At 36.1% G+C, this 144,179-nt stretch overlaps 1 protein-coding gene across 1 annotated transcript; it reads right to left on the bottom strand.

Annotated features, from left to right (window-relative positions):
- Positions 1–38,513: 38,513 nt before the first annotated feature.
- MACC1 (MET transcriptional regulator MACC1) lies at positions 38,514–94,318 on the bottom strand. The gene is made up of 5 exons (XM_031455022.2): positions 94,169–94,318; positions 59,679–59,801; positions 56,308–58,355; positions 53,245–53,433; positions 38,514–41,727 (listed from the first exon to the last, which is right to left on the bottom strand). Exons 2-5 carry the CDS (start codon positions 59,716–59,718, stop codon positions 41,515–41,517), a joined length of 2,490 nt encoding a protein of 829 aa, XP_031310882.1. The 5' UTR covers positions 59,719–59,801; positions 94,169–94,318; the 3' UTR covers positions 38,514–41,514.
- Between the last annotated feature and the right edge of the window lie 49,861 nt (positions 94,319–144,179).

The raw sequence follows: 144,179 nt of genomic DNA, 5'->3' as shown, positions 1-144,179 counted from the left end.
TAAAGGTTAGAACAATCATAGCGGGGGCAAGTACGTAGGGAGACCAGTCATGTGAGTAGATGTAGGTGTAGCAGGCACTGGTTGAGCAGGAACTGTACAGAGAGCAAGAGAACAGCCATCCTGGGTACCCTGATCATACAAATACACACACACTAACACACACCTAAGTGGTTTATAGAGGCAATGGTATAAGATTCTGAGAGATTTCAGAGAAATACTTTAGTCTTTCAATTTTTTCTTAAATGGTCCTTCCATCTTTCACTTTTCTCATTCCTCTCCCTGCATCATTCCCTCACCCTTGTCTGATTCATAGTAACCCAGCTAAACAACCTAGCAAGTTTATTCTCAAATGTTATCATCAGCACTTAAATATATGTCTATAAAAATGAAATGAATATACAAGTGTATATTAAAAGTTGTTAAAGTTTCCTCTGAGATTCCATAAAACAATAGATACAAAATTTCAAGATTAAGGACACGCCTTCTGAGGAAATTTCAAAATGATAAGAATTAGTAATATGAACCTGAAAATTCACCACAAAGCGGCTAAAAAACAAAAACAAAAACAAAAATGAAGTGTGTGGAAATTGGGAGAGGGTTTTTAAAGAAATTTCTTCCCCCAAAGAATGGGGTGAGATGACAGAAGAGCATTTCGTAACCTCGAGTCTGACGAGAGAGGCTAAAACTGTACCACATAGGGAGCAAAATGTGGTATCTGAAGTTAGGGAGTGAAGGAACTGGTGTGACTTATGTCAAAGAAATCTAAAAGTAGCCCAGGGCAGCAAACAGGGCTGCCTCTGAGAAGACATGCGGTCTCCTGCGAGGGTCTATAGGCATAGGGCACATGGGAGAGCTACCACGATGGTAGACATGGAGTTATTCTGGCATCTGTCCAAGAGTACATCTTGAAAAGGCAGTTTTCCCAACAGTGTCCAAAAAACCAGTACACAAAACCTGAAGCTAGGAAAAATACCTCTCCCTTGAAAACTAAGTTGTAGTCTGAGGAGCCCACAGAGGAGCCCCTGAAGAGCCCACAAAAGTGCCTAAGAAAGAACCAGATTCACCCATCTACAGGCTGAGAGAGCACAAAGCTGCAACTAGACAGCACCTGCCAAGTAAGCACTTTCTTTTTCCCTTCCCTTCACCACCCGCCTTGGTGTTCCAGCCCTGGACAGGTAAGAACAGCTAGCTAATGGGATAAAGCAAGCCAGCAAACAAGTAGCAACCGGCCACAAATGAAGGCTCTGTCTACAGCTCATTGCTGCTGAGGAAAGTATTTATTATAAATTCAACTCCCTTCTAACTCCTGTGAGCCCAGGATTGGCCTCTCTCCAGCCCCTGCCCAGGAGCACCAGCATTAGCTACCTTAGGGGAGCAGGCCGGTGGCCAGGCCCCATCCGCTTTGCCCCTCCTCAGAGTATTTTTTGAAGAAGAAGTTAAATTGCACAGATGGGTATCTGGAGGGCTGGTGGGAAGGAGGGGTGAAGACAGGGAGAAGGTGCAGAAGATTTACCCTCTGTCACTTGTCTGCCTGGCTAGCACCTCATATCTCAGCAGAGAAGCCAGAGATAAGCCAGACAGCCTTATAAAGCCAATTTTGGTTTCTACTCCCGCCTCAAAAAAAAAAAAAAAAAACCCTTTTGTTTTCTAGAATTAAACGATTATTGTTGAATTGTTCCTAACACAAATCCAACATTATCAGAATATGGATTTAGAGGGAAATAAAGATCATTATGTCATACAATTATTAAACATGTTCCTTTATCTTCAATTTGTTCTTCCTGAGCTTTTTTAGGGGGTTGCCTGATGCAGCAAAGCCAGGGGTCTGAGGTAGTCAATGGGACGGACTATAAGTTTCTCTTTCTGGATTTCAGGTGCATTCATTAAATAATGGCATCCTGGTACCAAAAACATAACTAGATTTTATTTTAGAAAATGACTAATCTGATCCCAAAAGAACACATTCCAACATAAATTAAATAGTCATTTTCCAGACTATCCCAAAAATATGCATTAAAGTGATCATGTAGGCAGGTATGATTTTTCATGCAGGGGCAGGGGATGGAATTCTTAGAATTAATTAAATTTGAAAATAAAATTGAGTTCTGGTTATATCCCATGAATCATTCTTATTCATGGTACTCAGATACAAATATATTTAATTCATTTATTTAATGAATATTTATTGAGTCCTATTTAGTACCATGCACTGTTTTGGCTACTAGGATAAATAAATTAGTGAAACCAAATAAAGATCCCTGGCCTTGAGAAATGCAAATTCCAATGGGAGGAGGCACATAATAAACATAACAAAAGTGTAAATTATACATTTTATATGGTGATATTTTACATGGTGATAAGTGCTATGAAAATAACGTAGGGTAAGGGGGATTGGGAGTGTTGTGAAGTAAAGGGTAGGGATCATTTTTAAATAGGGTCTTCAGGGTAGGCCTTATTTAAATGTTATATATATATAACACACACACATACACACACACATACACGTATATATATATAAATTTCTTCTGTATATCACAGGGAACTATATTCAATATCTTGTAATAACCTTTAATGAAAAAGAATATGAAATGAATATATGTATGTATAAGCATGACTGGGACATTGTGCTGTACACTAGAAATTGACACATTATAATTGACTATACTTCAATTAAAAAATAAGAAGGTATTTGAGCAAAGTCTAAAAATTAATAATGGAGATAGCCTTGTAAATATCTGAGGTAAGAGTGGTCCTAGAAGAGGGAATAGCTAGGCAAAAGACCCTAAGAAAACATAAATAAAACAAATTTGAGAAATTATCAGGAGCCAGTGTCAACTGAGGAAACTGAGCAAGGGGAAGAGAAAAAAGAAATAAGGTTAAATGGGTTACTTGGCAAGAGCAACTGAAAGGATGAGTTGACATTAAATGAGATGGGGAAGGCTGCACAAAGAGACAAGAATATCACTAGTTTTGTACATAGTGATCTGTGATGTGTATTACACATCCAAGTGGGGATGTTATGTGGGCATTTGAATATCAAGTCCAGATTTGGCCAGAGATAGAAATCTGGGAATCAGTAGTGACTAGTTGGAATGAGATCACCAAGACTGGGTATATAGGTGGAGAAGAGATGAAAGAATTGAACTGGGGGCAATTCAGGATAACGTTGTTGGGGAAAAGACAAGGAACCAGCAAATGAGCCTGTTATAGAGTGGGAGAGGAGGAGGAAAGTAAGGGAGGAGGAAAACCAGATTAGTATGGTATTCTGGAAGGCAAGCGAAGAAAGACTATCAAGTGAAGAGGGGGATTACGTAAGTTAAGTGTGGCTGAAAGAGGAAGTGAAATGTAGACTGAGAATTGAATGTTGGATTTAGTGACATGGAGATGTGACCAAAAATCCTGGTGCCCTGGTGGAGCGCAGAAAATTTGATTAAGTTAAAGAAAGTTTAGAATAGAAAGAATTTCAGCATGTATAAACAGGGCTACAACTCACAATGGAAGTGAAATGAAGATATTTTTAAATATGGAAAGAAATGGCCTGTTTGGAGGCTATGTGAATGATCCAGTAGACAGTGAAATAGTAATAGTACAGGAGAGAAAGGAGAATTTCTGGAGATATATCACTGAATATACTAGAGGGGATGTGTCCTAGTGGACGAGTAGAATGCGCACACTGAGATATAGCATCTACAGCAAGAGGCAAGAAGGGAAATTATGGGACTGTAGATGCCCTTTTACTTAGGTTTTGGTCTTTTGGACAAAGTGTTCTTTATGTCCAATGTTATGGGTTATATGTTATTTTTCCATGCTATTCATAATTGCCTTCCATTGTTAATGCTTATTTTAAAATACCCTATAAATATATATGAAAACAAGATACCAACTACTTCCTCCACTGAAATTCTCTTATGTGATGTCCCACCCTTAAAAGAAGAAAACTTTAGAATACTGTTTTCCTTTTCCCAACCTCCTTCCCTACCCCTCCTTTTTTCTTTGACCCCTAGGGGAAACTTCTGGAATCCTTGTTCTTCTCTTTTCTCATCATGAGTCTAATCCAACTTTTAAATTTTACTGAACAAACTTGAGACTTCCAATTCCAAACTATTATTAGAATCTCCCCACACAATTTGCCCCTTCAAGGACCTTTATTAAGGTCTCCTGTTGTAAACTAGCAGGCTTTCAATCACTACCATCGTCCATTCAGATGTAACCAGGTATTTGTATGGCTCCTTGCTTATCACTGTTCCTACACTCTTTCTTCGTCTTGACTATATTCATTTATCGGCTCTTTGGGTAGATAGCTTTTCTATTTCCTGAGATTAGGTAAATAGTGATACATTTTCTAAAAAGATGTATATCTGTAAATAATCATTCCTTCACCTTGGCACACAGATAGGAAACGACTGGCTGGGCATAGGATTTTTAGATTGCATTCCTTTTTTCTCTCAGTAGTCTATAGATCAGATGGCAATGCTAGCTATTTATTAGAAACACCTGGGGAGCTAAAAAAACAAAACAAAACGAAAAAACATTCCTTGCTCCACTCCCAGAGATTCTGATTTAATTCATCTGGGATGGAGCCTGGTGTCAGCATTTTTTGAAGCTCCCCAGCTGATTCTAAAGTGCAGCCAGTGTTGCGAGCTTGCGGATGCTATTTTACTGTGATTCTTTTCTGCCGTTGACATTATTGTACTGTGGTCTAGCGTGGAAGATGAGAAGCCCAATTCCAATCTTATACACCTGTCTCTGGAATTTACTTGTTCTTTCCATATGAAAGTCTTAATATGCTCTCTTCATGCCTGAAATTTGAGGATTTTTACCTTGCTTAGGTATAAGTTTTTTCTTAAAAATCTTGACTAGACCTTGGAGTGTCCTTTTCATTGGGCTTTCTTTAACTCAAGGAAGTTTTTTCTCTACTATTTAATTAATGTCTCAACATAATTTCCTTTTTTTTTTTCTTCTGGAATTCCTGTTTTTTGACAGTTTCCTTAATGTCATTTGCCTTCCCTTGTGCTTTTTATTCCAGTGCATGTTACCCTTCACCTTTTCTTCTAAGCTACTAATTCAGAAGTCGATAGAAAACATCATCCCTTTCTACAATGACATGCTGAACCTCTAAATTTGAAGATGGTGTTACTGAAGTTCCATAAAGTGGCTTTGGATTGTACTTAAATTTTCTTAAATGCTTTTTATTGTTTATATATCAGAACGTCCAGCAGGTGTGCCATATCAGGAGCCTGATTTGACGGCTGGTCAGTTTTTTTTCTGTCTCTTTTTGATGGGACCCTGTAGGTGAGTTGGAATTTTCTGGGTTCTGCTCATTGCAACTAAAATCCAGCTGCTGCGGAACACTACATGGCAGTAGTCCCATAGGAGGTAGCCTCTGTCCATGTGGACTAGCCATGTTGCAGCTGCCAGGTTGTCCTCCTTCATGGCAGGAAGTCTTATTTTTTCCTGGTGTCCACAGGCCTCTCATCTTCAGGAATAGAAAATTCAACCTATTATTCCAGCTACTCCTCCACTCATGAAAAGCCAAAGAAACCAAGCACACTCAGGTGGGCTCATCTTGGCCTCTTTATCCTCACACTCACACAAACTCCCTTACCAAAACAGGATCACTTTAAGCTAAGTAAAGCCTTCAGATAGTTCATCATGGGTTCTCTAACTCTGATTTCTGCCTTTTTTCCCAAGCTCCATCTGTCTGCTGCTTCTTCAGTCTCCATCTGTCTGCTGGTTGCTGTAGCAGCTTGGCATGAAAAGGCTAGATGAAAAATGGGAAAAATGGGGCACAAGAGGATGGCTGTGTCCTAGGTCCAAGGTAAGTCCCGTGGTAAGGGGCTCCTTGGCTTCATGCAGGAAAGAATTCAAGAGAGTCTCAGTTTGTCTTTTTGAGCAAAGATAGATTTATTCAGAAATACATACTCCATAGACAGAGTGCAGGCTGTCTCAAAAGGCAAGAGAAAGGCATAGAAGATACACATTCCATAGGCAGAATGCGGGCCATCTTACTCAGAAGGGAGAGTGGTGGCCTAAGCATGGGGTTGGCTAATGAAAATGAGATTGGCCACGAGGTGCAGGGGTTAATTTTTATGACTTTGGTAACTTCATGTGCTAACAAGTGGGAGGATTATTCCAACTACTTTGGGAAAGGGGCTGGGATTCCCAAGAATTAGGCCACAACGCACTTTTTGACCTTTTATGGTCAGCCTTGAAATTGTCATGGCGCCTGTAGGAGTACCATTTAGCATGCTATTGTATTACAATGAGCGTATGTTGAAGCTCAAGGTCTACTAGGGGTTGAATCTTCTGCCATTGTGCTAATTGCTGTGTCATTCTTTTAATGGTTGTGCCTTACCCTCTTCCCTCCTGTCTCGGGTTGGAGTTAGAAGAATCAAGATCCTTGAAGTCAGTATACTACCAAAAAAGCCCTGCTCTTCAGGTTCTAAATGTCTAAGAAATTGGTATTTGTTTGACCTCACCCCAGAATATTCTGCCCCATGGTTCTCACTTAAGGGGCTGTTGACTGACATAGGACCAGTCTACCAGTTCTTGTAATGGCCGCAGTAAGTAGGGGACCTTCTAAGAAATAATTTGCGATAGCTTGCAAACCACAAATTCATTTATAAACATCATCAGATATAATTAGTCTGTGGTATCACCTGTGCACTGATATTGTTTTCAAAGCTCCCTACATGGTTCTGATACATAGCCAGGGTTGAGAACCACTGACATAAATAAAAAAAAAAATGGCCCATATTATTAGATCTTTTACAACTACAGTTTATAGCAGTGTTTATCATAAAGTGTGGTTAGAGAACTGTAAATCAGAATACCTGGGGTGCTATTTAAAATGCAAATCCCTTGGCCTTACATAAATTTAATGAATTCTTCAGCAGAGACCTTAAATTTGTAATTTTTTACCAAACCATTGAGATGAATCTTAGCAATATCAAATTTTTTAAGACCCACAAAAAGGAAGTGGTTGAATTCCCTGTGAGGACACAGACCAAGAACACAGGAGGTATTTTTTAGTTATAAGTGAAGAGTTCCTACTCTGGTTTAAATTTTCCTCAAGGCCAGGTAGTCCAGATCACCCTGTAATACTTCACTGACATGGTCTAGAGAAGTGAGATATTGCCACTTAATAGTTAACCTGGAAACTCAGTTTAAGGATAGTCTATTTCTGCAGAGCAGTGGAAACTGTGGCCCCTCTCTCTTATTCCTCACTTACTAATTTGTATTTTGGGAAGGAAGGGACAGGATGGAAGACTCACGGAAAGAGAAGAAGAAGGTGATGTGCTCCAGTGTGCTTTTAAACACGGTCTTGCCTGCCAACTGCTCATTTGTGCATTAGACAGCATAAGATATGCTACACACAGGTAAGAAACTAACCTCAAAATCTCAGGGGCTTAACAAAACTGGCATTTCTGGCTTATGGTGTATATATCCAACACGGGTAGGAGAATGGTTGTTCTCTACATATTTATCAGGAACCCAGAAATGACAGAAACTCTGCCATCTTCCCACACAACCATACTAACACAAGTTTTCAGCATTTGCTAGAGAAGGGGAAATAGTGTGGGCAATTTACATCTGATCTACCTATCTCTTGCCCTGAAGTTATGTATGTTACTTCCTCTCAAAGTGCACTGGCCAAAATTAACCACATGGCCCCAACCTAATTGTGTGGGAAGTCGGATATTTTCTCACGAGTGCAGGAAGGAAATAATTTGATTTGACAAGCTCTAGTGATCTCTGCCACACAAATATTTATTATGCACATACTATGTGCCAAATGCTGGGCCAGAAAATAGGAATTCACTGTCAGATAAAACAGTTATCTTCCTGCTTTCATGGAACTCCGGAGACAATGAGGAGGAAATAAAGATATTTCACTTATGTAATAATGAGAGCCAGAGTTGTCAATAAGACTCACATGAAATACAAATGTTACCCAGTATTGAGCTTTACAAATGATTAGAAAGGAATATCAACAAAATATGCCACAGCAATAGCTGGCAGACCTAAACCCATCAGATGCAGCCTCCTGTTTTCTGCACTGTGCTGAGTTTTGGTTCTAGAGTGAAGGGTGCTTACTTTGCATGGCTTGAATTAGCAAAAAGAAGCTTCTCAGTGTTTGTGGTCTCACAGTCTATACATCTCATTATCTCACAGTCCAGTTCTAGCCATGTGATTAACTTGCACACTTCAGCACAGCTGTAGTTCATAAATCCAGAAATTACAGATACATTTACCACAAACAGGTCAGAAAGATCAGGTACATTTGGTTAAAAGCATTCCTAGATCAATAATCAGGAGCTAGTAAATTTTATCAGTTAATATTTGCAAGAAGGTGTGGTTGGGGTTAAAAGGAAAAACTGTCTCAGGCATTTCCAACGTGGAAAAAATGTGTTACAGACCCACTGTTAACCTTTTCTTTTTCAGCACCTGATCAAACAATTAATCAAATAAAAGTAAACCTACCACAGTGGTTAGCACCCCAAAGGAAAGTGCAGGCTGCTATGAAGTGGGAAATGACACATCAGAGAAGTCAGAGGTTTATATGAAAAAGTGGTGTTTGAACTGAGAATTGAAGAAAGAGAAAAGGGTTAACCAGGTGATGGAGAGAGAGAATTCTCCAGCAGAGGGAACAGCATGTGGGTTGGGAAGAAGCAGGCCTATTTGAGTAACTGAAAGAAGTCAGTGAGACTGACTATGAGGAGCAAGATAGAAAACAGGAGAAAAATGTTTCCAGAGAGATCTGAAGGGGCCAAACCTTGGCAGGGCAAGATGGATAAAGGATCATTATCTGAAAAGTAAAGAGAAACACTGCAGTAGTTTTAAAGGGGGTACACAGAGAACAACAGTGCATTAGAGATGAGGAGAGAGTGGAATTAAGGGGTGGGTTAGGTAACTACTGCAGACATCTTTGCAGAGAGGTAATGGTACGAACTAAGATTGTGTCATGTAAATAAAGGAAAGTGGCTTGATTCAAGAGATGATCAGAAGGAAAAGTGACCTGAATTGGTGATGGATTGTATGTGAGGAGTGAGGAATGGAGAGGTATCAGTGATGTCTTCATGGATAGCTCAGTGACTTGCATAACCAGATGATACCATTCCCCAGAAAAGGAAACACTAGATGCAGAACAGATCTGGGCCACTGTGGAAGAGCACCGAGAAGAAAAGGAGCAGATTCTTGGCCTAGTTGTGGGTTGGGGTTGTTAAGAAGGCCCCTTATGGAAAGCAGACTATGAACTGCATTTTAAATGAAGAGTACGTGAAAGGAAATTGAAGAGCAGTTTTGAGAACAGCATCCATGTGCCCAAATGTGAGTGAGAGAAATTTAACAAAAGGGAAACTGAAACATCACTCTTGCATCTTTCATACCGTCTCTCTTCAAGCAGTTGAGTGCTACTGGGAGGAAGGAAGCAAAGACAAAGGGAAAGGAAGAGGGAGAGGATGGAAAGTTTTGCTAAAATTTATGTTGAGACAGTCAACATTGAAAGGGGTTGCTTTGTTTTATTTAATTAGATGGTTTGTTTAAAAATCAAACACAAAGAAAGGAATGGCTAAGAGAATAAGAAAAAGAAGGAAGATTTTATCAAGAACTCATCAAAGCTTTGCTATACTTCAAAGTTCTAGTTCCTTAGATGCCATCTAATACCTGTGTGACTTGGGCAGGTTGCTTATTTAATATGTGCCTTTATTTATTTATCCTTAAAAGAGAAGTAATAATAGCTGCCCTTCCCACATTAAATAATACAGTGTATGAAGGTAATCTGAAAATAGTAAAGCAGTTTTAAATTTATATATAGTTATATATGCCATATAATTATATTATAATACTATATTATTACTATTAAATATCATTATTAAATCTCAATGTTCTGAGCCAAGGCCCCAAAGAAGCTAAGGGAATAAATAGTGATGAACATCCAGAATCTACAGAGAAGGGTATGTTCACAGTGGACAGAAGGACAAGTAAGGTGAAGTCAAGACTGACTGTTTATGTTTTGGGAGGCTTTACTGGAAGTGCATGTGCAGAAAACCTCAACTTTCAAGCAAACAACAATAATCATAAAATTGTCTTGCCAAGAAAATCTTAGAGAGGAGGGGACTTCCAAGTTTTTCTTTCTTTCCCAATTGTAGTTTTTTTTTTTAAAGGTATAAGATCTGGGATGGCATTTAATTTCCTGTAAATTGTGCAGAGCAAGTGTGTGGTGAACTTTTCTTCCCCTCAGATTTTAATCTACCAGATATTTCCATAGAATCTGCAGTAATAAAGACCTCCACAGCTGCCCGTGAGAGCCATGGAAGATGTTAGAGAAAGAAAGGTGTGTGTCATGAATGTGTAATGTGTAAGTCTTCAAGAGAGGGTGGGGGAAGGGAACTTATGCATGTTCATTCTCTCATTTCTCAGGTGCATTATTTCTCAGTTTTTAAGAGTTCTGAAATTGGGATGCATTTTTGAACTATTTGTACATTTAGTGAAGTATTTATTACACAAATACACCCCCACCAATAAAACCTGTTGTTAAATTCTTACTACATCTGGCACTGAAGACATATTTTAGCAAGGAAATGCAATATATTAACTTAGAGCGATTATAATTTTTTAACAGTCTTGCCACTGAAAAACAAAACAACAAATAATTCTTTTGGAGGGCATTCATTCATTCAAGCAACTGTAGTAAATGCTTACTATGTGCTGGCCCTACATCAGAAAAACAAGTCCATAGGTTCTGAGAGGAGGAGGTGAGGAAGCCGTCTTATACAGAAAGGCCATTACACTCAGATAGCCCTGGATTGCCTCTGCCACATTCCTCTGCCAAGGAACTTCCCCAGGAGGCACCTCTTCCCATTCTCTTTTATTTTCTACTCCAGGTCATTAATTCTCCACACCAGGCTCATTTTTAAACAAGCTACAGACGATCATAGAATCTCTTGAGGATCCTCCTGACCCGACCCACTCTTGCCTAAGTTGGGGTGGAGGTCAGTGCTTCTGATCCTCCACTTAGGAATCATGCCCATTAGAGGGTATCCTCCTGAAAGAATAACAATCTGCTTTCCATAAGATTCCAAAACAACTATATAGTCATCAATTTACTCTAGTGAGGTTAAGATTATGAATTCAAACATGGATTCCATAAAAATTACCTCAGATATAAAGAATAAAGTTAGGTTTCCTCATCATGGCATTTAGGACTAAAAATTAGCATGAAACAATATTCTGAATTCTTCCTTCCACTTACCCACTATATAAATCTATCCACTGTAGTCAAATTGGTTTAATAACTGGTTATTTGTTTATTACTGCCTAAGGCCTTTAATCATTGTATCCTAATATTGTTTTTAAATGAGGAATAAAGTAAATACAAGTTCAGTGCAGAAACTACTCAATTTTTACCTAAAATTTGTAAATGCACATCCTCACCACCCATAGCAAGGTACAAGATATTTTCAACACCCTATAAGGCTACCTCCTCTTTCCAGTTATCACCATCCTCAGAATTATTTTTTAATGTGTGTTACCATAGGTTAGTTTTCCATATTATAGTTCGACTTAATTATCTAACAAGAATGAGACAATGAAAGGGAAGGGCCACATGGAGAGGAAAGCATATTACTTCTTTCTAACTGGTTCCCTCCTTCACCTGCCAATCCACCACATACCAAGACTCATGGGTTGAGCCTGGGTTACCACTTAGCTACTGTGATGTCCCAAATTAATAAATATTGAATTCACAGTTTTACTGTTACCTTCATGTCTTCAATTATTTTCCCAGTAATGTCTGTGAAATAGTCTGGCCAACATGTGACCCAGGACAGAAAATAAAATTCATACTGACTTAGAAGTAACTTATAAAATGATTGATTTCACATGAAGATACAAAGATATAAAATAATTTTCTATTTTAATAGTATATACTGTGTGCTTTTAAATGATGATACAAAACAAGCCTCTAGAATGCTGTTCTGATTTGTGTAACTTTGATAGAGAAGTTCCGGAATGGCACTGCAATATGATCCCCACACAAAACAGGCTTCCACTAAGCCACTGATCAAGAGACTGAGAATCTAATTATTCAGTGAGCTATAAATCTCCCTAACCATACTATCACTGAGCTCATGTTTCTTTTATTATATTTAAGAATATGACCTAACAGTTCATTAAAATCAGATGCATCTATGACATCCTCTGATGAACCTATATAGTAATCCACACACACACAAAAAGAGATATAAGTTTGAAAGAATGTTTTTACTAATTTCCTACCAAACTTACCTTTTGTCTTTTGATAATACACCTATTCATTAGGATACAGCTATGTGTAGGCAACCACACTAAACAAGAAATAGAAAACAGCTCCATTTTAAAGTCAATTACAATCCCTGGGAGGGAAGATAAAAATACGAAAATGACTACCACCTAGAATCATTTCAAGATGAAGACATTTCTCGGTGAAGAGAAACTGCAAGTGGAGAGAGTGAAACTTTAGGAGAATTAGGCTGATGGCCCTCAACAAGAAAAATAGGATGTAAGGTTCATAAGATCAGAGTATGAGAGGCAGAAGTGAGTCATTTTGGCAAAGGTACCAGGGACCTTTACGTATCGCTCAAAACCAAATATCTAGAACTAAAAAGCGTCCAAATTCATAAAGCTCCTTCTACATCTACTATCAAATCTATTATTGCTGAAGATCAGAAAAAACAAAAAAGAGGTGATAACCAAATAAATGCTATCAGAGCCCTGTGTGGAAATACAGGGAGTCTGATCTCTAGGGTCAACATACATAGTAGAAAATACTATTTTAAATGTTACAAGCCCTTTTTCCCCTTGACCAGGAAAGAATGTTAGAAATAATACAAGTCTTTTTCTCCCTTTGGTTGATAGGAAGAAACTTAGAAGTCATCCAATCTCAGTTAATAGCAAGTCAATCCCTATTAATAGAAAAATTCAACTCAGCATTGCATATTCATTGGCCTAAAAAATGATGCCCAGAACTATTTGGCTGGAATTCGAGTTCAGCTTCTTAGCTTATCTCTAGGTTGAGCAACTGTTGGTCTTGTCATGTCAAGCAAAATTATAATGAAAGCACTGTCAAGGTTAATCCACACCTACCCTGATGTTTTAATTGCACACTTGAAATCTATTTATTAAAGTATTTGTCAAAGAAATCTGCATTCACATCTAGCTCCTATACATCTCATTTCATCTATTGCATGATAGAACACTTTGTATTTGCTCAAGCATTTTGGCTATACAGATGGTTCTTAGTTCATAATGGAAGGGGGGAAAAGGATTAGTCGGTTTGTTTCAACTTATCTTTTTATATATTTTGTGGGTATATAATGTTTCTAAATGGTTCAAAGAAATGGTATTTTTATTCTTCTTCCCTTCTCAGCTGTTCATTTTATTTTTGAGCCAGTCATCTTAGTCTTACTCAGTGGAATAGAACTCTCTTGCCTCCCATATTTGAGTCAATCCAGCATTGTTTCTTGAAGAAATGTTTATGTTTGCACATAACCCCTGAGCCTACTTTGTTCGGAAGGTTGCTGATCTTCCTTCCATATGAAAACTGATAGCCCTTTATTTTACAAAGCACTCCATTTGAATTTAGAGCCACCCTTATTGTTAGAATTTTTCCTTTATTAAGCCCAAATCCAGGAAACAAACCATTGGTCCTAAACTGACATCTGAACCTGAACAGAATTAGCCTAATGCCCTTTCTATATACAAATACATAATTATTTAAGAAACCTAAATGAGATGCTTGTTATTGCTGTTGTTGTTTGTTCAGTTTTGATAATGAAAATGTCCAGGGAAAATCGTGTTTTTTTGTCTTCTAGTTTTCCACTGAATGATAATGATAATATTTTTTCACTCAAATTTCCCATTTGAACATCTCTTTCTTTCTACCTCTAGTCTTTACAAATAAATACAAGAAAGAATGATTACATTTTAGAAGTCAATTTAGTTCATCAATTCTCTAGCAATGAAAGTAGTTCACATATTAGAAAATTGGAAATGTCTGATTATCCAGGAAGAAAAGATACAGGATTCTACAGGACTTTTGAGCATTTTGTAAAAATTAAGGAAAAAGAAGTTTTCCTTAAACATCTAACTTAAATTTCCCTTCCTCTGTGACTTTCCCCTCCCTCAGCTTTTTTCAACCGAGTCGTCATCTAGTTCCTTTTAATGCTTTGCTTGTCTGATGATCACAACCCAAATTTATATTTTGGTTCAATGTGTACAAATCTGTCTCCCAGCTAGATGGTGGGCTACTGAGGACAAGAAAGTTAACCATTTATTATATCCCTCAGGCCTGGAACATTGTGAGAGATCCATAGTTATTAATGACTTGAATTAGGAGTTGAATTAACTCCATTTCCCAAAGACAAGCGGAATAGGTTCTATTGATTTGTTCCAAGGTCACAAATGTTGATGGTTTAGAATGAAGCTGATTCAGCTTTCTTTGCCTCATCTAGACAAGCTGATTCAATACACACTATTCATGCATTTCATGAAACTAAGTTCCTAAGAATATCTATTAACTTTCATACTCACAATATGTATAGTATTTGTATTTTACAGCTTATAATATGGAGCATACTACGTTTGAATAAGGGGATGCTTTGTATTAAAACTTTCTCAGAAGCACACCATGGATGGCCAAACACTATCTCTGTGGGTCACTTTCAGCAGAATTCTAGACACACCTAATCATTCATACAATTTTTAGATTCATACAATTTTTACTCATACTTGTTAATTACTTGGATATTTTCTCAGGATTTTTCCTAGTTAGGCAAAGAGACCACTATAAGCTTACTGAAATAAAGCAAGCTGATTCTATTGTACTAGAATAGTTTAATAATAAATCAAATGTGAAAAATATGAAAATGTGAAAAATGTCATGAGTATTTTGACAGGGTTTGCCTTGGATTGGCAGATTGCTTTGGGTAATACAGCCATTTTGCTTGGGTTTTTTCTTTTGTATATATATATATATATTTATTGAAGTATAGTCAGTTTACAATGTTGTGTCAATTTCTGGTGTACAGCATAATGCTTCAGTCATACATGAACATACATATATTTGTTTTCATATTCTTTTCACCATAAGCTACTACAAGATATTGAATATAGTTCCTTGTGCTATACAGTATGACCTTGTTATTTATCTATTTTATATATACTAGTCAGTATCTGCAAATCTTGATCTCCCAATTTATCTGTTCCTACCACCTCTCCCCCGGTAACCGTAAGTTTTCTTTCTATGTCTGTGAGTCTGTTTCTGCTTTGTAAATAAGTTTGTTTGTCATTTTTTGTTTTTGTTTTTGTTTTTTAGATTCCACATAAAAGTGATATCATATGGTATTTTTCCTTCTCTTTTTGGGTTACTTCACTTCGAATGACAATCTCCAGGTCCATCCATGTTGCTGCAAATGGCATTATTTTGTTCTTTTTTTATGGCGGAGTAGTATTCCTTTGTATAAATATACCACAACTTCTTTATCTAGTCATCTGTCAATGGCCATTTAGGTTGCTTCAATGTCTTGGCTGTTATAAATAGTGCTGCTATGGGGTGTACGTATCCTTTTGAATTAAGGTTCCCTCCAGATATATGCCCAGGAGTGGGATTACTGGATCATATGTTAAGTCTATTTTTAGTCTTTTGAGCAATCTCCATACTGTTTTCCATAATAGTTGCACCAAACTACATTCCCACCAACAGTGTAGGAGGGTTCCCTTTTCTACAGGAGGTGTATGGCCATTTTGGTAATGTTGATTCTTCCAATTCAAGAACACAAGATGTCTTTCCATGTTTTTGTATTTTCAATTTCCTTCATCAATGTTTTACAGTTTTTAGAGTATAGGTAACTTCCTCGGTTAAGTTTATTTCTAGGTATTTTGTTGTTTTTGATGCAATGGAAATGTTTATGCCAGTTATAAAATTCTGGATTTTGAAGTGAAAAAAAAACGTGAATGAAGGGCCACAAATGGCAAAGTATACTTTTTTCTGGGTGAGTTGTATTCCATTACATATTTATGCTACCTCTTCTTTACCCATTTATCTATTGATGTGCACTTAGGATGCGCCCATATCTTGGCAATTATAAATAATGCTCCTGTTAATGTATCTTTTTGAATTAATGTTTTTGTTTTTCTCAGATATATGCCCAGGAGTGGAATTGCTGGGCCATATGGTGGTTCTATTTTTAGGTTTTTGAGAAACCTCCGTATTGTTTTCCATACTGGCTGCACCAAATTAACATTTCTACTAACAGTGTACAAAGGTTCCCTTTCCTCCACATCCTTGCCAATATTTGTTATTTGTGTTCTTTTTGATGATGGCCATTCTGACAGATGTGAGATGATATCTCCTTGTGATTTTGAGTTGCTTTTCCCTAATATTAGTGATGCTGAGCAACTTTTCATGTTCCTATTGGCCATCTGTATTTCCTCTTTTGGAAAAATGTCTGTTCAGTTCTTCTGCTCATTTTTAAAATGGGTTGTTTGTTTGCTTGTTTGCTTTGTAATAGAAGTATAGTTGATTTAAAGTGTTGTATTAGTTTCTGGTGTACAGCATGGATGGACTTGGAGGACATTATGCTAAGTGAAATAAGTCAAACAGAGAACGACAAATACTGTAAGATAACACTTACAAAATGGAATCTAAAAAAATACAGCAAGCTAGTAAATATAACAGAAAAGAAACAGACTCACAGCTGTAGAGAAGGAACTAGTGGTTACCAGTGGGGAGAGGGAAGGGGGAGGGGCAAGATGGAGGTGGAGGATTAAGAGGTACAAACTATCAGGTATGAAATAAGCTACATGTATATATTATACAACATGAAATATAGCAAATATTTTATAATAACTATAAATGGAGTATAACCTAAAAAAATTTGTGAATCACTATGTTATATACTTGTAACATACAATATTATATGTTATATATAATATAATAATATTATAACTGATGCAAAGTATTACTGTATATCAACTATACTTCAATTAAAAATATGACATTGTAAATTAAATACATAAATAAATTTAAAAATGGTAAAAAAAAATCAAAAGGACAGTTCTCATTCTAGGTTGAAAATGAGCAGGCTAATTAAAAAAATACATCCAAAGAGCAAAAATAGATATTTCTGTGTCAGATTACTGATACCAAGCTCACAAAATCTGAACCTAGATCATTGCCACAAGACACTGGTACCACTGGGTGATCAAACATACTGCATTGGACTAGATTTAATGGCATCCAGCAAAATCCTGAAGTCATTTAAAGAAACACAGAAGCAAAAAATATGAGGCACAGAAATGTAAGTCCTGGGTGTTTTGTCTATGCCTTTAAATCCCTCTGGGGAGTTGATTAGCAGATGCCCATATTCCCTGCTTTCTGAACAGAAGTGATAACATGCCTACCTCAGGATGTCCATATAGCTGCCAAGCAGAATTAAGGAAACAACCTAGGAATAGATTTCAGTGCTGTTCAACTGCTTCTATCTTGTTTTCCCTCATGATTTCTACTGACTTAAGGACTGAGCCCAAAAAGGCATTTGTTTTAAGGGACATTAAATACTGAATTCTGAAATGTTTGAAGCAGGATGCTTTGAAACTGTGTCCAGCTAAGTGGCCTTCTGTATCTTCTATGCTTGTTTCCTAATCAGCAAAATTAAAGGATAGAATTCAATGATTTCATCTAGTTCCTTAAATAATATTAGCAGGTTAGAATCAATTTAATATATTTAGCTCCTCCTACACTTTTTCAATAATTTTTCCATCCTGAAAATAAAAGGTCACAACTACCAATAAAGTAGTAATCATCCTTATCTCCACCGTCAACATCAGCAGCAGCAGCATGTTATTATTGTCATTATTATGATGTTCATGACAACGTTTCCCAGAGTTCCACTCTCAGTTTCTTAGGGCAGGCAATTGGTATACTTGGGGGTTACTGTCTTTGACCAGTGCAAAGGAAAAAACTCATTTCTGTGATCAAATCATTACATAATTTTAAGAACTATTTTTATGTCTATCTTTGCTGTATACTTCTTAAGCAAGCCACCTGTCCTTCTTGACATCTCTTTCATTATTTAAAACTTCAGATAATGATTACTACATATGTATTATAATAATGGTAATGATGAGGAAAATTTTAACAATTGGTAATTGGCATTTCATGATAGTTAACTCAACTTTCTACATACATCTGCATTTTTTCTCATTTAGAATGCTTTGCATAAGGGAGGGCTTTCTAGACCTGTCTCCAGGCTTCACTGCTATATGCCAGATGCCAAAAATACATACTCCAGGGTACTCTGGAATTATTTAGAATATCAATGATTCTTTTCTCTGTATTCCTTAGAGGAGGTAGTCTATCATTGTCACATTTGAGTTTTAACTCAAGTTTGCATAGATTTTTAAAAATATTTTAGATATGCATAATGAGAACTCATAAAGAAGGGTTAAACACAACCTCATTCCACTATTCCAGCTATTGAATTAAATCCTGCCAGGTAATGCAATGCCTAGTAGGAATGTGATTTCCTTAGTCATTTATAGCAACATTTTCAGATGGCACAAAAGTAATCTTTCTAAAATGTATGATGCTGCCTTCTCTAAAATACTTCAGTGGCATCTTACACTTCACTGTTGAAATTAAAACTCCTTATCATGAAATATAAGAACCTTTGCTATTTTGTGCCTTCTGATTGCTCTATTCCTTGTCCTTTATTGCCACATCCTACATTCCCCCTTTTTGTCTTATAGTTGAGGCTACAGCCTTGCTAAACTACTTCCAGTTTTCAAAACGTGCCGTGCTCCCAATACCCATTCTTACCTCTAATCATATTGCTTGGATGGCCTGCATAACTCACCTGAACCTCTTCACTCCCCTAACCGAATCAAAGGTTTCACATTTGGAAATCTCAAACATCCAGAATACTGACTAGAATCTTGGATGAAATTTTAAATAGGTCCCCAAATAAGCTAAAGTCAATGTTACAAAGACCAAAGAGAGACCTAACTTGGAGCCTGTTAACTCTAAGTTCTGACAAGGAATATTATCTGGTTTCTATGATTGTAACAGATTAGAAATAGCAACTTTGAAAAAAGAATCAAGCTGACAGGTAAGCCCTGGTTACCGCAAGAGTTGGAATACAAAAAGCTGGGCAACAGAAGGGAAGAGACCAGAAAAGTTTTAAAACTTTTATAAAAGGTTACAATATAGAGCAACCTACACCATTCAGAAATAGTTAAATTATGTTTAGAGTTTACTTAGTATACATTGGTTATAAATTTTATAAAATATTTTAGAAAAAATGTGATGTTTAAAAATCATGAAAGAAATGGTATATAAAGAATAGTACTTTATTACTTAAATAAATTAAACTTATGTGGAATAATTGCATAATTCTAGATAAGTATATTACTTTACTTAGAAGTCTTTACATTAAAAAAAAAAAAGTTGCTCTATATTAGTGGAAGATTCCAAATCACCAATGACCATATATTTCTTTCTTAATTGTATTAAAATTTGATAATACCTTTTCAAAGGAAAATAAATATTTATGACATTTATAAATTTTTCCTCAGCTATACCAATTCATGATATTTGTATTTAAAGAGAGTCATGAGGGCAGGTATCTATATATGATAGCAGTTATGGTAACTTAAGGCCATATTTTAAAATCTTAGCATAGATGTTTTATGACATAAATACATATAAGGCTACTGAAGCAAGAAAATAAGGAAAACAGAAACTTCCTAGGTGCTCTGGTAAACTGGAATCCATGCAGTTGTAAGAATGAATGATAACTGACTTGATTGAAGGAAATGATAGCTCAGAACAGTCCCCATCATAGTCCCCACACAAGATTTAAGAAAAGGCAGTTTGTTTTCATTAATGCACATTTCCATTAAAAAAAAAAATCCACAGGATGTCTTGCATTGTGTCAAAAGAAAGGGAGAAAATGTTCTCACTGATGAAAGTCACTTTCTCTCTTAGCATTAACTGGTTATTTCTTTATGAGATGAATGATATCACTACTCATTTCCTTCTGAGCCATAACTAGAAAAGTCCTTTCATTTCACTGCCTATTACCTAGTAGGTGTGAAAAGTAAGTTTCCTCTAAATATTCTGATTCACACTCTCCTTTTTGAGTTTTTCCATTGTGACATTCTTACATTTCTGTGATGTAAGGTTCTTTTTTCTTTTTTTTTTAGCATTCGCCCCCCCAAAACACCATTTTGTCTATCTTTTATATACATAATGAAATATACACATTGAAAGATAGTGAAAGTATATACTCACTGTAGTAACTTACTATTTCTCTTCCTTTTAGAATCTTTTAGAAAAAATTAATTGGACATTAGCATAGCAAACATATCTGGTACATGTCTGGAGAACTTATAATAAATTTAGAAAATAATCCTCTTTTAAAAGGTCCTCAAATCAATAACTTAATATCATCTCTGCCTTTTGTACTAATCCCTACAGCAATCTTATGTTGAAAAAGAGGTGGGAGCCTCACTGCACATGAGAAACACTGAAGTAAGCATAGCTGAGGCAAGGCTGTTCAAAATTGGTGCCTGAAATCTGGCTGGGGAGTCCCCTTTGCGAAACTATCTTGTTCATAATCATCTGGATGACATTTGGGAGCAAAAGCATCCCTGCACAAATTTCAACCTTTCTTAAGAACACTCTCCAAATGTGGTTCTGCTTGAGTGAGAATCCAAAGACTCAAGTTTGAATCCAAGGCCTACGACTTAACTTTACAAGCTGTAACCACAGCTATTTACTTAATTTCTCTGTTTCAGTGTCCTCATCAGTAAAGTACATATAGGACCTGCACTTCATAGTTAGGTGCCATGCACATTAAGGAACTTAGTAGCAATGTCTGGCATACAGCTGACGTATGATAAACTTCAGTTATTTCTATCATTAAGGTAAGTGGTTATGTGGAAAAGAAGTCATTGGTAAAATTGAAAATCCCTTTCAGAATCTATTGCATTACCTTTAGCTGACAATTTTAGAGAGTACACAATTATCTCTTTACTCTCCTTAGCCATATATGGCTTTATAGGATTTATCATTTCACGAAGAGGTCTGGATAGTTTGTGTTTTTTTTTTTAAGCCAAGGACAACAGAAGAAAATACTTGAGTTCCAGAAATGCCATCAGTAATGAAAGGCTATCAGATGCTTGGGGCCACTCCCCAGCCATCACTTTTCTGAGACTAACACCACACTAAGAATACAGAGAGAACCAGGATGTAAAAACAGAAGTCAATTATCAGTTCTCTATAGCTTCCTTTCAATCAAAATAGTACAGTTAGTTTGTTCTCCCTTGTAAAAGGCCACACAGAAGAGGAGATAGAAGAGTTTCAAAGATTTGATTAGTTTTGTGAGCCCGCCGAAGTAAATAAAATGATTGGTATGGGACTAAAAGGAAATACTAACTCAATTTGGATTCTGAATCAGGTTTCTGAGATTACCTGACTCAGCTCAATGAAAACCCTCTTCATTCAAAATCATTTTACACCAAATAACATAAGAAATAACTATGAAACAAAGCAAAAAAAACCTTGGATATTGGGAGGATATGTTCAAAGGTATTAGCAAAGGGAAGCTGTGATTCTCACACAAACAAAATGTTAATAAATGTGGACAACAGCATGGGTTGGGGAAACAAACACCATACCTCTTTAAATCGTCTGGCTGTTATAAGAGAACTGTGTGTCACTTTGTTCTGCTCAGAATAGTCTTCTCTCTCTTGACCAGCTAAAGTCGTGGGCTTTTATTTCAACTATTTGATCTCTGAATTTCCTCTTTACATTTTCTAGAGAATAAAAGTAAAATATTAAATATCACTATTTTGAAATGCTGTGGTTTATTTTATCAAAAGAGAGTAAAGGGCAAGGTGGTGGGAGCTAATATAGATATTATTTCTATGTGCCATTTTTGTATAATTTTGCTAAGTATTTTACATAAATTATTTTATTAATCCTTACAATAATCCATTAAGGTAGATCTATTTTTTCCTATTTTACAAATAAGAAAATAGTCTCAGAAAAGTTAAGTAATTTGCCAAAATAAACTCAGCAGCTTATGGGAGGCAGAGGCCAACCCAGATCCAGCTGCCTATGGACCTTTGCTTATTATAGTTCACTGTATTGTACAGTCAGGCAGAGAGACTCTGAATAAACTCTTTCAGAGTCTCATGCATACAAGAACCTAATGGTAAGCTCTGCAAGAGATGCTGCCTTCCTTCTAGAGGGGAAGGTATTGACCATTCTACACAATAATGGTGGACAGTAAGCCTCTGCTCCAGGCTTACTTCCTCCTTTTGTGAGGGCTGTGCTATTCTCTGGTTCAACCCAAGAAACATAAGACCATTGCCTTATTGAGAAGGAGATCCATAATGAATACGCAGAAAGATTCCTGGCAAGAGGATTAAAAAGTAAATAGCATGTTTGGAAAGAGTATTTGAACTTCAGAACAGAATGGAATTCATACTCTTAAGTGGAAGAATGTAAATTCTGGCACATAAACCTCTTGCTTAAGAGAGAAGTTATCGATCTATGCCCGAAGCTGTAAATAATTAAGCCAAACTCTTCCCAGAAAACAGAGCTCTCCTTGCTGGTGTTGAAAGCACTCAGGACTTTGTTATTCTGTTAATTAGGACTGACAATGGCTGAGAAGAGACTAAGATAACAGTGAACACTGGGACTTAGCTAGGTTCCCAAGTTATTCATTGAATCGTTTTTATTCTAGCTCAAGCTCCAGCACTGGTGTGTCTCATCTCCCATCTCCTCCTCTAGGTTGGTTATGAACCTCACCACCTAGCTCTTCATCACACAGAGCCTATGTGACCTAGTAATTATCTCATGTACTTTATTTTTATATCTCAACTGCATTGTTAACTCCTCAAGGCCCAGGACCAAAGCACGTTTGTCCTTTCAACCCTAGAATGCAATGAAATAGTGTGAAAAATACTTTACATGCAATAAACCAAAATAAAGCATCTGGTATCATAAGCTTTCACAAGCCTCACATGGTTCTGGGCATATAGAATCACAGCATTTTATTACAGCAATAAAGAGCTGAGCCGACTCACATTTGCAGAGCACTGTCCTAAGGGCTATGCTTGTATTTTATTCAGTCCTCACAAGCACCCTGTAAAGAAGGGATGAGAGTCTGCCCCAGTCTGACCTCAGAACCTATTTCCTTAACAGTCTGCTACTTTGCCTCCTACTGAAAAGACCCCGAGTTAGAATTTCAAGTCTTCAGTTTATAGATGAAGAAGTAAAGAACCAGAGAAGGTAACAATCTTGCTTATGGTTTAACTACTATTATGTAGTAAAACTCAGCTAGAACCTAGTTTTCTGGTCCTAAGCTCAGACTTCTCTCAATACAACATACCTCCTTATGTGGGAGGCAATCCGTAGACTATGTAATTTGCATGCAACTGTAATGTTTTCGAGGAAAACTATAGTAATCTTGAAGTTTCTCAGTTCCTGGCATACTCAGTTCATGGCTTATGAGTTATCTTTTATAGAATAGTAATACATAATAACTAATTGCTTTAAAGGTAGCATCCTTCCCACTTAATGTTGAATGAAAGCATATTTTTCAACTACTAAGTGGAGAAGTTAGCTAAGAGTGGTGAATGATTTGAGACTCTGCTTAATGAAGAATTTTAAGTAAGATTCTGCTTGATGAGGAATTCTGCTAGCATTTTTCCAAGCAGAAAAACAGGAGTTTAGGCTCTTTCTGTTTATTTGTTTTAATTTTAATTTACTTATTAAGTATTTCAAACATAAAGTACAGAATTATTATTTATACAAGCATCCACATGCAAAAATAACTAAAGACATGTTAATATTTTGCAAAATATGGTTCAAAGCTCTACTTAGAAAAAATAAAAATGTAATATAAACATCCAGTGCCCTACTATTAATCTTTCTTCCTCTAAATGTGATCACTCTTCTGAAATTGCCATGCATTTCCCTATGTGTGTCTTTTACACTTTTACTATATATATGTATGCATGTAATCATAGACAATATGTAATAATTTTATATATGTACAAGTGTATATGAAGGGCTACAGATTAGATAACTCCTTTCTCACCTGGCTTTCTTGACTCAACATTATGTTTTTGTTTTAGCCTTTAGTTAGAAATTGTTGTCTTAAGGTATGTAAATTATATCCTGAGATGTTAAGACATATGAGAAGTGCAAGCATAAGATATAATTATGAAGGAAAGACACATATATAAATAGCAGATCCCATAAGGCAGAGGCTATTGTATATCTTAAATCATGTATTTTGTAGTCTTTAATGCAGGTGGTATACTACTAGAATAAAGATGAGAAATGAAAATAATAAAATTGGAATAGAGATATAACAAAAACAATACACAGAGAACCAAGCTGTAAAACACCATAAGAGAGTCTAGGATAAGGCGGAACCACTAAGAAGTGTAGAAAATTCCAAATGCTCTCAGATCTCAGTCCTGTTCAGCCCTTAAGCTTATTGCTTATTCACTGCCCGTGCCTCTCCAATGCTCCTGTCCCCTCCTGCCTTCATCTCTTGTGCTTACAAAGGCTCTTTATCTTCTCTTGGCACAGTACTGAGATTTATCCCTGGCAGGAGTTGCCAGTGGAACCTCCTTCTCTTACTCTTCCTTGAAACCTTGACACCCAACAAAACCTCCTAACGAGTCCCCACCTGCCCCAAGAGCTCTCTTGCAAACATCTTCCCTTTGATGACAAATTATTTTGCACTTCTTACTTGTTGCATTATTCATGCTTTTTGTCTGAGAAAACTCCTCAAGACACTTTTATTCTTCAGGAATGGCCTGCCTTTCTGGGTGGTGAGCTTTTCATCTGGCTGTTGAAATAAAATCTGATGATCATATAATGGCTAAATCTGATGATCATATAATGGCTTTCTTTCAATTTTAAGTTTTCTGATAAATGTACTGGGCTTCCAAAGGGTTATGATATATTTTCTGGGTCAAGTGGCTCTGATAATTATACCCAATATGAATGTAACTGATATTCATACGAATAGCTTTACCAGTGAATTTATCCAACTATGTTGGAAATCCTGGTATTGATCCAGGGAACACCAGACAAGAAGCATAGAGAGAGAAATTTCAATCCATAATTACTACCAAAAGGAAGACGTAATGACAATAACAAGGCTTCAAAGTTGGTATTCTATTAGACTGTTTTTTCATAAAGCACTATAAATAATAAAAAGTATGTTTGTGTATGGAAACTAAAATTATTTATATAAATAGCCTATTAAAAACTGAATCAGAAATCTATTGCATTACAAATTTCCAATAAAAAATTGCTATAGTATGTGGATTGATTGGAATGGGCCATCCTATAATACAATTCTATATAATATATAACTTTAGATAATCCTTTCCCAGATACGCTTTGATAGTCTACAATTTTGTTAGTGTGTTTTAGGGAAACATATTACATCGACCTTCCTGTTTCCAGAGATTCTGTACAATTACCTTATCCAATGTTCAGAAAGTATTTTTTTATATCCCAGTAATTAAAATGTTTATTTTTCTTCTAACGAGATGAAAATTGTTGAAGTCACACCTTCACATTTAATTATAACTGGGTCTTTCTCAAGGTCTTTTCCTGTACAAGGTACTTTGTCACAGAATTAGTTCTACTTGTACACTGTTTAGTCAGGGTTGTAGTTTTTCTAAGACATTTTTAAACACTGGAATGTTTTGGAAATACAATCTCCCTTATTAATGTAAGAGCCCTGCCCGTAAACTTCAGTTAATTCTGTTGAGTCAGGACTTACTGATAGATTCCTAAATTTACCCAGAGCTTTAAATGTTGTGTTCCAAGTGCCCTTTGCCCCCAAGGAATCAAGGAGTGCATTAATGTAGTTGTCAGTGTAATACTTAATAAGGAATCTTGTGTAAGATTTTAGAAACTTTCCATTTGAAGGTGTTTTTTGCTTCTAAATAATACAGACACTATCAGTACACAAATAGGGCTGAGAAGGCAGAAAAGCTGGTCAATTTTACTTATCCTGCATTCCCAGCACATAGAAAAATGGAATTTAAGAAGTAGATGGTCCACTTCTTAAAAGACTTCAAGTCCACTGTTTTTACTATGTTCAACAGTTGAAATTAACTGTCAAATGAACTTTGAACCTAGCTAAATGTAAATACAAAAAAGAACAATTTATGTTAACAACTTAACGCAAGCATGCTTATTATGCCAGAAACCACAAGAGAAGCAACAAGAATGAATTGCAGCAATGGTGACAATAGGTCTCACTACTTTTCATGTTTAATATGTCCTATAAATCCTTTAAGATAGTGAATATTTGTTCAAGAACTTTCTACATGTAAATTCAACTGTTGACCTATTATTCTTTTCTGCTACATCTATAATTATTTATTTATGTCTACTCCTCCAATACATAGAAAATGATACCACAATGGAGAGATTTTCTTTATTTGTGTCTCATGACCTGCAAAGTACTTTAGACATGACAGGCAAACAATGAACATTATTTTTTCAGAAGATACTTCACACATTGTTCTAAGAATAATAGGCCTACTTCTATTATTTTTGACAATGAGAAAAAATAGAACATGAGGAAAAAGAGGAGGAGGAAGAGGAAGGTGAGGACAAAGAGAAAGAGAAAGAAAAAAATAAGCGGAGACTGACATTGATAGGATTGTTGTAATTAAAACAACCAATTCCCTAAATTTTTTGGATCATTGCTCACACATGTGGTGCTTGACTTTCCACGAATTAGTGTTCCTTAAATGCTAAATGATAGTTTGGTTGATGACTGTATCCATATTGTCAATGTCATGTTCTAGGTAATCTTAGAAGGATTTCCAAAAACCCTTTGCAAAGATCACAAAGTTAAGACACTTTAAAGCTTTTCACACCTTCTGCATGCTTTGAATTTAATGTGCAGAGGAGATCAATCAAGATGGCAGAATAGGAGGATGTGGAACTCACCTCACCCCATGAACACACCTATAACACATCTACATGTGGAACAATCCTCACTGAAAACTAACTAGAAGAGGGCAGAAAGACTTCTGCACAACCAACGCTGTAAGAAAGATACACACAGAACTGGATAGGAAGGGGAAAGAAGTGATCAGATTAGGTCCTGTGCATCTGGAAGGAGACTCAGATGAAAAGGGAGATTACACAGGCAGAGATTCACCCTGAGGAGTGAGTGGTGTGAGCCACTTATTGGGCACACCATCTCTAGGGTTCTACACAGGAAAGACAACTCCCCTAGGCTGGTTAGAGGGCTAATGGGACTAACTGGGGGGGCTATGGGAAGGCTGGACTTCACTCATGAGGAGCAGTGCACAGTGGCTTGCTCCTGAGGCAAGGCAGAGAGGGTAGATGAAAGAAAGCTCCAGCGGCTGTCTGGTTTACAGTGACTGCTCCAGTGTGTGCCCCAGCCTGAGCAGAATGAATGCTCCAGCCACTCTTTCTCTACATTGCAGCTCTGCCTGGATGTAGGGCTGCCACAACCAGAGAGAGAGAGCTCAGCTGTGGGATATAGAGGCAACTCGGACCCAGGACAGCCTCTGGGTGGGGCAGGGGTGGCAATTGTTGGCATGTACTTAGGCAGTGCCTCAGAAGCATCCTGGAATTCTGATGGCAGCCAGTCCACCACAACCTGCACTCTGATAAACACCGAGAATCCATGTGGGCCTCACCTGCACTGGGTAAAGCTCCACAACAGGGTGGGGGCAGTGGAGGCTGGAGGGAGTGATAAGCTGTGAGGAACAAAGGAGACTCAGGCATGCGGCTGCATCTTAACAGGGTGGGGGCAACAACTGCTGATGCCTACACAGACAGCACATTGGAGGCAGCTCTACTAAAAAAAATGCTAAAGGATCTCCTCTAAGTGGAAAAGAAGTGAGAATCTATAAGCAAGGGAAGAACCCACTAGGAAAGGCAACTATAGAGTAAGAGCTGAGGATCAACCACTTAAATAAGCTAGTATGAAGATTAAAAGACAAAAAAATTGTAAAAGCAACTATAAATACAATAAACAGTTAAGGGATAAACATGATGATGTACAATATGACATGAAAAACACAAAATGTGGGAGAGGAAAGTAAAAAATATAGATTTCTTAGAATGTGTTGAAATTAAATGACCACCAGTATAAAAGAAATATAGTTACAGGTCAACATATATGAATCTCATGCTAACCACTAATCAAAAACCTACAACATATACACAAAAAGTAAAAAGAAAGGAACACAAGTATACTACTAAAGAAAATCATCAAACTACAAAGGAAGAAACAAAAAGAAAAAATAAACAGAGATGAGCTAAAAAAAAAATCCAACCAGAAAACATGTAATAAAATGGCAGTAAATACATATCTATCAATAATTAATATAAATGTAAATGGACTAACTGCTCCAATCAAAAGACATAGGGTGGCTTACTGGATAAAAACAGAAGACCCATCTCTATGCTGTCTATGAGAGACTCACTTCAGAGCTAAAGACACATTCAGACTGAAAGTGAGGTGATGAAAAAAAAATTTCATACAAACAGAAAAGATAAGAAAGCAGGGGTAATGATACTCATCTCATACAAAATAGACCTTAAAACAAAGGCTATAACAAAAGACAAAGAAGGACATTATATAATGATAATAGGATCAATACAAAAAGAGGATATTACACACATTAATGTGTATGCACTCAATACAGGAGCAACTAAATATATACAGCAAGTATTAACAGACATAAAGGGAGAAGCTGAAAATAATACAATAATAGTAAAGAATTTTAACACCCCACTTACATCAATGGACAGATCATCCAGACAGAAAATCAACAGGTAACAGTGGTCTCAATGACACAATAGACTAGTTGGACTTAACAGATATCTATTGGATGTTCCATCCAAAAACAGCAGAATACACATTCTTTTCAAATGGACATGGAACATTCTCCAGGATAGATCACATGCTAGGCCATAAAACAAGTCTCAACAAAAATGGACAGACATTATAATAGACATTTTTTCCCAATCACAGCAGTATGAAACTAGAAATAAACTACAGAAAGAAAAATGGGAAGAGCACAAATACGTGGCTACTAAACAACACGATACCAAAAAAAAAAAAAAGTCAATGAAGAAATCAAAGTAAAATCAGAAAATATATCAAGACAAGTAATAATGAAAACACAACTGCATCAAAGGCAGTCCTAAGAGGGAAGTTTATAATGATACAGGCCTTCCTCAAGAAACAAGAAATCTCAAATAGACAACTTAGCCTACCACCTAAAGTAATTAGAAAAAGAAGAACAAAGTCCAAAATCAGCAAAAGAAAGGAAAAAAAAAATAAGAATCAGAGTGGAAATAAATTAAGCAGAGACAAAAAAATATAAATGAAACCAAGAGTTTTGTTTTAAAGAAAAAGAAGCTAATATACCTTTAACCAGGCTCATCAAGAAGAAAAAGGGAGTGGACTCAAATAAATGATAGGAACTGAAAAAGGAGAAGTCACAACTAGTACCACAGAGATACAAAGGATCATGAGAAAATATTACAAGTAGTTATATGCCAAAAAATTGGGCAACTTAGAAGAAATGGACAATCTTCTAGAAACATAAATTTTCCAAGACTGAATTAGGAAGAGGCAGACAATATGGATAGACTGATCACTAGCAGTGAAGTTAAATTTGTAATTAGAAAACTGCAAGGAAATGAAAGTCTAGGACCAGATGGCTTCACAGGGAAATTCTATCAAACATATAAAGACCTATTACCTATCCTTCTTAAACTGTTTCAAAAAATTGAAGAGGACAGAATACTCCTAAATTCATTCTGAGGCCACCATTACTCTGATACCAAAACCAGAGAAAGACCACACACACATACACACAAAAATTACATCTTTGATGAATTTAGATGCAAAAATCCTTAACAAAATGTTAGTAAACTGAATCCAACAATACACAAAAAGTTCATATAGCATGATTAAGTAGAATATATTCCAGGGATGCAAGAATTCAATATTCATAAATCAATCAATGCAATACAACACATTAACAAAAGTAAGGATAAAAATTACAACATCTCTTTAGTCACAGAAAAAGCATCTGACAAAATTCAACATCCATGAAAGATGCTCAATATTGCTAATTATTAAAGAAATGCAAATCAAAACAATGCGATATCACCTCACACCTGTCAGAGGGGCTATTATCAAAAAGTCTACAAACATCAAATGTTGGTGAGGATGTGGAAAAAAGGTACACTATTGGTGGAAATGTGAATAAAATACTGGTGAATGTAACCACTATGGAAAACAGTACGGAGGTTCTTCAAAAATTTAAAAATAGAACTACCATATGACCCAGTAATTCCACTCCTGTGTATATATCCAAGAAAAGCCCAAAAACACTAATTCAAAAAGATCATCATACTAAGCGAAATAAGCCAGAAAGAGAAAAATACCATATGATATTATCTATATGTAGAATCTTAAAAAAATTACAAAATGGACTTATTTACAGAGCAGAAACAGACTCACAGACATAGAAAACAAACTTATGGTTACCAGGAGGTATGGGGGGAGTTGAAAGGATAAATTGGGATTTCAAGATTTGCAAATACTAACTACTATATATAAAGTAGGAAAGAGAAAAAAAAAACAAGCTTCTTCTGTATAGCACAGGGAACTATATTCACTATCTTGTAGTAACCTATAATGAAAAAAGAATATGAAAAGGAATATATCTATGCACATGTATGACTGAAACATTATGCTGTGTACCAGAAATTAACACAACATTGTAAACTGATTTTACCTTAATAAAAAAAGAAGAAAAAAGATACATGCACCCAAATGTTCATAGCAGCACTATTTAAAATAGCCATAATATGGAAGCAACCCAAGTGTCTATCAACAGACAAATGGATAAAGTAGATGTGGTATGTATATACAGTGGAATATTACTCTGCCATAAAAAGAATGAAAATCTTTTTGCAACAATGTGGATGGACGTAGAGAATGCTATGCTTAGTGAAGTATGTCAGAGAAAGACAAATACCCCATATTATCACTTATATATGGAATCTAAGAAATAAAATAAACGAATGTATATAGAAAACAGAAGCAGACTCAGAAATACAAAACAACTAGTGGATGCTAGTGGGGAGAGGGATGGGAGAGGGACAAGATAAGGGCATGAGATTAACAGACACAAAGTACCATGTATGAAATAGATAAACAAGGATATATTGTACAGCACATGGAATTATAGCCATTATTTTGTAGCAACTTCAAATGGAATATAATCTATAGAAATACTGAATCACTATGCTGTCACCTGAAACAAGTATAATATTGTAAATCAACTATAGTTCAATTAAAATATTAATTAATTAATTAAATGTGAAGATAAATATGCCTAATACTGGTCTTCATAAATCAAAAGAACCACTTTGACAAATACCCTTTCCATAAACTGCCCAGTAAAGTCACAACCAATTTTGACTTCTGTATTTTTAGTGAATTAAGTTAATAATTCAATGTTTTGTAGTCAGAGAAACTGGTAATTGAGTAAACGTACAAAAATCATTTCAAAGATTATCCACATCACAGTGGCATGGGTTTTATCAGGTCTGGTCCTCAGCCAAAATTTTAATTAGCAAGATTTGCTCTCATTATCTCTCCCTATCAACTTTGCAACTTGTATTTACTTTAAGTCTTACCCTTTTCTCAAAACAGTCTGTCCCCAAGTCAGTGACACATTCTTGGTACTTTCCATGTCTCCCTTCACCTCTAAAAATATCCCATATCCTTCACTAACACAGGTTTAAATATTGTGATTATTTGAGCTATGATGCAAAATGCCTGATAGTGATTGAAAGTGTTATCCTTCCCAGTTGCTATTTTTAGTTTTAGCAATGTCTTTCAGAGTTTTGTACCTGGGGTGACCAACTGTTTCAGTTTGCCAGGACTTTCCTCGTTTTAGCAATGAAAATGCCAAGTCTCAGGAAACCTCTCAGTCCCATGCTTGTTTACCCTAAGCACCCTAAAAGGACTGTAAAAAATGACAACTGGAGAAGACTTTTCGGCCTTCTCTCCCAAATTTCAGTTCCCAGTTGGATATTTTTCTGCTCTTCTCTCAAATCTCTGTTTAGGATGATCTATTTGACCCCCTCAGGAGTTCAGCATATCCTCTTTCCTCCCCACCCACCAGTCTCAAGACAAATTTCCCAGATTTGCTCAGTGTGCTTTCTGGGTGATCGAAGCCTTCCATTATTTTAGCTTGCTCAATAAAAGATATTTGCCTTCCCAGGCACCTCAGGATTCACCAAAAAACAAACAAAGAAACAAACCAAACAAAAAAGCAGTCCAGATTCATGGCATGATCCCCACCCACAACACTCTGTTCTTAAACTATCTTCACATTCCCCACCTATAGAAAGAGCATTCTTTATCTGCAGCACTCAGATCCTATAGTAACAAAGAAAACCCAAGGGAAATCATCTATGAGTATGTTTATCTATACCAATATTTTCCATTAGTTCTAATAAGCAGAATTTGACAGTATATCTTGCCTGAAGTAAAAGAACAATATAGTGAAAAGGTTCCAGCTGTCTAGGTCTGCCATCTCACTATAATTCTGCTCATTCTGTGACTCTGAATATCCATCATTTCTTAGGCATCTACGATTTGCCTGCGATAGAGAAGCGAGAAAGCAAAAACTTTAAAAGATTCATTGCAGTATTGTTTAAAATGCACTCAAACAAAATAGTTGATTTCAGTAAATTTTTTAAAAAAATGACCAAATAATTTTTATGGGCTGGATTGTGTCCCCCAAAATTCATATGCTGAAGTCCTAACATTCACTGCTTAAGAATGTAGTTAGATTTGGTGATAGGGTCTTTCAAAAGGTAATTACGTCAAAATGAAGTCACTTGTGTTGGCCCTAATCCAATATGACTAGTGTCTGTAAATGAAGAGATTAGGACACAGATGCATGCACTGAGGTAAAACCATGAGAAGACAGAGGGGGAAGATAACCATCCACAAGTTGGGAGACAGGTCTAGAACAGACCCTTTCCTCACGGCCCTCAGAAAATAGCCAGCCCTGCCAGAATTTTGGTCTTGGACTTCTAGTCTCCAGAATTGGGAGAAAATAAATTTTTGTTGTTTAAGCCACCCAGTCTGGTATTTTGTTATGGTGGCCCTAGCAAACTAATAAAATTTTCTAGTACATAAACACAGAATATACTAAGTGGTCAAAATGAGCTCTCATTAAAGATAGATTCAGAACCTTGCTCAAGGCAAGAACCCAGGCATGTGGATTAATTACTTGCATGGGTTTGCAGCTCTCACATCAGAACTTGGACTCTTATCCCTAGGCACATAGTAATCTTCCCAGCAAGCAAAATGGAAATAAACAGAAAGATTCTCTAAGTGTAAAAGGAGGACTTGAGATTTTTTTTCTTCCAACCTATCAGTGCAACCTCTTGAAAATAGCTTTAGGAATATAACATCAAGTGCTCTCTCCTTATCTTTTCAGGAATAACCTTGATTACTAATCTCTGATTTCACCACAACCCACAGCATTCCACTTCACCCTGAAAAAACACAACAATGTGATATTCCCTCCCGAAGAGCATTTCCCCATGTAGACTAAATCATGAATATAATCGAACCCATATTAAACAGGAACTATGTATTAAGAAAGAAAAATGTTTACAGGTTCTTAAAAATGGACAGGATAAATTGTATAATATATGAATTACATCTTCATAAAGCAGTTTTATATATAAAACAAGTAAGGAAACACACCACCTTTGTTAGTGCATTCTTTTTATATCATTTTGTCCTATTTTTCACTGATGTCTTAGAGTCATCTAATTTACTTTGTTCACATTCCTGTTCCATTTTCCCCTTGGGAAGCATTTAGACATTATTACTCATTCAAAAGTGGAGATAAAGGTCTCCAGTGAAAAGCTAGACGACTGAGAAAGATAGAAATACCCCTGACCTTGGATTTGCTTTCAAAATTTGATTCAGAGAGTGTTCAAAGAATTTTGCCATTCTCTTTTTCATGGGCAGGTGATGCCTGCCACTTGGTCTTAACTACAATTTTCTCACTCAGTCATTCTGGGGACTCCTCCCCTCTCCCTCTCTCCCAGTCAACTTCTTCCTTGCAGCAAGTGAGGTGCATTGACTAGGCTGTGGGTTCTGCTTGAGAGTGAGAAGTTAGGAGTACTAGGAGATCTGCCCCTGGACCTCCTAGGTCAAGTGAACCCATAGTTTTGATGGTGTTTTAGATGGTTCTGTCATGTCATCAGCAATTTATAAAGTTGTACAGTTGTATGTGGAAGGCAGTTTGTTGGAGAGGTTTCATTTACTTACTGTTTGATTTAGTGCAGAAGTTTATAGAAGCAGGCCCATTGCCCAGTTTCCTGAGAAGAACTCAGATGACTAGCTTGAGGAAATTCCACTTGAGGAAAAAAGGTTTCCCCAAACAGGAAATAGTGCTGAAGTTATCTCACATCACATTTTTAGTGGAAAACTGCTGTTGAACTTCCCAACATCTACCTCCTCCCAATTCTAGGAACAGATCTCAGTTTCACCTGGTGACCAATGACTCCCCAACACACCCAGTAGTCTAAATAGGGTATCAAGGAAGGACCACGTGACCCAGGTCTGACCAGTCAAAGGACGGCTGGTTACAACCCTTAGTGATTGGCTGATGGATGAGCACAAAACCTAAATTGGTCCAATCAGAGGAACTCTTCTGGGGTTATCGGGAAATGCTCTATTGCACTAAGTATCAATCAGGGTTTGTTCAGAAAAGTAGAACCATCAGCAATGACATACAATAAGGATTTATTGCACTAATTTGACCTGATATGTTTGTAAGAGCTGATCAAATTCTTGGTCTGGCACTTTCTTCTGTCTCTGGTGCTGAGCCTAGCTATAGGTCAGGCTGAGGGAAAAAGATGAACATCTGACTGAGGAAGAGCAGGGACAACTAGAATCTCTGTTTGTCAGTTACTAGCACCATTGTTGGTATCTCCTTGATTCCAAAGCTGCAACCTTGCTGCTGTGGATAACCTGCAGGTCAAGTGATGTTCCTGCTGCAGACTCACACTCACACTTGGCAGGGATTTGGAGGAGAAGGAAGGGAACCCAGGGAAACTGGAGCTGCAGGCCAGGCAGCTGCCCCTCCCCCCCACCACCACCAAGCTGAGTTGGGGGCTGAGGTGGGGCCTAATCTATATCTGTCTTTCAAGAGTCACAATGGCTACTGCTCCACAGTGACCTTCCAAATCTCCTGTAGCTGACCCTAACCAGAAATATTCAGTGATGAGAACTCTGGAAACAAAGTTTAGTTTTGACAAGTTGACACACTCAAAGCCTCCACAGCTTGAAACTGAAACACTAGGAAATGTGAGTCTAGAGCTGCTGCAGCCCTCTTGCCCCACAAAGGGAGAGCACAGAGCTGTTGGGCTGCTTTATGGAGCCCAAGGATGAAACCAATATAACCAAAGTCAGAAGGGTGAAAAACAAACAAGCAATTTGATCATGCCTTCAAGCTCTGAATTCCGGAATGCCTAAAACTACCCCTGGAGTTTTCAGTTGTGAGAGACAATAAATTCTTTGTACTTAAGCCAGTTTGAAATAGGTTTTCTGACACCAGCTCCCAAAAGACTGCTAAATGACAATCTTAACATACGGCCGCTGTGTTTGCTCTAGCTGAAGTTTCTTAATAGTTTTAAAGAGGAGTCTCAGGTAGCATTAAATCCATCCTGGAGAAAACCAAGCAAAAGTTAATTTGCATCTTATTATTGATCAGATAAGGAGAAAGAATGAAAGATATTTTATATTTTTAAAAAGACCAGCACAAAGATAAAGTTTCCACTGTCCCTGAATAGTCTTCTTTCTTTCATTAGACCATAATCAAACTTCTTCCAATCTTCCTTTCATATTTTCTTTGCTTTCCACCATGATGTAAGGGGACTGGATGAGCATTGAGTATATATTTTCTTGAATAAAAAAGTGTATTTTTGCCCCATAAAATGGATTTTTCTACTACATTAAGGAGTGTAGTAGCTAATTTTATTATGTCATTTAACCTAGTAAGTGTAAGGTCAACATTATACCAAATTAGGCAATCCTAAATTCTGCTTAAAAGGCTGAGCTTGGTAGAACCAGTTTAAGTAAAACCAGTAATTTCATCATGACCAAGTTTAATTTTCAACTACTAATCATATTTATGTAATTTGTCAAGTGTCTCAATACATTCCAAGGGTTTAAGTGTCAACTTATATTAGGAACATTTAAAATCTGCTGCCAGGCACAAAAGGACAGTCTCAAATGTCTCTAAGAACAGAAAAAAGGAAGTCATACATCCTCCTAGTCACTCACAGAAGAACAATTAAAAAGGAGATTATGGCACAGTATGAGATATGATACATCAATGTTAAAACGAGCTTGTTCAGCTCATCAGCTCTTGTCAAAGTCACCATTCCTTTAAATGAGTAACTCCACATTGGGAAGAGATCATCTGGCTACCTTATTTATCACCTATGATCACCTGTGATCACCTTGTAATTCTACAAAGAAAGTGAGACATGTGGATAGTGTATTGATCACATTAGATAGAATTTTTTTTTTCAATGGGGAAAAATTAATTCAACAAGACGTTGAACAAGTAATGAACCAGTAAAAAGCAGCTTTCTCCAAAGATATTTTATAGAAACAAGTGCATCATTGCATATATTTTGCAAAATCATCTTAACACATTGAATAAATGTCTCAAATTATTACCTATTTTTATTCAAATATGTTTACATTTTAGATGAGATGCAGAGATCTTAATTAGTTTTACAATCAAAATAATTATTTTTCAGGCTTTTATGAATTCATTATGAAACAAAGTTCACTTTATATATAAATGGAGATATTATATTGTCTGATTTAGGGTTTTGTTTTTTTTTTTAACAATTTAAAAGTGATTTCCCTGATGACATGACATAAAATTTTGTCTATTTAGAAGTTAAGTTTTTCTGGTTTAATAGAAATCCCTTTATCCCTATAGAGATGAAGGAAGTGAAATGCAGAATCACTGAACCAGCAGCATCTACATCACCTGGGAACTTATCAGAAACGCGAATTCTCAGGCACCACCCTAGACCTGCCAAATCAGAATTCTGGGGTGGGGCCCGTAAGTCTCTGTTCTGACAGACCCTCTAGCTGATTCTACTGCTGCTACAGTTACAGAATCTCTGCAGTAGAGGCTGCTTGGTCTGCAGCCTCTGTAGTGAGACTAGAGCAGGTGTGAAAGAGTGTTTCGGTAGCTCCCAGAAAAGCCACTGCTGACCTTGTGACTCAGTCCTCACACCCATGCTCTAGTTTGTTTTGAATAGTTGATGGTTTTTAGCTATTCAAAATAGTACATGTTCTGAACTAGTTTCATTAGGTTATGTAAGTAATAAATGAGATAATATCTGTAAAGTGCTTAGTGTGCTTACGTGTGCGTGCTATGTGTGCTATGCCTCACACACAGGGAACATTATTTTAATGTAGATGATGTAGATCCTTTAAAGTAGTAGTCCAAACTTTTAGTCTTAGTTCACATTCTCTTTCCTCATAGCAAAACTAATATGCAAAAAACATAAAATATCCTACTCATTATACATTCGTAGACATTTAAGCCTAAGAGAAATTTAGAGGTTACCCAGTTCAAGCCCTTCATTTTACGGACAAGAAAACTGAAGCCCAGGGAGGCTGAGTGACAGATCAAAAGTCTCTTAGGAAGTAACAGGCAAAGCTTAGATGCCACGGCTCTCAATTCCAGGACTGGTATGTTGCAGAAGATGCCATTCATGCTGTAGTCACTAGTACAATAGCAGTGTTTACGCTGGAATTTTCTCCTTTGGCATTACTAATTACTACCTGGGGCTGATCTCTCCATTCCCATCTCTTATGTATAAACTGACACTATTATTCAGAACAGCAAAGCTACATGAGACTAGATCCATATAAACAGAAAATCAATGCAAAATATATATGCAAAAGCCAAAAATCTCTACAAGTTTTAGTGAAATCTTGATGGCTGAATATTAGATACACATCAGATTCTATATATGTACAAATTCAAGTTTCCTGTTTATACATAGTCACTTTTTATTTTGTGTTGTGGGCTAGTAAGTACGCATGCAAGAAACTAACTTGAAACAATTATTATTCTGAGGAATGTCTTTGGGTTAACCCCATCTAGCATAACAGGAACATGTGATCTTTGGAAATTGACTTACTAAGTCATACAGCAGCGCACAACAGAAACCTTACTCAGAAGATGGAGGAAGAAGAATGTTTATATATAAAAAGAAAAAAAAATCTATTTCAGTTACAGAAGCCTTGAAAAATAATTTTTATTATTCTCCCTTTCCTGTATATTGTCTCAAGTATTCCTTACAAATTAAAAATTTACAGAAAATATAATTTACTGTAGCACAGTATGAAAATTAAAGTTTGAAACTTCCAATTATGTACAGCATTGTATGATTTTGAATTTTTTTATTGTATTTTCATATCATATACTCAAAGCTGTTTAGTAGCAGCAAAAATTCTTAGACCAACACTATCCATTATTGCAGTGCACTCTGCTCCTTTCAGAAACCAAGTCATCCCTAAGTTCAAAACTTCTTTTGGTACTTTCTACATTACAGGACATGAAAGTGCACTGCATTCATGATTGGTATGAACAATTAATGACTCACTATTGCTTGCATGGCCTTAATTGGCCTTCATATTAAGGATTTAACAGGAGGAAGTAGAGGATCTGTGGCTTACATAGAAAATTGTTACAATGCAAGCTGAGCACTGAACAAAAATCTCATCCCAATACATCTTTAGGGGAAAAGCCTGAGGAACTGAAAGAACTGTCTATGCTTTTTCCAGTTTCGAAATGTTTAAAGACGTTTGAGATTAATGGCTTTTGATGCTTTTAATGATGTCAAGGATGGGATTTAAGTGCCTTATTAATTCCCTTGATTTGCTGCCAAATGTAAAGCCAATTCGTGACTACTGAGTTTAATCTTTTCTGATTATGAAACCCATTATAGGAAGAAAAACATAAAATTCAGAAAAGTAAAAATGATTTATAAAAATATTAGAATATATTTGTAAGAACAGAATGTTTGGACATGGGTTTAAAGTTCCTCTGAAAGCACTTGTTACAAGATTATAAAATATCTTTGTGTGAATTAATATTGAAATCATTGCTTCATCCTTAAATTATAGAGATCATCCTGTTCATTTTTTGAACTCTTCTTAAACTTCCCAACCACAATCACAACACATGATGTGATAAACCCGAGTGATTTATTTAATCTTACTACTCTAATCAGCTAACAAAATCTCTGTAGTCTCAGATCTTAGAGCCTGGAAAAACCCAGTTATTAATTCCTTATTATCCCTTCCCGAAATTCTCTGGTTTGCTGACATGCTAATAAGATTCCAAGAATGTTCTAAAGGAAGCAAAATCATCACTAAAAACGACTGTATTCTGAACTTACAAATCGTTTTTTTTCTTCTCCCTGAATTTATTTTCAACTAAAATAAATTCTGTCCTTGAATGTGTGTACATAACTCCTTGGGCCAGCTATGTTCTCGTATCATCAAATATAAATATTAAAAGCCTTAAAAATCTCAAACCCTAATTCAAATTACCTTTGCCAGCATACCAAATACCCCAGAGTAGGTGTATTAAAAGCTCTAAAAAGATTCTGCTTTTACTTTTTAGCCAAATGGACATGTTTTATTCAGGATGCCTAAATAAAATCCTTATTCAGCTCATCCACATTACCTTTGAGGGCGTGTCTTTCCTTCCTTCACTCCTTCATCCTTTCAGGCCCTTCTCCCTGGCTCCCCACAGCTCCTGGGCTCCACTCCTGCCTGAGGGCTTCAGTGCATTGAGGAACTGTCTCTTCCATCCTCCCAGACCAGAAACAATATCTGATCCTCTTCTAGGCTCATCATTTCTTTCCCAGGGAAAACTTACCTGATCCCCCAATCCATATGACGTCCCCTCCCTCCCCCCTATATCTCTATCTCTTGGCATCCCAGCCTTTCCATGCAGCTGGTGTTGCAGATGCCACTTTAGATTAAACTGTATAATTTTTTTATTGTTATCTCTATCACTTCAGCAGTACTGAAGTCAAGGATCATGTTGTTTTCTTCCCATTATTAACCTCAAGCATCTAGGTGTCTGCCACAGAGTAGGTACACACACTACCTGTCAATTGAACGACAATAAATGAATGACTGTCTGAAACACATAAACACTGGAGGCGCCAGAGGACTGAACATATGAGTCAGCACAGACCATCTCTTTATGAACTCTCTAGCAGTAGCCTTTATACCGACCTAGATTCCTATATAATCTTTGTTTCCTGAGAGCTTTATAAAACTCCCTGGTGCACACACACAAACACAGACACGTGTCTTTACATGAGCACATGAACATGCACACACCAACATCAGTTGGGTGGTTAAGACTGCTGTACTTAACAGTAATGAAGCAGGTTTTCTAAAAAATAACTTTTGTTATTAAAAATCTTGGCAAACTAAAAAACTATGATCCTGAAGAAAACGTCTAAGTTAGACAGGATTAACTGGGTCCCAAGATGCTGGAGGAAGGTGGTGAAAACTCCAGTCTATGGATGCAGACAACAGATTTCTGATAAGTCATGTTTCTTTCTGGCAGTCTTTCAAAGGCAGTTAAGCTTTAATTAAAATGAAATAGCTGCCATTTTCCTATAACTTTTAATACACATTTAAATTTTTTTTTACTATATTCCTATGTACTATGTTTTTTTAAAAAAATAAAACCAGGTTTTGCACACAGAAAACCTCTTTCACGCTGTCTGCATAGGCCTGAGCATCCTCTCTAGTCCTTAGTTTCTTCACATGAAAAATGGGAATAATGCTAGCACATACCACTGAGAAATAAAAAGGATCAGGTATAGAAAGCCTTCAGGCCTGTGCCTGGCCACAGAGTATGTGTTTGCTTCGCCTCTCTCCCTACTTGTCTCCTGGTAAAATTCCAGTGTTAATATTGAGAAACTCTAGTTTATCTGGGTATCTGTGTGATGTTAGCAGTCATTTGCTTTAACTAAAAGAAATTTAAAGCAGTTTGAAAGGGAGGGAAGGTTTTTCTTTCCTTTCTCAATAACAAAGCAGCTTAATGTTTGCATTTGAAACATACACAAAAATACATATTAGATTATAAAACCCATCCTTGGACTTTGTTAGGCTGTGCTTTCACCAGAAAAGCACACTTTACCAAGCAAAAAATTAGTAATACTTCTATGAGATTCTTTCTCTTTCATACACACACACACACCCCCCATTCTCCCCCTACTTCCTCCTCCAAAAAACATACCCTTCACTTCTATACTTCCTCAGAAGTCGAGAATGCAGTTGCTCTCAAAACCTCTAAAGAATTTACTAGGATTAAAGCTCCAGTTAGGTCTCGCCATTGTTTGGTCACAGGGTTTTTCATTCTGTCCAAAGCTGATTGAAGGTCTTGTAACACATCTCTGTAGCTATTTCCATAGTGAGCACTCCAAGTATAGAGAAAATCATAAGCAGGTTTCCACATCATCTAGAAAGAAAAAAAATTAGACTGGAGTGGTGTGGAAATAAAACAAAGAGGAAAAGAGATGTTTTTAAAAAAGGTTTAAAAGCTTCTTAAGACTTAAAAAGAAAACAGAATATCAATTACACATGCACTTATTTAATATCACAAAAAACATGTTTTATTAACTACCACTTCTCTCTTATATACCTGTGTTTCTAAATCTCAAGATTTTAAAACTAATAACCACAAGTAGGGCCTTTTTTTTCCCTTGATAAATCATCTAAACATTGCTCATTGTCTTCATATGAATACATAAAATTCCTCGGGCAATTTTATGATTGTGACAGATGTTATTGAGATAAACTTTTCACTCTCTGAGAGACCTTTAAAGTTAAAGTAATACTCTTTCATTGTTATATGCATCTGAGGTGATCTTTATGACACTACATATCACAAGAGAGAGCTATACAGTATATCTAATGCTCTAAGTCATTTTATTTGAGCAAGTCTATAAACAAGGAAAAATGCAGCTTTATGATCAAGTCAAAAGGAAAGCAAAAATATAGTTCTCTAATTAAAAAATAATTTAATAATAGATTTTATGACCAAAAAGAAAGATCAATATGCAGTATTTCATTATGTTTTCCCTAAGCAGCTACCCATACCAATGACCTCATTGTTTCCATAGAAATACTGTATGTCAAAGAGGAACTTTACATACAAGCGTGTATGTAATGGTAACCAAGGTAACCAGGCTCAGAGAGAATAGAGACAAAGGCCGACCAAATAAGACAAATTGTAGAAACACACACACACACTGACATGCACCCAAGTTAAAATGAAATTTTCTCTAGGAAAACAACAAAATGAAGCCTGTACTTGTAAATGGAATATCTGGAATATAAACTTTGTTACTTGCTACTTATTTGGTTTCACTAATTCATTTGTGATTTTTATCATTTCCAAAGTGCAGGAACACAGACTGTGAGCTACATATTATGCAGAGTTGCTTTCTTAAAATAGAGCCTGCACTAATACTAATATCACATGAAGTAGGGCCTTGAGATGTAATTTTCACCCTCTGCTGATAGCCCCATATATTTTACAACTGAAGTTAATGAAAGGCCTAAATAAGGAGTTTCATTATGTTTCAATTCAATCTACGTAAGAGGCTAGGCAACAGGCTCAAAGGATAATTTGATATTTTATCCAAATTGGCATTCCTGAGCAGCCATGACCACCCATATTTTTACCTCTCTTGACCAAGCTCGATTCTTCAAGGTATTAAATGGAGATAATGATCAAAGTTAAACCTATAGAGGTGGTCATGATGCAGCAACAGAAATCATCCCAGATTTCTGTATATAAACTTTATCCTCACCAAACTGATTTATAAAGAACAGTATCTTCCGTCACTAATAAACTGTGAATGAGGTGTTCACTCATCTATTTTTCTGAATACTCACATTTAAACCAAACCTCCCAAAGTGCCGGTCCCACTAACAGCCCGCAATGGAAGATGAGTTGAGGCATATTAATAGAGCCTTTTTGCCAGACTTAATCTTGCCTGTCACTGCTCGGATGCAAAGAAGCATGACACAAGTAGATTATTCTGTAGTGGGCATATCCTAGCCCTGTGTAAAAGCTTTTAGACCTGTATTCTATGTTGCATTCATTTTAAATTCCCTGATGCTCAACTAGCTGGTACATTATTTTCCAACTTGTTGTATATTGATTAAAATAATGATGTTTACAGCGAAAGGCTTCTAAGACTTTATTCTAAGCCCCCTTAGTGAATGAGTCTGATAAAAAGATGTATTTGAGGATATTTTATGATTGTCAGCAACTGAGAGCATTTTAGTACCAAGATAATGGCACAGTATCACAGAAAACAGACGTCTCTTAAGAATCGCAAATCAGTAACTTTCAGGTTGTGCACTATGGTGCAGATTCAAAGCACATACCTTCACTAGCTATCCTGGGTAGAAAAACTCTGCATCATATATCTTGCTGCAGCACAGTAGATTGCTATGAATAGAAAAGGCCTGAGGCATACTCAATCACAAAGCAGCCCCTTGGTGCTGTCAGAAGCAGGAAATACACCAAGGTGATGTGGGAATTAGAAACTACAGATTCAGAAGAAGTCCAGTGCTACAACTACCCACTAACTTAATCAGAGGGCCATGTAATCCCCTCAAGTTTGGCAGTTTGTACCTATGGCAGAACAGAATGGCCAGCTCTTGAAATTCAGAGAAATGTGGAGAGATGGCTGAGTCCTGGACCCTAACAGGACTTCTTAAAGTGTAAAAAGACTTCCCAGGAGTCCTCTAAATTAGTTAGAAATACAAAGAGGAATATTGCCTTAAACTCACTGGAGATCCCTTGGTTTCTAAACCATAAGCTACGTAGAAATAAGTACCATATCTTTGGGCTAAAAACAATAGGGCAATGGTAAACTTCATGATTTGTACTAAAATATGAGCACATTTTGCATTCCATTGTTGTTCCCCTTTGCAGCAAACTAAACCTGAATATTCCTTCAGTGCATAATTTGATCTGCTATATATAAATAACATTTTTGGTAGCTCTCAATGCAGATGACAGAGAAACACCATACAATGAAAATACTTGAAATACACTGCTGTTCATTAATTACTTCACTTATTAAATCAAAATTATTGAGTAGCTACCACTGTCAGGAATCTTTTTACAAAAAGGAATAAAATGATGAACATGGCTCTTGTTTTTATAAGCTTTATAGCATGGATGGAGATGCTATAAACACTGGTTCAATGTATGAATAAACAAGATTTTGCAATTAATAATGATTAAAAAACTCAAAAATTACTTGCATATTCTAATTTGGTGTAAGGAAAAAAATGATAGTTCCATCAACTGAGAAGCAATATGGTGTAACAGAAAGAAAGATGAGTTTTGGTTTCAGTATCCTGGGTTCACATCTAATTCCATTGTCTATCGGATGGGCCAGTGTGAGTAAATTAATCAAATTATCTGAACTTTGAATTCTTTAATCTATAAAATATGGATAATAATCTCCATATGTGTGTCCCAAACACCTTATGAAGTGTTTGGCATTTTGTTTGCATTTAATACTTTTTAATAGAATATGAAGGAAAGTGGGTAATTTTGGGGTGAAAGAAAAATAAGGGGTCTGGTTTTAGCTCTACTGAGTTTGAAGTAAAAGAAGGGCTATCTCTTATCTCCAATAAGAAATTGGAAGAGAGATGATCTCCGGAGAGCAGGCAAGGATTTAGCTTCACTTATGCTAAAATGATGGGGAAAAGCATGAAAGTAGAGGAAAACACCAAGGAAGAAATCTATTCAATGTAATAGTCTACTCAGTCGTTTGTTGTCCTTTGGGGTGTAGATTTATGACATTTGGACTCAAGTCCTTAAATACTTACACTTTTCTTTTTTCAGCATTTCTTACTGTCTAAAGTCATTCTATTTTTCTTGCTCAGCAAGTGAACAAAGACACAAAAGGTAACTTGCATTCATTAATTAACCAAAGACTTTATACAATTATGTCCAAGTATACATACACATTAAGGTCACAAAGGACTCTAAAATTTGTAATAAATTAAAGAGAAAATACAGTCATTTTCTCTGGAAATGTTTGAATGAATAAAATAAGTAGAATAAACAATTTTCTTTCTGGGATGATCTAAGTTAAGTCCTCCAAAAGCTGGAAATGAGTTGTGGACTGCCAAGATCTTTTACAGGTTTATGTTATCTTTTATCTATTCGGTGGTTTAAAAATAGTTCTTCCTTTCTTGCTCAATGTTATGATTTAAGGAAGATACGCAGAAACTCTGCACTAATGCTTTTACAAATCGAAAGGAAAGCATGCTCCTGAGGGTTTGTTTTTGTTGAATTATTCTTAAACACAAAACAAATTCCCTCAGCCTTCTCATCTTTATCACAAATATTTGACACACAGGCATCATTCTTACCCCTTCACTCTTAGATTTTTGATGTTAACTTCATGGTGTTTATGGATTCATCTTTAAATGGGAAGCATGAGGCTGATAAAAGCAGAGAGTTGTTAATTCCTCATCTATGTGTTTTGATCTCTTTTTATGAAGGGCAGCAGCATCAGTAAGCATTTAATCTACTAAAGTTGAATAGTTTCTGAACTCCCAGCATTTGCATAGAAGGAACATGTCTTTGGTTTATCTTCCAGATATTAGAGAACAAATAAAGAGGAAAAGGAGCGATGAAAAAGTAGTAAGTGGGATGCCAAGAGAAATGAAACTGAATAGAGGTAAAAAACAAAGTTTTCCAAATTTAGAGAGCTCATTCCCCAAAGCTGATCAGACTCATTAGATAATGAGCTAGATAATGAAATGCAACATGAACAAAGACAATTCAGATTTGAGCGTAGCATTCTATGTCTTTTTTAAGCTCATAAAATAGGAAGAGTATTAGAATGTAAATGATTTTAACTACCTTTGGATAATTACATTTTGCCACACTAAAGGATTAATAATCCACCTACTTTCCTCATAAAACTATAGGACCAATGTTTTATTTTAAGTACAATTAGCTCAAGAAGTATCAAGGCAAATTGGCCTCATTAATGATTATTATATGTATTCTATGTTCAGTGCATCATTTATGAGATCCAGGTGGGCCTTCCGTCACCTGTAATTGGTAAGCAGATAAATATTGTTGAAGATGAGGTTGCTGTTATCTTCAGAAAAGAGACTAACATATCAGAGGGTCTTTATTGCCTTAGAAGGGAGATGGTGCTTGTTTAAATCTTGACATAAGATTCTCTTGGAAAAGTCTCTTTGAGCATAGCCAGCTCTGTTTGCACTAGGAATAATCACTTGAAACTTCAGGGATTAAGTCTGAGGAAGCCAGAGGAAGATAGAGGACCCATTCCTTGCTACTGCATCAGAACTGTGTAACATCTTAGGAAAAACTGCTGGTCAAGCAATTCTCACAGATTCCCAACTAGGGAAAGAATCCAGGTCACCTGGCTATTAATCTGGGGCAATCTCACTAAAATTTTGCCAAATTTATTTCAGTATTAAGCAGTTTTAATAAATGCTGATTTAAGTCATAACTAGCTGGGCTTTGGTTGCTGAAATTTCTTGTTGTTTGTATTTCTTAATAATAAACCTTGATAAAGAAAAATGTAAATATCTAAATCAAAGATTAGTGTCTCTACATTTTAAAATCTTTACAATATTTAACCTTATATAATTATTATTTCTATTTGATTCTCAGTGTGGTAATGAGACATAATGAAGGAGCACAGGGAAATATATACAAGATCTTGTGGTAGCTCACAGTGAAAAAGAATGTGACAATGAATATATGTATGTTCATATATAACTGAAAAATTGTGCTTTACAATGGAAATTGACACAACATTGTAAACTGACTATAACTCTATTAAAAAAAAAAAGAAATCAAAGAGCATAAGAATACAATGTGTTACCCCATGAATTACAATGTGATGTCTTTCTTTTCTTTATTCCACTTATTAAACAAATAGAGTATCTTTTTGGAATTAAAGATTGTAGCAACAGGCATTATAGTACTGCACAAAATAGACTATGGTAATCTAAATATTACGTCACTGTGAGATATTTCTAGTACAAACAATGAAGATCTGAGAAATCATTCTATACACTTTACCACGGGTAGGTAGGTAAATTTCCATATAATGCTTCTCCCTTTTTAAAGAAATTGTAAATATATTTTTTACTGCAAAAGAACAGCAAACCATAGCTTTAAGTACCAAGGGTAGAACTGAGCCAGGCCAAGATACAGAACCAAACAATGCCATATCCCCATAAGCATAATCCAGGTGTTTCAGTGTGAGTCAGAAAATCAGAAAACCATAAGAGTTCAAGAGCATTCCTTTTACCTTTTGTAAGAGATATTTTCCGAGGAAAATTAAATGCTGCTAAGCCAGTTAAGAAAAAGCTGATCAGCCAAGACTTTGTTCTCTTTTTTTCCATGCATCACCATCCTGCCAGTTTCTCAAAAGAGGCTTAAAATCATTGCTGACATTTCCTTTACTTACATTCTTTCTATAGTTACTCTGCAATATTACTAAAAAATTAATATACTTTATTCCCTTTTCCAGAATTATTCAGTATTGTACATTTGTCAAATTCACCTCTTCCTCTTAGTCAAATAATAGGTAATGTGCATAGAAAGCAATGTCCCAAATATTTCATATATGTTATCTCACTTAATCCTCCAAACATCTGATGAATAAGATGGTATTATTTGCCTCATTTTACAAACAAACAAAGATTCCTAGAAAAGTCAAATATCTTGCCCAAGCTTGGTCTTAGGGCTAAAAGATGATAGAGCTGGGACAGGAATCAAGACCACAAATCTTAACCTCTGCTCTGGTAGTTATTCAAGACAGTCTAAAAATACATATCCAACCATATCTCCCCATAACTATTGAGATGAACTCTCTCCTCAAGCACATATATTCTCCTCAGTGGTCTCTAGAAGTTATTCTTATCCAGAAGCACAGAAATACCCTTCTGGTCCTCTCCAATTATTCAAATGTTACCCATCCTTCAGGACTAGGATGTGCCCTCTAACAGCTCCTGCCATTTTGATCTTTTATTATTTAGTTAACTCTGAAAGGACTTAGCATTAGTAGAGCACAGTGAATAGAACAGTGTGTAAAACAAACCTGGATTTAAATTCTAGTTCAGTCACTTAACAAGCATGTAATTCTGGATAACTTACACCAATGCATTCACTCTCAGTTTGCATATTTATAAAAAGAGGATGGTTATAATGTCTTCCTTACAAAGTTTTTTGAAATGAATGAGATATTGTAAAGAAAATGATCATAATGATTAGCTAACACTCAGTAAACACACAATAGATTACAATAACTATTATCATTCTCACTGCTAGTTATATTCACTTATTTCAGCATCTAATCATATAGTTCTTTAAAATATAGTAATTCAAATATTAAGTTTATCCCAATTCCCAAGCCAAGCAAAACTTGGCTTTAGAGAGAAAAAAATCATATCTTTCATCTGTTTGTGTTTTTTCTAGTTCCTAGGGCTCCAGAGCTGAGAACTGATAGTCCCAGAAAATATGTTAATTGCATGGATGAATTAAACAGCAGCAAGGGTATAGTAACAAGTAGGAAGAATGCCATATAGAATTTTCATTTACCTATAAAAATACTAATAAAATTGGCTGTTTGAGGATTACCTACTTTCCCTTTTTCAATCTAGACTTAGAATAAAGTGCTCTGAACACTATAGCTGCCAGTCAGAAAGTGAGGAGGGACAAAGATTGTAGCTAGAAGATAAAGCAGAGAATTAGATCCTCACTGATCAAGTGTAGACAGCAAGAAGACTTATACATTTATCTTGCCAGTTACAGCTGTCTACAGGTGAGTGGTTTCTGAGATGGAAAAAAATATTACAATTAGGAATGTTGACTTCATTTGTGTGGCCCATTCTGATAGGTCAGTAAAGAAATCCTCCTCTACAGGTTTATTGGTGCCTGTGGTTGAGGTGGAGTCCAGTGGGCACTGGTAGAGGGTAACTTAGAAGGAAAAGTGAAACAAGTGGTGAATAAGTGTCCATACTGAGTAAGATGGAAAGAGCATAATCATTATTATTAGGTGGGGGAACAATGAGAGAGAGTTACTAGGAAATTATTGTCATAAATGGTAACAGTCTCCAGAAGGCTAAGTGAAGAGTACCTAACTGAGGCCTCTAAATATCTTAGCCCTGAAATCTCCAGCATTTCCCCTTGCAAAATCCAACTGTTTTTAAAAACGGGTTGTTTTTATAATATTTTATTGATACCTACTTTTTAAATTAAAGTTCAGAAAAACTCCAGTTAATTTTTACTAAATTTCACAGGAAAACCTTGGCAATAATTAAACATCTTTGTATAGGATAGGTTTATTTTAAGAAATACTTTGAAAAATATATTTTGCTTATAATCATATTCCAAGTTTTATAGTTCTGCTTTTATGTAGGAATTGCAATGTTATTAGAAAAGTTGAGTAACTTTTCTTAAAATTTAACTTAGGGAGATGGTTAATTTAAAAGTGGCATTCTCAGAAGTCTCCAGAAAGGCTCTTTTTCATCTTATAAAAGAATAAGAAGTGGTGAAAAGTACTCAAGAAAAATCTGACAGACATACTATTAATAATGTCCTTTTTTTAATTGGCGTGAGGCTTGATGAAGATACTAAGGCAAAATTTGGTAGTATCATAACATGGCTTAAAAAAAGAAAAAAAGAAAAAGTGAAATGAGTTGTTTAAATCCCCAGGCTTAACCATATCTCCCAGCTCTGCCACTCAGCCACTATACTGGATTCAAAGTAGGTGGGCAGAGTGTAATGGTTAAAGTATAAGGACCCCAAATTCAAAGCCTGTGCTCAAACCTGGTTCCATGACTTCTAGCCATGGTGTTTAAGCAAGTTACTTAGCCTCCCCACAGCTTAGATAACATTAGGATCTGCCCCACAAGTTTTTGTTGAAAGGATTAAGTAAGTTAATTTCTGAAATGTTACTAGAACAGAGCCTGGCACAGAATAAGTGCCACATAACTGTTAGATAAAATAAAAATAGAACAAAGGAAAAAGAGAGAAGTTGAAAAGGAAGGAAAGTCAGTGAAAAACACGATTGTAGGCATTGGCACACATAGGAGGAAATTCTCAAAATGTGTGCCCACTGAGGATGTGAGATAAAGGAAATAAAAGCAGCATGGGAACCACGAGAACTCGTTATCTCCCTTCCCCAATTCCAATCCCTCCCTCTGCATACCCTACAGGGAACTAATATAAGTACGTTTTGAAATCAACTGCTTAACTTGTAAATTGATCATATTTAAGAATCATTTCCTTCCTGAGAGAAAAATATTGTATAGCTATTTTTTTTATTCAGGGGGATGGAAGTTAGCATACATTTAGCCATTACTTTAAGTGGCCTAAAAGGTAAAGATTCTCATAGAGTATTTGGAATAGCTTCAGGCCAATATACTAATGCATTATTTTCTAAACATCGAATAACATGGATCAAAGTGATGATTGTTAGTGTTAATCACAATAATTTGAACAACAGCCCCTAGAAAGACACATAGGGGATTTCCTTTCTGCTCCTGATTATTTATCAGTCTCAAGTATAAACTTGGTCATTTGTGATTTGGGCTGTGCAAAAGTAAATAATGGAAAAGAAGCCTCTTGGCCTCTATGAAGATTCTGGGGAGGACAAACTGTAAACAACCACAATTAGAGAGAAGTTGGATACTTACCAAAACTCTTTGATAAACAACTCTCAATAAAACCTTTTTAAAAACAGAGCTTATTAAGGAAAAAATAAGTCTTGCTTTCAATTAGACAACTTTTTTTGAAAGATTTTTCTTAGAGCCATTTTAGGTACACAGCAAAATTGAGAGGAAGGTAGAGATTCCCCGTATATCCCCTGCCCTAACACATGCATAGCCTTCCCCACTATCAATATCTTTCCTCACAGTGGTATATCTTATACAACTGATTAATCTACACTGATACATGATTATCACTCAAAATCGTTAGTGTACTTTAGGGTTAGCTCTTGGTGTTGTACATGGTGGGTATGGACAAATGTAAAATGACATGTATCCATCATTATGGTATCATACTGAGTATTTTCACTGCCCTAAAAGTCCTCTGTGCTCTACCTGTTTATCCCTCCTTCCCAACCACTGGCAGCCACCTGATCTTTTTACTGTCTTCATAGTTTGACTTTTCCAGAATGTCATATATTTGGAATCATGTAGTACATACACAGCCTTTTCAGATTGGGTTCTCTTGCTTAGTAACATGCATTTAAGGTTTCTCTACGTTTTTCCATGGCTTTGTAGCTCATTTCTTTTTAGTGCTGGGTAATATTTCATTGTCACACAATGTTCCATTGTATCACAACTTATTTATTGATTCCCCTACTGAAGGACATCTTGGTTGCTTCCAAGTTTTGGTAATTATGAATAAAGTTGCTATAAACATTCAAGTGCAGGGGTTTTTTTGTGGACAAAATCTTCAGTTCCTATGGGTAAATACCAATGAGCATGCTTGATGGATCATATACAAAGAGCAGTTTCATTTGCAAAAAAAATCCAAGGTGCTTTCCAAAGTGACTGTATATTCTGACCAGCAATGAATGAGGGTTTCTGTTACTCCATATCCTCAACAGCATTTGGTGTGGTCAGTGTTCCGGATTTGGGCCACTCTATTAGGTGGGCAGTAGTATCTCAATTAGACAATGTTTTAGTCAGTTAAGTGAAATATCACAGCAGCATACCACACATAATCTTGCTCCTTTTGTTTATTTCTTTTAAGTTTCTCATCTTTACTTTTTACTTCATTCAGTAAAATGTGTAGTTTGTCCTGATTTGTAGTGCTGATTTGTAGGTTGTAATGCCCTTCTTAGTGTCTGGAGATAAATGTAGACTATGAGGAAGAAATATGGCCTCAGCCTCTGGCTGCTCCAGGCTAAAGAGTTTTGTTTAGAGAAACAGGTTCCAGGAACCCAGAAGCCAGCCTGCTGAGACTTCCACTGAAGCTGCTGGGATTCAACTGACTTGATTTGACTCTTGGCCCTTCATGGAAAGGTCATCTTGTCCTGCATACTCAGCTGATTAGGTTATTTCAAAGTAAGAAAATTTTCTCAAGTAATTAAGACTCAGGTCTATGCCCAAAAAGGAAGTAGAGAATACACTTTTTACCTCCTCGCACGTCATCATCTAAGCAGAGAGATAATCGCTCCTTAACCGCAATATCCTAAAAATGTTTACACTTGTGTGAAAGATGCAGACTATTTTATATATGCTTATCACTGGAAAATTTTTATTTTAGTCAACGAAAATTGACTCACATTTCTTTATGGTAAATAGAGAAAATAACATATCTAAAAGTATACATTTGTTTTAACATTAATAAAAACAATATTTGCATTTTAAATACTTCCTTTGTGCTACATGCTGTCATTCTGTATTTGATGTCTATAGTTGTTATTGTATGCAAAACTGTGAAGGAGATAATGCTCTCAAATATCTCTAGCTGTCATTACCAGTGGCCCCACACCAACTACCCTCTTAATGCTTTTTGTCACCAAACATTATTTACCACAAATGACTAAGTCTGGGCCTGAGGCTGATGAATACTTATTATTATGTTCTTTTTCCTTGTCCTGGCTGGGTCCCAACTTCTCCCTTCTCTGCCTCAAGTTCTTATAGCCCTGCATATTAACTGCCTCACTAACTTGGTCACTTTATTTGATCAAAAGCCATGTTAATATGCAATCCAATAGGAGAAACGTCAATATATTTCAAAGGTTCTTAACACCTTTAAAGAGTGATGTGTGTATATTTCAGATAATATCAGTGGTTATAGGTGCAGTGCCTCCAGTGAATGTATCTTCTAGGACATTCCCTCAATCTATGTATGCAGTGCACACTTGATTACATTTGATTTACTTGGTCTGCACTTTTTCACTATTAATTAAACAAACAAAAATCTTACTTCTACAGCAACATCTCCAGCTTTTCCTCTGTGAGGAATTTCATACACCTCCATTTGTCGCTTTGTGAGTTGTACTAACTTTTCAGCTAGTTCCCTCCAGCTTTTTCCAAGCTTGACAGCTGAAGTCAAAATAGCAGCCTCTTGGATGAGACGCGCTACTAACCCTTGGCAATCAATCTTCAGCAAAGCCTGCAGCAACAATTGCAGGTCATAATTAAAAGCAACTTATTTTCTATAAATTAAATTTGTCATCACATATTCTAGAAACTAGCATCCTTTCTTCCACCACACATATATCTGAATTTTCTAAAATTGAGAAAGTTGATTTAAGTTTAAGCAAACCCAACAAGCAAAGTACAGAGGACACAACTAGACCGGAATTAGGGGAGATTTAGGACTAACTAAGTAACTAATTACAGAGCTTCGGGTAAATCACTTAACTAATAAGTTTCTTAATATCTTTAATTGCAAGAGGAGGAAGGTGAACTAGCCACATCCAAAGATAGCCTTAGGTCCTAGTAGTTAATAATTTATCAACCTAGGGATGATTATTCACTCTACAAACAATAATTACTTTCCTTATCAGAGGATTGACTATGAGATTCCTATAGAATGAGCACACAGATGTTGGTAAACATTATTCTATTTTTTAAACCAAAATGTGATTTAAAACTTCCCTGAACCATGCATATTGCATAAAAATGAGACACTACAACAACCTTGATCAAAGCGATTGTTATTTATGACTTAAAAATTAACTCTCTCCCTTCACCATCAAAGTCATTATGCTAAATTTAAATCACAAGGTATCAAATATAAAACACTTAGTCTTCACAATGCAAGATGGAAAAACTTCAGACTCTTTCTCCCTGAATTACGCACCTGAGCTTTGTCAATCACTATGCATGTTTCAAATGAGTCTATGAGTTTCTCTTTTGCCTTGAATATATTTTTAAAGTGTGAGATTAGATCAATCTGTATCTCTTCTCTGTTCAAACGAACATGCTTGGTAGCCCCTCATCATTTAATGGCACTTAAAAGGTTTATCTATCACTATGAACAATAAGTAAAAATGAATGACCAAGTAAGGTAACTATTAAAGTCCACAGAGCGTTCATTCTTATGGAAGCATTAGAAGAACTATCCATGGTCTCTATACACCGACTATATTTATCCATAAATTTATGGTGAGGAGTTATGACCTCAGGAAGAAGCAGTGATGAGCCATCAGGCCCCTGAAGATGCTTTTAATAAACCGTGGAGTGCATTTAACTTATTCTAACTCCTTGTTTTAAGGGGAAGAAATCTGCACTTAGAGTTATAAAACCTGAATTTAAAATCCAGCTCCATAAAGTATAGGACTTTAGATAAATCATAAAATATCTCTATTTAATAACTTCTAAAATGGATATAATGTTAATACTATCCCATCTGAGCCCCTGTAATCATTATGCAAGTTGAATTTGATGCTGAAGTATTTAGATGTCAAGTTTCAAGTTAAGGACAGCCAGTCTTAATGTCTAGAGATGACTAAGAGGTTTAGAACCCACTATCTTTATAAGCTCCTTTCCAGCTACCCCAAAGTAGTACACAATTGAAAAAAATGTACACTTACTATGCAAATAGAGTTTCAAGAGATAGCTACAATACCATATGCTTCAATGTCTGCTGGTCAGATAGTCAGACTTAAGCCCCTTCCGTTCAGAAATCCTGAAGCCTCCACTGAATTTTTAGGAACTACTCCTTTGAATAAGCTCTCCATCAGCACTATCTAGTTAGTCACCAAAACAACTCAATTAATTATCATAAGCCAACACAGTGTAGGTAAAACTAGCTTAAACTGTCAGAACACTCAACCAATATAACCTTTTTTGCCACTAAGAGAAATGAGAAAGCAATTTTCCAGTCAAATGTTCATGGGTCCATGCTGAACATGAGGTAATGAGCTATTGCAAAATGCATGTGCAGCTTGAACCAGGTAGATCAGCCAATGACTGTAAATGATCCAGATTAAATGAGAATGCAGCACACCATTATAAAACTCTCCACTTAACAATGGGATATTGGGCTTTAAAAATTCAACCCATCTCAGTATCATTGTAGAATCATAAAAATAATTGAAGGAGTCTATAGTGTGGCTGTGGAACAAAACAGGTTTCAAATCCCATCTCTGATACTAACTGTTAGACCTTGGGCAAGTTGCCCAACCTCCTAAACTCAGTTTCCTCTATTTGTAAGATGAAGATACTAACTAGATTTACCCCATAGAGTTGTTACAATGGCTAAGTGACATAGTGTATCTAGCGTGTTCCACACAGTGCCAAACACACAGAGAACCCTAGAGGAGTCGTAGCTATCATTATTATTATTTATACAGTCACATTTTAGCCATTTATATATATATATATTCTTGGTTTTTTTCTTTTAACTTTTATAAAATACTGAATTTCCACACTTAAGGAAAACATCTTTTTTATAACTCTCTACTGAGCCTTACACTAGAGTGAATGCTATGTTGGAAAAAAAGAGATCCTGAGAGTCCCATTAAAACATGAAGAAAAAGAGAATTAGCAACATCATTTTTGATTTGGATACATTACATCCAAATATTAAATTGCTAAAGTTAAGAACACTGATGATATATGTTCTAAAAACACTAGAAAGTGAACCCATAGCAATGGCTAAATTAACTAGTTTTTTTTTAGTTTCCTCTTATTTGCTTTCATATTATTGGAGCTTCCCTGATATTTTAAGAGCTATTTAAATATTTGAGAGAGGAAAAGAAGAGATTTCTTAATTGTTATATTCTAGCACAAACAAAATATTTAATCTTCCACTGAAGGATAATCCTTAGGGGTCTAGTTTTTGGGAAAGTCTGAGTGTCAAATCTAAGAGATCAGCTTTATGATCTTCTGCAAAAAACTCTATATTGGCTATACAGTGACTTCAACTTATTTAAGACTGCTGAGAATTTTTAACTACTCTCATATGTTTACTTATAAATATTGCAAGTTAATAAAGCTCTCTATGGTAAATAAATTACTGTGATTAAGCAATACTTACCACAATAAGTTCATAAAGAAACTTCCTGGTATTTCTATCTGCATGACAATCTTCCTTTAACTTCTTTACAACATAAGAAACTTTTTCTGATTCTTTGTCTGCTTGTATTTGATCAAAGTCTTCCAGCATCAGATGTGAATAACCCAGGACATTAGCTAAAACTTTCCAATCATAAACTTCTTCTGACACCAAGGTCAATACAACTGAATAGATATAAGTCAGCGTTTTAAAGGGCAGGGCAATTTGTTCAAGAAGATTCCTGGTTGTGAAGACACTATCTGACAGAGACATTACTTGTTCCTTTGCAATCATCTTGATATTTCTGCAATGTATAAGTCCAATCTTACCTCTCAGCACTCCTATATACCATTCTTTCACCTTGGACTGCCCAATGGCTTTTACCTTACCTTCTCCAAGAAGAGCTACTGTGTCACCTTTGAAATATTCGAGTAAGTAGTCAATTTTGGTTTTCCTTAGCACTGTCTTTAGGGTTACCCCATAGTTGGTAAAGTTCAATTGTGTGTCTTGAAATTTGGGATATTTAACATGCACACTTGGTAATAAAGGAGCAGACTTGATTTCTTTCTCCTTCTGCAAATCACTTGGCAGATTTGAGAGCCTTTTTAGGTTTGGGGCTGGATCAGGTGTAGTGATAAAGAACTGTGTAAGTAATCCACCATTGGGAGGCTCCACCTGAACACAGAAAACAAACAAGTGCATTTCTCTGGAGTCAACTAAAGAAAATAAAAATTGTTGATGAACTATTTGACCTGATTGCAACTGCTTTTGTTTAATTTCTTTCCTTTTTCCTTCCACCTTTACTTCAAAATCAGGATCACAAGAAAAGACAGAAATACTTAAATCTTGTGGCTTTTCAAGTAAGAAAGAATGCTTTCCCCACAGCTGAAACACAACTGGAGACATATTTTTTCCACCCTTCTTAATATCAGAGATTGTAAGCTTTCCTGGCATATAACTGTGTCCACAAACTGTGAAAATAGCCGTGAAACTGGGATGGATATATCTGGGCCCATAAATTCCAATTGAGGTGGTTTTGTGGATATAATCCCAAATGGTGGCAGCTGGTGACTGAGTACCTTTAGCTAGTGCAGCAACAACGAGATACATCCTCTGACTCAAGTCTACTAGTTTGACTTGGATGGTGTCTTTATAAATGTAGCAGTTGTTCAATACTTTGAAAGGGCCTTCTTTACTCAGGCTATGTAAACACACTATTTCTGTCATGACTTGGCTGAAAGGATCCTTTTTCACTTCAGCCCCAATTTTCATTTCTAGTGAAATGGCTTCCATTGTGTTAAGGTTACCTAACATGATTTCCAACAGCGGGCTTATAGTGCATGAAAGATTATGATTAAGCATTTGTGGAGGATCTAGAAAAGCCCTTAGAGACAGCTCTTGGAATTCTCCCACAGCTACATGGCCTTGGGGCACATGAACAGTGATATCTGATTCTGGTAATTGAACTGACCCTCCTTGGTGGTTTAATTTGCAAACTATTGTGGTCTCTGCAACTTGTGTTTGGGCCCATCCAGGACTCTGATTGATTGTATTCAAATCCAGGCAGGAGCGGGCCAGCTGGCGTTGACTTAACCAAGCCATTTTATAAGCCTCTCGATCATTTTGAAGCCATTCTAAGTCTTGTTCTAGGATCGGGTCAGAGTTATGTATATTCTGATGAGCATGTGTTGTGTCATCTAAAATGTCCAAAAGTTCGGAGACACTTTTAGATCTTCCAGACTTCCTTGAGGAAGACTGCCTAAGCAATTGATGCACATCAAGTTCATCACCGGAGGAATCAAAAGAATTTCTAGTTTCTATTTCTCTAAGAAAAAGAAAAGGATCTTCCTTCAAGATGGAAATATTTTCTCTCTTGTGGTGATTTCTTAGCCGAGTTATATCATCCAAAAATGGGTTAGAAGCAGACAGTTCATTCCAGAATGGATTCATAGCATTGGAAGCAATATTCCCATGAAATGTGACATCATCTGGCCAATTGAGAGGCAAACTTGGGTCTGGAAGTTCTTGTTCTTTAGACAAAAACAAAGCAAAACAAAGATGAAGTGACATTCTGAGATACAACCAAGATTACTTTATTACTTTATCTTAAGACATGATTTATAAACAAGTGTTTATCAATTTAGATAATAATCATTTAATACATCTTCTTGAAAATGGCCCAGACTACATATACTTTGCCTTAATTGTTTTATATTTCATTTTCATGAAAGAATACCTCTGAGCAAACAGAATAATTCAGTCAGTTATTCAGATTTTTCTAAACATTAAGTGGTTGGTCTCATTACATCTAGATTGTTCATTTAATGTTTTTCTTTCTGATAATAATCAACATGTGAAAAATATCAAAAACATCTGTGAACAGCTAAAATAATTTTTAAAACAGCATGCCAAATTAGACAATCATGCATTTCTTAGATCATTTTTTGATGATGTTGTACTGATAAATTTTAATAAATTGAATTTTTTCATGAAAAATGAACGTTTCATGAAAATAAACATAGAAAAAATAGAGCAATTAGGTTCACTACTTGAAGGAATTCACTGAACCGTTTTTGAGTTTAAAATGGTAAAGAACAGTCTTATTGCCACTATGAAATGGAAACACTTTATTACTTTGGAAAGTGAGCATTTTAAGAATTAGCAACACTTTAAAATACTTCTATATCAGCTATAATGAATTTCCATATGTTGCAAAAATATTGAAGTATTTTTATGTTTAGAGCAACTTATATGTGGTCATTTTGCAATATATGTTGTGACAATGATTCTGTGGACTTTGTGAAGCTAGTGCTGCTTAAGAGAAAATGAGTAAAATAGAAAAATAAATTCAAGTAAGCTTTCAGACTTTTTTGTTTGGTATATATAGAACTATATCTTGATTGAAATGAGTCTCAAGTGTCATATATTTAAAATTAGAAGACACATTTTGAAAAAGAAAAGTTGCATTTGTTTTATTTTTACACTTTTCTTCTAATCTAGTTCCATCTAACTCTCTTAGAACTTACTTTTCCTCTGAGAATCAACTCAATTCTTTCATACTCCATTAGGATTTATTAGCCCATTCTAAACTACAGAGGTCTCTTTAACCCCCAAATTAATTGTATTAATATACCACTCATTTAATAATGAGGTTTTACCTCCTCATAATACTTATTATAATCAGTTGGTTGAGTATTTTATTTTCTCCAACTTTTTAATGATGATTTAAGTATTTCTATGATACAGTTGGGATTTTACAATTCTTTTAATCTTCTGTAGCACTTTTCAGAAGTAGTCCTCCAACAGTTACTGGTGATAGATGGAAAAATTACAATAGTTATAAATTCCTGTACCTGTAATAGTGCAATTTTTTGAGGATTTTTGGACTTCCATGTCAAACAAATTTCCTTCAGATCTACTTCATGAAATTCTTGGTGCCCCAAAATGGGCTTTTTCACTGGTGAACATTATTCCACCTACAAAGTAAAAATATGTGCATGTCTATATACACATATACATATATATACACAGGTTGGCATAGAAACAAATTCAAAGTAACCAAGACGTTTAAATAGAAAACTGTATGTAAAAATACTCTGCATAGGTCCTCTACTTCTGGTAGGATGCTGGACAAGGACAAGATATCTTGAAAGACGTAGTAGAATTCCACTGGAAAATGCTCAGAACCTGGATTAGTACCAACAAGCAAACCTAGAAATGCAGTAGTGATCCAGTAAAAAAGTAATAATGAAAATCCCAAGGATAACAAAAAAGAATAGTTGGTTGAAACTTCAATAAATAGACATTCCCTGTTTGGTTATTGAAAGACTAAAAACCACAAAACTAGAAATTCTTCCCAAATCTTTCTTTACATTCAATACAGTTCAAGAAAAATCACCTTTATTTATATGTGTATGTTTGTAACTTCTTAGGCTATTTTAAAATTTGTGTGGAAACGCAAAGGGCTGCTATTCAAGACAAGCCAGAAGGAAAACATGATAGAAGTGGCGTGTGCTACCAGATAACAGTATTTATTATAAATAGGTGCTAAGTAAGACAATGTGGATTTGGCACAGAAATATACTAAGGGCACATAATACCCCCAGAAATAGACCCACTCTCTTATGAAAACTTGATATATGACAGAAGTAGCCTTGCACAGCAGTGTGGAAATAGATTATTCAAGAAACAGTGACGGTACAATAGGTTGTCCCTTCTGAAAAAAAAGTTACATTGATCATACACAAAAATCTATTCTAAGAGATTTAAAAACTGGAAAGCAAACTTTAAAACTTAAAAATAGAGTCTAAGGAATTATCTTTATGCTTTCTGGAAATAGAAAATTTCTTAAGCAAAGTACAAAAACACAAAATGCAAACTATAAAAAAAAAAGAATAAGAAATCTTACATATCAAAGGACATTGTTCACAAAAGTAAATGCACAAGCCAAAAACTGGGAGAATATATTTTCATTACACATGACTAAATAAGAAAATATATCAAAGACTCTCACAAATCAATAGGAAAAATAAAAACATTATAGAAAATTTTGAAAAAAATCTGAATAAGCATTTCTCACAAAAAGTAAACACAAATAAGCCCTAAATATATTAAAATATGCTCAATTTATCATAATCAGCAGAATGCTAAGTGAGACCACATGAGATACAATTACCACTCATCAAATTTCCAAAAGTTTTAAAATCTGGCAACAGTAACTACTGGCAAAGCTGAGGAGCAAAGGGAAATTTTACACACATCCAGTGGAAGTGTCAATAAGTACAACCACTTAGAAATCAATCTGGTATTTCCACGAAAGATGCTTACAGCCTAGCAGACAGCATTGCCAATCCCAAGTATTTGTTCTAGTAAAACCTTGCACATGTGCACCGGACGAGATATGCACAAATGTTCATTATACTATAGTAACAAAAAACTAAAATTAATCAAAACATCCTTTGCCCTATGAATGGATAAATAAATTGTGGTGTTGTAATACCATGGAGTACCATGCAAATATGAAAACATGAATTACAACTAAAAGCATCCATACGTACTAACTGTAGCATAGCATTGCAGAGCCTCAGCCTTCTTTGCATATATGTTTTCTTTAGATCCTATGACAACACTGAAAAATGGGTTATTTTAAATTAGATTTTTTAGAGTATAAAAATGAATCTCAACAGTGGGGACATAACTAACCTATGTCAAATAGCTGGTGAGTGACTGTCCCAGACATAATTACTCATGCATGTTACAGCTTCCTCATATTACCCATAATTCAGGCCGCCATATAATTCACCCCTTCACAGACTCAAGGTTCCCAACAGTAAATTCTGAGATTATACCACCTTCCAGTTCCAATTTTCGGTCATGCTAAACCTTACTTCTTGTTCTCCTTCACACGTTAACTGTACCTCTTTGACCTCTGACATGTCTTTTTGGCTATACACTTCTTTGAAGTTCTTGGCATTTTATTTCCAAAAAGTTTATTTTTTAAAAGAAATTAAAGGCCTTCTCTGGTATATAAATGGGAATTAATTAAAGAGGAGGGGGAGAAGAGGGGAGTAGCAGGGAGGAAGGAAAAGAAAAGAAAAAGAAAGGGAAAGAAAGAAAAGGAAGGAGGGGTCATGTTTTCCAAACATAATGAATAAACAAATGCAAAGATTATCTCATAAAAATTCAAATGGTAAGTGAAGTGAGCCAGAAAGAGAAAGAAAAATACCATATAATATCACTTATATGTGTCACCTTAAAAAAAAAGGACACAAATGAACTTATCTACAAAACAGAAACAGACTCACAAACATAGAGAACAAACTTAAGGTTACCAGTGGGTAAAGGGGGTGGGAAGGGATTAAATCGGGAGTTTGAAATTTGCACCTCTTGGTGAGTGATGGAAATGTTAGCTATCTTGATTGTGGTGGTGGTTTCATAGGTGTATACATCTATCAAAATTCATCGAATTGTACGTTTGAAATATGTGTAGTTTACTGTACAAAAATCATACTACAGTAAAGGTGTTAAAAAACAATGCAATAGCAATTTTTTTCTCAGATAGGTGAAACTATATGGAAAGATTGGGTGAAAAGCAGAAATATGTACTATTCAATTTGCACTGAATCTCAAATTTCTTGGCAAATTCTCAAAATTCTGTGGTTGATTTTACCAAACATAATGTCCAAAACTAAAGCTCTTAGCACACCATAGGTAGCCAAAACTTTAAAATAGGAAAACTAAGTTCACATCCTTCTGCAAAATTAAACAAATCAAATTAAAATGAGAAAAAATATTTAAATTAAAAGGTATTTTTCAAAAAGATAAAGTAAATTTTAAATAGAAAACCAATTTATACAGAAATCTACCTAAACTCTTTAATTTCTTGGTGAGAAGAGAGAAGAAAGGAACAATTTTTACCCAGAATTCTTCTGAGGTAAATAACCCTTGATTTAAAAAATAGTTATAACCCAGTGGAATACAATTAGAAGTTCTCAACCACATAAGAACCAAGAATGATGCCTCGTGCAGCTATGCTCCTACGGGATCATAACATCTCAGAACCAAAGGCAGGAGGTGGTTGTTCACTGCAATTCTTTGTGGAATATCACTCTTGTCCAGTTACCCAAGTAGATTTTCACTGTCATTTAAACTAGTGGTTCTGAAATTCCGCCACATCAGAATCACCTGGAGGTTTGAACAAACACCAAACAAAACAGTTTGCTGGAGCCACCCTAGTGTTTTTGATCCAGAAAGTCTGGGGTTGCACCTGAGGATTTACATTCCTAGGAAAGTGGCCAGGTGATGTGATGCTGTGGTTGTCGGGGCACATTTTGAGAATCACATTCTACAACCACCATGCTTATTTCTTTCCCAGATAGATTTCTCCCTATTCTCTGGCTGTTCCTACTATCCTCCAAGAACTCTTTCTTCTCCCAATCATTTTGTACACACACACACACACACACACACACACCCCTACCTCTCAGAAGGCTTTGTCCTAAATCTGATTTTTTTTCTTTATAAATGCAGGGAGAGATGGCATAAGAGAAAAGCCCTTGACTGGAAGGACCATGATGCTGGACAGTACATGTTTACACAGGTGCAAATAGCACAACCCACATTTATCATTTCCTTGAGATTTCTTCCAGTTAAACTTTATACTCTATTGCAATTGCTGTCCAAAATGGGAATTTTTTAAACTTTGTCTAAAGAAGCATGAGTCAGTCTTTGTTGGAATGAGTAAGTGGGAAAAGAGCAATCTACTACTCACTCAGCTGGGGACATGTTCTTGCCAATATGCCTTTCACAACATAATTATTCTGATTCTGCATGATCCATTATTTTTTTCCTTAAAGAACTGATGAATAAAGTTTTGATATTCATTTATTTTACTGTTTAAACTAGGCCTTAAGTAACCAGGAATAGTTACCAACTGTACAACCTAGAAAAAGATTCCAGATTTTTTTTTTTGGTGAAGAGTAACCAGGGAAGCAATACCATTTAAAAGAATTACCCCTTTAAAAATGTGTCCATTTGAAGTCATTACCTTTGTGGTAGTCATTATACACTGAAGATTGCTATTTTTAGCCCCCCAGTAGGTTCAGAACATTTTCCAACTAGTCCTTGAATACCTCAGATCTCCTTTATGTTTCTATGACCTGTACAGCATTTAACTCTTGACCTATGTGATACTAAAAATACTTCAACGTAGTCTATAACTCTTATAGGTGACAGCAGATGCTAAAATGTCAGAGGAGCTATTGGACTGGTGGACTTCATCCCGACAAAGACCAAACCTACCAAAATAAGTTTGTGCTCCCTTATAAACACAATTGGTGTAAAAGGCCTGAGTAGAACACAGAAGAATTGTAATCAGCTGATGATGCTCACCTGGTGTGATTTTACTGGACATTTTCATGGTGTGTGTGTGGCCTCATTGGATATTACCCCAGGACACCTTCTGATAGGATATTGGGCACTCTCTGATTGGTAGTGCATATACACTTACCACTAGCTATTAAATAGTTTGAGCATTACCTTTGGTCATTATAACCAAAGATTTAAAAGACCTGACAGGGAAAAAATATCATCAGTCACTTTTCCTAAGAAAAATGATTTTACAAGATTCTCCAGGGATGGCAGTGGGGATTCTGGTGCATTAAGCAGAATTAGTAATGCACAATAATTTCTGTGCATTACCAGTTGTACTAACTCAAAACATCCTATCAATTCATCATCTTGTTAATATCACCATGTCAAGACGTCCATCAGGTACTTTTTATTTTATCACGCTTCCATCACTGGTTGAGCTGAAGTTTCGGAAAATTACAATAATTGTGCAAGATAACATCATATTAGTGAGCACAAATCAGAAATGGAGAAATAGTAGATTGGAAATGGTTTTATGTTCAGCTGAATGATGTAGCTAAGAACTCTTCAAAGAAACCTTAGTCTCGAAGGGAAAGTGTAACAAGGACTCTAAACAAATACACAAAAGGAATATTTCAGGCTTGAACAATAATAAAAAATATCCATGATGAGAGCTATTATTTAAGAGCTTGCTACATTCCTGGCACCTTGCATGAATTTTCTCATTTATGACTTGCAACAATTCTAGAAAGTTGGTTCGAAAGGTAAGGAAATCAGGCTTAGGAGTTTATTTGACCAAGATTATAAAGGTACTAAGCAGTAGAGCCATTGTTTGAACTAAGGGATATAAGACTCTAGAGAACAAGCTTTTGAACCCTACACTATGCTTCCTACCCATGGGTCTGAACTTCCCTTCTTTTAAGGGAAGTGAGATTTGAGACTATGCTCAGGCTTGTTGCTGAAGAGTACCATCAAGCCCCAATTTTGACCCCAGGAGATCTTCACCAAGTTCACAGCAAGGCCCACAACATGAGTGTGTGAGCCATGCAATCACACAGGGCCCCATTCTCAGAATGCTATCTTGAAATAATTACTCTGTTTGAACAAGAGGTCTCATGTCTTCACTTTGCACTGGGCAATGCAAATTATGTAGCATTTTTTTGCTCCTGGAGTCGGCAATCCTTAGCCTTCAGGGAGGGTGACTACAAGTTTCTCTCAACCGACTTTCAGTTTCCACACTTCGACTCCTGTGGACTTGTATGTTCTAGCTCTTGATGGGGATCCAGAGCAGCACTTTCTCGTGAAGGCCCAAACAAACTGCTAAGCTAAAGACTGGACTTGCTCCTTCCTGTGAAAATTGAAAGGAGTAGCTAAAACATAGACCTGAACAGAAGATCACTCTACTTCTGCATATTGCAGCTATGACATGGGCTGAAATTTTCCTAAGATCACAGTTGTGTTAATGCTTCCACACAGAAGCATATCGTACTAACCTTCTAAGCCATAGAGAAAGGTTACTACTTTCATTGTGGAAAATATTTAATGAATTTGCTATCAAATACATGCTGTTGCTGTGTAATAGTGCTAGTGATATGTCTCTAAAGTTTAACTTTCAGTAATATATGTTCCTAACAAACCCTGGAAGAGAAATTAGCTACAAAACCTTTTTTTATGCATGTTCACACACATATAAACACACACTCTCCTTTTCTCTTCCTTGGTTTAAAAATAATTTGAGCATGCTTACAAATACTCAAATAACACAATGCACTTGAACAACAAGTGTACATTACTCTTCAGTAAAAAAAAAAATGTTAAAAAACAAAACAAGTAAGTGAATAAATTAGGGTGACACTTTCAGAGAGTTGGTAAGTAACCAAACAAGCTCAACTGCTGCAGGAGTTGTTGGATATGACAATGGGGGTATAGCAGTGACATTAAGCCATTTTCTTTGCATCATTCAATGCAAGAGAAGTTTCTTGGTTTGTGTTTTTCAAAAAGTACAGAGGTCAAGTACTGATTCAGAAGGGGTGGAACTATAGTTGGATCCACAGAGTGACTAATGAAGTTGAACCTGTAGGACTTGACTTGCACGGACCTTTCCAGGCCCTGAGCCTAATTCTATGTTTGTTTTCTTACACGCTTCGTACCCGACAAAACCCCACCACTTTATAATACTTCACATCATGAGATCTCACTGTTTTTCCCCTATCAACAGTGTTTGTTTGCTTTTTCTTATATGTAAATTCATTTTGGCAAAGTACAAAGAATTCAGGCTTTGGAGTTAGAATTCTCTTGCTTCAAACCCCTGGGAATAAACTTGCGGAAGTTACTAAACATTCTGTGACTCTGTTTATCATCTGTGAAAAATAAAGACGAATAGTAAGTATTATTATCATTGCTGTTGTTGTTAATGAACCAACAATTCTTCACAGTGCTGCATTAATATTCAAAGAAAATACTGTATAAAAAGTGGCAAGACTAGGTGGTTCCCTTCCTCCTCCTCTGTTCTCTCCTTCATATTACTACTGTGCATATGGAAATAATTTCTCCAACTGAGCCCATTTCAGAGCTTCTCCCCTCACTCCAATGGCTTGAGACTCTGACCTCACTCCCTAAGGGAAAAAAGGACTGCTGACCAGTTGTGTCTTAGGACCCTATCTCCTATTTTTCATTCTTCATAGAACATTTTAACAGGTATTTGCATCACTCCTGCCAAAAAGACTGCTGGGCTCATGACAACAGAGGCACTGGGGAGCAGTAGGAAAAATGCAGGCCTTGAAATTAGACACATGTGTGTTCAAAGCAAAGCTTATAAATAAACTGGTCTGAGCTTCACTTTCTTAACAATAGAGTATAAAAATATCTAATTTAAACAGTGTTTAATGGTATGGGAATTACATCTCAATAAAGACATTTTTTAATAAAAGTTGTTATAAAGGTTAAACTAAAAACCATAAATCATAATTCCCCAATTAACACGAATCACTGCTTAAAATGATTGTTCTTGTCTTATTGTTCACATCTGTGCCAATTTTCTTGGTTTCAGCATGAGTAACAAGTGGCTACTGACAAAGGTACTTATGGAATATTGGAAAAGAGGAAGCACTGTGGAAGTTTAACTGCTGTTTTAGAGTGATTGATTATTCAGTTTGATAATGCTCTTTTAACCTCTCTAAAGAGGATAATTGAAAAGTTACTGTATTTTTTTCTTCCTAGATTTTATCAGTCCTTTTGCAACAAAATCTAATGTTTTTTCAGCCAACGCTTACCTTACTGTTACTAGATCAAGTTAATTATAAGAGTCCCCATATTCTTTGCCAGGAGAAAAACACCCTCTGACAGACATTTTGTGCACACCAGTCCTCCTGGGTTTGAACTTAGAATGCCAGTGTGAATCATTTACATAATGGACAAGTCTACCTTCTTAACTTCCCTCTATACCCACTTTGGTAAGAGTTTTTATCATAAATGGATGTTGAATTTTATCAAATGCTTTTTCTGCATCTATTGAGAAAATCATATGGTTTTTGTCTTTTCTTTTGTTGATGTGGTGTATCACATTAATCGATTTGCATATGTTGAACCATCCCTGTGACCCTGAGATGAATCTGACTTGATCTTAGTGTATGATCTTTTTTATGTGTTGTTGGATTTGGTTTGCTATTTTGTTGAGAATTTTTACATTTATATTCATCAAAATTATTGACCTATAATTTTCTTTTTCGGTAGTGTCTTTGGTTTTTGAATCAGAGTGATGGAGGCTTCATGGAATGAGTTTGGGAGTATTCCCTCCTCTTCAATCTTTTGGGAAAGTTACTTATTTGTTTTTATTTCTCTCTTCTTTCTACCGTATTGATAAGATTTTCAATATTCCCTTTTGTTCCCTATTCCAGGTTCCTAAACATACATCACATTTCTTTTCAACCTCCTGGTGAGACCGTGGAGGATAAAAAGTATCAGTTCTCCTTAAGAAGCAGAAAAACTGAATCTGAATCGCAAAAACATGGTTATTTGTGCAGAGGTCTATAATTTTCTATCATAAGGACTAATATAAGACTGACAAATTGCTCTTTAAAATTCTATCAATATCTCAGCCACTTATCTGTTGTAAGCTTTTATATAAGACTATATTAAAACATTTATTATTCCAAAATATACCTTCTGGTATTCTAATAACCAAAATGAGCACTGCAATGAAATACAACCAAAGAGACATAAAGTAATTGAAAATGACATGTAATCATGGAAGGGAGACTAGAAAACAAGGAAGGTTCTTAGGATTAGGTTCAATGTCCAACCAAGCTTAGGATGAGATAGCATTTATAAAACATATGGAAGAGAACAGAAACTTTCCTTTAAACAGATTTTAATCTATGAAGAAAAACTGAAAAGAAAATCAAGTCTTCTTAGTCAAAGGGAAGATGAAGACAGAGAACAAAGTGAAAAAATTTGCTTTTAATATTTTAAAATCACTGTGAATAAAATTAGATAACAGAAAATAAAGAGACTGAAAACAAGAGAAATTTGGCAGACGCAAGAAAGAGATCATCTAATGTAGGTTAACTTAAATTTGCAGAAATTAATAATAGCTAACAATTACTAGGCATACTCTGTGCCAGGCAATGTTCTAAGTACTTTACATCTGTCATCTCCTCGAACTTGCATAGCAGTGCTGTAGGGTATGTGATATTATTGTCTCCATTTTGCAGTTGTGGAAACTGAGATATCTAGAGATTAATTTACTTACCTAATACACAGCTAGGAAGTAAAAAAGTCAGGAGCCAAAGCCCAAGAATCTTGCTCCAGAGTTCATACTCTCAACGACTACATGCAGAGGACACTGTGAGCAATGTCCCTGAAGACCCTAATGTAGAAAGCCTTTGAGTAGCTCTCCTGAGGGACCAGCTATAAGAATTGTCACCACGTGGACAGAACTCTTGTCATATCCCTAATGGTGTTCTAGTTCAGTGAAGCTCTGCTCATTGATCACTTGCATTGTTGTCCTTCCTAACTTCCTCATGTTGCTTCTTCACAACCCTTTGCAATCTAAGAGCATCTCTGACTCAGGCGGAACTTGTGAACAAGGGGAACTTTTTGAGTTTTCCAGTATAAGTAAGATGAGGCATTTACTAACAACATTCTAAATGATTCCAGAAAACTTCAACAGAAAAAAAAAAATTGATCCACAAATATAAAATATTTATTTGCTCTACTAAATAATTAAAAATCAAAATAAATTATTATCTTAATCAACAAAACAATGAGCCATGTGAGTTTATGGCTGTGATCAGGATGGAGAACCAAAAAAATGTAGCATCCTATTAAAAAGTGGATAAAATAATAAAATAAATGAACAGGAGCCCAAAATAATGAAAATATACAATCAATCAGTTATATTTAAATCCACCAGGAAAGTTATTAAGATTCTATGTGGAAGCTTTGAGAGTATTCACTTGAAGAAAACAAAGATGTCCAAGGACTGGTTTGAAGCATTTGGATGGTTCTGTTTGCAAGAAAGTAAAAATGAACTTATAAAAATTCCTTAGGGAATCTAAATTATAATTTTTTTAATTATTCATAAAGACATTCATCACCACACAATTTTAATGCCAAAGTTAATTAGTATAAATATCCTGTAATGTAGACAAAATTGAATAGATTATGAAACATCACCTCATTAGAATATTAAGCAGTCATTAAAGATAATCTTGATGAAAGTATGTTTATAAGACTATGGGGAAAAGGAAAAATTTAAACGTAGTAGAAACCCATGAAAAATCATTAAGAGAAAAAAGACTGTGATATTCAAAGACTGACACATTCATATATGTGTTTGGTGGTAACACTCTTGATACTGATTTTCCTTTTTCTTTTCTATATTTTTCATTATATTATTGATTATAAAAATATTACTTTACATAGAGAAGGCAATAGTAATTAAATCATAGCTAATTTCTAAAGAGGGATATGTTTAAAATAAAAACAGGATGAAGAGGAAACCAGAATGGGAACAAAGAAAAATTCTTAAAATTGATACGAACATTAATATGAATTAATATTTCATGGAAATCCTTTGAATCCAACAATCCTTTCACCCTACAGGACCAGCTGCAAACTAATCCTACTACTTTTTTACTACCCCTCAACTTCCTCCCCTGCAAATCTCTCTTGCTCTATTCATAGCTTAAATGACAATAATGGTCATTACAATCATATTCCTGCATGCCCCCTTAACTCTCCAAATATTCTGCAAGTTTCTTCTACTAACCAGTGGAACCATAACTTGGTGAAATCCAACACTCCGCCTACTTACAATAATCCAGAAAGCTTCTTGTAGCTTAAGAAAAACACACATATATAACCACAAGTGGTTAGCTCTTAATTTTGCCAGGCAATCTTACTTAATGTGCCTGGCATATGCATATATATATAATCCCCCGTTCTCCTTTCTTGTTGAATCTCCAACATCCTTCTCGACTTTCAGTTTTAGCTGATGATCTTGCTTCTTGTTTTATTGAGGATTAAAAAAAGAATCAATCAGAGAGAATCTCCACCTGTTCCTACCAATGCATTTTTTGAACTACCTGTATTTGGACCCATATACTTGGGTTTCTTTCCTATTACTGTGGATGAATTGGTGGTGCTGGCAGCCAAGTCCCTCTCCTCTGCAGGTATGTGAGTCCCATTCCTACTTACCTACTCAAAGAAATGCATCAAAAACTCTCCATCTTTCTTACATCACAAGTGTGTTCTACTCTATTGCATCTTTCCCATAAGAATAAAAACATGCTGATACTTTTGACATCTTAAAAAAAAAGCCAACCAACCCTATCTTGACCTTATTTCACCCCTTAGATCTCACCCTAATATCCCCCTTCCCTTTACAGCAAAAAATACATTCTCTCCTTACCCATAATTATGTTTTCCTCTCTCTCATCCCCTCCAATGACTTTTACCCATTCCCTGCTCCATCAGAAATGCTCTTATCAAGGCCACCTATGATCTCCCATTGCCAAATTCAATGATAAATTTTCATTTCTTGTCTTACCTGACGCATCGATATCATGTGATGCAGCTTAGCATTCTCTCCTTGAAGTAGATTATATCACTCAGAGCATATCATTCATGTGCTCAAATCCTTGCAATGTCTTCCTTTCTCAACCAAGTAAAAGTCAAAGTCATACAATCTATATGGCTCTAGTCCAAAACATCTGACCCCATTACCTGTCTAAGATCATCTTCTATACTTTCTTCTTCTTCACATGACTAGAGCTACACTAGCCTTACTTGCTGTTCTTCAAACACAGCTTCAAGGCCTTTATGCTTGCTGTTTTCTCTACCTGAAAACACTCTCTCCCCAGATATCTATGGTGACTTCCTCAGCATCTTTAGATATTTACTAAAATAACACCTTATAAATGAGGGCTTTCCTGGCCTCTCTATTTAATAATTCTACACACACTCCTTGTTGCATTTCTTTGCCGTATTTTTTTTCATACCACTTGTAATTTCTAATATGATATATATATATATATATCATATTAGAAATTTTATATATATAAATTTTATATATATAAAATATATTTTATAATATATATATATATAATTAATTTTTTTATGTCCTATCTCTCCCACACTAGAATGCAAGCACCATATGGTGAAGATTTATTCCTTTGCCTATTTTGTTCATTGTTGTATCCTTAGATCCTAGAACAGTTTCTAGTATCTAGTACATACTCAACAAAATATGCAGTGAAATGAAATAAATGAATGCATTTTCCCTTGAAAATTGAGAAAGAAATGAGCTGGATTAACAGACCAAAAGTCATATGCAACAAATCAATGGAAGTCTGTGAAGGTTTTCCAGATGGTTTGCAAATCTGGCACATAGGCAGCTTACATGGATGGCTTTCTTGAAAGAAATGCTCACCACAGTGTGAAAGCTCTGGGAAGACAACCAAGAAATTTCATATTTAAGTTCCACCATCAAGTAGTTGCAGACCAAAGTGAGAGAGGCTGCCTGCAAATAGGAGGTGCAGTAAAGAGACAGAAACATAGAGTCTCACACACACACACACACACACACACACACACACACACACACACACAAACACAGACAGAAAGAAAGAGAGAGAGAGTTCCAGGAAAGTTTTCTACCTTCTAACCTATATTATTATCCACGCTATATATGAGGATTAAAGCACCTCATTATAAATGAGTAGACTGGACAATCACAAACATTTTCAGTCTCCTAAATCATCTTCAGATTTGTGTATTTGACAGCTAGTAAATGTCTGGATTCTTTCTAGTCTTTACATCCATCTGTGAAGATTTGAATAGCTATTCTTAACCTAGCCTGATTATCAATTTTAAGCATTTGTTCTCCAAGCTCACAAATACAGTTACACAAAATTATATTCTAAATAAGCCGCAACTGGCTATAACAAACTCTTAGCTTGACTGAGGCCAGTCTTTTGTATTCCAAAGTAACTTAATCATAAAAGAAGGACATCTATGATATGGAATAACTATATAAATATGTGGTACTCTAAAGACAGATAATTATCTAATTTGACATGTGATAGCCACAGGGTCAGGCTTAAGATGGTAAAAAATAAATCAGACTCTTATATATGTTTGTTCAAATATATGTATACTATATCATTTTTGTCTCCTGAATATCAAAGATATTTACAGTCATGCCACATTAAATGGTTAATTGTGAACAGTTTTGCCCTTAGCTTTCTTTGTTCAAAACATTTTAATTCTATTACTTTAATTATTATTTAATGTTTGTATAATATTTAAGGGCACAAATTAATTAATAAATTGTTACTGGATCTTGACATTAAATAAAAACTTTTTTTCTCAATACAAATTTTTCACAACTGACAAATAAATATGAGTTAAGGCATAACAAATAAACATTCCTCACTGTTGATTCTTTTTTTCAGAAAGGAATTGGCAGTGTCTTTTTCCATTCCCACAGCCTGCACAGATAATTCTAAACATGAAAATTCTGGAGCAGTTCATGGCTTCAAAACAACAATAAAGCCAAAATCGGTTAGTTTTTGTCAAACCGATAAAAAAGGAAAGATTTCCATTGCAAGTTTTTTTCTAATAATAACCTACGTTTTCATTTTTGAGAGCCTGCTTGTGAACTGTTAATGACAGAATGATCAGTGATTGTACTCCTGTGACTTCTGCTGTTACAAAATTCAATTTGATACTGACAAGAAAAATGAGTATTACTCCCAATATTTGCTTTCTGTTTTGTGAAAAAGAAAAACAGTATTTCCTTGCAAAACACAAGTGGTACTGTGACACAAAGCCCATAAACAAGGGAAGGTATTAAAAACTTGGAAAACAAAGCAGCAATATTTTATGAATGACTTACTCACCTCTCTGTCACACCAGCTGCCCTAATCTGAACATTCACCCTTAGTAGACTTTTTATCCATATCTGCAAATTACTAGCAGTAACACAGCTCCTACTGTATCACTCAGGGTCCAGTAAGGAAAATAGAAACCATATGAGGTCTTTCAAGCAGAAGGAAGTGGAAGTCTGAAAGAGGAAAAAACAGACTGTGAACTAACCTAGATATTGAAACCTGCAAGAAGCAGCTACTATCCCCAGGGCCAAGGAAACAAAAAAGATAAGATAGTAGATCCCACGAGCCCACTTGCTAATGCATTTGTGTGATGCCTCTAGAGATCCTGGAAACACCAAGCAGGGGCCCCATGTCAGCACTTGGACCACAGTGAAGACGCTGGAAAGAGGTGGGCTGCTGGAAACATAACTGGACCCTGTGTAAGTGGTGCTGGAACTGCTGAGGAGGTACCACTCACTAGAACTGAGGTTACCAAGGGTCCCTGTTGCAGGTCTTGGTCCTGGTATAGCCAAGGGTGTGCCACAAGGTGGGTGCTGGAACCAAGGAAGTAATCTGTACTATGCTACTGGAACACTGGCCAGAGGATGCTTGGAGATAGTTTTTTGCTACTGCAAATATAGGCCCAGAAGCTGAAAACAGGAATTGAGTCACTTTCCCCCTCTTTCATTTCTCAGTCTCTTGCTAGGACCTCCCATTGGCAAGACATAACTGTAATCTTACTGGCAATAAAAACCTGGAAAGGCAATCTGTGGGGTATCAGAAACATACAATATATAGAAGAGTAGAGAAGGGGAGAAATGAAGGCTAAGGGCAAACAGGCAAATGGCTCAAGTATCCTATCTTCTATGCCATTTTTTCTGTAGTATTTCTTTAACATGACTCTACCTAAATTTGCTAATGACAATTTGGCATCTCATTTCAATAAACTTAATAAATAAATAAGAAATAGACAAGGATATTATATATATATATATGATGTAATATATAACTGTGATTTTAAACTAGTGATTTTATTTAAGCCTGCTATTGAAGTAATTCTGATTTGTCACGTTTATTAAAGGCACATTTACTAGATTTATGCAAGTTACAAAATATCTATCTTTACTTACTGTCATGAAGCCATGTTAATATTCTATTTAAACTTTCATTTAAATGTAAACTTTCTGTTGACATTCCACTTTATGATGTTATTGAGCAGGTAATTTATGCAAGAAGTACATAATCAAGGAAAACTTATTACCTTGTGGTACATTAAAGATGACCTCTAATTCAATTCTTTGCTATCCACTCATTGAGATTCCCCTTGGATCTAGACTGGCTTTAGTGATTTGCTTGACTAATAGAATGTAGGAGGAGCAACGTTCTGAGGTTTCTAAGTCTAGATCATAAAATATCTTGGAGCCTGTGTCCACTTCTCTTTGAAAACTTCCTCTGGGTGAAACCAGCTGCCATGTAAGAAGTCTGACTTCCCTGAAGCCACCATGCTGGAGAGACTACATATTGGTGCTCTGGTCAACAGTCCCAGCTGAGCCCCAACTTTTAGTCATACAAGCAAAACACCAGGAGAGAATGTGAAACCACCCTGAACCCTCCAGTCTGGCCCACCTGCAAGCTGAAAGCCAAGTCCATACTATGATGGGCAGAAAACTGCCCAGCCAATCCTACCTAAATCTCTCAGCTATCAAATTATGAAATACAATAAAACATGTGTTTTGAACCATTAAGTTTGGGGTAGTTTACTATGTAGCAAGAGATGATGAAGTATGGTCTTTCTAAAATATATACATTAAAGCAAAGCATCCATGTTAAGTGTAGCCAGGTTATGCTGGTTAAAGTAATTAAATCACAAAACACTGTATTTATGAAGCTTCAGGGATGAAGTATTTCATACTTGCTGATGAAATTAAAATTATTCCAGTATTTGAGGGAACTGCTTTCTCAATGTGAAGCTATAGCAAGTTGAGCTTCTGGCCCATCACTGTGATGAGTCCCTTAATGGCACTGGGAGGGACCCTAATGTTTTTATGTTTATAATCCTATATTCTTTTTCTCAAAGATTCCCCCTTCCTCAAGTTATATGAATTTCAGGCCCTACAAAATAGAACCTGGCTCTGGAGAATACACATTAACAATCATAAAACTCTTTTAATCCTTCTCAGTAATTTGTATTTTCCCTAAGAAAATAACTCAGAAGGAAGAGGGATAGCTATGTTTATGAAGCTCTCTATCAGAGCATCATATATAATAGAAAAATAAACTGAAAATAACCCAAATGTTTTATAATGGATGAATAATTGAATAAATTATAAGCTATCAACTTAGAGCATGATGTTCTTTTTTAATAAAATAGTTGCAAAGTCTCTAAAAACACAAGAAATTGTTTATAGTATGTCTAAGTGAAAAAGTTAATCTTAAATTTTGTTTGTATAAACTATGATTGTAAGTATAAAATGTATATAGTACAGATAAAAACTGGAAAGAAATTTGGAGAAGTGAAAAAATAGTTACGCTGAGGTGATGGTCATAAGATGCAACTTTGTCTTCAATTTTTCTTTTATTGACATTTCTCTTCTAAGTTGCATCCCATTAGAGTCATTCGTAAGTGATGCAAGTACTCTCAGAAATCAGCTTCTGAGGTTTTAAAAGAGATACCTTGTAAAAGCTACAGCTAAACTAAGGGAATTACTGTAATGTCCAAAGCTAGGGAAAGCAGGCCAGGTTGTGGAGGACCACTTCTCACTTCTTTGCAAAATGTGACGTGGAAAAAGAAACATGTCATTAAGAAGGTAAACTCAGACGCTTGGGGAATTTTGACTTCTTTCTATTCCCTTTTCGCCCCATGAATGGCAAAGTAAAACTACGTGGAGCCAGAAATAAAAGAGCCAACACTGTTCTCCATCCTTGTGTCTGCTATCTTTACACAAATAGGGAGTCACCTGCACACACACACACACACACACACACACCTTTAAGTAGATATTAAAGAAAACATTAGCTATTGTAACATTTTTTGGATGTTGTGGAGTGGTAGAACAAAAATAGCAAGATCTAGAGGCTCATCTGGTTTGTGACCAGCTGGTTATATGACCTGCAGTGATTCCTTGCTTACAGGAATCCATCTGTAAAATGGGGGAACCTTCATGATGTAATCACCAAGATTCCATCTCCTATCACCATCCTCTGACTCAGTTCACAAAAATGAAATTGGGTCCTTTCTAAAGCCAGGGAACTTGTGAAGCCATGCTGCTCTGTAGGGTTTTATCTCTTCTTATATAATAATTTAAGATCATAGAATTTTAGATGATACAATTTTAGGTGATAGAAAAGAATCGAAAAGGAAGCCAAATTCTGACACACAGCTTAGGGGTGACACAGTCAAGGAACCCAGCTTTTATTCTCTTCTCCAAACTTAGAAAACTGTACAACCAAGCAATGGCCTCCTTCTATGTTCTTTCTTTTTAGTTTTTACTAGAGATAAATACGGGGAGAAATATATTAATCTGGCTCCATGGCAGGGGTTTAAAGAGCCTTTAAGAGGTTCACTCCTTTCACTGAGTCGTCAGGTGCTGGCTGAAAACCTGCTCAACCTATGGGCTCCTCTGGCTGAGGTCCAATGGGCAATGATGAAAGCAAGACCATGTCAGGAACTTTATTTCCACACAAAACTTTATTTTTTCTGTATTCACGGACAATAAGGAAAGTCTGTCTTTCAGTTATGTTCTCACAATGTGAATTTAAAATTGCCTACCTTGTAGTTTCCATTAAATTCATGCCAATCCTAGAAAAGAGGGTATGTGAACAATTCACAGGACTCAATTCTTCTGGGCTTATCCCTAAATCAATTCCAAGAAGGCAGGTTTAAAAGTAAAGCATATTCACTATAAAAATAAAGGTAAAGCATATTATTCCAGCCTGTTATTAAAATGGACTTTACAAAGTGATGGCTTGACACTGGTTCTTGGTCTTTATTCCTGGTAAAGATGAGATGTGACCACATACGAAACTTCTCTATATTTTTGTAAAACTGTAATCATGGAACTTGCCCATTACATCATCATTTAGAGCCATGTATGGCAAATTATTCTCAGAGTTTGGGATAGGAAAAGTTTCTTCCTCCTAATATTAATGTTTTCTCTTATTAAAAGACTAGTATCCCCTCATGCTTTGGGTTTTACCTTGGTTATTCGAGTAGCATAGACTGGGGTTTTGTGCATTTAAAGCAGCTTCCCATATCCCTGCTTTTTTGTTTGTTTGTTTAATATAATCTCCTCCCCCAACCCAACATATGTTGTCATTGTTATATGAGGCTTAGCTTCTACTGTTAATGGTTTTCAATTTTATTGTATATGTATTTTTGTGATTAGACACTTCACTTCACATTAGGGAAAGGTTGTACACAAATATACAAAATGTGTGTTGGTATATGTGTGTGTTGTATGCAATACATATTATCATTAATTGTCATACAAAACATATCTTTTGAAATGAAAGCCCTTAGCAATAACTTAACTGAATAGTTTCAAACATAATTCTCACATGCATTGAGAACCTATTTCTTCAAATGAAATATTGGGCAAAACTTAAAGAAAAAAAGTTGGAAAATAAATAGATAAAAGCAAATTTCATCTGGTTGAAAGGCAGGAGGACAATAGCCCACCACTCTCACTTTGCTAGCCACCACTTCCACTGCAATGGGGAGCTCTCGAGTCACTCCACAAAACTCACCGTTTTCCATGATACCTACTTGAAAACTATCTACTAAATTAAGTTATTTCCTTTTATAAATGTGGAAACTGAGGCTTTGAAGTTGTGAGTTATCTAGAAACACTTACCAAGGTGGTGATCAGGTCAGCACCAAGTCTCAGGTTCCCCAATGGCCAGATGTTTATTTTTGTCACAACAGAAAGGTCAACCCCAATATTGGCTTAAAATTAAAACTATGGTCTTTCAAAAGAATTGGGTTATTTGGAATTTTGTTAAAAATTAAAGAGAGTCCAAGATTTTCTTACTCAACAAGGCATCAAACATTATTGTCTCTCTTTTTTCCTCCTCCTAGACCCACCTACGGGAGGATAGGCCCTCACCTCTTTTCAGGTTTGCTTTCAACCGGTTCTGCGCCTTGCCTATTCCCTATGCAGAACTAATGGATTTAAATTTTTGGCCCTCTGAATAAAGAATCATGTGGCCCTGCATTTTTTGTGTATTAAGTAAGCATAGCTAAGATAAAGAAGATTCTGTGGGATCTTAGTGACAACTTGTGTTTCTTTCTTAAACATTTTTAAATGTTGACTTTACTCTGATTTTTAACATAGTACATATCAAACTCTTTTGTCTCTTAGTAAAACCTGCACATGTCCTTGTGTACCCACTATGAATAAACTGAGGACTGAGTAAACTTGGAAGCATGGCTTATTTTACAAATGTCTCCAGACAAAAACTAAGAAAGGAGAATATAATTGCATGATGCACAAAGATTTCAGACAAACTTTAAATATATCATGTAAAGTTTAAAAAAGCCACATTTGAGTTGCGAAGTTCAAAGTCATTATTCTTCAGACTCAATTCCATATGAAACAGAAAAATTTGAATCAAATTTTGATCATCTAATAGTAGACATAACATCATGGCTTTTAGGGAAAATGCTTCCAAAGCTATCATTTATTGTTTGCTTTCATTTTTATTTCTTACAGTACATAGGTTTATTTTGTCCACTAGAATATATCAGTGATTTCATTTATAGAAATACTTATTTAATAAAAACCATTTCAACATAAACAATTTCAAGAAGAAAAATACCACTCTCTAGTGGTGAAACCCCGAAACACCAGTCATGAGGGCAGACTGCCTTCCAGTTACTGCACTGACTCATCCAGGTAGAGAAGGAAATAAGAGGAAGGTCTGAAGTTTGGATATTAGCAAAAAACCTCAAGAAGACTACATACGTCTGGATGTCCTTGAGAGCAGAGGATACCTGGGACATGGCAGAAAGTGGTGGGAAGAGAAGCAAACCACTGCCAAAAAGATATTGATCAAAGCAATGCCTGATCCTCTTTCATGAGTGCTGGGAAAAACCTGGCACTAATTAAACTAGTGCCTGGGTAAAGTCCCAGGGGCTTTTCTGAACCAGAATTAGGCACTGGATCCAAAGGCAGCATGGGAGATCATGAGGGATTAAGAGCCAAGTGTATCATGCTAGTTCAGGGTATAAACAAAGCAGGACTGCCAGCGACTTAATTTAATGGATGTTAGTCTCCTAGTGGGCAGGAAGGGATGAAAGGGAATCAATTAGCCAATGTAAACATTTAAGGCTTATCCAAACAAGTGAATATTTTGTCCAGGCTCCACCCTTTGATTACTCAATCATGTCTTGATAAGCTCCTGAAGTCTGCCCCTGATCCAAGCCTCCATTCTGGAGTTCTCCATTCAGAGCTCAGCCTTATTTTTAATCTCTCCAGTTCCCTTCTAACAAAGCAAGATTTTTATAAGGGTTACCAATTTATAGATCAAATTACATTTATATTATCCAAATTACTCAATTGGAAGAATAAACTCCGTACAACCAAAGCAGTCTTGATATAGAACAAACCCTTCAAATGAGAGACAAAATAGGACTGAAAAATACTAAAAACAATTGACAAAACAATGAAGAGTTTATGAAAAAGAGAGATCTTTTACTCACTAAGAGAACTCTTAGTAATCCTTTGTCCATAAAAGTATGATGCTGAGACTGCAGAGAGAGGCTCTTTTAAATTATTAAACAGTATAAAATACTTTTTAAAATGCAAAGCCCTGTATAAATACTAGATCTTATGTGAGTTATTATCCTGGTGGCAGTAAAAATGGAGGATGGTAATAATAGTAATTTGAATTTATGGAGGACCTATCATCTTAGACACTTGTGTTTTTGAAAGCCAGTTCATTAATCCTCAGGACTATCTTAGGAGAAAATTAGCCAATGTTATTAGCTCCTTTGGCAGATAAGAAATTGAGACACAGACAGATTACGTGACTTATACAATGCTTGTGCAAGAAAGCTGGGAGTAGAAGGGAAAATCGTTAGCTATGAAGGTGGGAATGTGATCCACAGATAAAGAGTTGGCAGATTTGACTTTCTCCTGAACAGACACACACACACACACACAAAAGGCACCATCCCAGCCAAAGCTATGCAAAGCAAAAGGGGAGTACACAGACAAGAGACCTGGGAGATATGGTAGAGTATCAGAGGCAGCAGTTCAACCCAGGACACACCAGTGAAGTATACGGGTGAAGGGCTTGGCTTGCCTTGCTTAGCACCATGGACACTCTGGCATCCTCTTGTCCGGAAGCCAACTCCCTGCTCTAGCACCACCCTCCCCCACCACACCTTTCAACAACAGGGAGATCATCACCTAATCATGAGGAAACAATCACTTCAGAACTATGCTCTGAAGTAAGGATTAGAATAAAGGAATAAGTACAATTGCTCAAATTAGACAGGAAGCACATAACACCATCAGAGAACTTAACATGGGAATTAAACACCAAAAGTGAACGAAGAGGAAATCACAGAGGTGAGTCAAGAATCCATAAGGTATCATTGAAAAACAATACTATAGAATTCATTTTCAATCCTTATCATCTCCTTTTAATAAAAAGAATAGACTATTTTAATTTTAAAATAATTACTATTTATCTTTATAGTAAAACAATGTTTAAATTTTAAAATAAAACTAAATGTTCTATAAAATGAATCCATAAGAAAGTTGTGAATTAAATATGTTTTCGTAAAGGAAAAAGGCCTTGAGAAGAGTTTTAAAGCAACTGAGTGAGCAATAGCCTACAATTATTAGCAAAATAAAAAATAAAAGAAAGCAAGTAGCTGTACCACTTTGCGTGTGCACGCGCGCGCACACACACACACACTTAAAAGAATACTAGAAATAGAGAGCTACAGATAAACATAAAAAGTCTCGCCCAGTAACAAACACTGCTAAGTTATATTTCAAAATAATAATAATAAATTCTGAAGAAATTCATGACATCCAGGAAAAACTGATCATAACAACAAATCCTGGAAGAGAAACTAAGTTATCCAATTGCAAGAGGCACAAGTGCGTAGGTTAATTATGGGAAATTTCAACTTCAGAAAACTGGCCAAACTCAGCTCAAGGCATGAAAGATCAAGCAATGTAATTACATAAGATGGGAGCTGAAGCAACACACTCAACCATCAGTATCTAATTTCCTTTTTGCTTGAACCAGGAGAAATATTTCCATAGTTAAGCTCTTAATATTCATCCTAGACTAAAAACATGGGTGTTGCTCAATATTGGAAGTTTATGAAAGCGAGGCAATATTTTCATGCCTATCCTTTGCTTCCAGGAAGAGTAGCTATTCAGTGAGAACACCGGGTACTACATCCTGACAAGCGTCCATTCTGATAGCTCAGTGTCCATGCTGATCCACTGGTGAATATTTGTCATATCACTCTGTATCCAGGAAAGTGTCAACCTAAGCCTAACCAGGTAGTTGTCATTTCTCTTTTTTAAAGTCTCCAGAGATAATTGGGTATTATTTGGCAGGATGAACTTCTATTTTTATGTTTCTTCATTAAATATATATATATATATTGTATATATATATATATATATATATATATATATATATATATTACAAAGAGAGGGAAGTGGCACTACATCATCTGAATTGATGAATCAATATAAAATGACCTTAATGGGTGCTGGATAGACCCAGAAGAAGGTGGATACAGTCTGCAGTTATAACAAAAGAGAGGGATGAAAGTAAGAGATGGGATCACGAAATACAAGAGGACAGGTGAAATCCTTCACCCTGTCTGCTGCATCATGTAGTGTTTATAAAACGGGTTCTGTAGGCAGAGCTATCTGGGCTCACATGCCAGCTCCACATTGGAGTTTGTATGGAGAAGAAGGGTAAAGAGTGCTTCAGGTAAAAGGAATATGATACACAGGATGTGGAAACATGAGTGAACATGGTCCATTTAGGAAAGGCAAGTAATTCAGGAAGGCTGGGCTGTGGCAGTAGGGTAGGAAGACAGAGGTAGGAAGACTAGGGAAATGGCAAGAGGAGAAGATGCATAGACCAGGCTGGTACTGAATGGCCTTGAGAGACATCCTGAGGAACTGGAACTTTAGCCTGAAAGAAAGAAGACACAGAGAAGTTTAAAATAAGGGAATGATGTGATCCAATTTATGATTTATATTTTAGAAAGATGGAAAGCAAAAGGTGGAGCAGAACTAGAGACAAGGAGAGGTGGCAGTGGCCTGAACTAGGAAAGCGATCATAAGGATGGAGAGAAGTGGGCAGAGCCCAACTCATTCTTTGTCTTCCATTACTGAGCTCTCTAAGTATACCAAGTCATCTAGTGAGTTTTTGCGCTCAAGACCTCCCTAGATTCTATTTTTGGGTTTCAGTCTCTGAGGAAGATGCACACCTTGGAGGAACCCCCTTAGTCCATACACCAGTTGGACCTCTCTGGCCTCCTATAAAGAAAGGGAGGTCTGTTTATACATCAATTACTACTAATTATCTTTATTTTTTTTCAATTGCTCCGTATTTTATATCTCTGATAAAACAGTTATCTCCCCACACCATTAGATGTTAAGTGTGAAGCATAGTTTTATTTATGAATTTCATATATTTTCATTTGTGAAAGACAATAGAAAGTAAATCTGGTCTCAAAACAATCTCTGCATAACTAAGTCAGTGAGTAGGTTCTTAAAAAATGATACTGAAGTGAAGGGAAAATGTAGATAAGCACAGTTATTTAGCACTTTGTTATTGCTACTAAATATCTTATAATAACCTTTAATGAAAAAGACTATGAAAATGAATATATGTATATATATGCATCACTGGAACATTGTGCTATATACCAGAGATTGATACATTGTAATTAATCATACTTCAATTTTTTTAAAAAGGGGAAAACCCCCAAACCTTCACTTTCATTAAAACAGTATTTTAGTTGAATCCACTTTTGTGAATAAATTTTAGGGATTGTGAAATAGGAGTATTAGAAACTAGAACCAAGACTGTTTTTCTCATCAATCCAGTAATGATATAGAGATAAGCAAAGCTTCCTTTGCTGAGGGATTTCTAGATTTTAGAAGATTCCTCATCATATTCTGAAAGTAGAATGAATCTGTTTTTATATTTCATACTTGCCTTGAGGGTCAACCAATGTGCTTTAGAGGAAAGAACGAGACCTGGAATCAAAGAACTTGATCAAGTTTCTAAACAGCTCTGATCTTTAATTTTCCTATCTATTGAATGGTAACAGTAATTACACCTTTTTCACCGTGTTTTGTGAGAATCAAATGGTTTAATGTCTATGATAAGGACCAAAAATTCTATGATTTGGGGAATGTTCTATATCTGTTTTGTCAAATCAGATAGTCAATAGTTACTTAAAATAAGGCTGGTGCAACTGAGAAACTAAATTTTTCATTTTAGCTAATTTTACTTAATTTAAATTTTAAAAGACACATTATCATACTGGAAATGCAGCCCTAAAGTAGAGTTTTAGTTTCAGTCAATCCTAAAGCAAGTTAACTAACTCTGCTCCGCTCTGAAAATCCATACATTGTCCTTGATTAAGAATGAGAATTTCCCTTACATGTAGGGAAAAGATAAGTATGCAACCATTTTAAACACAATTTGTGAGATAATCAGAATGCAACTGTATTTTTGTCCACGACTTTCTTTTTAAAAATGTACTCACTGAGGGGAGTTTTTCCTAATACCACTGATGAAAATTCCCCAGTTGGCCCTATGTATCTTCTGGTCACTCTTAGATTTAAAGAAAATTCTGTGGTTACTAAAAGTTGCAAAATGCAGTTTTGATTCATAAATTAGAATGTCCCGTCCAATATTTCCATCAGAACACCAATCTCCCAGTGTAACACAGATCTCCCTGCCCTGGTGCCCTTCAAATCTACAGCCTTCTGGGGAGGTGCACATCTTCTCTTTTTCTATCTCACCTCCTCCATCATGCAACTTGCAAGCTCCTGTGACTGGAGCCTCCACAATTGGAGAATGGGGAAGTAAAGGGAGAAATAAAACAGAACATTTTTACTCTACTGAGATGATTGAAAGCTGGCTTTGTCTCTGCAATGTTTATTGCTGATACTGTGGTGGGGGGAGATGTCTGTGTGTGCACGCGCATGTGTATGTGAGTGAACTTTGCGGAATCCTCAGAAACTTACGACTGCACCGTCTATGAGGTGAGCAATGCACCTAATTCTTCTGTCACCTATGCCTCCCTTTGCTCCAGTTTTCTAGCACAAAAACACATCAAGATTTCCAGGAGTGCACAATAAAGCCACTTCCTCAAAGCTTGTGGTAAAAAAAGGACTATTCCTCATTTCTAACCATTCTACACTGAGTTAGCTCTTCACAGATCATTCTAACAAAATCCTCTCAGTGTTTTTCTCCCTTTGTTTTACTTTGTAACCTAGAAGTGGGTGAGAACGTTAAGAACTGGGAAAATATTTCCAATTGGGATTTTAATTAGATAATCTCTTTTTGATATCAGAAATCAATTGTCTTAGAATATGAGCCAAATTTTCCAGTTTAACATCCTTGATCACTGCAGCTGTGTTAACTGTAGCTAAAGATTGTAAATCACATAAAAATTATCAAAGCGAGACCAATAAATAAACTTTGGCTTGTCCATAACCATGGTGATAAAAAATAATGTGGTACCTTCATATGTAATGATATGGGTCAATCACTAAAATATATTAAGTTAAAAAAGGAAGGGCACTAGCACTAGACATTCCATATGTTTAGACTATTTCTTACTGGAAGCATTCAAAAGAAACTGAAAGCTGCCATGCTGTACTTCTGAGGAGAGGACTTGCAGACCAGAAATCTGAAATTTGGTGTTTCAACCTACTTTACATTCTATATTCTTTTGTATTATTTGAATTTTTTATTGTGGTAAAAATTACTTAAAGTTTTTTCTTTAATATCTTTGTAAATGCAGTTGGATACATATTAAGGCTTCTATTCATTGTTTAATTTTTTAAACATTATTTTCAAACCTGTCTATTTGGCACAAAGTCTTCAACATCTTTTTTTCAGCCCTGACATCCTGACACAGTTGTGTCTAACCCAAGTGAAATGCCCTTCCAAAATCATTGACCAGCTCATTTATAAAGTTTGGAAACTTGAATGAAACATCAACAATAGAATAAGTGACTCTATATATTTCAGTAACTAAGTGAGCTATAATAAGCAAGCTTTCCTTTCCCAAAAGAATACAGAAAAATAGGTTGGATTACAGACATAACAAAAAAATACATTCACAAGTTAGTAATCTACATGTAAATACTGAGGAATTAACTTTCATAGTGGGAAAATGATGCCTGATTCTTCATGTTCAAAAACGAGTAATATTTTTAAACTAAATTTTCAGTTTATTAAAATCATCCAAAAAGAGAATGGCCTAGTGAGCAGAGACTGTTCACTTTGCTTGAGACTTGCTATTTTTTTCGGTTAGCAAAGATAAAGAGGCTCCTCTTAGCACCTTGTCTGGGGGCCTAGAATTATATTTATACTACAGGTATCAAGGAGAAAGTTTCAGTAAATTTTTTTTAAAGTTTGATATATGAACTACTATGTAAATTAACACAATTTATTTTCTTTTGAACGGCAAAAAATGGGAAGGGAAACCTATCAAAAGTTTTACTCTGATAAATTTTCATGAGGTCAAAACTGGCTAGTTTCTAGTAATGGTAAGTTTTGTCATAAAATATTTCTTGTAAACTTAGTCAAGGAGAGAAATTGAAAGCTATGTTATAGAATTAAACAAGGTTAAGTTTTTAGTTCCATACAAAAGGAATGACCTGGGCTTCCTAAAACTACCCCTTCCTTTACTTTCTTGAATTATCCTAGTGGATTTCCTGCTATTGCTTTGATCATTCCTTCCCTGTTTTCTTCAGTGGCTCCACCTATGCTACCTGTTTATTTAAACATTCTGCATGGTTTTCTTGTTCTTCTTACTCTCAGTGATCTCTTTGAGCTATTCTAGGCTTTCTCATGATTCCAAATTCCATTTTATGGGAAGAGCTCAATGATATTGTCTCTAACTTAGATCTCTGCCCACAGCTATAGAACCGTAACAGCCACCTTCAGAATATCTCCATGCAAATGCTGCTATACTCTTATATATCCCATAATATCTCAAATCAACATATCCAATGTGGAACTCATCTTTCCTTCCTTATCTCCATCAACAAAAATTCTTTTCCTGAACTCTACCTCTGTGGATGGCTTCACAATCTTCTCAGTCATACTGGATTAAAATCTTGGAGTCCTCTTGAATTTCATCCTCTCTGTCACACATCATATCCACCTACTTGGTAAATCCTACTGCTACAGTCTCTTTCTATTGAACACCATAGCAACTGCCCTGGCTGAGCTTTAATACCTCCTTTCTAGAGCCCCAAACCCCTTTCCACTGCACTGGTCTCTCAATTTCCCATCTCTTACCTCCCTAAGCCATTCTACCCACTGCCACGACAGGTTATCTTATTGAAGCACAGGTCTAGTCATGGCATTCTGGTGTCTGTCCTTACCATTCTACTGAAACTGTTCTGGACAAAACTTTCAGTGAAATTTAAAGAACACTTTTTATTCTTATTAGGAATTGCTGTGACATGTTACACTGTTAGCTTCTCCCTTCCTGAAAATTTCTACTTTGCCTTCACTCACTCTACTCTCCATTGGATTTCCTCCTATTTCTCTGGCCTCTCCTTCTCAGTCTCCACTATAGCTGCTTCTTCCTCTGATTAAACGTTAATGTTATTATTATGTCAGAGAGTACCACCATGAGCCTCTTACTCTTCTCATGCTGCAGTCCTTATTACTCCTGGGAGATCCTATCCACAACCATGACTACACCTCTGCCTATTTAGCTATGCCTAGGTATTGCTGACTTCCACATCTATCTATCTATAACCCATTTACACTCCTGATTACCAGACTTATCCAATTGCTTAAGCAATTTCTCCATATGGATGGTCACAGGCATGTCAAAGTCCACTAGTGTCAACCGAACCTGTTTCTCTTATCTTCTTCATCTAAGAGAACCCAGACATTACCATCCATCCAGGTAGTTGCCTATGTCAGAAACTGGGAGGTACTCTATAATCAGTTTTACCCTTCTCCTGCCCCTGAGTCACTGTCCCTAATCTACTTATTTCTGCAAAATTAGTATCTCTAAAATCTCCTACCACATTCTGTCACAAATGTGATTTCATTTGTGTAGGTTCTATTTTTTTTCTTATTTAGATTTCTACAATAGATCCTACCTGGTCTGCTGCCTCCAATCTTTTCTGTTCTCCCTTTACAATGTTTTAAGGATGATATTTCTAAAATGCAAGTTTCATCAATTTAATCTTTTATTAAAAATTCTGTAAGAGCTTTCCTTCTCTTGTATGACACGGTCAAGAATTTCAGTGGGTAAAACGACCTATAATTCAAATTCTAGAAATTTACCTTTGAAAGTAGTCAGATGTCTTAAGATGCTTGTACAATGATGTTCAATTTGGTACTACTATTCACAATAGCAAATATTGAAAGAAACATGTTTTCATAAGTGGAGGATTGGTTATATATAGGCATAGAAAGACTAACAGTATATACACACAAATCTTAAAGATGTACATAAGTATGATTGTGGTTCTCAGGTTTCTATAATGAACATGCAACACTTCTGAAATCAGAAAAAAAATGCTATTGTATAAAAGACTAAACTCAGATGTCAAATTTCCTCAAGCAATTTCCATCAACCCAAAAAACATCTTGAAGTATCTTACACTGTGGCCCCCCTCTTCTCACCACACTTTCAATCCTGGGTTAGACATCTCTGTCTTGTGCAACCCCCTGCCTTATTTCTCTCATTATATTATCAATTTTATATACATATTTGTCACACCCCCATCCTATATCCCCAGCACTAGGCAAAGCACAGGTAGAATAAATGTTCATAGAATAAACGAATAATGCCACTCACCTCACAGTGACTCACACTGATTTCTCACTGCCTTCAGAATAAAGTTCACATCCCTTAGACTCATACTTGAATATACTTCATAATTAGAGGCAACCTATCTTTTCAGTCTTATATCCTTCATATTTCATACTATTTCCTTCTTATTTCCTTCTGTTTTCCTTAATATTTCCCCAATTCTCCAAATACTACATCGCCAAGCACACTCATCTTAGGGGAGAGATGGTGTCTTTTTGTTCACTGCTGTGTCCCACAGTTTAGCTCAGTGCTTTACACACAGTAGATGTTCATAAATTGTTTGTTGAGTTAATGATTGTATAAATTAACTTTATCAAAAATATCTTATACTTTCTACTTCCTCATATTTTCTACAAAGCTGCTCCCTTTATATTTTGCCCCTGTAACTTCCTTTCTCTCATCTCCAAGGCTCAGTAAAATTTGATCCCCTATGAGAATCATTTTCCAGTCGTCCTAGTACAAATACAGCAGTACAAATATAGCACTTATTTGACATTTCTCATCACTTCATTATGCTCTTTTGATGTTATTTAAATGTTAACTAGATTTTAAACTTAAGGAAGTTAAGGACTGTAATACTTAGATGTCTCTTTTCTCAGTCTGTTCCCATCTACCCTTTCTTACTTGTCTTAGCTGGAACAAACTGAATAGATAAGAATTCTACCACTTCTACTTACTATTTACATGATATTTCTGTGAATCAGTTTCTTCATCTCTAAAATTGGCATCATATCATTACCTGCTCCTCAGATTAATTAAGTAAGATATTTTAATCAAAGAGCTTAGGACAGTACTTGGCACATGGTAAGCATTCAACTGGTGTTAACAGTTGTTATCAATATTATTATTATTAATATGAAAGTTAAGTTTAATGGAAAAGTTAGTAAATCTCTTACACCATAGGTGAGGAACAACAAGGAAGTTGACTTGAGATCAACTATTTTGCACTGTATGTTAGATATTTCAGTGTTCCAAACATATCTGAGCATCCAAGATGCCACAGGCATCTTGTTTTCAGTTACACCTGGAAAGATTATTTACTTAGAATATTTAAGATAAACAAGTGTGTCAAGATTGGAGAGAAAAGAAACTCTCATTCATTTTGTCTAGGAATATAATATGGTATAAATATTTTAGAAAACAATTTATCAGTATTTCACTGTTGAAGATGCATATGCTTATGGTTCAGCAAATCTATTCCTAGTAATATTCACCAGAGTAATTCTTAGATTTGTATATGAATGGCATGTATAAGAATATTATTTATAGTGTTACTTACGATAGGAAAATATGCAGTTATGAAAACTAATAAGTTTTGCTATAATAATCCACATGGATTAATCTCAAAAGTACAAAGTAAAAGAAAAGAGCATGTTTCAGATGAACAATATATACTCTAATGTCTATATAAAAATGTTAAATATTAAAACAATGTTATAGATTATTTATGAATATATTCACATAGCAGTGGGTGGCATAAAACATAAAAATTAAAACGGATAAAAGAATAAAAACAGTGGAGAAAAAAATCTACAAACACAGGAAAGAGTAGTGACACTGAGGTGGAAAAGAGAGAAACAGAATCAGGGGGAGTATTTCATTTTTTAAAATTTCTAAATTTTTATTTGTTAAGCTGGAAAGTGAGTGTACAAGTCTTTATAGTATCTGTCTCTCTTTAAATATCTATCTACTATGTATTGTATTTTTTAAGAAAACTTCTAAATTAAATGCTTCCAATGGAAACAGAAGACAGACAAAACTCCCCTTTATCATTCCTGGAGAGTAAACCTGGTGGCTACTCTTCTGGCTAGAGAAGAAGATGGTTTTGTTTATTCTGAGGAAGGATTCTATAGAGAAGTAACATCTCTGAGCAAGGCGGCAGCTACAGTAATCAAGAAAGAACCCCCTAGACAATATAAAATCTGGGAAGTAAACAGTCAGTCTGCTCTTTCTTTTCCTTTCCATCTCTAGACACCAGGAGAGTATTTCTTCAACATTCCTCAATGAGGGAGGCAGGAGGAAGAACAGAACTAAGTTTCATTTAGATGAGGGAGGTGCTTGGTCACTGTCTCTATTTCTCTGGTCAATTCAGATGGCTCTCCAGACTTCCAATTCCATGTGATTAACAGTGCAGTTTCCCTTTCTACTGGAAGGGCAACTCACCTCAATTTCAAATTGCCTAAAGTACAAAGGATTATTGCCCCCCACAAGTACTAGTTCCCTCTCTTTTGCCTCAGTGTTACTGTTATTCTTTCAGGCCACCAGGCTTAAAAACTCAAAAGCATCTTGGCTTTCATCATTTGATAATTGTTGTTGCTGTTATTGTTACTGCTATTATTATCATTATTAACCTTCTTTGTTATGGAATGACTTCCTCATCCCTCTCTTCCATTTTCATTCCCAGCAACTGTTATTTATTCGTTAAAACCTCATACCATTAAAACCTATTTCCAAAGTGCTCTCTCTGCATCCATGTTCCCTGTGCTCCAACCCACCTATATACCATTCCTTGAATGATCTTCCTAAAGCACAGCTTACAACATATTGTTCCTGGGTCAGGACCCTTGTGGAACTTCACCATCTAGAAGCTGAAGTGCAAATCCCTTCAAAGCTGCCACAATCAAACTTATACCAGCATCATCACACAAAGCCTCCTAGGATACCCTCCGGAGAATGCTCAATATCCTTCCTTCCCAGCTATACATAAAACCAGCCTATTCATTTTCACTTCCTGATTTCTGTACTTGACATTGCCTCTATTTCAGTGTTTCCCAAACTTCAGGAATTCTGGTATATCTTCATGATTTTTCCATTACCAAGTACCATCTGAACTATTTTTACTTAGTATTTTTTTACAGTGGATATATATCCACTCACATTTTAGTTCCGATAAGTCTTTCAAAAGTTTGGCATCTATTGGAATAGGCAATGACTATAAAAATAAATGTTATTCTAAAGGTTATTAAGTTATAACTAAGTATTTTTTGCCTGCTAAAATCAATGAGCCTGTTACTTACTCTGTTGCTATAAAAGAGATTAAACAAGTGTTAAAATAATTTTAAAGTCATATCAACAATGATAAAATTTTGTCCTTGAAGAGTTGAAAGAAATTTAAACAATACAGTAACTTTCTAACTGTGCAACTCAACGTTATTGATTGTCCCATTCATATACTGCCTAAAAGCATTTCATCCATACAAAGTTTGGGAAATGCTGCTCTGGATGAGATAGTCTCTTCATCTTTTTCTGCTGATTTCAACTCTGTACATCCTTCCAGGCCTGGCTAAAAATAAAGCTCTACTACTTCCCAGACTATATTCTTTTAGTATTCAGTACACCGTGACCTCCTCTGGCTTTCTAGGTATATGTTTCTTCCATGTTTTGGGAAGTCACTCCACTCTGCTTTTAACTGACTCACATACACGTTTTCAATTTTTTTCCCCCCTAGACTCCAATGATTACAGTTCAAGTAAAGACTTATCAAGGTTTCTTTAATCCCATGACACTGAGCATCATATATTCCAAGCAGTGGGAATTAATCAACAGTGATGCCAGGAACGGCATGAGTAATTGATACTTGTCACTTTCTCCCTTTAGCCATTTTTGAGAACATATCTCCTCTGGTAGACCAGGATCCCCTCAAGAGCAATGCTTCAGTCACTCTTTAACCTCAAAGCCCAGCCCAGTGGGAGGACACTGAAGGACTGCTAGAAGTAATTGTTAAATGAATAAATGACACTTCCTAGAGAGAGTAAACTATAGATGGCATTCAGTAACAAAAACAATGCTGCCCTTTTATACAGTATTCTATATTTATCAAGTGCTTCTGCAGCTTTCCTTCTCTTTTGTTCTCATTCTAGTGCTGCCCTGGACTTGCTGACATATTTCCTGAGAGTTTACATTTAAATGGTATATCACATGCAAAACTTTGCACACTTGTTCACAAATACTAGTTGTTATCAACCTTCAGCTATCATCAAATACCAGAGAGGATATTTAGTTTTAAAAGCAGCTAGGCATATATATGATCTTTCAAGAAGATGTTTTCTGAAAATTTAACAATGGCATGTTTTCAAGTTTGAAATGAATATAATTCCAATTTGTCTTTTTTCCTCAAAATTAAGTAATACATTTTAAGATAGAATGGTATTTAACAGATCCTGTCTCAATAGTTTTTATTATCTCTAAGATACAAACACATAAAATAATCTGTTTACAAATTAGCTACAGGAAAGGTGAGAACACTGGAATAAATAATACATTTGAGTTGTATCAAAAGTTTTCAAATAATTTGTGACCAATAATTATGACTTCATAATTCCCATATTCTGTGCAATAAATATGAAACATATTAAAAATCACTATTATGAATTAGAGATAATCATATAATTAAATAAAAGAGAGTGTATAAAAGGATCACCGCAAAGGTGGAGGCAACTTTAAGAATATACTAAAAATGCATCATCCTCTCTGCTAATTATGTTATGTAAAAACCGGACACTAACATAGGTGATCCAATATCAATCCTGAAATTAGACCCACTGAAAATGGACTTAGACATCTTTTAAGGAGTCACAGACACCTTAATAAATGGGAAAAATTAATAAAAAAAAATAAACTTTTAAAATTGGGGTAAAAACATGTAATGTACAATTTATCATCTTAACCATTTGTAAGTATACAGTTCAACAGTGTTACGTATATCTACATTGTTGTGCTACCAATCCTTAGAACATCTTCATATTGCAAAACTGAAACTCTTCACCCACTAAACATTTCCTATTTCCCCCTGTTCCCAGCCCCTGGCAACAACCATTCTACTTTCTGTTTCTGTGACTTTGATTACTCTCAATACCTCACATAACTGGAATCCTACAGTAATTTTTGTCTCTTTAATTTGTTTTTGAAGCTTAATTGAAACTTAATTAGGAAGTAGCCAAGTTTATCCTCCAACAGTTATTGACTAAGCATCAATTTAGTGCAGTGCACTGTGCTAATTTCACTCTATTAATCCACTGAGGTAGGTTTTATACCCACTGTACAAATGTGGAAACTGGAGCTTGACAAGGTGAAGCATTTTACCAAAGTTCACACATCTAATAAGCAGCAGGGCTACTGAATCCAACTTTATCTGACTTTAATGACCACAGTCTTTTCAACACACTTGGCTGCCTTTTGAAATATTTAATATATTTGAATATTCAACATATTTGAAGTAAGTCAAAGTGAGATTTTGTTGTTATTGTTTGCATTTGACTTTGAATGTTGTATATCTTACTCCTCTTTTTTAAATTATTTCATTCTATGCCACATCTCAAGGTACTAGTCTATTTAATGTGTTAAAATTTATCCTAAACCCTGTCCCACAAACCCACTATCAATTACCTTCCCTTTTTCCTTTCCAAGGAGGGCTTGGGAAGGAAGTAACACGTAGTTTGTTCGATTGCTCTGGAAATGACACAATTTCCTATTTGTAATATATATAGTGAAAAGAACATTAATTTTTAAAAACAGCACTTACAGTTGTGGAAAGGAACCCCATCTTCTTCAGTTCAGGAACATTATTTAGTAGAGTGAATAGAAATCATTCTACCAAAACTGAAGACTCTCTGCAAACGTGCCTTGCTCTGTATGTGGTGCCTGAACAGTTGCTTACTGAGCCACCTGGGACTAGGAGTCCTCCCGGTGTGGCTCCAGGCTGCCCAACCAGGAACCCTAAAAGGCAGAACTGCAATACCCACAGTTCAAATTCCTCACCTGAAACCAGGAAAGGAGGGTGGATGACTACAGTCTTACCATAGGAAGATTTGAAAAAGCAAAGGAAAAGGTAAACATGTATGTATCAGGTGAGTATATCTAAGAACAATCTGTATATAAGAAAATATTTCTAAAAAAGGAAGCAGAAGTAGTTTCATGTTTGTCAAGGAGTAAGAAGGCGCCCTCACTGTTGGCAAGAACTAAAAAATCTTTATGCAAACAAATCCTCATGCAGTCGTGGAACCTGCCCCACCAGATTCTCTTTCAGTGATTCAGAGCTGTGATGCCTCACTGCCTTGTGGATCAGGTGAGTGAGGACTTCTCAGGTGAGGCCTGAAAGCCTCTAGTTCCTCCTGCATCAGCACTGTGATTGCCACTCAGAGGTGCTACAAACATAATGGAGACAATTTACTCTTCACCTTCCAAACGCCATGGATTTCTTTAAATGTGCTTTAAAATACGCTTTTTAAATGTGAGCAATATGGAACCTTCGTTGTTATTTTTTTTTTCATTTTCCTTTCCATTTCCTGATGTTGTGTTTTCCTTTTGTACATTCCACCATTACTTCTGATTGTTCAAAATTCAAGAACAAGAAAATTGGAAGGAAAAAAAAGGAAAAATAAATTTTAAAACTTGCGTAAAATTAAAGGTGCAATAATTTCTTCACTGCTTTGCAACACTGGAAATAAAAACTGTTAAAAATGAACAAACAAAAACTAAGAAATGTGTTTTCTCCATTTGTTCACACAGTATCTGTCTCTACCTTTTACTTCCAATTAGAAACAGCCCAGCACATGGATAAAGACAAGTACTAGTCTAGACCCAAAAACCTAATGGGAGGATTCAGCTAAAGTAAGCAGATGGCAGAATGGTGATAAAACAGAAATTTCTTTTCCCTTTTCTGCACTTTATCTCTCTCCATTCTACATGCCACCTCCTTAAGGAACACGGGCATGGCACAACCTACTTGATCCACTCAGAGTTCTTCTGAAGCTCCCCCTTGGGCCAACCCACAACAAACTGAGTCATTCTATTTTCCTTTACAAGTCCCCCAATTTTCTGACTAGAACCTAACTTATGTCATTATATGTCATTTATGTTCATTTATATTCCTTATGTCATTTATATTACTTCCAAAACAAATGGCTCTCCATTTCCCCAAGTCCTACAGATTTTTTTCTTCATGCTGTTTCTTCTCCCTGAAATAATCTTTGCCCACCTTTAAATGTTCAGATCTTTCCTTTCTTTCAAAGCTCAGTGAAAAAACATTCTTCTCCAAGAAGCCCTCCCCAGTCTGCCCTAATCTGAATTATTCTCTCTTTCCTAATAAATTCCAAAATACTTTATCTAGTCCTCTCATAATAGATTTTTATACCTTGTTTCATTGTTATGTGTGTGTGTATATGTGTGTGCACACACATGGGGTATTACCTGTAACTGGAAGGTGAGACCTCATTTTATTCCCACCTCCTTAACTTAGTAATTTACATGTAAATGTTTCTGATAAACAATCAATGAGTGAAATAACTGAGATATTAACTCTAAACTGGATGCTAATAGCATCTTTATCTTTCCCAGGAAATATGTGCATTTAAAGAAGTCTCTAAATGCCTAGAAGGAATACTGTTACCAGAATGCCCCAGTGGACTAGACTGGTGTGGCTTCTACAACCTTTATTTGCAGAACAGTAAGGTATTAAGTCCATCCCGTTTAATCCTTGATGGTACATAAAATAAAGGCTTTCCTGGATCAGTAGTAATTGTTTCACCAGCTCTGCCTCATGCTGTGCACTTGGCTTTCTATAGCTTCCCAAGGACTGGCCCTCAGTCCCATGACTACCTCTTGGAGACCTAGCCCTACCTCCCTCTATGATTTTTTAAAATTTATTTATTTTTACTGAAGTATAGTCAATTATAGTGTGTCAATCTCTAGTGTACAGCACAATGTCCCAGTCATGCATATACATACATATATTCATTTTCACATTCTTTTTCATTAAAAGTTATTACAAGATATGGAATACAGCTCCCTCTGTTATAGAGATGAGACTTGTGTTTTTATCTATTTTTAAGTATAGTAGTTAATATTTGCAAATCTCAAACTCCCAAATTTATCCTTTCCCACCCCCTTTCCCCTGGTAACCATAAGATGGTTTACTATGTCTTTGAGTCTGTTTCTGTTTTGTAGATGAGTTCATTAGTGTCATCTTTTTTCTTTTTTTTAGATTCCACATATGAGTGATATCATATGGTATTTTTCTTTCTCTTTCTGGCTTACTTCAGTTAGAATGACAATCTCCAGGTCCATCCATGTTACTACAAATGGCATTATTTTATTCTTTTTTATCCATCTATGATTTTTGATCATAAGCTCCAGCATTTCTGGCTCCCTACCCCTAAATCTAATCTCCCAGCTCTGAAGTTGAAACTCTGCCCTTTAGACTCCTTTAAGCAATTCTTAATTACTAATGTCTCCCACCCAGGAAGGGAATTCTCTCAGTAGTTGTTAGTTCCTCACACCTCTGCTTCTATGGTATTCTCCCAGTCCTCACACACTTCACTATGTCTTGTACTCTCAGCCACTGTGGAGGAAGTGAGCCTTCTAGATACTGTTGACACACAATGAGATTTCTAAGAACCATCAGTTCAAAGGCAGGCTGGTGAAGGTGATTGTTGTCTGAAAAGTCTTCCCAACTCTATAACATACCATAAGGACTGCTAGTCCCTGAGCCTGCGTGTGAATATAATCTAAGCTATCTAAATTTGGGCAGGGAGTTTATCTTCAACACACAGCTCAGGGTTGCTTCCTTAAGGAAGTCTTTTCTGATCCCTTTATCCCTTCCTTTTCCCCTTATATGTTTCCTGTACTAACTTACTCAAGTATCTGACTGGGTTGATATTTTGTTCACATTAATCCAAGATATTTTCACTTCTCCCCTGAAATCATGATCACCTGCAGCCAAGATATTTATTATACTTAAAAAATAAGTAGAATATGGACATGTTATTTCCTGACAGAAAGAAAGTATGGAAAGCCAGCCCCTTCCACCCCAGTGTATGGGAATAAGAGAGCCAAAGGGTGAGTGGAACTCTAAGGGGACTTTAGCTGAAATATACTGATAGGTACTGAAAAATAAAATATATCAGGAGTAGGGCCTCGGTGTTTATTTACATAGCCAACACCACTGTATTCTTTGACCACTTGGGAGAGCTAATCAGAGACTAACTATCCCCACATTCTTCATTGTGGGAATGAGAAGGTGCCAAGAAGGCAAATGAACTTGCAGATGCTAGAGGTTGGGACAAAGAAGCTACATTATGATTTTGTGACTCGAAAAAAATGAATCATCCATCAATGGATGACACATTTGTACAACATTCCAAAAAGACCTGTTGGTCAAGCACCAGAGTCAAAGCAAACTTCTCCACAGCAGGTGACTAGCCAGCACACAGATGGCATCACTTGGTTTCAGACCCCCTTTTTTACCCCATACAATAGTGTTACATCTGTCCTCTTACTGCACACTCAGGTACCATCTTAAAGAGAAATTGGAGAAAGAGGAGAAACTGAAAGACTGAGAGTATAAAAGGAGTCACCCAAAAGATTATTTAAGCCAAAAGAGACTGTGATGTGTTGTGAGTTTAAAATCTGCTTCACCCCATCCAACCTCTAATGGTGACAATGAACATAGAAGCTAAAATGCCAATGATTCACTGTCCCGGCCAGATAAGGGAGAAGGCAAAGCACTTAGAGTGGCTAATCAAACGCAGTTATCTGGGACCTGGAATTAGGAACTGGTGACACAAAAAAGCAGAGACAAAGGAGAATCTACTCTCAAAATGAACATAGGCAGCTGTGCAAACAATGTCCTGCTCTGGATATGTCTACTGGGGCCATGGAGAATAGAGCTTAGGACTCTTGTAATGGTCACATAATTGTGACTTCTAGGGCTTAGCAGAAACAACTAATTTATCCAGTAGCATTATTTTGGCCGCTGCTCTGGCCTCACAAGCGATGTGCCTGGCTCTCCAGCCCTCTCAGCAATTGTGGGACTGGAGTTTGGTGTGTTGCTCTTCAATTTAATCAGTCGAAATCATTTGCTATTGCTTAAGAACTCTGATGGATATATACATCTAACATACATCACTGTAACAGATATCACCTCCGCCTACCCCACTTTACTCAGACTCCATCTGATCGAGGACTGGATCTTATTTAACCTCTAAATATCTAAAAGCTCCACAGTGCTTGGCAATGGTACACATTTGTTGACCTAAACTGAACTGACCAGTAAAATGAGGAAGCCTTGCTTACAGTTCTTCTAACTTAAAAATTCTCTGACCACATGGAAGCTGTCAGTTGCTCATTAATGCAGAGGTAATTTTTACTCCTAAAGCTACATCTGATTTTGAATTTAGACTTTACTCCCTTTCTGTATCTGCTAGGGAGCAGAGCTAGTGACTTCCTGCACCCAGAAGGGGAAATTAAACACAAAAAGTGCTTTGAATATGCCTGGAGTGTTACTTAATAATTAAAAGGGGTTTTTCTTGGTATCCTTTAATGACCTATATTAAATGTCACTTATGTTTGGTCCCTTCAGTACAAATATACCAGAAAAAATAATAGGAAACAGCCATATTCCCCACATGCTCAGATTTTTCCCCATATGAAGCTATCTTGGAAAGAGAAAGGCCACATTGGTAAGCTTATAAGAAAGTCCCCCCTGGTGTTTTTCTCTGACCTGTTTCAGTATGTATTGACTCTTAGACCCTTGGGCTGCCTGTAACATCCATTTTCTGGGTCACTTTGTCCCTGAGTCAAGATCACATTGTAACTTTCCAAAAACATTTAACTCTGTGCCATTTAGCAATTAATTTCAGTGAGCATCTCAAATCATAGTAAAATGTTAGGGCCAAAGTTAATTTAGGTCAGATTGATCCTAATTTTCCTAGATTAAGAAAGTGAGCCAAGTTGTTCTTACAATTTCATGTTTTCCTTCATTTACGTCTTTCTGGCTCCTTACTCAACCAGAAGATGAATCATCCATAAATTGACCTCCACCAAGCTGTAGTTTAGCACTTAGTTGCTGTTTTCTTTCACTTGTTGCTTTCAGAACAACACACAAAGGAATATAGGCCAACTCTTCACATGATCATAAGATGTTTCCATGCTGCACTTTTGTTACTAATCAACAACAGAGAATGCTCAGCGCAGTTTTTACTGGAACACCTGTGGATCATTTGCCTCATAACAATAACCTAAAGAGTTGTCCATTTGTTGACGTCTCTGTATTCTGACTGATAAAATTGCCACTTTCATACCAAGATCACCCTGGAAAAATCTTCAGCTGTTTTTACACCAACTTCCCTGGAGCTTCCCTGATTTTCAAAAAAATTTCCAAAGCATGTTTCTGTCACTAAGTCCTTGTAGAATCTTGATTAAAATAGTAATTTTGTGCTTTCCATTGACAGCTGTCTTTGTGTGTGTGTGTGTGTGTGTGTGTGTGTGTGTGTACAGGCATAAAAGTTACCTCATCTACTTTTGGGGAAAAGAAGAGTTTACTGTGAGTCTCTGATATACCCGAATGTAAATTAAGAATAAAACATCAACTTCTAATTGTATTCTATAAAGTTCACAATCTATAAACCAAGACAAGGGGATGGCAGATAGTCCTAATTCATCTGCCAATACAGTTTAGATAATATGGTTCACTATAGATATGTTTCTTGAACATTGAAAAGATTTTGCACAGGAAGACACAAAACATTTATTAATATTAATATTCATTCAAATACTTTGTGCTGTGGACACCATTATTGGAATTTTTTCAGGAGTAGTTGAATTTTTCTGTCAATTTGAAGCTCTATAAGAAAGAAGCAGTATATTTTATGTCCTGACTTTAAGTTTGTATATTCCTAATAAATATTAAACCACAGGGAGCTCTATTCTCTAACTTGGGGTTGAGAATGAACTCCACAGAGACACAGATAGGTTTACCCACAAAGTACAAAATCCCAGTGTTCTCTGGCATAGAAGAAAAGGAGAGCCTTAAGTCACTCATCCACTACCCTGTAAGGATTCCCTTTGGGATGTCAGAATCTATATAAGGTTGACTACTTTCATTTCCACACATTCTCCTGGTGCTGACAAGTTCATTCTGAATGTATTTGTTTTCAATTGCTGCTGTAATAAAGTACACATAAATGTAGTGGCTTAAATTACACAAATTTATCTAACAGGCCTGGCAGTCAGGAGGCTGATATGAGTCTCACTGGGCTAAAACCAAGGTGTCAGTTGGACCTCATGCCTTTCCTGACACTCTGGGGGATAGTCCATTTCCTTGCCTTTTTCAGCTTCTAGAGGCCAACTACATTCCTTAGCTCAGATCTCTTTCCTCCATCTTCAAAGTCAACAGTAGATGGAGTCTTCTCAAGTCACACCTTTCTGATCCTGTCATCACATTTCACTCCCTTCCGCCCATTGCCCATCTATTTGTCTGTCTGTCTCTCAATACCTGGCAAAGCTTCTCCACAAATGACTATTGATTACATTGGAACCATCTGGGTAACCTAGGATACTCCTCCCCTTCTCAAAGTACAGACCCCTAATCACAACTGCAAAGCCATTTTTACCATGCCAGGTAACATATACACAGGTTCCAGGGATTAGAGTGTGAACATCTTGGAGAGCCATTATTCTGGTTACCACATCATGTTATCACCTCAAGAAGTTCTCTACATAGTATTCTAGGCATAGAGTTGGGTCCTATACAAGTTTCTCATTGGAGCTGAGAGAAAATCTTTGTATTTGCACACAGAACCAGCGTTAGGAGAACAGGCATTAAAAAAGGCCCTGAGTACTCCACATATCACCTGCTTCTGTACTGTAACCCATTATTTCATTATGAGAGGCCCAAGATTCAGTTTTAAAAGTGGTTTCCTCTTAAGAGCAATAAAATTATGTTAATTAAATATGTCCATGTTAAAATGGAAATACACCATAGAGGGGTTCTCACTGCAAGGATTCATCAACCAACATTTTAGTAGGGCTTAGTTTATGAATGAGCAGAGTCAGGGAAGGATAAGAGCAGCACTAAATTGAGTAGGAGTTGGCCTGTGTCAGAGAGACTATATGAAGAGCTCTCATACCCATATGAAAAAGAGCACTTCTCCCTTCTCATGAAAGAATGTAGCCACAGATATAATTTCCCCTTCCTTGTAATATATGACTCTACTGCCCTGACTGACCACAGATGATTGATGACAGATGAATGGATAGAAATTGATTTCCAAACCAAAGGTGGTCATATGCAACCTAGGCCAGGGTTTTTCAAACTTACGTTTGACCTGTTTGTGAGTCATGAATCAATTCATTAACATTTTTAAGTGAAATAGAGTAAGTGGAAATGGAACAGAACAGAATGGATGGAATGAAATGGAATGAACAGAATAAGACAGACTAGACTACATTAGAATGGATCAGAGTACATTGAACTGAAAAGGGTTAGTTCTGTTTCATGAAGTATTCATTTCAGTGTGTGTGTGAACGTGTGTGCTTGTGTGTCCATGTGTATGTTTGAGTGTTGGGTCAAATATAAAATGTTTTCCTTTCTGATCGCTTAGCAAAATAGTTGTCTTATGAGGTATTCAGGCATGAGAACTATCAGGTGTTTTTTTTTTAATATTGGGTAGTAACTAACTAACTAACTAACTGATCATATCATCTCTTTTATGCCATGCAAATAAAAAACTTCAAATAGAGCTACAGGCTCTGGTGTGTTGCAAAACCAAGATAAACACCTTGACAAGACGGAAAATAGAAACCACAAATTAGTCAAAAGCTTGAGTAATATGCAGAGACTGTGGGAGTAGAGAGCAGCAGGGTGGAGGGCTGGTGATTGACAGTTACAGTAGAAACAGCCTGAGAAAAAAGCAAAGTAAGACAAAGGCCAGTCACAGGAATGGCAGAATCACAGAGTTCCACAGTATTAGACACTCATTTATAAAGGCAAGGCAAGGTGAGCTGTTAGTCATTCTCACATTCAACAAGTACTTACTGAGTGCCTACTATGTACCATGGACTGTTCTAAGACCTGGGGATACTGTGAATAAAACGGACAAAAATCCACACCGTCACAAAACCTACATTCTAGTGGCTATGTACTAAGTTACATCCTAAACTATGAGTTCTTTCTGATTATACATATGTCACAATGCCTTCCTATGTTTCTTTACTTTATTTCCTTTCCTTTCAACACACCCTCTTCATTGTATTTCTTACAACATGAAAGAGCCTAATTACTGTGGTCTGAATTAAAAGTTAATTACTTACAGTTTTGCCTACAACTGGTTCTAAATGTGCAGAAGCCTCATTCCTGAGGCATGAAGTAAGAACTATCTTTTCTTGCAGATGGTACTGAAATCAAAAAAGAATGAGGTAAATTAGATATTAAAGGTTTCATTATTGCTTTTGTTTACTCATTGCAGACTGATTGATTGATTCATGCACTCATTTAATATTGTTCCAATAAGTGATTTTCTTTATAACAAGCCAACAATTACTTGTTGGTCAAAATTTGTCTAACTCTGCTAGTAGTTCTCAAGGCATATACCTCCTCCCTTTTCAAGAAACATTCAATCATCTCTTATTTTCTTTTGTATTTTCTTTCATATTCTACCTTTCTCTTATCAGAATCCTTCCTATGCACATATCTATCAGCCTCCTTCATTTTATAAAAACAGCAAACTTTTACATCCCACTCAAGCAGCCATGATAATCTTTCCTCCCCATCACTGATAAGCTTTTGACAGACTCTATATATACTTGCTGTCAGTTCCTTATCTTCTCAGTCCTCAACCCTTTCTAAGCTGACTTCTGCCTCCATTAAGCAACCCTTATGGTCTATCTGTCTAAATTCAATGGATTTTTTTTTTCATTCTTCAAGTTTCTTGATCTCTCAGTAGATTTTAATGCTTCTATCAGTAAAAATAGTCTAGATGATGTTACAGTGAAAAACAATTCTAAACCTTCAGGCTCCCTGTAACAAAGGTCTCTTTCTTGCTCACTCTGTCTGCCCATTAAGGCAGGAGGGCTTTGCTCAGCTGAGTCACTCAGGGGCTTAGACTTTCAGGGCAGCCTCTAATTTGAATATTGCCTGTTGTCCTGGTAGAGGGGGACCTCTGGTGAACTACATACAGGTAATTATAGACTGTGCCCAGAATCAACACACATTTTTTTACTCATAACTCTTCAGTCAAAACTAAATGCACAGCCACACCCATCCACGATGATCTACGAAGCAGAGCCATCTACCATGTGCCTGTAGACAGAAAGCTGGAAAAATCTGATGAGTTGGATGCAATTCCTACAGTGAGGTTCACTGATCTCTCCTTGGAACTTACTCTCCCTTGGCATGTGAGAGACCACACTCTTTGATGCTTTTCCTTTCTCTCTCTAGCTGATCTTTTTCTCTTTGCAGACTCATTCTCCTCCACTCCGCTTGTCCTAGCATATCATCTCTTCCCCTGGGCAACCTCATCTTTGCCACTGCTTCTATTACCTTCTGTACATTAATGGTTTTAAATTTATATCAGAGATTTCCTCTGAGCCCTAAACCCAGATATCCAGCTCTCCGTTCTTCTTCATTTCTGTTCATCTAATCCAAAACAAAATCATAAATTTACCCCCAAATGGTTTTTTTTTTTGCTTGTGTTTCCTACCTCAGGAAGTGGCCCCATGAGCCACCCAATTTTGAAAGCCAAAATCCCAGGACAGATCCCTTGCTTCTCTCACTCTATATCTAATTCATCACTAGCCCTTGTCAGGTGTTCCTTCCAAATATAATTTATCCTGTATCCCTCTTTCCATGTTCACTGTCACTACCCTACTCCAAACTACTCACACCCCTTGCCTACAATATAGCAATAGCCTAATTGGCCTCTTTTTATCCATGTTTGATATTCTTGAATCCCTTCTTTATATTGAAAATGGAATAGTTTTTCCAAAATGTAAATACAATGCCCTCATCTTACTAGATAGCTTTCCCTTCCTCTCAGGGCAAAGCTGAAATCTCTATTTGGTCAGTAAGGCCCTCCATGGTCTCTTGAGTCCCTTCCTATCTGTCCACTCTCACACTGTTTTACTCTTAATAATTTTTTCTGTACCAGAGGAGACTTCTTTTAATTCCTAGAATTTTCAATGTTTTCTTCCACCCAAAAGTCTGCACATTTCCTCTAACTGGAGTACTGTCCTCCTTCTTTCCCTTTAAGTCTTGCCTATCTACAGAAAAGCCTTCCTTTGAGCATCTATATAAAACTTTAAATTCCATGATAATTCTTGTGAATAATTCATGTTCATTGTTCAGGTAAGCTCCATGAGGCCAGGGCCTGTGTTTGTGTTTCTTCATCATTATTTTCCTAACCCCTGGAGTGGTGTCTGGGATATATAGGAGATGTTTGCTAAACATAGTTTGAATGTATGACTGAATGGCAAATTTTATATTCCTTTTGTGTAATAGGTTTTAGTGGAAACAAAATTTATCTTTGTTTAAAGTTGCTTCAAAAAAGAGAGAGTGAGTGAGGTCCTTATCACTAGGGAAATTTATAAAGAAATACTTTTTTAGGACTGGATGGGGCTTTTGCTAAAATGTACTTGTTTATGGGATTATTAGTGATAACCTCATTAACAAAAGAGGCACATTTGCTCATCTTTTCCCAATTATATCTCATGGACATTCTCCTAACATAATACTTAGGGTAGAGACCAGATACATAGCCAGATGGCCACTGCTGAAAAAGAACAACTAACTGGAACACTATTACAGTGATTTCCCCTCTTTTCATTTCAAAAGAAATTTACAAATTTCCAAAGCCAGAGTTTAAAGTCATGGATGCCATATTAAATAAATACAGGTCTACAGATTTCACTGAGTTTCTGGGAAATGAATTAACCAGTCCCTGCCCATTAAGTTATTAAAGGAAAATTCTGCCCTAAATTCCAAGCTGATAATTGTAGGTAGTTATCCTAAGGTCTAATGCTGTCAGTAAGAAGGAAATAATTCATCTCAATTTGGACAAATATTAACTCTTTAAAGTTGCTAAGTCTCCTCTGGTGGAATTTTAAATGCTATTTAACAAATATGTTTCTTCTCACCTGAAGGGTATAGTTTGTATTTGAAATAGAATAATCAATTTTTCAATAATGGACTAGGCACCAGAAATTTTGTATTTTTAAAATTCAAATCTATGTTTAAAGTACATGTGTAATCAATAAGGAATTTGAAAATGAACATGACTAAAAAAATCAGTATATGTAAGAAAGACAGAATATCAAATATGTTTGAGATTAAAATAAGAGGGATATTATTTACATTAATTACTTTGTGTAATTAAATTATTCTGAATTCTCCTTAGCACTTAGAGCATTAATTTCTTGGAGACACCTAATTAGTGAATTTTGTTGCTATTATAAGAACACTATTTCCTTCTATTATCTAATCCATAAAATAAGTATTATATAAATTTATAAAATAGATTTGCTCCTATTCCACTTGCTTTTACAGAAGAATAATAGTTTATTAATTTTCTAGGACAGGCCTGCTGCACAAGATTTTAATGATGGCCATGTCACTCATGAGCATCATGGAAGGTATTAGAAAGACACTAGAATAGAGTCTAAAAAGAGATTCTTACCATCAAAGAGTTAGTCAGAATTTTTCAAGTTTAAGACTACTGTTATTTTGCAAATTCATACATTATTTATACGTATAACACACAACAATGTATCAGGCACTGCAACAAACTGAGACTCAAAGGATTTAAGTGAATCTTCTTAGTGGATGAACCAGGCTAAATCCTGGGTCTCTAGGCTCTTTATTCAGTGTTCTTTCCTCTTCACCATGATGACATTTAAGATAATATTTCTGGAATTATCAATGTTTCAACACTCTGGAAACTGTAATATTGTATATTTTGAAATAAATGGTTTTTTTTTGTATAAGTGGTTGAAAGTAACCATTTAGTAAAAGGGAAAGAATGATTTTGAAAAAAGTATTTGAGGATCAAAAACACTTTAGGGAAATGCTTTAGGATTCCAAAGAAGAAATTAAAAAGAGAAATGTCCCTTTCGTATTCACTGATGAGTAGGTGAAAGTAAAAATTCTGAAATGTGAAAGAGTTCTGGGACTCATTTAGATATATATGCTCGTATTTCCAAAAGGTAAACCACATAATATAGAAGAACTTTTCTGGCCAATTTAATAGCCTTAGGAGGATAGTTTGTGGTGTCACCACAGAATTTCCTTGTATATTCATGCTGCTGATATTGATTTGCCTATTGGTCTCTCTCCTGGCCAACTTTTCCAACATCAACGAGAATATGGGTGTAGCAAAGAAATACTAGATTTGAAAGTGATTGAAAGTGATTTCCAAAGAATCTTTCTACGCATTATCTCTTTTTAGGAGGTATAGGGGTGGCACTGGGGTAGTCCACAGATCACTGCTTGAATACACTAAGAGTCTTGCTATTTCTTAACAATTATAAACTATAAAGAATATAACTATTATCTCACACAAAAGTCAGAAACATCTATGCTAATTCTGTCATGGGATTGTTCCAGGAGAATGAAAATGCAAACCTTCCCTGATTAAAGAATGATCCATTGGATGATGAGATCCTTCTCATCACTTCTCTATAATCACTCTCCAGTTTTCCTTTCCCAACTAAGCACTGATCCCAGGGCTTTCAGATTGCCCTAAAAAGGAAACTCTTCTTATGTAAATCTAGAGAAGTTAACATCATTAGTAGCTAGTGGTTTCTATTAACATCGTATTAATGCCCCTAAATGTTAAGGAGACTTTGTTCGGCTGGTCTAAAAGCTTAACCACTATTTCCAACATTGTTTCTTAGAGAAGCTGCATTCCATTCCAAAAAAATCGACTCACACATAGTTCATGTGGATTTTTTTAAGTATACATGGTTTAAGCCCTAGAATGATATGAATAATAACAGTAAAGTATGAGAGTGGTTGGAAGGACTAGACAGCATTTCCAACCATTCTTCAAATGCTTGTGGAATTTTTGTAATTTTGCTCTAGTAGATAAAACACTAACATAGGAATCTAAAAAACTGGATTCATGTCCCAGCTCTTCCACTTACTAAGCTGTATGACTTTAATCCAAGACACTTAACCTAAGTTACATTTTCTCAGCTGGAAAAGGGTGTAATTTCAGTCCCATAACAACTCAGGGTTGTGAGGCAGCATAGAGCAATTGTGTGACTTGGACTTTGAAGTGAGACAAATGTGGGTTTGGATTTTATCTCTACCACTTACCATGTTAGAGAACTTCTCTGAGACTCAGTTTCTTACCTTTCAGGAACTGGGGGAGGATTTAAAATAACATGTGCCTCATCAATTCTGGGCCAATCAATAATCACAATGATCATAAGAGATATGGAAGTTGCCTGAAAACTGTAGAGTGTAGCCTAATATAAAGTATTATATTATTAAATATATGAATATGTATAGCCATTATGCAATTTCAATCACAACTTGAAATCATAATGTATACTGCACTTGATGCTCATTTATTATCTGTCTTCCTGACTACAATGATTGAATACAGGCCACGTGAAGTCAGTGGCTTTGTTTAACTTGATTATGACTTTATTCCCAGTCCTTACAACAGTATCTGGCACATAGGAGGCACTTGGTAATATACTAACACTCACATAGCACCCATGTACCAGGCATCTCATCTCCATAACAATCCTGTGATCTAGATACTACTACCAGCCATAATTTACAGATAAGGAAACTGTGGCCTTGATCACTCTCACAACCGGTAAAGGGCAGAGGCAGGATTTGAACCCAGTCTAGCTCCAGAGTCCATTCTCTTAAATGCTACATTTTACTAGAGATAATATTTGTTGAATAAATGAGTGAACCCCTACCTTCTTCTACAATTGCTTGTTAATAACAAACCATAAAAACATTAAGAATACAATGTTAGTTAAACCTGTTTTATGAAGAAAGATGGCCATTTCCTTTTGTCTTCAAAGTGACCAGACCTTGGAGCAATAATGGGGATATTGGCCCATTTTCTGAACATACCTAAGGCCAGACTACACAGGGCAGTTAGGGACAAAGCAGTGGCTCACTAAGTCTTAGTGGGCTTTGGGAAAATGATTTGCAGCATTTTCTCCTCCAATTCAATCTGCAGAGTATATTTATACTCCAGGTAAGCTGGGGTGATAAACTTTGTTCACTGGAGAAGTCTGGCAGTTGGGGCTCTCTCCCAAGGACTAGAACCCAAGGAAGCTGCTGGAACTATTGCCAAATCTAGGAAGTAAAAAATCACAATTCCTAGGTTGTATTTTGGCTTCTTATTCTGGGTGTTCACTAACATTTGGATTTTTCATTTTCTCTACCCGGATAGCCTTGATAGTCTTTGCTCTCAAAATCAGCTCACGTCCAGAAGAGCTGTGAACCAGCTGTGTAGCTTTATAGAATACCGACCTTCTCAGCCTCAATTTCCTTAATGATACTTGTCTTTTCTAATTTACAGGTCTGTTTTGTGTCAGTATGAAATAATGCATCAAGAACTATAAATTGCTATGCAAATGTTAAGGAATGTTTTTTCTGTTCTGGCATCATGGTTAAAGGCAGGGCCCTGGCACAGCATGACCTGGTTTGAATCCTTCTTCTTGACCCATGTGATCTCTGACCCTCCTGTGCCCTCATCTCAAAAGTGATGGCAATAATACCTACATCATTCAGATTTTGCAAGTGTTAGCTTTAACACATGTAAAGTTCCTTAACAATGTCTGGCATGCAAAGACAATGTCATAATAAATGTTAGTTATTATTATTTCTAAAAATTGGCACACTTTACTGAGATATAAATATATGTGAGCTTTTCTTACCTCCTAAAAAATCTTTTCATTCTGGTCTATTTCACCTTCCTTCAGCACCTGAATATGAATGTTTTTACACTTATAAATAACTCTTAATAGTCCCAGTTATGAATATTCATGAAGGACCCTAAAGGGTCTCAAAAACATAACTCATCATTTTTCAGAGGCCTGTGTCTGACTCTTGTGCTCTGTAAAGACTCAGATGCTAAGGTAAGAGTGAACCTAATGGTCTAGTGAAGTTACATCTCAATCCAGTTCTTTGATTTCTGCCACTCTTCACATAACTTATTCAGGCTTATTAAAGCTTTCCATTGCAGTTTAATGCATTTGGTGTGTAGGTGGGTGGGTGGGGGAATGATAGAGACTTGGATTACATGCTAAATTGTTATTTACAAATTTGATTTTTCTAAAAAACCTTGGTATCTGTTACTAGTGACAGCAGTCAACTTGATCTGTAGAGTAATAACATACTTTAGGTCTGGATTTGTATTCCCAACTATTTCTAGGAATTTTTACCTAGATTCATTGGGAAATGTAACTACATTATTATAAAATTAGCTTCTTCCTCCAAAATGTGTCTTCCTTTCTGTCCTCCCTCTTCATAAATGACATCATCATTCACTCCGCTGTGTGGCTACTATCTGAACATCCACATTGACTCCTCTCTCACTCCACATGCAAAGTTTTCCAAGCCCTCTTGATTCCATTCCCAAAATATATCTAAAGTGAAGGTATTAATCATTCACTTTCCAGTCCCTCCCTTTCTTAGATTAGATTCTTATGGCCACATGGGAACTGTTGCTGGTAGTCACCTAAGCAGGCTACCTGTCTTGAATATCTCACATTCTGGTTATATCACCTCCCTACTCAAAACCTTTGAAAGCTCCCTTTTTCCTAGAGTATATACCAAAGCTCCTTCTTAGCATGGCATCCAGGGAGCTTCACAATCCAAAATGACATATATTTCCAGTGCATCTGTACCATCCCCTTAATGTACGCTCCACTATAGTCATATTGGGACCCCTCATTCTTTGCGTGCAAGTTTTCCTTTGTTCATATATCTTTGCCTTCACTTAATTTGTTCTTTCTGCCTTTCTTGCCCATCTTTGTTTATCCTTCAAAAACTCTATTCATCATTCAAAAACATCTCCTTCTCAGGGAAGTCTGCCTGACATTTCCTTCCTTTCTTTTTGAGGAATACATTCCTCCAGCTTCTGTGTTTCCATGGCAATAGAAGAGCCATTACTACATTGTTTTAAACTTGCTGTTAAAATGTTTATGTTTATTAAGCTAAATTATCAGCTTATTACAAAAAAGTGTTGTTTCTTTCCTCTAGTCCCTAAATCCCTTGAAAACAGTACTTGAGGCAAAGCTAACCTACTAATATTTTATTGGGAAATATAATCCCAAGGAAGCAAGAATAGAAGAGAAAGTGAAGTGATGTAGGAAAGGAGTGAAGCGAATACCAGGTGATTTGTTGCTGAACTGACCACGTAGAACCACTGTTATCTCAGACCAAGCCGTCTAGAAAAGAAAGGTGAGCAATTTATCTATTTTATCTATTTATTCTTCCCTTCTTCTCTCTTTGATTAGTGAAGAGTCATCCCACAGGGCATTAACTCTCATATCTCCAAAATGTGTTGCCTAGTCCCTTAGGGAAGCTGCTAGACAAACCTGTGCCTCCATGGGTCCAATCAGACTGGATCTAAGTATAGGGAATGAACCATAATAGTTCCTTCAGTACAGTTCTCATCTCTGCTCAAGAAAGGCAGAGATAACTCATGTTGGTCAGAAATGACTGTAATGGCCTGATGACTATAGGAAAAGTTTAAGCCATAAGAAGACAGGTGATGCCAAGCAAATCTAGGTGGTGGGGACACATAAACTGGGTCCAGTGCACTTCTCTTTGTGTCCTGGTGCATGGCATGGTTAATGTTAAATAAGTGTTTCCTGCCTGGGGAATAGCATGGTCATCATCTTCACCATTATTAAAAGTAACCTGAGGAAAAGCCAGCTTACTTACATTTAACATGTACATTCAGAATGAAGTAACATGTATTGGTTACCACTAAGTACTAAATATTACTAGAGCCCTTCACCTTCTTAATATGAATCTTTTATTCTGATCCTGATTTTATAGATGAAGAAACTGAGTTAGTGAATTTCTCATCCAAGGTCACACAGCTAGTAAGTCATAGAGTCAAGATACTATCCCAGGTAGCCTAACTCCAAAGTCTCAGCCCCCCAAGTGCTATTCAGTTTTCCTCAAATATCCCCTCATATCCAAGTGCAACTCTGTTCTGAAGAAGAAAGGCAAAACTAAAGTCAAAGATGAGCATAGCTCACATCTTTGTTTATTCAAAAATACACAATCACTCTAGCAACTTCCTCTACAATACCTGCAACAATGCAGAACTTCACAACCACCCTCAAATCCACTGTGGTGCATATAAGCTGTGACATTTACAGTCAAAAGAATTCACCACTATAGAGTTCAACTGTTTTTCATTCCCAGATTAAGAGAGGACAAGCAATTGATCAAAGCTCCTGTTTCAGAAATCAAATCATTCTAAGTGAAGTAAGCCAGAAAAAGAAAGAAAAATACCTTATGATATCATTTACATGTGGAATCTAAAAAAAATAAGACAAATAAACTTATATACAAAACAGAAACAGATTCACAGACATAGAATATAGACTTGCGGTTGCCAGAGGGGAGGAGGGTGGGAAGGGATAAAGTGGGAGTTCGAGATTTGCAGATATTGAATGGTATATATAAAACAGATAAACAAGTTTATACTGTACAGCACAGGGAAATATATTCAATATCTTGTAGTAGCTAACAGTGGAAAAGAATATGCAAATGAATATATGTATATTCATATATGACTGAAGAATTGTGCTGTACACCAGAAACTGACACAGCATTGTAAACTGACTATAACTCAATAAATTAAAAAAAAAAAGTTTTGAAGTGTCTGTAGATTGACTTGCTGTTGAATTCACAACTGGCTGTTTACCTTTTCCTGGGAAGGAGGGTCGAGTGCCCTCTGCTTGTGCGTAGGTTCTGACATGTAATTGAATTTCTATAGTGATCAGGTTGTCACCTAACTGCCTTTCCTAACAGGGCAGCCACTGTGATGTCCCCACATAAGCCTCCGAACCATCTGCAGGGGAGAAAAGCATGAAGTTGATTTCAATGCTCATTAAGGAATTAGCCAAAGAATCTCATTGCTGTCACATTCTAGTACAGCTCTCCAAGGGAAGCATATTTAATCTCAAAAACATTATCTGGAAGAAGCCACTTGGTGTATCTGAATTACAAATTCAGCATCATGTCCACCATTGTTTGATTTACAAAATTTACCTCTCTTAGCAGTCTTGGTGAATTCTAAATCTCCATCCCTTAAATTATGTAGCAAAAATATTGCCAAGCCACTATCCAAGTTCTAATCTTGCCCTTTCCACTAGTACAGATGTTTCAGTGTATGCAAGAAACACAAAGTGTTGTAGCTGGATTCAGAAATAAAATATGTTTTAACATATAGTTGCTTGTTTACCAGAAAAAACAAGATAGTAACAGGATGGATACAAATCCCAGTGACTGCATAAATTTAAGAACTCAACACTGCATTTGACAGAAAGCTATATTTATCAATGATAAATTGAAAAGGCACAGAATTTTCATATAATGTTTAATGTTTCAGCCATATTCTATGTGTCCTTCTGGCCTATTAGTTGAATGTTGAATCAGATAAATGTGATTTATAATCCAGGCTTCAGCACTGACTGGTAGCTGAAAGCAACTTCCCAATCTAAGCCTCCTTTGACCCATCTGTTAAACTGAAGTAATAAAATTCCCTACTTTGTAGGGCCTCTGTGAAGGTTAAATGACTAATACTTATAAAGCACTTAGGTATATCTCACTCAAAGCTATTTCACAATTTTCACACTTATAGATATCGGAGATTCCTTGAAAATACACACTGACTTTAATTTTTATACCTACTATTTATATTTTTTCCTCTCTCAATAATATTTAAGAACTTAAGGACAAGGAACTGAATGTCAACTGAATGAACATAAAGAAAGAATGTTTAAAGACAACACTAGCATCTTATTGAAAATAAAACTTTTAAAATCAACACAGAAAGGATCATTGAAGTTCTGAAAATTCAAAGGATCTCTGAACTAGAAAGCTATAAGCCTTCAGTCTTAGAAAATCCTAAAGATTTGATGAGGAGAAGAATGACAAAGAAGAGCCCATTAAGAAGAAAAATAAGGAAGTCACAGAGTTTTTAAAAAGAATTAGAACACAGTGGCATGGTGATTTGAACAAATGAGATATTTTCAGAAGAAAGTTTCTTCATCTATTTAAAGAGATATTCATTGAATGTGTAATAGAAAAACAAGGTGATAAAGCATGTTCACTGCTTTTAAGTGAATCTCAATACCATAACAAGGTTATTCTAATGGGAATTCATGCAAGAAACGAGGGGCAAGAAGAGAGAGCACCTCCATTGACTTGGCAAGGAGATGGTAGTCAAAGCAGCCACAACAAAGGAGGTAAGAGGTAGACCGACCTAGAAAGATAAGCAGTAATTGGTAGGGCAGAATGAAGGACAGGGCATTCCAAGCAGACAGATCTGTGTGCACAAAGCCCCACGGAGGCTTGAAATAATCTGGCATCCTTGAGGAATTGCAAGTTTGAGGTCAAGTTGAAGCACACCATGTGAATCAAAGAATGAGCAGTAGTTCTTCCTTCGAGACCTTTGTCCCCTCTCTGAGTTCTTTTCAGAAAGTTCATTTGCCTATATTTCAGTTGTGTGTTTTAGGTAGTCAAGTCTCAGCTTAAATGTCACCTCTCTAGGAAACTTTCTCAGATCATATGGCTTAATTTAGCCACCCTGTTATTCTCAAGCAAATGACCCAATTTTCATTCTGTGATCAGCATTTACTAATATTTTTAAATTTCCCATATGGCTTATCTGTTTTTCTTTATAGACTATTTGTTCATAATAGTTTCATGAAAAAAAGCACCCTATCTTGTTCATCATACTGTTGCCACTGCCTAGAATTCTGCCTACCACAAAGTAGACACTCAATAAGTATTTAGTTAATGAGTGAAGTAGGCTGGACTGGACGTGTAAGCAAGGGACAGAGCATGGAGGAATATGTGAGCCATCATAAGGATTATTTGTGTTCAATAGGTGGAGAGGACCCACTCATGTTTAATAAATAGGAAAAAATATAATTAATTTCTTACTAGAAGTTCATTCTCATGATTATGTAGGGGATGCATTTCAGAGAAATGAGACTAGTGTGAAATCTACTGATAGCTACAGTCATGAAGGCAAAGATGTGACTGATTGAAAACAATTTTTAATTGGAAGAACCTAAGGGTGAGGAGGAGACCTGAGAGGGAGAGAAGAATCTAGGTTGACTCTCAGGTTTATGACATGTACACAATACAAGTGCTTGATAATCAAGTTTTCTAAGTTTTAAGAGTCAATAGTGCTAAATGAAGGAGAAAGTGTGCAAAGAAAATGAAAGGGAGGGAAAGTTGTGGCAATGTAGAAGTCACTGGTGACATTCCAGAGCACAGATGGGCTGGGGTATAGGTCTCATGTGCTACCAACAGTAAATGAATAGTGATGGTTGTTGGTGGCTGCTTCTCTTTTCACCTCTGGCTTCTCCCTGTACTACCAGGGGATTCTCACAGCCTTGTGTGAACACATAGCACATAGGAGCAAGCTTTGTCTACATCCCTCATAGGAATCTTTCCCTGGTCACCTGTCATGTCAACAAGTACAGACACCAGCAACAGCAAGATGCACTTCAGAAGACAGTCTAAGAAGCACATAAGCACCTTTCTTTCCACACAAGCCTTAGAAGCCGGCTTGGGGTCAACTGGACAGTGAATTCCAGAGTCCTGGGTTCTTGGATAAGAGGGTGTCATGGGCTCTACCTGGTCCATCCCTATGGCCTTGGAGATTCTCTGACCGGTAGGGAGAAGCACAGCTGGAAGAGGACCAGAACATGGGGTCCAGGGCAGAGGCCACTTCTACCTGCGTCTAAAGGCAGTATGGATTGCAGGAGGATCTCCAGAACCTATATTTTATCATGTTGAAACACCACAAAAATAAAACTTAGAAATCTCCCTCCCTACTCAGCACTCATTGTGGGCACCAGTCACCTTGGCCAGGAGGAATGTGGTCAACTGTTTAATGTAACCTAGTTGTATGGTGCATCCTGAGGGAGGGGCGTGAAACCTATTGTCTGAGAAGGGAGGAGTGGTGGATGTTAGGTGAAATAAGATGAAAGGATGCTTAGGGGCAATGACTTATGTATGTACTATAGATGGACATAAAGCCCGATTCCAGGGTGTTATGGAGGGGAAAGCAGAAAGGAATTGGAACATATAAAGCAAGTCTGGCCATGAAAAAAGGAAAAATATAACTACAGCGAAGAAACAAGGGTGAAGTCTGATGATAGCTTTTCCAGATAGAGAAAACCTGTGCAAGTTTGAATGTAAGGAAGAGAGCTTCAAACTTTAATGTACATATAAGGCTTGCTGTTAAAATGTAGGTTCTAATTCAGCAGGTCTAGGGATGGAGCTTGAAATTCTGCATTTCAAACAAGGTCCCAGGTGATGCCACAGGTTCATGGACTCCACCTTGAGAAGCAAAAATACAGAAAGTTAAGTACCAGAAAAAGAGAGATTGAAGGTGCAGCAAAAAAGGGAGAAATGAAAACTAGAGATTCCCAGGCAGTGCTCCTCTTTGGCCCCCTATTAAAAGCCATTTCCCCATCAGAGAGCCACAAGACAGTATTGTGGAATGATCTGGGGACATTCCAACAATCAAGAAATAAATGAAGAATGTTATGACCAGAGGCTCATCTAGTGTAAGCATGAAGCAGGAAAGTTGAACCTGTTACCCTCTTGTCCTTTCTATGCCCATGTTCAATGAAAACATGGCTTTCATGTGTGTGTACAGATGCACGTGCATGTGTATGTGTGTGTGTACACACAGTGTGTGTGTATGTTGGATTCTTTTGATAACTTAGCAGCCAACCACAAAGTTTCAGTCACATAGTTAATGCTTCCCTCCTGACTCAATTTTTCATAAGTCATATAAATAATGAAACTGAGTGAATTAGGGCTTCACAATATCTTCTTTCTACAACCCAGAGGTCTGAAAACCATATAAATTTGCCAAGTAATGAGGTGTCAGCACCTTAGGGTGACAATACTAAAAAGTACCATATTAAAATAAGGAAATAATCATTAGTGAAAATTTATTTCTTCAACTTTTGACCTCATACAAAAAATTGTCATTTTTCCCATAGATATTGACCTCAGCAATGACTAAACATTAAGTAGGGTGTTGTCATGACAAACATTTTCAAGAAAGCCTTTTAATTAAAGTTTTAAAATGCTTTTTTATAACAAATCTACCATCCTCAGTGTCTCAATTTAATGTTGGAAAATAGCATATTTTTGCAAGTATAGAATGTGTATCCTAAGATTTCATCTTGATATATTATTCTATGGAGAGTTATTAATTCTCTGGAAATATAACTTGTCCCTTATATCTTGAAGACCTGCTAAAATTTGAGTGGAATTTTTCCTCTGGCCTCCACATGGCTCTTCTGTCCACTTAATGCTCATCTCATTGTCTTGGAAACAGGGATGTGTAACAGAAATCATAAGAATAAGTCTCAGAAAACCTGGTTTTCTTGGCTCTGCAAATAGCAAGTTTTTTTAAAAAATCTATATTAAGTCACTAAATCCCCCTCCTCCTATTTTTCCTACTTCTCATATTAAGTCTTTCATTTCCTCTGTCTGGACTTCTTTTTGACTGGCTTTTTCCATAATTGTCTCCACCTCATCCCAATTTATATGTCACCTTTTCAGACAGATTTTCTTAATCTCCCTTCCATGAAGTGGGACATTCCATTATTCTCTTTCACAGCATTCTGCTTAATCCCTTCATAACAGTAATCATAATCTGTCCATTTTTGCTTACTTGGTTATTTTCTTTTTCCTCTTTAGAATACCTAGTGCATAAGCTCAGGGAGATATTCTCCCTTCTTTTGGGTTGTCAGAACTAAGCAGTACATTGCATACAATTTACCTTCATAATATGAATTAAATGATAATAGGAAAAAGAAAAGAAAGGAAAAGAAAAAAGAAAAGAAAAGAGAAGAAAAGAAGAGAAGCCCGGTGCTGTCTGCCCAGAGGAAGCAATAAACGTCTAGCACTCAGAAAAAAAAAATGATTATATGGAGGAAAGAAAGAGCATTCCATAAGCTCTTTTAAAGTAGGAATTCTCTCTTTAATTTCTATACATCTCAACCTTCTAGCTCCATACTTGACACAGAGTAGGTGCTCCATTAATACTAGTTGAATGAATGAATGAATGAATACATGCTCATAGAAGTGTCTACAAATGTGAATAACTTCACTCTTAGCAAACACAAGAGACAGAAGAAGCAGCAGGGACCAGAAAGTCACGTTATAAAGCCCATATAGCCACCAACCACAAGTACCCTTTTGATTTGGGTTGATATTTACAAGACTTTTCCCTGGTCTTTCCGAACATACCCTGCAAATACCTCAGTAAGAGTACTAGTCTAAAAAACTCCTGCAATGAGAAAATTATCTAATTTTCTCCAAGGTTTCTGTATGTATCAACATGTGCTATTATGCTCAACAACTTCCCTGTTGTGCTCAAGGGGATCACCCTCAGGAAGAGTAGACAGATACTTAGAAAAACCATGATCTTTCACCACACTGGATTCTGATTATGACCAATGACCACCCTCAGACATTTTGTGCCTCATGCCATTCAGTTCATTTTTTTTCTACATTTCACTTAGAACCTGATCCACGTGTTTATCTGTCAGAATAAAAGACTCACACAGGTGGCTTGTGTTTAAGAGTTGAGGCCTTAAATCCAATTGCTAGGGTCCCTGTCTGACTCCCCTGATAACATGTGTGAACTTGAGCAAGATGTTTAACCTCGTTTGGACTCCTACCCATAACATGAACATAATAATGTTTAAATCATGGGATTTTTCTTTTCCATAATGAAATAATTCATGTACAGTACTTTGTATATGCACTGTATCTGGAAGTTATTAGTGACTAGTACTTTCTAGTGCCTGGAACACAGTAACGGCTTGATAATAGCTGTATATTATCTATTATCTTTATCAACTTAATATTTGTTTTTAAATTGTAGAGGAAAACTTTTAGGTATATGAAAAAAGTAGAGAAAGGAAGAAAAATTTGTCATTTGCCTCATGACATTCAAGAGCTATAAATACCATCGTGACTCTTTCCTGGTAAAATAGAATGAGAGGGAGCCTAAGACCTTTCTTTTCTATGATACACTGGAATTCTCCATGAATGGGAAAAGCTTCTTCACATAAGTACTGGGGACAACCCAGTGTATCTTCTGTTTTGCGAAGTCATTCTGTTGTATTTTTTCTATGTCTCTTGGTCTTTCAAAATTTGCATCAACATTTGGATGTGTTAACATTGTTAGATGACAATGTTGCTGAAATAAGTTGAAGTAAGAGACAATGGCAACACAATGAAAAGATTAGTCTGTTTTTAAAAATAGCATTTTAACAATTCATCTGAAGAGACACTGTTGTGCAAATCTAATACACTGTGTTTGTTTATGAGTGTGTGAATATACTAAATAAAGTTCAAAGGCCAAGATGGATAAAAGCGTACTTTCTGTTAATATTGCTTGCAGAATGTCTCAATTCCAACTTCACTTGAAAAATTAATACAGGCAAACAATGCATTCAGGAAGTTACCATTCAAAATACTCCATGTCCATACCCTGCTTTGAATATCTATTATTATATTATAGATTTGTCAGTTTATTTATTGTCTATCTCCCATACTAAAATGTTAGCCTTATGAAGGCAGGGAATTTGTCTATCTCATTCATAGCTGTATCTCTAGCACAGAGTAGTTGTCCAGTAAATATCTGTGGAATAAATTAATAGCCCTTAAAAATCTGTAAAATATTGAGGCAATATATTTAAATGCATAGCACAGCCTCTAGACTGGTTGAACTCAGTATAAGCAACAGTGTGGTATGTATAAATATTAGCCTGGAGATCTAGATTTTAGACTTGGTTCTGCCACCAAATGTGAAAATTCAGGCCAAGAGAGTATGGCTTTCACACACGCCAATGACACAGATGAGAAGGGAAGCCTCTTCTCTGCTGTGCTTGGTTCAGTTCACTAAAAATCATACCTTGTTAATTGCCTATTCACAAACTCAGATTGTTTGTTCTGAGGGGCAGGAATATGGGGTCATGGGAAGGTGATGGATAGTAAGGGGAGAGAATCAGGGTCTTTAGACAAATCTTTACACCCAGGAAGTTATTTGGTGACTAGCACAGAGAACAGGATAAGCACTGAGGTGAGGTAATTTTGTTATTCTATTACTACTGACAAAAAATGAGTTTCCTCTTTTGATTCTCTGTTCTGCAAAATAAAATGTAAGAACTCAAAGCAAAATCTAATTGAAATTGTAGAACATAATGAATTTGTTTATAGTAAAAGTATTTCAAAGATTCAGTTATTAATTTATAACCTTAAGTATTGCTAATTTAGGCTTTTATTAAAGGTTATGGAAGCCTAAGAGTAAGCACATTAAATACAGACCTAATTCCTGCCATTCTTGATTTCATTGGTTCAGATTTCAATTTGTTTTAATAACAGAATTCCTTTACTTGAAAGCTCAATGAAAAGCACTAGCCGACCTTTTCTTATTCTTTGTTTGCCTAAGAAAAGTTTGTATATCTTACTTCCATGATAGATTGCAGCATTTTAGTAAGTTTGTGAATAAGCACTAATGAAGCATACTTAGCTGTATCTGAGTATTTGGCAGTCTCACCTTATTTAATATGATCTGGAGAGAAATAATGGAAACAAGGGTAACAGACACATGTTTTATAATTTACCCAGTATTCTACTGTTGAAATGCCGATTACAATGTATTTTAATGTTTTGAAATAAAACTATAATATGAAATTCCCAATTCAATAAAAAAAGTATCAAACTTCACATTAGTTCCAGGCCTGAACATACGCTATTCTATAGCTGACTTCCCTTACAGTAGTAGCTTATTTGGGCAGCAAATCTCTTTCCATGATATGTAAAAACTGGATTACAGTGTACTATATCAGCATAAAATAATGTGAGATTTCTGAAATCCTTAGTAATCACAAAACATATAATAATTAAAAAGAATAGAAAATTAGAAAGAAGCTTCTGTGCTGGAGTCAAATAAGGCAGAAAAAGGAATTGTTCATTTCATACTCCCTTTTATACAGTAAGAAAAGCACATACATGTGTGTTATACTGATGGCCAAAACAACTTTTTAAACTGTGATTTCTAGTTAGTAGACCTATAGGTCTACATTTACATAATGTTTACATTATGAAAACAATTCTAACAGGTTTCAGAGCCTTGGAAAAGAACTAGAAAGGAGCTATGGATAGTGAAAAGTGAATCATAGTTACATTTAGATAGAAAGTGCCACTGAGAAAAATAGCAACGAGGTCAGGCCTGAAGTGTTATCATTTTTTAATAGTATCTTTTATCCCATTTTCCTAGTTAATATTCACTGTTGGCCTTGAACATCTGTGTCTGACCCAACATTGCATACAAAAGAGTATAAATGGACACTGAAGCATTGAGTTCTGTATCAGACTCTGCCAATTTCTTGTGAGGAATCCAGGACAGATTACTTCATTTCCCTTGAGATCTGTTTTCCACATTAGCAAAAATAGAGGTAATATCTCTTGCTCCAAGGTTTGTTAGGAGGATTAAAGGAAAAACATCTGGCATCATCCTCGTACATAATTGACATTCAATAAATACTAGTTTTCCTTTTCCCCTCCTAAAAATACAAAGCATTCTAAGGAAAGCCAAGTGTTTTCCATGCTTACTGAACAAAAATTTGAACTTTCAAGCAATAAATAACTTGAGTTTGGCAGCCATGAGTGATTTTTAATCAGAGACTTTTAAAAAATAATCAACTCAGGACTTTTTATGGAAATTAAATAATAAGCACTTTTTAATTCCTAGTTTATTGACCTACAGCCACATAAACCACCCCACCAAAATGGATAAAAAACAGCCACAAACACCACTCCATCAAAGTGGATAAAAATAATTTTTTTCATACACATAAATAACATATGAAATCCTGAAATCCAAAGGAATCCTCACAGTTACTTTAATGTAAGGAAGGCATCATAGGATTTTTAGACATAAAATGAATACTGGTTTTAGTTTTGTATCATATGAGTATAGTCTTCTGAAGTGTTACTAACTTCAATATGGCAGACACACTTAAAAGTAAAAGCAAGAGGGAGATCAAGATGGCAGAGTAAGAGGATATAGAGCTCGCCTGCCCCCACACAAACACATCAGAAATATATCCACTTGTGGAAAAATCTTCACTTAAGACTAACTGGAAAGTAGCAGAAGAACTCCTGTACAATCAAGGCTGTAAGACAGATACACATGTAACTGGTAGGAAGAAAAGAAAAGTGATAGGGACAGGATCTGGGCCCCTGGGAGAGAACCCAGAAGAAAGGGAGATTACATGAGTGGACACCTACCCTGAAGACTGAGAAGGCTGAGCCACATTCTGAACATCCAAGTCCTGGAGTCCTACATGGAGGAGACCATCCTTTTTGGCTGGCTAGAGAACTGCTGGGTGAGATAGAAAGGCTGGAGAAGCCTGAACTCTGCTCAAGAGGAGTGCATGAGGCAGGATAGAGAGAGGTCCGTTCTAGAGGCTGCTGGGTCAGCAGCAACCATCTTGCCACAAGCTTGAACCCAGAAAATCAGTAAGACAGAAAATCAATAAGGCAACAATGGTCTTAAGTGATACAGTAGGCCAGTTAAATGTAATTGATATCTCCAGGACACTATATCCAAAAATAGCAGAAAAAACACTGTTTTCAAGTGTACGTGGATTATTCTCCAGGATAGTTTACATGCTAGGTCACAAAACAAGTCTCAACACATTTAAAAGGATAGAAATTATATCAAGACTTTTTTCCTGACCACGACAGTATGAAATTAGACATTTACTACAGAAAGAAAAATGGGAAAAGAACAAACATGCAGAGATTAAACAACATGCCACTAAAAAAAAATGAGTCAATGAAGAAATTAAGAAAATACCTTGAGACACATGAAAATGGGAAAACAACACTCCAAAATCTATGGAATGCAGCAAAAGCATCTCTAAGAAGGAAGTTTGTAGCGATACAGGCCTTAGTCAAAAAATAAGAAAAATCTCAAACAAATAACCTAAACTAACACCTAAAGGAACTAGAAAAAGAAAAAACAAGCGCAAAGTTGGCAGAAGGAAGGAAATTGTAAAGATCAGAGAGGAAATCAATAAAATAGAGATTAAAAAGAACCAGTAAAAAAGATCAGTGAAGCCAAAAGCTATTTTTTTTTTGAAAATATAAACAAAATTGGTAAACCTTTAGCCTGGCTCACCAAGAATAAAAGAGAAAGGACCCAAACAGTCAAAATAAGAAATGAAAGAGGAGAAATAGCAACTTATTCCACAGAGAAACAAACAAAAAATCGTAACAGAATACTCCGAATAGTTATATAAAAACAAATTGGACAACCTAGAGGAAATGGACAAATTTCCAGAAACATACAACCTGTCAAGAATGAATCAAGAAGAAACAAAACTAGAGGGACGAGGCCAAGATGGAGTAGTAGGACGCTTGTGGCTTGCCCTCCCCCACAGATACACCAAGACTCACATCCACGGACCCACTCAGCCAACCAGAGCACCTGCGGAACTCCAACAGAACACTGTCCTCTTCAAAAGACAAAGACCCCAAAAATCTGGTAGGAGAAAGGAAAAAAAAAAAAAAAAAGGAATACGAAAAGGCAAAACAGTGCAGGACCGGTCCCGCTCGTTCGCTGGGTCTCCCCCTCTCCAAGGGAGAGGCCAGCATGACAGAGGGGGAGCCTCCGAGGCTCGGATCTGTACAGAGCAGCGCTAGACCTACAGAACTAAGTTAAACGGGCACAGAGGGTCCCTGCAGACACGCAGCCCGATACCCAAGCCAGGAGCTGTGGGCCGGGACAGGCTGCCTGAGCTGGGCGGAGGACGGGGATGGCTGCACTGAGGCAGCCCTGGGTGACTGCACGGTTTTGCACAACATGGATGAGTGGGTGCACAGGGCAGAACAACCTGGGCCCTCCATAAAACAGCACGCCTGATGTGCCCTGGGGGGAAGGGTGCATACCCCCATCTCTGAAAACCCATGGAAGGTTTTCAGCGAGGAGAGGCGGGGCTCAGGCGCTGCCGCCATAACCTCCGGCGCTTGGCACCCAGGTGGGGGCGGGGGCGAAACCTGAATTCCTGCTTAGGGGCTCAGCAGCCTCAAAGGCCAGACTGACTTGTCTGAAGCCCAAGTCAGATAGGATCCTTCCGCCCTGGTGCGTTGCAAAATTCGGGCCACCAGGACAAACAAGGAGCTGAGTTTGGACACGGAGCAGGGGTGGGGCTGTTCCAGGGTCTTCCTGGGGCCTGCCTGTGGAGCGCCGACCCAGGGCGGAGCGCGCGGCAGCACAGAGCTGCAGAGCGACCGCCGGGAGACGGCGGGTGGCCCCCTGCCTTTCCGGCAAGACCACTGTGCTGGGAGGGGGCACAGTCTGCTTGCCAACAGGCACTGGGAGCAGCATACACAAGGGCGCCAACGGAGAGCCTCTGGAAACAGCAAGCTGAGTTCGGAAAACAGGGCGAAGACAGAAAGACTTCTCATTAACGGCACACAGTCAACAGAACAACACCCCCTCCCTTTTTTTTTTTTAATCTGTTTTTACCTGTTGTATTTTCTATTACGTTTTTAATTTTTACTTTTTAAGCAATTATATATCCTCCCAGTTTTAATACCTTTTAAATTTTTCTTTTAAAATAATATTATTTTAAAAAAATTCACGTCATGTCATTTTTCTCTCTCTTGGTTTTGATCTCCTGTTATTGATTATACACAGGTTTCAAATATATTTTTTCCTCTTTTCTCCTTTTTTAAAGGTTTTTGAGACGTCTCAACCCAATTGCTATTCTGCTTCAACTTGCTCTTCTATTATTCATTATACAGTTCTCAAACCTTTTTTCCTCCCCTTTTTCAAAATTCTCTCTTTATCATATCTTTTTTATCTGTTCTATTTTTATTACCTTTTTAATTTCTACTTTCTAAACAATTGTATATGCTTCTAGTTTTAATTCCTTTTAATTTTTTCTTTTAAAGTAGTTATATTATTATTTTTTTAAAAATCCACCTGAATTCATTTTCATTTCTTTTGGGTTTGATCTCCTGTTATTGATTATAAATAGGTTTCAGATATCATTTTTTGATCTTTTTTCCTTTTTTTTAAGGGTTTTAAAAAAGATGTCTCAACTTAAATGCTAGTCTGATTCAAATTGCACTTCTATAATTGATTATACACTGTTTTCAAACCTTTTTTTCTCCCTTCTTTTAAAATTCTCTTTTTTTTTAAGTTTTATTCCTACATAGGCATTAGATAGAAAAATAAACTCTTTTAAGGACCACAATAGATAACTGATACTCCATAAGCCACAGTGCCAGATATGAGCAAGATGAAGAAACAGAGAAACCATTCCCAATTAAAAGAACAAGAGAAATCCCCTGAAAGAACAATCAATGAAATAGACATCGATAGCCTACTAGATCAAGATTTCAAGAAAGGAGTGATCAAAATATTGGAACTAAAAGAGATAGTGTTTAGAGATATAAAATATGTCAAAAATGAAATAGAAGCTATAAAGAAAAGCCAAGTAGAACTGGTAAACTCATTGGCTGAGATGAGAATGGATCTAAAGGCTGTGCAAAGCTGACTAGATAATGCAGAGGAACGAATTAGTGACCTAGAAGACAGGACAATAGAAAGCACCCAATCAGAACAACTGCAAGATAAACAAATAAAAACAAATGAAAGCAACATAAGGGATCTATGGGATAACATAAAGCATGCCAATCTTTGTATAATAGGGGTCCCCCAGAAGGGGAAGAAAGATAAAAGGGATTGAAAAGGTTTTTGAAGAAATCATGACTGAAAACTTCCCAAACTTAAAGAAGGACTCAGATACTCAGGTACAGGAAGTTCAAAGGGTCCCAAACAGGAAGAACTGAAAAAGACCCACACCAAGACATATCATAATCAAGATGGCCAGAGTCAAGGATAAAGAAATGATTCTAAAGGCAGCAAGAGAAAAGCAAAGAGTGAGTTACAAGGGAACCCCCATAAGGCTCTCAGCTGATTTCTCTACACAAACACTGCAGGCCAGAAGGGAGTGGCAAGATATAGTCAAAGTCATGAATGAAAAAAAGATGCAGCCTAGGATACTTTATCCATCAAGGCTATCCTTTAGGATAGAAGGAGAGATAAAGAATTTCACAGACAAGCAAAAACTAAAAGAGTTTAGCAACACTAAACTCATGCTAAAAGAAATATTGAAAGGTCTACTCTAAATAGAAAAGCAGCAGGATGCTACAGAAATGAGGAACTCATAACTGGAAAGGTGATAACTCATGAATTACAAATAAAATAAACACGAGATTGTAAAAGAAGACATCTAAATCATTTAGAGTGGGAGAGGGAAGCAAGAAAATATAGAGTATTTTTTTCTTTCTTTTTAAATTTTTTTTGTTTTCAGTCGGATGGGTTAGAGATATAGTAATGGGCTAACAGACTTACAGAAAAGAGTAACCACAAGCCGAAAACTTACAAGGGAGTCACAAAAACTAAATAAAATCCATGATAATACAAAGGAAAATGACCAAACCACAAAAGGAAGGAGAAAGGAACAAAGAGGATATACAAATTCAACTGCAAAGATAAGTTCAAAATGGCAATAAACACACATCTATCATTAATTACTATAAATGTTAATAGGCTAAATGCTCCAGTCAAAAGACATAGACTGGCAGACTGGATAATAAAGCAAGAACCTTCAATATGCTGCATACAAGAGACCCACTTTAGGGAGAAGGACATATATAGATTGAGAGTGAAAGGATGGAAAAGGATATTCCATGCAAATGGAAAAGCCAAAAAAGCAGGTGTTGCAGAACTGATTTCAGACAAAATAGACTTTAAAACAAAGGCCATAAAGAAAGATAAAGAACATTTTATAATGATTAAAGGAGTGATACAAGATGAGGATCTTACACTCGTTAATATATATGCACCCAATATAGGAGCACCTAAATACATAAAACAATTACTAACAGAGATAAAGGGGGATATTGATGGGAATACAATCATAGTTGGAGATTTTAACACCACATTAACATCACTAGACAGATCTTCCAGACAGAAAATAAATAAGGCAACAGAGAAACTGAATAATACAAAAGAAAAATTAGGTTTGGTGGATATTTTCAGAGCATTACACCCCCCAAAAATAGGATATACATTCTTTTCAAGTACACATGGAACATTTTCTAGGATCGATCATGTACTTGGGCACAAAAGAAACCTCAACAATTTTAAGAAGATAGAAATTATCTCAAGCATCTTTACTGACCACAATGCCATGAAACTAGAAATCAACAACAGAGAAACAAAGGAGAAAAAAAGGAAAGCATGGAGATTAAACAATATGTTATTTAAAAAAAATGGGTCAATGAGGAAATCAAAGCTGAAATTAAAAAATATCTTGAGACAAATGAAAATGAAAGCACAACGACACAAAATTTATGGGACACAGCAAAGGCAGTGCTAAGAGGGAAGTTTATAGAGATGCAGGCCTTCCTCAAAATAGAAGAACAATCTCAAATAAAGAATTTAACCTACCAACTAAAAGAACTAGAAAAAGTAGAACAAAAAACCCCAAAAGGCAGCAGAAGGAAGGAAATTATAAAGATCAGGGAGGAAATAAATAAAATAGAGATTTAAAAAACCACAGAAAAAAATCAATCAAACCAAAAGCTGGTTTTTTGAAAAAGTAAATAAAATCGATAAACCTCTGGCCAAACTCACAAAGAAGAAAAAAGAGAGAGCACAAATTAGCAAAATAAGAAAGGAAAATGGAGAAATTACAACAAATAAAATAGAAATACAGAATATGATACGAGAATATTATGAAAAACTACATGGAGCCAAACTGGATAACCTAGAGGAGATGGACAAGTTTCTGGAAACAAACTGTCCACCAAGACTGAATCAAGAAGAAACTGACCACTTGAACAAACCGATCACTAGAAATGAAATCGAAATAGCAATAAAAAACCTCCCTACAAATAAAAGTCCAGGACTGGATGGCTTCACCGGGGAATTCTACCAAACATACAAAGAAGAACTAATACCAGTCCTTCTCAAACTCTTCCAGAAGATTGAAAAGGAGGGAATACTCCCAAATTCATTCTATGAAGCCACCATCACCCTGATATCAAAACCAGGCAAAGACACTACCAAAAAGGAGAATTATAGGCCAATATCACTGATGAACATAGATGCCAAAATCCTCACCAAAATATTAGCAAATAGAATCCAACAACACATAAAAAAGATTATACATCATGACCAAGTGGGGTTCATCTCAGGAACACAAAGGTGGTTCAACATATGCAAATCAATCAATGTAATACATCACATCAACAAGAGAAAGGACAAAAACCACATGATCATCTCAACAGATGCAGAAAAAGCATTTGATAAAATTCAATACCCATCTATGATAAAAACTCTCACCAAAGTGGGTTTAGAGGGAACATATCTCAACATCATAAAAGCTATATATGACAAAACTACAGCCAGCATAGTACTGAACGGTGAAAAACTTAACAGCTTCCCACTAAAATTTGGGACAAGACAAGGATGCCCACTATCACCACACCTATACAACATAGTCTTGGAAGTCCTAGCCACAACAATCAGATAATAGAGAGAAATAAAAGGGATCCAAATTGGAAAGGAAGACATAAAAGTGTCACTATATGCCAACGGCATGTTACTATATATAGAAAACCCTAAAAGGTCCACACAAAAACTACTAGAGCTGATCGAAGAATTCAGCAAGGTAGCAGGTTACAAGATTAACGTTCAAAAATCAGTTGCATTTTGCAAATCAAAACTACAATGAGGTATCACCTCACACCAGTCAGAATGGCCGTCATTCAAAAATCCACAAATGACAAATGCTGGAGAGGCTGTGGAGAAAGGGGAACCCTCCATCACTGCTGGTGGGAATGCAGTTTGGTGCAGCCACTATGGAAAACAGTGTGGAGATTCCTCAAAAGACTAGGAATAGACTTACCATATGACCCAGGAATCCCACTCCTGGGTTTGTATCCAGAAGGAAATCTACTTCAGGATGACACCTGCACCCCAATGTTCATAGCAGCACTATTTACAATAGCCAAAACATGGAAACAGCCTAAATGTCCATCAACAGGTGACTGGATAAAGAAGAGGTGGTATATTTATACAATGGAATACTACTCAGCCATAAAACCCGACAACATAATGCCATTTGCAGCAACATGGATGCTCCTGGAGAATGTCATTCTAAGTGAAGTAAGCCAGAAAGAGAAAGAAAAATACCATATGAGATCGCTCATATGTGGAATCTAAAAAACAAAAACAAAAACAAACAAACAAACAAAAACAAAGCGTAAATAAAGGACAGAAATAGACTCACAGACAGAGAATACAGACTTGTGGTTACCAAGGGGGTGGAGGGTGGGAAGGGATAGATGGGATTTCAAAGTTGTAGTATAGATAAACAAGATTATACTGTATAGCACAGGGAAATATATACAAGATCTTATGGCAGCTCACGGAGGAAAAAATGTGACAATGAATATATATATACGTTCATGTATAACTGAAAAATTGTGCTCTACACTGGAATTTGATACAACATTGTACAATGATTATAAATCAATAAAAAATGTTAAAAAAAGAATTTATAACAGTGAATTGTTTGGTTTGTACTTATTGATATCATAACTAAAGAAACTATAGTAGAATACTGCAGTAGTATGCAAAAATGGGTAAATGCATTTGTGCTTTTGAGGAGAAGGATTAGATGTTGTAAGTAATACATCCAGACAAAGGAATATTACCTAAAATCATTGTAAAAGGTACCAGATATTGAACTTGATCAAAGCAGTCTCCTAGAAGCTGGGAACACAAAGATGAATATGTCACTTTGCTTTTACACAGTTCACAATATCATGGGAGAAATTAACTCATAAACAAAATGAAATAAATGTATGTATAAAATAGAGGTGTACTTATATTACAAATATATGTATGTATACAAATAAATGCATATAAAAATACTACAGTACTCAGAAGCAGGAATAATCAATGCTGCTGCGGGGACAGAGTGTAGGTAGGAAGGGGGAGCATTGAGATAGGTCTTAGAGAGGACAGTTTAATTGGTTCTCAAAGAACAGCCAGATGTTATATTGAGCCAGATGAGCCAGATGAATGACAAAGTGAGGAAGAATATTCAGGCAGCCAGTAGAAGATGTGAAACAGCAGAGAGAGAGGCCCAAAACAAAAGTGTCCAGTTTAGGGAAATGCAGGGAGATCAATGTGGTGGACAGCAGGTTGACAGGGGATGAGACAGTGGGGGAAAGTAAGACAAAGAGGGCCTTGTTTTCCCTATGGAAGAATTTTTTCATATTGCAGGCCAGTGCTTTTCAAATGATAGAATCCCCTCAGAGCCTGCTGGGAAATAAAAGCTTCCTAGCTTATATCTGTTTAGTCTTCCACTTAAAATTTCCTTCATGAAAAACAAGTTTCAAAATCCCTGTTACAGGCAATGAGCCTGTGAAAGGTGTCTTTCGTTTTTGTTTTGAGAATAATGAGGACAGAGTTACATTTTAAGAAGTCAATGACAAGGTCTTCACTGGAAGTGAAAGGAGCCTAAGGTCAGATCTTAAGAATAATTAGATTGCCAAGGTGAAAGATCTGGGGAGCCTATTCCAAGATGGCAGCAGGTGGGATGGAAGGCAGGCCACTGGAACAGAAAGTTAGTGATGTCTACAACTACTTGGATTGGATTCAAGATTAAGAAGAAGCAAGTCAGGATCAGTCCCAGATTTTAGCTTGTGTTTTATATGTGTATAAACTATTCTTCTTCAGAATAAGGAATAAAAGAGGATGATCAGGCTTGGGTGCAAAAATATGGGTTGAATTTGAAGTACTGTGGTCTACATAAATAAGTATATATATTCAAGGGCTAGGCATAAAAGTATGGGGCAAGTAAGAAAAATTGAGACTGAAGATACAGATTTGAGACCTAGTGGCATAGAAGTATTTGGTAAGTACATGAAAGGGGCAAAAATAAATTTTTTTTAATTTAAAGGATAGGCAGAGGAAGAAAAATATGTGAAACAAACTAAGAAGGGAAGGAGAAACTAGAAGACTGTAGTGTCACACAAAGTAACAGAAGTTTCAAGGAGAGGGTCAACAAGTAAGATCAAGAACAAGTAAGAAAGAGAATGAGGAGAACCTACTGAATTTTTCCATGTGAATCTCCTTGGATACCTCAGCCAAAGCAGATCCACTGGTGGCATGGTAAAAGTGGAAGTAGTAGTAGAGTTGAGAAAGGAATTCACTGAATAGAAACTAAGTACTGGGGTTTCATACAGGGGTTACTTCATGAGTGAAAATACTGACTTCGTGTGCAGAGTTTGTTAGAGGTGTCAAGAAAGCCAACATAGCTGTAGGGAAATATGAGTAAGTATAAAATTTCTACTTATTTATGAGACCAGTACTTTCTTATAGGAAAGAGGTAGTGGTTGTAAGGATTGCAAGATATTTAAAACAGATAAAAAAGCAGTTTTGGAATAAAAACATAAATTGATAGACTTCAAGTGTGATAACTGGTTTATAACTTTGTCTATTCATTCTTGATTTATTTCATTATGTTGCCATGACTGTAAAAAATTAGATCAAACTCATGAGATATCCCAAAGTGAAAATGCCACATAATGGCCATAACTAGGAATGTTGGTAGCAGGAACTAGCATATCTCTGTGTTCTTCTGCCTTAAAATTGGAGGAAACACCAACGCATTCTGAAGGCAATAAAGCAGGACAAAGACCATGTAAACAGCTCTTTCCCAACTTAGAAATAGTTGAAGAACATCATGGTCATTCTAGCATTAAGAATGTAAAATTTTTTTTGTAAAGTTCAAGGGCTAAAGTATTTAGTAAAATTGGTGAGGAAAGCAATGACTTACTTTCTAGAACTATGTTCAGAGAACAAGTGACTTACTTTTCAAGGACTCTTTTTTTTTTTCTAAGAAGAAAAATGCTTACACATAAAACATGTAGGTTTTTTAATGAAGAATCTAATTTAAGGGAAAGTTGATTATCTTTATTTATGAAACAACATATTTTTAAATATATAGCTTTAAAAAAGTTGAATTCTTCTAACTGTTTTATTTAACAGGCAGCATTGTATCCTACCCCAAATCCACAGTCCTATTACTAGTTTGTTGAGAGTTGACTGATAAGGGCAGAGAAGGTTTATAAGTTCTTTGAGAAAAGATGGCTGTACCTTTAGGGCTACACAGATGTTCAGTAAATTCTTACTGAACTAAGTTAAGTCATATACAAGATAATATTGGTCAAAAGTTCACTTATTCCCATCATGATGTCATCCTGTTTTTAAAAAGTACTCCTCAGCACTTAAAAAAGATTAAAGAACTCAGTAATTATTAATCTTGAAAACAGACTTTTTTGGATCTCCTGGATTGGCTGACAAAGTCATCATTATTTATACAAAGAGGAATACTTTATTCCAGATAACAAATCAATACCAAGAGGGCCAAGGAGATAGCATTAAAGGGGATAAATGCGTGTGTGTAAGGGACTAGAGATACTTGTGCCTAAAAGGAGACAGGCAGCAGCTACACTACTCCAGGATGTTATGTTACATGAGTATCTGGTCCCAGATCTCCTGATCTTTCAGGATATCTCAGAAATATGTACTTTGAGCCTAAATCTCATTATTAAAAATTTTAAACTGAATTGCTTTTTAAAACATCATGTGACTGACACCCTCTGCTCTAGGTAGATACTTGGCAATTAAGATCTTTAGACATCAAATCCATTAAAAGGGGTGAACAATTACAGTGAACAGATTATGAGTTCAGCTTGTGCCATCTGAATTACAAAAAACTTTCTTACTAATGAGAGTATAAAATACACTCCGTACAGCTGTAGGAATTATTTTCAATTTCTCTTTTCTCCTTTCAGCTGCAGTAGTCTGTAATGCCACCACATTGAACATCGAAATGATTAAGAAGAAAAAATACTTAGAGATTGTTGCATAATTCATCATAGCAGCTGAGACTGAAAGACAGGTTGCCTTGAAGCACAAATACATTACAAACTACAACACATAATCAAAATTTAGTTAAATATACTTAAGTGAAAAGATTAAAATATAATTCCTTTCATTATTAAAAATACCAGAAAAATAGTTCACTCCTGCTGACATAAATGAGAAAATCACTATGTTCTAGATATATTTAATGGAATAACATTGTTTGATTGGGGAGGACATGCTTGTGCAATTCACCCATGACATATTCATTCCACATGGCTGGATCATTGGTATTATTACTGTTCCACCACATGGAAACACATCAGGGCCAATTCCGTGGCCAAAGCACCCTGCAGTAGAAACACCACCTGTGGTGCCAACTTTTGTCACACATCAGTGGAGTTATTTAGAATAATTTGCTTTATCTGTGGATCTTTCTCTAACAAAGACTGTCAGTTCTGTACCATGTAAGACTTTCAAGACTAGATTTTAATAGCTATGTGTTTAGGTGGGAAGGACGGGTAGTATTTCTCAGAACAGCACACAAAAAAGTGCCCCATAGGCAGATGGAGCTGGATTTGAATCCTAAATCTACCACTCATTAGCTATGTAACCTTGGACTAATCACCAGGGCTCTACTGAACAGCTTCGTTGTGCCAGGCAGTATGCTAAGGTCTGGGCATAAAATAGTGAAAAACATACAGCCCATGCCCAGAGGAGCTTAAAGTTTAATAGGAGAATCAGAAAAAAATAGGCAAGTACAACACAGAATCTTAAGGACTAAAGCAAATTGTAAGCAGAATATATTTGGGGAGCTCAGAGAAGTAACATGTATCCCAGTCTTAAGCTGTAAGGTTTCTTGGAGGAAACCATATTTGAGCTGATATCTGGAGGAAGCACAGGAGATATGTAAGTGAAAAGTGAGGCAAACAATATTTTAGAAGGAGGAAAAAACATATGGAAAGCCAAAAATTGAAAGAGAGCCTAGAACTTCTGAAGACCTGTCCACAGTTTGTATGGCTGTACAAGTGTATACAATGCAACATCAGCTGGAGAATCCTCTATGCCATACCCAAAAACAGTTTGAAGGAAGAGTCAAAAATGTAAAAAAGGTTGAAGGAAGAGTAAAAATATAATCTTATTACTATTCATTTCTTCCTCCTCTTTGCAAACGGTTATTTCAATCTACTATGTTTAAGAAACTATAGGTCACCCTAGCATTGACCTGTTCCTGCCTACCACCATTCCAGGGACATATAATAGTCAGGCAGAATGAGAAAGAGAAAATATATAGAATGCTTCAGTGTGGAGGTTGCTAAGGCTGCTCTTTTTATGCTTCAAGAAAAAGTAGTCTTTAAATGTGGCAAAAGAGACCACCCTGGTAAAGGGGTTGTGGGGAGGAGGAAGAATGCAGGTGTAGCAGTACCTGGAGGAATAAGCTCCATCCAGGTGAGATGATAATCCAGATCCTGTTATTCCATCTTGGCCAGAGTGGAAATTAAATCTTTATCTTTAAAAGTGGATTTGAAATTTCAAAAACAGCCCAAAAGAAAGGGGTTCCTTCAACAAACTTAAAATCTCTTCTGGATGGCCTCTAAGGAACTCCCTCCTTCTGTTACCGGCTTCTGATTTTGATAATATATACTTCCAGACTCTTTATTCTGAGATGCTATTGCTCAAGGCTAGAAGCCACTTGAGATGGAGTATTTTAGGAGGTTCACAAATGGAACACGATGTCAGCAAGATGGTGATACAGAGATTTCTCGTGCTTGTCCCCTCCCAGAAATATTGATTTGGACAACTATTCAAGAATAAAAATACCTCCACAAGAGCTAAGGATTCCAGGTGAGGGATTAAAGCAGCTGGACAAAGCACAGATATAAAATGAATTGAAGTAATTAGGAAAGACAGTTTCCATATTACTCCTGTCATCCCTCTCCTAAGCCCAAGCAGCCCAGTGCAAAGAGAGACACCACCCTCCTGTGAGGGAGAGAGAATGAAATGAGCAACTAACTCCACCACAGACCACAGCATTCACCTGCACCAGTGCCAGGTTGACTCCTACAGCTCCAGGACAGTTCCCCCAAACTCAGGCTTCTTGTTGACCCCAGTGTTAGGCCAGCTACAACGGACCTAGACTCCTAGACCAATGCCAAGCCAGCTCCCATAGCACCAGACTGGCTCCCAAGACTCATATCCCCAGCCCACCCCAGTGCCAGGGAAATTCCTGCAGCCCCAGATCCCAGCCCACCCAAGTGCCAGTCAGGCATCCATACTCCAAGTATACAGACTAGTCCCTGGGGCCTCATGCTATAGCTAATTCCCACAGCCCCAGGTCCATACCAGGGAATGTCTTGCAGTCACACACACTAGGCCCACTTCTAGTCAGTCCCTGCAACTAGTCAGCCTCTGCAGATCCAGGATTCAGGTCTGCCCATATGGACCCAGGACCTACGCCAGGAGCCATTAACCCAAGTTCCAGGTCTGCCCACCTGCTGACCCAGGCTCAGACTTGCTGCCCAAAGACTATAGCAGCAAGTCTGCCCACATAAAGCACAAGAGAACCCATCCAGAACTCTGAAAGAATTGACTCATAAAGGGACTTCCTTGCCAAAGCCAATCTGTAAAGACTGGAAGAGTGTCTATACTTCCTCAATACCCAGACAGCAATGCAAGGCCACAAGATTATGAATAATCAAGGAAATATTGCATCATCAAAGGATATAAATAAGCTTCAATGACTGCTCTTAAGTAAATGGAGATCTATGAATTATCTGACAAAAAATTCAGAATAATCCTCTTAAAGAATTTCAGTGAACTACAAGAAAACACAGACAACTAAATGAAATTAGAAATATACTACATTAATGAAATGAGAGTGCAAGAACAAAATAGAAACCATTCAAAAAAAGAACTAAAATATTAGAGTTGAGGAGTAAGTGCCCTAAGGCATTCAATAGAAAACTTATACAACAGACTCAACCAAGCAGAAAAAAGAATTAGTAACTAGAAGATAAGTCATTTGAAATCATCCAGTTAGAAGAGAAAAAAGAAAAAGAATGAGAAAGAGTGAATTATAGGATACCATTAAAAAAAAAGATGGTTTCCCTGATGAATGTTGTCAAATATTTAAAGAATAATTAATGTCAAACATCTTAAACTCTTCAAAAATACCGAAGAGGAGGAAACACTTCCAAATTCATTTTGTGAGTCCAGCATTCCCTGATATAAAAGCCAGATAAGGAAAACTACAGGAAAAGAAAACTGCAGGCCAATATACCCAAGGAATATAAATGCAAAAATTCTCAACTGTTAAAACTCTTAAGTGAATTCATTCAGTAAAGTTACCAGATACAAAGTCAACATATAAAAGTTACTGTGTATCTGTACATTAACAATGAACTATCTGAAAAAGAAATAAAGAAAACAATCCCATTTACAATAGCATCAAAAATAACAAAGTATTTAGGAATAAAATTAACCAAAGAGGTGAAAGATCCATACATTGAAAACTATAATACATTGATGAAAGAAGTTGAAGATACAAATAAATGGGGAAAAATCCCATGTTTATGGATTGGAAGAAATAATATTGTTAAAATATTTATACTACCCAAAGCCATCTATTGATTCAATGTGATCCCTATCAAAGCTCTGAAGGCAGTTTTTACAAAAATAGAAAAAAAAAATCCTGATGTTTATATGGAATCACAAAAGCCCTGCATAGCCAAAACAATCCTGAGAAAGAATAACAAAGCTAGAGGTGTCATACTTCCTGATTCCAAACTATACTACAAAGCTATAGTAATAAAACAGTATGGTACTAGAAACTATATTCAATGGCTTGTAGTAACTTTTAATGAAAAAGAATACATACATATATTCATATATATATATGAATCACTATGCTGTACACAAGGAACTAATGCAACATTGTAAATCAACTATGTTTCAATAAAAAAGGGAAGAAAAAACAGTATGGTACTAGAAACAGACACACAGGCCAATGTAACAGAACTGAGAGCCCAGAAATAAACTCATGCATATATAGTCAACTAATCATTTATAAAGTTTCCAAAAATGCTCAATGGGAAAAAGACGATCTCTTCAAAAGATGGTGCTAGGAAAACTGGATATTCACATGCAAAAGAATAGAACTAGACACCTATCTTACACCACTCACAAAAATAACCTCAAAATGGATTAAGCACTTAAATATAATGCCTAAAACCTTAAAAATCCTATGAAAAAAACATAGAAAAAAGCTGCTAGACTTTGAACTTGACAATAATTTTTTTGATATGACACCAAAAGTGAAAGCAACAAAAGTGAAAGTGAGTCAGAGTATGTCAAAATAAAATCCTTCTGCACAACGAAAGAAACAGTCAACAAAATGAAAAGGGTGAGAATGCATGGCAGCCTACAGACTGGGAGAAAGTATTTGCAAGTCATATATCTTATAAGGGGTTCATATCCAAAATAGATAATAAACTCATACAACTCAATAACCAAAAATCCTAAATAATTTTGTTTTAAAAGTGGTCAAAGGACCTAAACAGATATTCCTCCAAAGAAGACACATAAGTGACCAACGAGTACATAAAAAGTTCTCTGACATCACTAATAATCAAGAGAATGCAAATCAATACCATAATGAGATATCTCCTCACATCTATTAGAATGGCTATTATGAAAATGACAAGAGTATAAGTCTTGATTTTGTGAAGAGTACCCTTGTGCACTGTTGGTGAAAAGGTAAATTGGCACAGCCACTATGGAAAGTACAGAGTTTCATAAAAAAATTTAAAATAGAACTACCATATGATTTAGCCATCCTACATATATATAGGGTATATATAAGGTATATATATATACCTTAAAGAAATGAAAAAAAAAACCCACCTTTAATTAAGGAATTATCTTGTATCTTTTTCTAAAATCTTGTCTGGAAAATTGGATTTACTTCATATAAAATGATAGAAGTACAACACTGGTATTTTAAATAATGCAGGTTGAGTCAATCAAATCTAGTTTAAATGAGTTAAACCTCACGTACAGTTATTTTCTGATAGCAAGATGGCCCCGACAGCTTTGGGCTTTATTTCTTCTACCTTAGCAAGACTAGTATGAGAAAGAGTTCTTCATTCCTAACAGCATCTAAAGGATTTTGATTTACCAGGCCTGGAGAGCCCACCTCTAGAGCCTAGAATAAAGCAGGCAAGGGTGGCTCCCCAAAAGAGGAAGTCAAGATGCTGTTATGCCAGAAGAAAGGGACATGGATACCAGACAAAAAATGCCATGCCCATATTCTAAATTCCTGTGGAATGTCAGGAGTCAGAATACTTAAATTATATTTGAATTGTTCACAAGAAACTTACTAAGTTTTTGTTTTAAATACTATTAAAAGTCCTTTTTTAACCTAGAAAATAGTTGGCTGATTTTAGTTCATAAAAATTTACCAGTAACATGAACTGAGAAACAGGAAGTTAAGCCTTTCACACTTTTGTGCGATACCTCATTGTGGTTACTTAATTTACTGATACTGCTCCATTATTCAAATATTAACAATGATTTACTGATACTGCTCCATTATTCAAGTGTTAACAATGACTCAAAAATCAGACATTCTCATTTAAGACACAAGCATATGAAAAGGTAGATTTGCTAAGTATGAATGTTTATGAGCATAAGCAATAAACTACTGACTAGACAGTAAATTTGAACCCCCTAAATTACTTGATGAACATAAATTTTGTATTTCTCAAAAGATGAATAATCCATTGGTTAAATAAGCAATTCCAGTTCTGTACGATTTTGACTTTATCTAGCACAGCAAAAAAATCAGTAAACACAAAGTCAGAATATTTTGATTTCAATACAAACTTTACTATATTAAAGCCATGCAATCCCAGTAACTTCTCTCAAAAAGCTGCACAATCATCAAAAGAATATTATGTGAAACTTAGTCCTAAAACTCCTAAAACTTACAGAACTCAATATATTTACAAGACAAAGCATTTTCTCCATATAATATATTTATAATTCTGTTCCTCACATGGTAATTCTTATCTAGCTAGTATTCTTTTACTATTTTTCAGTTATTTTGTCCTGATGAATTTATTTCTTTTTATGACTAATTAGTTCTTTACAACTGTTTTATTATGTATCCTACACATGGCCAAACTAGAGAATGCCCTGCATATTGTGCTGTGGTTTGACTTTATTGACAAAGCAAAGAGAATGGCAGTAATAGGCATCATGAAGGAAGCTATTACTTTTGTAATTATTTAGAAAATAACTATCTATGAGGTTTAACTTATTTAAACTAGATTTGATTGAATCAACCAATATTATTTTAATTGCCAGTGGTTGTACTTTTATCATTTTGTATGAAATAAACTCAATTTTCCAGACAAGATTTTAAAAAAAGATGCAAGATAATTCCTTAATTAAGTGTGAAAAGTAAGTTCTCGGGAATTAAAAGGTCTCACATACACATGCATATTTAACTAAAAATAATGACAGTGCCAACACATCTTGACATCCAACCATATATTGATTCCAAAAATCAGAATAATTATACCTGCAGGTAGGTAGATAAGAGTTTTTGCATAAATGCAGATCGTTTTTTGAGTCTTCTTGGCTTTGTGCCATGACATGTCAGGTGCAAATAAATAAGCCAAGCAACATATTGTTTTCTCACTCAGAGTTTGGAATATGTGCTGCTACCTACAGGACAATGTGTCAATATTTTTAGTTTCACTTTTTTTTAAGAATATATTGCTTTACAAGAATAAACAAATGGGACCTAATGAAACTTACAAGCTTCTGCACAGCAAAGAAAACCATAAGTAAAACAAAAAGACAACCTACAGAATGGGAGAAAATTTTTGCAAATGAAACCGACAAAGGCTTGATCTCCAGAATATATAAGCAGCTCATACGACTTAATAAGAAAAAAACAAACAACCCAATCCAAAAATGGGCAAAAGACCTAAACAAGCAATTCTCCAAGGAAGAAATACAATGATCAATAGGCACATGAAAAAAATTTCAATATCACTAATTATCAGAGAAATGCAAATCAAAACTACAATGAGGTATCACCGCACACCAGTCAGAATGGCCATCATTCAAAAGTCCACAAATGACAAATGCTAAATGCTGGAGAGGCTGTGGAGAAAGGGGAACCCTCCATCACTGCTGGTGGGAATGCAGTTTGGTGCAGCCACTGTGGAAAACAGTATGGAGATTCCTCAAAAGACTAGGAATAGACTTACCATATGACCCAGGAATCCCACTCCTGGGCATATATCCAGAAAGAACCCTACTTCAAGATGACACCTGCACCCCAATGTTCATAGCAGCACTATTTACAATAGCCAAGACATGGAAACAGCCTAAATGTCCATCAACAGATGACTGGATAAAGAAGAGGTGGTATATTTATACAATGGAATACTACTCAGCCATAAAAACCGACAACATAACACCATTTGCAGCAACATGGATGCTCCTGGAGAATGTCATTCTAAGTGAAGTAAGCCAGAAAGAGAAAGAAAAATACCATATGAGATCGCTTATATGTGGAATCTGAAAACAAACAAACAAACAAACAAAGCATAAAACAAAACAGAAATAGACTCACAGACATAGAATATAAACTTGTGCTTGCCAAGGGGGCGGAGGGTGGGAAGAGATAGACTGGGATTTCAAAATTGTAGAATAGATAAGCAATATTATACTGTATAGCACAGGGAAATATATACAAGATCTTATGGTAGCTCACAGAGAAAAAAATGTGACAATGAATATACACATGTTCATATATAACTGAAAAATTGTGCTCTACACTGGAATTTGACACAACATTGTAAAATGATTATAAATCAATAAAAAATGTTTAAAAACAGAATATATTGCTTTATTATTATGCTTTCTTTTCTTAGAGTTCATTTTCTTGCTCTCAGACAAGATTTATTATCTGTTTATGTATTATATGTGTTCATATATTTCATCTGTTATTTATTTTATCTCTATTTATTATCTCTGATATTAAATATCCAATTGGAAATAAGCATTCCCAACAGAGAAACAATTCATTACATCATTTCCATCATGAAAAAATATCATTTTAATTTGTACTTTGAATAATTTTATAGAGATGGAGTCCCCAGAGCTTCAGGTCTATTTTGCCATCTGCTTAATTCATCTCTTAATAACCAAGTTATGATGAAACAGTTGTGCTGACAAAAGAAATGATCAGTGTTTTATTATTCTTGCTTGCATTGCCTTCTGTTTCCACATTCTAGACTTTCATAGAAATCTACCAAAAGACACATAAACAAGTATTTGGAGGACAGGATCATAAAGTGGACATTTATTTAGCTGAATCTTCAAAATGTCAAAGATTTGGATAAAATAAAAAAGTTTGGTCTATGATCTCAGTCTTTCTTAAGCTAAGTTTGGGCAATACTTACCTTAGATACAGTTGATGAATGGAATACTATTATTAACATTCCATTGAATAGAATTATTATACATTTTATGTGAGAGTTTCAATAAAAATTGGATTTCTAAATAACTAACATTTATGGGGTCCTAGTTTGTACCAAGTATTCTATATACTTCAATTATAAAGTCTCATTTGAACTTCAAAATAAACCAATGTAGTCATTATTATATCCATTTTACAAAATGATCAATAAAACAATCCAAGAAGTCCAGAAGCTTGCCTCAGGCACTAAGCTGGTAAGTATAGGGACTTAAACCTAGGATTCTAACTTTAAAACTAGCATTCATCTTGCTATGCTATATTTAATACAATAAATAACAGCAATCATAGATATTAGATATTAGCATCCATTATATGCATGCACTTTTCCTATTTTTCATGATCCAATGAGATTTTCTGTTTTCAGATATGTACATTGAAGATCAAAATCTCAGGCAGTTGCCCATAGTCACCCAGCAGGTAAGCAGTGAAGTTGGGATTCAAATTCAAGCCAGGTCACCTGACTTCAACATTTAAATTCTCCCTATGATAGCATGCTGACTTCCAATTGTAACTAAAACTTGCAAAAATTACAGCTCAATCTATATGATGATAATTTAGGAGCCAACACTTCAAGGTCACCATTAACAATTTCTTTTCCATTGTTTCATATATATATGAAGTGCTGGTTGAAGAGGATTTTTTGCTTAGAGAGTCAATAAATATTATTGGTTAATTTCAAATTTTCATTATATCATTTTGGATTAGTTTTGCTTATTCTGGAACTTCACATAATGAAATCATATATGTGTAATTTTTGTCCATATTCTCTCATTCACCATAATGCTTTTGAGACTTAACTATGTAAATTGCAAGTATCACTAGTTTATTCATTTTTATTGCTAAGTAATATTCTACTGTATGTACATATCATAAATGGTTTACCCATTCACCAACTGATGAACATTTGGTTTGTTTTCAGAGTTTGAATATTATAAATAAAGCTGGTACAAACATTATATACAAGTACATTTTCATTTCTCTTGGTAAACACCTGGGAATGGAATTGAAGCATTGTATAAGTGTATGCTAATTGTACATGAAACTGTTGAACTGTTTTTCAAATAGGTTGTACCTTTTTATACTATATCAGTAGTATATGCGAGTTGCAGCTGCACCATATCCTAGTCACATTTGGGATGTCAGTCTTTTTAGATTTTAGTCATTTCAGCGAGTATGTAGAGATCTATCATTGTGGTTCTATTTTGCATTTTGGAAACAGTTTGTTTTGAAGAGGAATAGATTAGCAACTGAGAATCCTAGTTAAAAGGGTTGACAGTAGAGTCACACATGGATCTGAATCCCAAATCTGGTACTTACTATGGGTATACCTTGGAAATATTGAGGATTTGGTTCTAGGCCACCACAGTAAAGCGAGTATCACAATAAAACAAATCACACAAATTTTTTGGTTTCCAAAAAATTATAAAACTTATGTTTACACTATACCATAGTCTATTAGGTGTGCAGTAGCATTATGGCTAAAAAAAAAAAAAACCAATGTACATACCTTAATTAAAAATACTTCATTGCTAAAAGATTTAACCATTACCTGAGAAAGCTGTAACATTTTTACAATAGTAACATCAAAGGTCACTGATCACAGGTCACCATAAAACTATAATAATAACAAAAAGTTTTAACTATTGAGAGAATGACTAAAATGTGACATAGAGACACAAAGTAAGTAAATGCTATTGAAAAATGGCTCCATAGGCTTGCTTGATACAGGGTGGCCACAAACCTTCAATTTGTAAAATATCCAGTATTTGCAAAGTGCAATACAACAAGGTATGACTATATGTGTGACTCTGAAAAGTTGTCTTAGCTTCTCTAATGCCTCAATTTTCTCCTCTGCCAAGTCACAATAAAAAGAGTACCCTGCTTAGATTTTGTTTTAAACTTTAAAAAGAACATAAACATAAAGCACCAAACATAGTGCCTGGATCACAGTGAATGTTCAATAAAGGTTAATTATTATTATTACTGTTTCACAGAATGTAGAGGGTTATAAATTTTTAAACTTATATTAAGTTTACTTCTAATGACCAGAACGATAGTGCTGTGCTTTTATAGGATCTATCTTACCCAACGTATGAAAGCGCTTTAGAGTGACTTCTTTATAGATAAGTCAAATTTCTTCAAAGTATACCCATAATAGAAACTCTATTATACCCGTAGTATAAAAATATATTACTCTGGAATGTATCTTTGCATCTAGTTCTTTTTTTAAAAAATGTTTTGTCTTGTTTTCAGGTTGGGACTTGATCCCAACAAAGTATGCAGATACATTATTTTACATAACCTAAATCTTAGAAAGTAGTAGTATTTAAAGCAACCTACAATAACTCATAAGCATTCTGCCTGCACTATACCTTCCTCATTCACAAGCAATCTCTGTAGTTTCAATAACTCCCAAAAATGCCAACATCCATTTTATCCTGACATCAAGTGGACCAACATGTTCTCTCTCCCTTCGCTGGGTGAAATTTCTACCCAGCTGCTCCCACCCAGGGTGTAGGCAGCTTTCTAGAACTGCCTGTAACCACTCCTCTGTGGCCTAGTGACACTACAATCAGCTTCCCTTTCACATGTCCCAATGCCAGATCTCTCCTCAGGTCTGATAGCACTGCCAAATCATCTAACTTTTGTTTGTGTGTGGTCTGAGACGGTTGGCATAGAAAGAAGTAGTGAATTCTGTGATTTCCTGTTGGGTTTTCTTTCACAATTAGGAAAGAGGGTTAGGAGTAGCCAAGGGACATTTATTTTTTCAGAAAAGTGTCCTGAGAAAGACAAAGAGATGCCTTAAAGCTCTGAAAAGTTAAGAGTTTGAACTAATTGCTATTCAGTCATTGACTTACTTGGTTACCTTAATATGTTTACCTCCTGAATACTGTTTTTTATGA

Source organism: Camelus dromedarius, chromosome 7 (assembly GCF_036321535.1).
Source record: "Camelus dromedarius isolate mCamDro1 chromosome 7, mCamDro1.pat, whole genome shotgun sequence".
In the NCBI taxonomy this organism is placed as follows: domain Eukaryota; kingdom Metazoa; phylum Chordata; class Mammalia; order Artiodactyla; family Camelidae; genus Camelus; species Camelus dromedarius.
This window is presented reverse-complemented; position numbering and strand designations above follow the sequence as displayed.

Coding starts and splice junctions, on each gene's coding strand:
- MACC1 (XM_031455022.2), bottom strand. CDS start 59,718: ATGGAAGTCCAAAAATCCTCAAAAAATTGCACTATTACAG. Junction 58,356..59,678: donor AAAAAATTGCACTATTACAG/GTACAGGAATTT, acceptor TTTTGTCTAAAG/AACAAGAACTTCCAGACCCA. Junction 41,728..53,244: donor CTGGAGATGTTGCTGTAGAA/GTAAGATTTTTG, acceptor TTTTCTTTCTAG/ATGATGTGGAAACCTGCTTA.